A 130,246-nucleotide genomic window follows, 5' to 3' on the forward strand; every position below is an offset into this window, starting at 1 on the left:
GTTTAATTTTGGTAAATTTTCCATCTTTAAAAAGTGGTTTAACCACTAGGAACTTTCATGAAAACTATCTGAGATTTATCGCAATAATTATCAATATTAACGGACTCATTTTGTGCCAAAGTCAAATTTAAACATCGCACCTTCAATAAAACACACAAACCGTCTTCTTCCTTTCTTTTTTTTTTAATGAAGGCATTATTATATTTCATATTTCATATTTTGGTGGTACAGAATTCAAGTTTTTCGTATAGATTTGGTTCACAGAAGAATCATAAACACACACACACACACACACACGCACACACTAACGACAGAACAAACTTCCCTAGAATACAAAAGAAAAGCATCTTTTAAAAAGTGGCTTAAATAAAAAAGGTACAGTACAAAAATAAGTGGGTTTATCAACAAAAACACGTCGGTTTTTTTGACGTTTCATATGAGGGAAAAAAGTACAGTGGCACAGCAATATTCTGATTGTAGAAAAAAAACCACGTTACATTCACTGGCGTTGTTCATCCCACTGTAGAAGGCACTAAAGAGCAGACTTGGATCAACTAGTACTTGCACTTATGGCTTTTTTATACATATATATATATAAATTCTTTTTATTTTCTATTGAAAAAGACAGTGTTTGCCACACAGGACGATACATCACAAAAGAAAAACAGGAGATTTGTGTAAAAAGTCCTGCTGTAGTTTTTAGACAAACGCTAACTGATCCAATGTTTGCAGAAGTTCAGGCTCGATTTCAGAATTTAAAAAACCCAGCAGCAAGTGCTCGAGGGGAAACGCAGCGGCTGCGAGCGAGACGTGAACTCTTCGGTCGCAAGCGTTTTGCCGCGTCTGGAAGTTAAAAGCGTCTGGTCCCTTCAACCCTGCTTCGTAACATTGGGACGAAGTAGTAATAAAAAAAATGGCTTCTACTGAGCCAGACCTGCGTCTTTAGCCATGTTGTAGAAGATTCCTCTCTGCGACAGGAGGTTTGTGGGCGTGTCGAACTCCGCCACCTGTCCTTTGTCCAACACCAGGACTCTGGATTGAGAGGACACAAGGAGCAGATCTGTTAAAGGACACCTACAGGACACCTACAGGAAACTCAAGTTTCGGCAAAAGCGCTCGCTCTCCCACACACAGAAAATCAGCGATTTTAACATCACAGCACACAGGAGCCGTTCACCCACTGCTGCCGCCGCAGTAATTTAATTTAAGTGTATTATTTTGTATTATTCGGCATTTAAAAGCCTCTGTTCTGACTGACCTCAGTGACACAAAGTGACCACACGAGGCAGCAGAGGACCAGCAGCTCCTGTGTCCCCTGTGGTGCGGGGAGATCGAGGGGGTTTACGAACGTGATGCTTAAACTGAGAAAGAGCTGAACGTATTCCTAAATGAATCAATCGATATTTCTTTATAAAGATCTTTACAACACCCACAAGGAACCCATAAATAGTACATCTTATTTTCTTTCATTTAGTTCAGTAATTCCTACAAAATAAATACATGTCTTTATGTCGAATTTAGTTTTAGTAGCTACTCTTCAAAAATATAATACCTTTTTTTACGTTATCCATTATAGTGGTAATTACTACAAAATAAAATACACATTTTCATGATTTTTTAAAAATTTTTTTTCATTTTAGTAGTAAATTCTAGAAATCATATCTTTTAAATGTCATCCTTCGCTTTAGAAGTAATTCTTACAAAATAGACGTTTTCATGTTTAATTAGCTACTCTATGAACATAAAAGACACATTTATTATGTTATCTTTCATTTTGGTAGAAATTCTTCCAAAAAAAACCTGTTCATGTGTTTAATATAATTTCATTTATCAGTCTTACACGAACAAAACGTGTTTTAAGTTATACTTTGTTTTATTAGCTACTCTTAGACAATAAATGACATGGTGTTTTTATGTTATTCTTCATTTTAGTGGAGATTCTTACAAAATAAAATACTATATTTTTTATTTTAGTAGCTATTCTTCTGTGCAGATCAGGTAGAGACGCTGTGAAAAACTGTTGTTGTGTTTCCGTGTGTCTGACCTTGTGTAGTCCATGATTGTGTTGAGTCTGTGTGCGATCGTGAACACGGTGCAGTCCTCAAACTGAGTCCTGATGGTGGACTGGATGAGGTCGTCCGTCTCCAGGTCGATGGCGGCCGTGGCTTCATCCAGCACGAGGATCCTGGTCTTTCTGAGCAGAGCTCGAGCCAAACACACCAGCTGCCTCTGGCCCACACTGAACACACACACACACGACATCACACTCGTGACACAATCACAACACACACAACGTCACAGAGTGTGTTTGTCCTCTACCTGAGATTCTCTCCGCCCTCCGCACACTCCATCTCCAGCTTCGACGGCTGATTGCTGACAAACTTGTGGAGGTGAGAATGTTCCACAGCTTGCCAAACCTCCTCGTCACTGCACTGGTCAAAGGGATCCAGGTTCATCCTCAGCGTCCCGGAGAAGAGAACCGGCTCCTGTCAGACACACGGAGAAGCTCCGAGGTTAGAGAAACAACACAAACACGTCCCTGACCTTCAGGTGAGCTGTGTTTGTTAAGGTTTGTGGGAAAAGAAGAGCAGGAGGATCCAGAGGTTTTCAACTTTTCAATAAATAGAAGAGTTCCGTGCTTCGTAATCAATAAATCTGTGGATTATCTGTTCATTTTGAATCCATAAAAAACTTAGAAGATACTGTCTACACTCAGTTTTCCAGGTTTTGTGGTTTGGGTTTTGAAATTTTGCACACAAAGATGAAGAAGATGAAGAAGCAGATGGAGATGTGTGTGCGTGCGTGTGCGTACCTGTGGAATGATGGTGAGCTTGGACCTCAGGTCGTGCAGACCGATCTCAGAGATCTTCACCTCGTCTATGGTGATCTCTCCTGCAGCAGCTTCCAGCAGCCTGAACAGACACAGAGTCATGGAGGACTTCCCGGCTCCGGTCCGACCCACGATGCCGACCTGCACGTAAAAAACCCACAGAACCTCGATTAGCAAGTGACGCCATTTGGTTTTTGGCCGTGCTCCTTCGCTGGTCCACGTTACCTTCTCTCCTCCTTTGACGCTCAGCGACAGGTTCTTCAGAACCAGGTCCAGACCCTCGCGGTAGCGGACGCTGTAGCTCTGGAACTGCACGTTCCCGTTCATGGGCCACTCAGGAGGAGGCTTCTTGTCCTCAATCTCCCAGGGAGCCTGAGGACAAAGACATGGTTCATTCACAGCCACTTTATTAGGTACACCTGTTCAACCTATTTTAATGACTTTTGCAAAACACACGTGCGGCTACTTCCTGTCGAAAACCCTCCATAACAAGAAGTGGAGAACAACAAACTGGGTTTCCAGTACTGATCAGGCAGACACACACACACCTGTTACAGATGCATTCAAAGAATCTTCTGCAGTCCACTAACGTTTGCAGCTGCTGCCACCTTGTGGTGAACTACTTAGTTCGTCAGTAGGTCACTGAAGAAGTATGAAAATTCACTTGATTTATTTTTATCAACGCTATAATTTATAAAACTTCTTCTTCTGTGGGGGTTTAATGGTAGTTTGCGTTTATTGCTGCCACCTTCTGGACTTAGAAAACACCTACACGACCCATTCTATCATCAAGTTTCTTTCTCCTCATCTCCTGTCCTTTGTCTTCACCCTCTCTCGTCCTCCTCTCCTCCCGCCAACACTGAACTCTCCACACGATGAATTTTGACACAGACCGACAGCAGCAGTCCACACCTGGTGCCACTTTATTAGGTACACACACACACAGGTTGCCTAATAAAGAGTTAATCTGCTCCGGTGATTTGTTTAATCCTCCTCATAACTCCTCATAACTGCAGCAGCTACACAAAAGTACACCGTGTACAGTGTGATTATGTAACAGAGGCTCATGTTGGCAACAGAAAATCTCACATTTCTGGATCACGTTAGCGTTTATAGGTCTGCTGTTGTTGACTTGGCAGCGCCACAGTTTTTTTGGAGTAAAATTCCGACGTTTTAAGAGCACAGTGAAGCCAACGCAAGTAAACACACGCAGGGTGTTTAACTTAAGCTGCAGCGAAACACTCCCACACACACACATACACACACACAGAGATAATCTGCGTTGCATACCTCCGTCTTTGTCTCCGAGTACTCCTTCACTCTCTCCACTGCCACGATGTTTGTCTCCAGATCTGATGTCATTCGCACCATCCAGTTCAGAGACATGGTCACCTAGAAAAAACAGAAAACACGTTTAAAATCATTATTTAACGCAAGATTTTAATAACAGTCACAAAGCTCAGTTTCACCAAAGGATTAATAAAATCTTGACTTTTTAAAACGTTAAAACAATGATTCTCTACGGCGTAACCCCCAAGATCATCGCGTTCCAGTTGATTGACATCAATATTTGTATAAATGAGGCTACGTGCTAACGTTTGTGCGACATCAATATTTGTGTAAATGACGCTACGTGCTAACGCTTGTGCGACATCAGAGCAGTTACCTGCAGAGCGTAGGACACCGACAGACCCACAAGGCCGGGGTTCAGATTCTCTTTTCCCGTCACCGCAAACAGAGCTGAAAACAGCACGATGCAGTTCCCGATGAACTCGATCCGCACGCCGAGCCACCTGCAGGACATCACAGAGCGTTGCAGGAGGAGAGTGAGGACACGTTTCACCTAAACTCAGGGGCCGTCCCTACACAAACAGGTCTAGGTGACACGTTCAGTGTTTTATCCACACGGAAAACAGCACTTTCGGAGGCCAGAAACCCTTGTTTTCGCAACATGAGGAAAACGATGATGTCATAATCGCTTATCTTTGTTGTTGTCTTCTTTTTGTTTGCTTCAATTTAAGTTGTATTACCTTTCCTTAGTCAAAAGAAATCTCTGTTTATTTACTTACTTACGCTACAGCGCCACGTACAGGTCAAGTGTTTAGAGTCATTTTGGGGAATTTCCTGTGGTGAAATGCTAAAGAAAAAGATTGCTTCTGTTTCCGTGTGGATAGAGCCTCGGCCTCAGTATTTTAGCGTTAGCATATTAGCATCGGGTCACATTTACTTCATTCATTTCTGAGGAAAAAAAAAAACACCTGACGACTCATTTATGCCATTAATGATAAACATAAATGTAGATGTCTGTGTTTTCTTAATTCTATCACATTCTTTACACCACACACATGTCGCCTACTGCAGCTTTAACTGCAGCCAAACACAACAGCGCTCGTGTTCTGTTCGTCGTGAGACACGTCACGTACCTGTTGGACACGAGACCAGGATAGTGACTCTTTTGGTTCTCGTCCACTTTCATGTCGCTCATGTGGACAAAGGCAGAGTGTCTGCCGTAGGCTCGGATCACACTGGAGCCCGTGATGGTCTCAGAGAAATGAGAGTATATGGGCGAGCGGCTGACCGACTCCAGGCGCTTTAGCTGCCGCGACGTGGCCACGTAAAACCTCTACAGGTCGTCGAGGGAGGACGGGAAGAGACAGACACACAGTGTTACGGCAGGACAAGACATCGCACATGTGCAGAGAATATTCAAATAAAAAAAACAATTATGATGCACACAGACGATCCCACACACACACACACACACACACACACATGCAGGCATTCAGAGGGAATTAAGGAGGCGTGTGTGAACAAAACACCTGCGGTTTTCATGTTTCAGATTGTTGATCGGATGCCAGCGGAGGTTACACGAGTTAACCGAGAGCTGGAAGAGTCTCGGCTCACCTGCGTTTACCTCAGGAATGTCTCACACGCCATCACTGGAGAGGATCGATGATGCGCCAATTGTGGAATTACAGGCCGATATTCATGTTTAGGGCTACAACGAATAATTATTTTAATAACCGGTTCATCTATTGGTCAGTTTCTCAAATGTTTTCTTATATAGAGCAGAGAAAACTGAAAAAATGCACGTTTAAGAAGGTGAAAAGGAAAATCTTATTTGCTGGAAGCAGGGCCGGCTCAAGCCTTTATGGGGCCCCTATGCTGAATTAGATTTTTGGGGGGCCCCCTCGCTATGTTTGATTTTCAACTGCAGGTGTTTTGTTTTGTTTTTAATTACGTTTATCCTCACACATCAAAAATCAAGTGTACTCTGGTAAATTTGGCCTTTTTGAAGGTTGTTAAAGAAGCAGTTTTCCAGCAGCTTGGTTTTCATTTGCAGTTTCATTCAGAGACAAACATGACGCAGCAAAGACACAGGAACATGATGACTACATATGTCGTATGTGTGTTAGTATGAAATAGAAACATAAACAAAGACCCTGAACGCCCCGTGAATCTGTGACATCAGTGACGTACAAAGTCAGAGATTTTCTGCCTTGGTTGGACGATTGAATCTGTTCTACAAAATGTAAAAGACAGATTAACTCTGTCCAGGTTTTGTGCTGATGCATTAACATTCTGCTCTTCACAAAAAGAAAGAAACAGTCTGCTCTTACCAAAGCATTTCTGCAAAACTTTCTTTTCCCAATATCCAATTCTGACCAATATTAGAACCCTGTAGGCTAAATTCAAGGGTAGAGGGATTGCCAGTGGGCATTTTTGATCTGTCAGAGCCCTGATATTCAAAATCAGTGTCACGATCACAAATTTCATCTCAAATGTTTCAATGACCACCACTTTAAGTTACTTGAGTTACACAGTAAAGATAAAAGGAAAGGAACAGAGCAAGAGAGGAAGCTCTAGAAGCTTTTAAATCCCACTCTGGTTTCAAATAAAGATCTTTTCAACAAAAAAGTGGAAAAAGGTGTAAAAAAAAACAGAAGTTTTATGGATGAAAGTGGTGAACAAAAAGCAGAACTAGGCCAAAAATATCGATAACAAAATCTGAACTAGCACCAGATTATGAACCTAAAACCATTCAAACACAGAGAAAAAAGAAGTCCTTAATCTCACAGAATATAACACTTCACACCATTAGCTACTATTATTTGCAAACAAATCACCATGAACCAGATCTACCAGAGTTCACACTGCACAGACACGGGAATAGACACGGGAATAGAACCTACACCAGATTAAATGCTTGAAACGTAAAAGAACAACCGTCCTAAGAGTTCCCGTCACCAGAGGGCAGCATTCACACCTCAGAGAGCACAGATCTCCACTAAGGCTTGAACACCGTGTCACTGGAAATGTTTACATTTGGTTTTACATTTGCATCCAATAGAACTGTCTGGATCTCCATTGCACTTCACCCGATTATAGTCGTTACCGTCTTACATAAACACGACAAAATAGACCCTGTGCGGTTAATATGTGGCCAAAGTTCACATGCGAGGTCAGGTGTCTTATTGGCTGGTCAGCGCGACCAGTTCATTCACGTTCCCACGTCATTCCCTCAAGTTAAAAAATGTCATTTTCCACGAGTCAAAAAGTTATTTAAAGAAGTAAAAGCTTGTACAAAAAGTCAGCGAGGAAGTCGGTCTGCCTCGTAGACAAAAATGATGGTAGAGGGTCTGATCCTGCGTAAATGTGTTTAATCTGACAAGTTTCAAGAGCCATTTGTGGAAAATCTGTGACGTCATCAGTGGGTAGATTCTCACCCAAAATGTAATAGGAACATACTTGGGGGGACAGGAAGTCACAAACAGAAGGACAAATTTACAGATTTAAACCCACAACTATGTCAATCCGGGTTACTTCCGATTGGATACGATTAGTAAGATTGAGTGAGTTGATTTCTGCCTCAATAACGTGTCAATAATAACATGTTGTTATGTTTTATAGGGAAGTATCAGTAAAACCAGCGAAGCTGCGTGTAAATTACAGACTAGCAAACTACGAACCACGCTACAGCTACACAACAGCTACACACACACACTACAGTCTCACTCACACACACACACACACACACGTTAGCAGACTTTGTTTCCGATTTACCTGAACCCACCAATAGAACAGCATTAACGGGGCTACGACTACGAGGAACATGGGGGTGAGGGCAGAGCATATGAGCAGCACATTCAGCGTGTACCAGAAGGTGCGCATCCATATGTCAATATTCTCTGGAATGGCGGAGTCTATAGTGTCCACGTCTTTGCTGAAGCGGTTGAGGAGCCGCCCAGTGGGCGTGCCCTCGAAGAAGGCCTGCGGCGCTCGCAGCACCCCCTGCAGCAAGTCACGGTGCGAGAGCTCGGCCGCCTTCAGCATGCTGTGGGCCCGGCACAGCAGGCAGTTAACCAACAACAGCAAACCTGTGAGGAGGGGGGGGGGGAGAGAGGGGCAGCGCGGTCAAGGGCCAACACGCTAACACCGGGCTTTTTTTTTAAATCAACAGGTTACGCCCCCTTCCTGCTGTGTGAGGGAACAACAGTGTCTGCTCAGGTTTCACCAGGTCACAGCTGCTACTGGAAACAAAAAAAGGTGTGTGTTTTTGTTTCGTCTGCTCGGGTTCACCAACAGATACGTGCTCCGAACAAACTGGGGGAAAAAAAAAAGGTGCATAATACTGCCACAGGTGTGTGTGTGCGATGCTCTCTGAGCACGTGTTCTCATCTGTGGGGAATAATGACGTCAATAGACGTCGTTTGCCTTTAACATTATTACATTTACGCTGTTGGAGCTTCCTCCTGTTGTCAGTGATTTATTCTGTCCTACTCTACTCAGTGCTGTATGTTCTAAATACTTAACAGCATTACATTTTTAACAAAATAATAATATAATAAACTGTAAAGTGTGTTCACATTCTACTTAAGATAGTCTCTCTAAAATAAAACACTGTACACTACAATGACACGTGTCTTTGCTCGCTGGCAGAAAAGTTCTTATGCGACGCCCCTTCAATCACCGTTGTGACAACATATTGTGTTGCCTCTGTACTGCCCCCTACTATCCAGGTGAGTGCTGCATCTCTCGTACAGAGACAGGATACACGGGTAACCATGAGTGTGCGTGTAATTAACAGCAAACACATCCGCTGCCTAAAAGCAGAGGGACGAGTCAGTCGAGCTGATCTCAAGACTCTGTAAATGTGTCTGCTTCACCCAATATACGCGCGTCCTGATCCATGGATGCACCACTCATGCTCTTTTTCTCCCGATGCTGATGCCATTATCTCAGCTTAATAGACAGAACCACAGAGATTCATGCCACTGAAGCCTGAAATGTTCTTTTTTCCAATAGCTGGGATTGAATCAAAATCAAAGAAATTGACCAGAAAACAAAAACTTCAACCTCTTCCTTCAAGACCCTTCACATCTGTTCCACCTTTCTCTCAAAGATGAGCATCAGCTGCTCAACAAAACCAGCTCCATAGACGTTCCTACGCAGGTTGTAATAACACTGCTCTGCCACTAGAGGGAGGTTGTGCATTTCCAGTCAGGGCTGTGTTGACTAACATGTGTTTGTGTGAGTGTGTGTTTCTGTATTTTAGGACCTTTTCAGGAACAGTCGTCCTCATGAGGAGGAACTGAAAGTTTAAAGTTTAGAGATTTGAATTGTGTGTTAGGTTAAAGTTAAGCTTAGACATTAACCAGGTTAATCAAGGTTAACTCTCTTATGGCTGTAGAGTGCTCCTCTTTTCCCCGAGATAACCTTCACTTTATATCTGGCAGGTATTATTCAACCGTTTAGGAATTACGGGGCTGAGAAGCTGACGCCACAAACGTGTGACGCACCGGTGAACTTCTGAAGTTCTACTGTAATGACAAGTATATGAGCGCAAGCTCCGTTTCTCTGCTTTCTCTGCTTTCTCTGGTCTTGCACCCATTTACCCTCCACATTAAGAGATCACCCGGGGGGAGCTGACATAGAGCGCGAGGCGGGGTCACACCCTGGACAGACCCACGGTCCACGGTCATGAGAAGTATGCATGCCAAAAAGGACGGTAACAGAAGGGTTAAGGTGACATATAACGCTTTGTTCAGGCTTTAAGGAGAAAATAAGAAAAGCTGTGTGAACGTGTGTGTGTATGTGTGTGTGTATGTGTGTGGGGAAACAGGCTGCAGGCAGGACAGGAAGTGTGTCATCTGCGGGGAGAGACCAAGTGATTTCATGACTGACGATCACAGCAGAACATCGTGGGCTACGGGGAGACAAAAAGACCCAATAAAGAAACACACAAAGCTGCGGCGTCAGCATGCAGGGTCACATGCCGTTCCAGGAACAGGAAGAAGCCACACATTCACAGAGACGACGGCGAAAGGAGGAAGGAGGAAGAAGACAACACAGAGGAGGAGGACGGATCGTCTGGCACAACATCATTCCCGAGTACCTGGACAAAGACGTATACGAAAGTCAAAGGCGCTATGACAACAGCAAAGATGGGAGTGCTGGAGATGATGACTATCATCGTGGAGAGGGAGATGAAGAAGGTGCCGAGGAACATGAGCACGGTGGACGGCAGCGCCTCGTCGATCACGTAGATGTCCTTGGAGAAGCGGTTGATGATGCGCCCGATGGGCGTGGTGTCAAAGAACGACTGCGGCGTGTGCAGCTTGTTGTCGAGCAGGTTATAGTGCAGCTTTCGCGCCGCGCCGATGTTCCCCATGGCTAGAGTGAAGGAAGAGAACATGACGAGGACACCTGGAGGGAGGAGGAGGAGGAGGAGGAGGAGGAAGAAGAGGAGGAAGGTTGAGTGTGGGATGAGAGCGCAGTGGAATTATCCACAGACGTCTGGTTCATGTTTCACTAAAAAAAACAAGGAAACCGTCAGACACTGAATGATGACCTGAGTGAATTAAGATGAAAATAAAGTTAAAAGTTTAAAATACTTTTGGCAACAGGATGTGTAAAAAGGCAGCGTCAGCAAAACTGTTCACATACACAACAACAGGTGATTTAAAACTGAGCTCACTCATTTCTTTCTTAAATATCTTCAGGTTCAAAGGTTAGAAAAATTCCCAAAACTTTTCATGAACTGTAAATTTTGGATAATTCAAATCAGATACAGATGAGACGGATGACGCATAATAGGATACGTGTCTATATCTAGCTAAATATCTATATAAATCTAGATATTTAGCTTTATTTTACAACATAAAAGCAGCCAGCAGGGGGCAGAAGAGGCGTGGCCTCAATAGCCCCTGCAGTAAGCTGTGTGCTGTGTGCCTGTGATTGAGGAATAGTGTCGTTACTCAACTGTATTTGTATCAAATCTGTGGTAAACAAATATCATGCTGCAGTTTATTATTTACCAACTCTATTTTTAGCTCCCATCATCAATTTGGAAAATTTGGGTGGAGCTTTGACGAGAGGGGGAGGGGGGTGAGACGTACATGTCGCCTGCTGTTGCTCGCTCATTCAAACTTACTGACCACGAGCTTTAAGTCAGACGTCATTAGCTTTACTTGCTCCTTACCTTGTGCGAGGCCCAGCGCCGCGTACACGCCCACCCTCAGGTTGACATTGTCGCCGGTCTGATTTCTCGAGGCGTCGTTGGTCCACTCGCTGAGCCAGACGTTGGCGCCGATGGAGGCGGCGCTCTGGCAGCCGTACAGGAAGCAGATGAGCACCGACAGGAGCGGCCCCACGGCCTTCGCGTACTCCATGTACACTTTGAGTTTCACCTGGTGAACACAGAGGCGCGCGTGTTACTAACTAATGATGTCATATGTTTGACTTCAGGCGCTGTTCCTGCTCCTGTAGTGCAGATTTAGTGAGTTTTAATTTAGATCCTGTAGATATAACGTTGTCTTGTTTATGCTAGAGAGGAACTGCCTGTTTTGTTTTTATCTGTTTAAACAGAAGTTCGACGATGCCACGGTTTGACGTTGATATTTGATTATTATCGTCACAGAATCTTACGCTTTAAAAGTCTTAAAAACACTGCGCTGCAAACCGACCTTGCCCGTCTCTGCCGTCTCGGCCTGGATGAGTTGCTCCATCTTCTCTGGTTTCTTCTTGTCCGACGGATCCGAGTGTTTCCTCTGGCTGCTGCCATGTTTCCTCATCGAGCGACACCGCGGGTTTTCTCCGTCTGACGAAATGATGCTGATCTGCCTGGAAGAGCCAGAGCAGCAGAGACAAAATAGTGATATTTATTGATATCGTGGACCGCGTATCATATCGTGAGGTTCCCTGTGATTCCCAAGTGGAGGGCGTGAAAGTCGATTGAACGTCTTTTTTTTACCTCATGAATTGTCTCTTGGCTTCGTTGACGACCGGCTCACTGTCCACCATGTCTATGTGGTTGCTGAGCGCGTCCTCTGGAAACAACTCCTCGTCTTCAATCAGCTCCTCTGTGAAAGAGTGTTTAAAATAGAGCTGATATAGACCTTACTATACATACATGAGGAGGAAGAGGTGACGCTGCTTTACCGAGGGCCTCCTCCTCCTCCACGATGTCCTCCACAGCGTAGTTCCTGAGGAACTCGGCGAAGTCACCGTTCTGCTTGAGCAGCTGCTGGTAGGAGCCCATCTCTGACACGTAGCCGTCCACCATCACCATGATGTTGTCCACCTGAGGCAGGAAGCTGATGCCGTGTGTCACCAGGATACGTGTCTGCAGGGCAGGGGCGAGACGACAACACAGAGAACACGTGAATATCAGTCCCAACAGTCTCTCACGTGGGTTTCACTGTGACATCTGTTCGAGCAGCTGAAGAGACGGGTCGATGTGAGACGAAGCGAGACACCAGGGCCAGATTTGATTCATTCCAATTCGAAAAGTCCCTCAGACATGGAAAAACAAATTCAAAGAACTAAGGCTGCACATTTTCATAATTATATTCCAAAACATTCAGCCGACAAGTTGTCCAGCAGAGGGTGCTGTGAGCACAGCTTGGCTTTCTGAATCACCACATACTTCATCGAGGCAAAGTCATGGACAAATCTGCTGACTCGGGTGTTAGCTTAGCTGTTAGCGCCACAGACGATTTGTAATAATAATTAATAATTAATAATCAATTAATCGAGTAATCGTTTCAGCTCTATGTCGAGAATACCGCGGTCAATGTCTCATATGACACGGGGAGATTAAGAGATCGATCTAAGGACTCTATCGAGAATCATACTTTTTTAACCCAGCTCTATTATACACTTACACAAACATACTCATACTAACGTTTAAAGACTTTTAAAACAACAGTGAATGTAAACTGATGTCAAATACAACAGCCATTTCCTCTTAACTAAAGGTCAAGCCTTTAACGTTATCTCTCAAACTCCAGGCAGAGACAGTAGCTGTCATGAGGTTTTCTTTAGACCACAGGTTATCAGTTCTCTGTTGGTGCAGGTTAAGTCTGAAAGTTTAATGACTTCCCTTGATAACAAAACACAGTCACACTCTCTCTTCATAGATATGAAAAACAAAGTGCTAAAAACGCACGACTTCCTCCCTCATAAAAAAGTGAAATATCAACCTCTTCACAGTGGCTCACACACACACACACACACACAACAGACTGCTCTCACCTTGCCCTTCAGCGCCCCCTCAGGGCCGATGAGGTTGTCGAAGATGTGCTTGGCCACGTGGGCGTCCACGGCGGACAGCGGGTCGTCCAGCAGGTAGACGTCGGTGTCGCTGTACAGAGCTCGGGCCAAACTCACCCTCTGCCTCTGACCGCCCGAGAGGTTGATGCCCTGCAGGAGACACAGCGAAATCAACTTTAAAACTTGAAACACAACACTGGATTATTTGTCAGAATATCTGCAGATTCCAACGTCTTCTATCTCCAGTTGACACAGTGAGCAACTTCCAAACTACACAGACCTTTGTCTTTATTTCTCTCTCGTCTTTATTCTAGGTTCATCTCAAGGTTTGTCCTTCTTTGAGCAACTTCCTGTCTCCAGTTCAATCTGAATTTTCTTGTGATGGATAGGTGATCGCCCAAGTACGTTCCCATGAATGTTTGGTAAGAATCAACTGGTGATGTCACAAACATGATCACATGAATGTAATTGTAAAAAAATATACATCTTTGTAAGATCTTCAGATGTTTTGGATTTTCTTCCTTGGTATAATTGGTGTAAACGGTGTTGTCCCTGAAAACTCCGGCCAAAAATGGAGATTTTTAAAACTCGGGTTGATTAAGTCACGTGTGTGCGACACACATTTATACCACAAACAACCAACTGCCGCCAAAGTTCATAAACACACACACACACACACACACACAGACAGTTTACCTGCTTTACAACTCTTAATTTAAAATCTAATCAAGTTTAAATTGAGCTACAACACAATCGCGCTTTTATTTTAGTAAAGTGTGGGCTTATGTTCGGATCGGATTACGGATTTGGCCGCATTTAAAATGTAACACGGTTCAGATGTGTGCATCTCAGCGACATCGTAACAGCTCAGGGTGAATTCTGTCATGTTCATGAACGACGGTAAACACTATAAGCAGGTAAAGTTCTATACTGATCCAGAAAGTTCTTCTGGATCCAGTGGATCTGGTTTGTAAAACCCAGGTGACAAAGTTGTTGAATGTAGAAATTTTCCATACGCTCTTGACTCAAATAAAGAATTCCAACAATCAGAACCAAAGCAGATACCTTCTCTCCTATCTCCGTCATGTCTCCTCCCGGCAGCACTTCCAGGTCAGGGGTCAGAGCGCAGGCTTCCAGAACGCAGCGGTACTTCTGCTCATTGTAGGGTTTCCCAAACAGGATGTTGTCACGCAGCGTGGCGTTCTGTATCCAGGCCTGCTGAGGTACGTACGCCACCGAACCCTGAGGACACGGACGACACAGAGGACGTTGTTTTCCCCTCACATGATGAAAGAAGGACAACGAAGGTTAAAAGCGGTGCTGCCACTTTCTTCTGTGTGGTGAGTGTTTTACCCGGATAGAAACGTCTCCCTCCACTTTCTCCATCTCGCCGAGCAGAGCTGAGATCAGCGAGGACTTCCCGCAGCCGACCTGTCCGACCACGGCCAGCAGAGATCCCTGAGGCACCATCAGGTTAATACTGCAAACACACAATAAACACCATTATTCTTAAAGCTTTTGCCTGAATGCACCTTTATTGAAAAGATTTGTTGCAGATTATGTCATTTTATGCTGGATTTTGTGTACTTTATAATTATTTTTTGTAGTTTGCTTTAAGCTCGGAAGAGTTGTATCTGTGACTTAACCTGGACGTGTGGCTGCTTGTCTCGTCTTATTGCTTAATTTACACAATTAAGCCTGAGAACACAGAGCATTTTGGCTGCTTTTGTTTCTATTACTATGTTTAAACGTAGAGTTTATACAAAGGATATAAGAATGTGTGTCTGAGACGACGTTAACCAACTATATAAACACAGCTGAGCAAAGACTACTCAAAATGCTTCAAATCGGATTGAATTGGTGACATTTGTGAAATATGTCGAGGTTCAAAGTTCACTCGGCTCATTTTTATGAACAAAAAGAAAAGAAAAACGTTCATTTTGTGACTTCTGCACAATTATTGTGACTAAAAACGTGATCTAAAATGAATCATAACTTTGACTCAACAACACTTAAGAAGATGGAAAAAAACACCCCATCTTTTATATGTGAATATGTGACCTGTAAACACACACACTCACAGGATGTCCATATAAGAGCTGTGTATTATTCCCATGGCAATTTGCCATAATCGGCATCTGGCTGAATTACAAGGATCAGATTAGGGTTGCAGCAATTATGCAATTCATCGATTACGAAATTAATCATCTAATATTTAGAGAATCAATTATTCGGTTCTAGTTTTTCTGATTTTTCATCTCCTTAAAATGTGAATATTTTCTAGGTTTTTTGCTCCATATCAATCATTTTTGGTTTGTGGACAAAACAAAACAAGTTTGGGAAACACTGATTAACATTTTTCAAAATTTGATGACATTTTCTGGACTCTTAGACCAGTGCTCAGCAACTCGCCCGCTACATCAATTCAAAAACTGTTTTGAAATTTGAAAACTGTCAAATTTGATTTGATTTGAACATTTTTTTTCAGGAATTTCAGGAAGGCAGTGGTTCTCTATTATTTTCTGTCATGCCCCTAGAGGACAGAAATGTTTTCAGAATTGAAATACTATTGAGAACCTGATCATTTTATTTATTTATCTGTATAACCCACTGTATGAGTTGTCCGCCCTGCCTCTCGCCCCCCCTCCCTTGGGGAAACCCTTGTGTATTCTGCCTTCATTCAATAAACATAATCATTTATAATAATTCTAAAACATGGGAGAAAACAAACATCTAACTGAGACGTACTTGTGCAGAACGGGAGAATCATCTTTAGCCCAGGTGAACTTCCCGTTGACGACCGTCACAGAAAAATCTGACGGGAACAAAAAAAACAAAACAAAGAGTTACCTTGTGAAGTGTAAAAATCTCTGCGGACAGAGAATCTGTTCAAGTGATGAGTCACGCAAACACGCTGTAGGCTCTGAGTCACTGGGTGAAAGGTTTGAAGAGGAAGGAAGCTGTCATTCAAGAGTTTACACAAGAGCGCAGAGTGACACTGCAGATTCTGTCGTCGTGATGTTGTAATTATGAGAGTCTGCTTAGAGGTTGTGCGACTCTGTGTTTGCGTTACCTGCGGCGGTGTTCTTCCTGTCCACCGAGTCCGGGTCCAGCTCGTCGTGATTCAGGAAGTTTTGGATTCGCTTCAGCGAGACGCTGGTCTGAGGAGCACACGACATGACGAGCACTTTAGTGAAAACTGTCCCCCAACAAACATGAGAGAGAAAAAGAAGACGAGCACAAACCTGCACCAGGCTGCTGATGACCTGTGGCAGCATGTTGAGCGGAAACCTGAGGATGTTGAAGAGCGACAGCGACACAAAGGCCTTCTCCGCGTCCAGGATGTTATTCTCGTCCACGTACACGTACACGGCAAATGTCGTCAAGGCAACCTGGAGACCAACCGGCAAAAAACAACACCTTTCCGGTTACTGTTACACACTGGCTGCATTAATCTGACGGATCGACGGATCAGCATTTAATCACTGAGGTGAAATCCTTTATCCCACTACACCAACGCACACTGAAAAAAACAACGATTTTACATCACGCCACCGCAGAGTTGTCGATGCACTGCTGTCGATGTTTATGACTTCAGAGTTTGAAATCCTTCATTCAGATTTACTCCAGTGGCCCAAACTCACCACACGAGGCAGCAGTGTGCCAGCAGTTCCTGTTCACTGATTTCCTGAATACATATATATATATGTATATATATATATATATACATATGTGTGTATATGAAGTTGTGTTTGGATTAACTCCGCGTCATCTACATGTGCAGTCTGGTCGTACCAGGAAGGGGGCGCTGGTCCAGGCCATGGTGGACACCGCTCCCAGGTAGGCCGTCTTGCGCAGCACGTTGAGCTCCTTCTGCCGGATGGCCAGGACTTTGTCTCTGAAGGAGTTCTCCCAGGCGTACAGCTTCAGGACTTTGATGCCGTTCAGGATCTCGTTCATCAGCTTGATCCGCGCGTCCTTGTACTGCATCTGCTCCACCTGGGAGACGACACGGAGGAAGAGGACAGACACAGCTCAGGACAAGAGGACAGACTGCTCTTTAATCAGAAAAACAGTTCAATGAAAAAATGTGCAATGCATCTTGAAGCTGCTCCTCTAAGCTCAACACACTATAGGTTTTGCAGAAGACACAAATTTAAATGAACCTCGCAGCATTTTTAAAATACATGTAAGTCATTGATAGATATGAAAAATCCATAAATATATAAATGGTTCAAACAAGCAAAGATTATGTAAAGATTATATAAATCACATTTTCAAACGTAAAAAAAAATACAGACATTAGCACCCAAAGAGTTAAAATTCTCAAAAAAGTAGCGGCACATTTTGTAAAATGGTGAAACCATGTGTTGATATTATGAAAATAAACAGTAAACTGGCGCCCGAGTCCCAGTTTGCCTGTCGTTCATACCTGGTAAGCTCGAGTCTTCATGGCGATGACGGCGTTCAGAGGGATCAACATGATCATGACGGCCACGCCTGCGAGCACGGAGGGGCCGAGGGTCTGTCAATCAAAGAACAGACCAAAACATTTAAGGACAAATTAATTGATGACATTAGGTGGGTTTCCATCAAACTGTTACTCTCTTTGGTGCATTTTCAAAGATGGAAACCCATCGTTGCACCGCAGCCTCCTCCCTGTGTTGAACTCATAGTTCTTTGTAAAAATATATAAATAAATAAATAAAGACATCCTCTGATATCCGAAATGAGGCCTCAAACACATACGACAATATCTGAATCCATACTGAATCACATTTGTGCCACATGGGAGGGAAAAAAAAACTAAAACGTGTAAATGCAGCATAATATTTGCTTCATAGCAGACGATGTGCATGCATTTTCTTTCAGTTTTTTTTAACCATGTAATACGCTTGAATAAAAACCTAGTTATTGTTATATATTGTTATTGGATTCAGGTTGTGTGTCATTTTATTTCATTCACACAGGTTATCCCATTGAGACACAAGCTCTCATTTTCACCACAGAGTTACAGACAGACAACACAACAATAAAGGAAATGTGTAAAAACGTCAAGTGAATAAATGGATTAAAATACTAGCAGGTTCCACATGGACTCTAAAGGAATTAAAAAATGTCTGCGCACTGACCTGCCACAGGAAATAAAGAGCCAACATGATCTGCATCGGAGCCGACCACAGCATGTTGAGGAACGTGGTGAGGTCCATGAACCTCTGAGCGTCCACCGACATCAGGTTGACCACCTCGCCCACTGTGCTGGAGCGCTTGGCCGAGTTTGTGATCACCAGCGCCTGCAGGAGAAAACCACAACAACCGGACTCAACACTGGAGGTTTTAATTCTGTCGTACACACACACACACACACACACCGGGCGGTGAGGGATTCCGCGCGTACCTTCCTGTAGATGGCGCCGATGATGGCGGTGCGTACGTTCATGCCGGTGACGAAGCAGTACTGGAAGTGGTGGTGGAGGATGAGCGTCTGCAGGAACGCCGTGAAGAACATGAGGAAGGCCAGAGAGTATCCCCACCAGTCAGGGACGCCTTTCTGTTTGGTGAAGGCGATCAGCATCCTGGAAGAAATCACACAAAAAACCACATCCATCAGACACGTGTAGAATAGAGCTGCATTTGTAATCTGTCGATGATTTTCACGGTTCATCGTTTGGTCCATAAAATGTGGAAAAATGTTGAACATGATGTCAAATGTCTTGCTTTTTTAGTTTTTAATGATTTCTTTGTTTTATGGAGCAAAGAAACTAGAAATTGTTCACATTTCAGAAATCTTGTTTTAATTATGAAAAAGGCTTCAGACCAATTCATCGATTATCAAAATAGTTGACGATTAATTTGGTAATCCATTAATAATCGATTCATCGAGTAATTGTTTCAGCTCTAGTGTAGAATAATATCATCTGTTGTCCCTGAGCAGGTCAACAATGAAAAACTAAATTAATTCACACAGGAAAAAAGTTAATAAATTAGCACAATTTTCATAAAAAAAATAAACAAACATTTTTAAAAGTAAACTTTCAAACTTTCTTTTAAACTTAGCCAATTTTTTAACAATATTTTAATCAACTTGTGTTTATTTTCATTTTATTGTTCTTTTTTTTTCTTTTGCATTTTATTGTACGACTCCTTTTTATATGAAGATACTATTATTATTATAATATTCATTAATATACAGAAATTCTAACTCTGTATGTTCTTTAGAAAGCAAATATCTATTCAACCACACGGAATGATGTGATTATTCTCCTTCATATTCTTGTATTATACTATTATTTGAAACACAGTCATGTACTTTACAAGACAATAAATAAATACACTAAATACATTAAAAGTCAAAAAGTTACAGATGAGAAAATGAGAGGAAAAAATATCAAATATGGTCAAATTCAAATGCATTAATTTGAATTAATCAAATGCAAAGACAGGGTGCGCTACACGGTTGTTTTTTTAGTCTGGATTCATTAGGAGAATTAAAGGGAAAAATATTTACATCATATGTTTGCATTCTGAAGAAAGCCGGCAGACATTTTGCATAAAACACAGCTAACCAAAGCAGCATGCAAAACATAAACAAACCAAAAAATGCAAAATAACACAGGATCTGAGAAGAACTCTTGTTTTTTTCTTACCTGAGCAGCTGAGGGTTGACAAAGGTGATGCAGTCCTGCAGGAGCTTGAAGCCGGAGCCGATCAGGAAGTAAGGGCCAAAGGTTTTGATGAGTGCGCGCAGGAAAGACGGCTGGCGGGGAGCAGCTTTCTGACTGGACAGCAGCACCTCCGTTTCCACCGGCCTCACGCAGCCGTCTACTGCGATGCGGTTGGGGGTGATGGAGGAGGACGGCGGGGGCTTGTAGTACAGTGCCTGGCTCGGCGGACTCGCTTCGCTGTGGACGGAGGAGATTTTTTATTTTGAGATGTTTATAAAGTGTCATATGGCGCTTAAGTTGATTCATTTATCAAAATGACATGTACAGCTCTAGGAGTGAGCTCCCAAACAAAAGAAAGTCGAGGGCATCACTGACCAAGAGAACAAAAAGAACTTCACACATAATTCACCTCGTCATGAATAAGAGCAGCAGCAGCAGATTACATCAGCGTCCATCAGTGAAAGGCCTTCACGGAGGCCCTTGTGTGTGTATTTTACCGGCAGCTGGTGAAGTAAACTGGGGAGAGGCTGGGATTTATGTCTGCACTTTTTACGGCCGTACGAGCTGTAAATCCTCATGATTTACATGAATGAGTTGCAGAAGTGATGTGGGACGAGGAGAGAGAGTGGACTGTAGATCAGAGTTCCAGAGAGACCCGAACATCTCATATCTCGACTTCAAAGAAAACCACGGCCCTCTGAGGTCTTAGAGAAGCATTTCTTTGATTCAGGGTCATTGACAGAGGCTATATCATCATAATCCTAATGTTTAGACATCTATATTTTAATGCTACTCACTCAACTCCATTTCAGTTTAAGACAAAAATTCGACATAAATTCTTTAAAACATCCCGTGGCTGTCACCGGAAACTGCAAAACTAGCTTATGCATTGTAGATTTTGTATCGCTGGACATGAAACTTAGCCAAACACAGATAAAACGTAGATAAAATATGGACTGCCCTCTAGTGGCTGGCTTTCATACACATTAGCAAACTAAAAAGGTTCAAGTTTATTAACCTAAAGCCCCGTGGTATACTTCCGTACACATGCCGCGTATGCTGCAGGCAGTGCGCCCAGCATATCCCGGACCCTGGTATACTCGCACGTCAGGTAGTACCTGTAGTATCCCACTTTACCATCAGGTAAAGTACAAGTACAAGTCTGGATGCAGGGAATAGGACCCATTCCTACCAAAGAAGAAGAAGAAGAGAGCGATGCTACAGCTCCTTTGGGCACGTATGTTTCGAGCAGCTCACAGCTCGGTGAGTGGGGCTTAATACTCAGTTTAGTTCAAGCATGCGTCCCCTAAAGTGCTTGGCTACACACATATGACAGAATCAGTGTCATATGCACGCTGCGCGTTGGTCCGTACACTGTGTGTGGAAGTATACCAGGGCCTTCAGTAGTTGGCAAAGAACAACTAGCAAACGAATGACAATGTCGCTGTGCAGCAGTTGGATATTTAGTTAGCTTGTTCAAAGAAAACAGAGAGCTAATCTTAATAATTACTGCTGTTAGCATGTTGTTAGCTCATGATTGCATATGCTAAATGTGTCCATTTGCTTAGAGGTATGTGTGGAAGTGGCTCAGGTTGTGAGATAATGTGCGAGAAATTCTCTTGAAAATCTTTCATGAGACGAGTGAAACCACACACAAGAGTCAGATTCCAGCAGTCAGTGAGCTAACTGGTGGCTGCAGGAAAAGTGCGGTGGTATTCGGCTTTAAAAAAAACAAACCAAAACAGGTTCTTTTCAGGAACTAATTCTGCTTCGTCATATCATTTTACAGACTGTTCTCACCGTAAGAAGCTCAATGAATCTCTGGCAGAAACACTGAGTCCCAGAGGGAGGAAGCGGCCTGACGAAGGGCAGAGGTCAGCGCATTTGACATGAGTGTGTGTATGTGTGTGTTAGTGGGTTTGAAAGTTACCGTCCAAAAAATTGTCCAAATTTGAACCTTTTTTCCCCTGACTTTTAACTTCTGTTTCACGTGTAAAAAACATCCTTTTTTTTGCATTTGCTACATTTGATTTGAGCATGAAATTAAAATTCAGTATGAAAAACAACCATTTTGTGTGTTTTTGAATAAGACTATAAAACAAATAATGAAATAACAACAACCCTTTTTTTAAAAATTCGATTTTAGATGTTTCGCTTTGGTGATTTTATAGCAGAAAAAGTGGTTTATTCCTAGTTTCGGGGGCGATATACTGGTGAACACCACACACTGGTAGTTTTTCATACCACTCAAGACTGATATATATAAAACAGAACAAAAAACTCACAGAAGGACAATTTTCACTGCAGCACCGCCAAAAAATATGCTAAGGTCTTAGTTGAAGAAGTAACTGTGCACGTTTTTCTATATTTGTAAGAACCAAAAAACTATATAAAATCTATGAAGTGACGACATTTTGGCTGGTTTTCACCTTAAAATGAGGACTTTTTGAGGATTAAGACTTGGTTTTAAGGTTAAAAATTTGGTTTAATTTAAGGATTAGGGTAAGAGGCTCAGGAATGCATTATATCTGAGTGTCCTCACAAAGATATCTGTACAAACGTGTGTGTGTGTGTGTGTGTGTGTGTGTTCCCTCAGTTCCCTTCAGTTATCGGAGCTTCCAGAAAAACATCATAGTCATCGTTGAAAAAACAACAAAACCACACACACGTGCAGAGAGAAGCCCTGCCCACTAAGACAACATCCTCTCCACTCTGTTCTGACAAGGAAGTGAAAGACACGGACATTTGACAAAGACAGGATTTAAACTTGGACTCATAGAAACTAAAGAGGGAGGAAAATGTTGTTTTACTTGTTTCGGAATTCTCGTTCCGTGAGGTTTATATGCAAAACTAGAGGCTTGGATTCTGTCGAACAAACTTAAGTTTTCTTCTTCTACATTCTGTCCACCGGCTCAAATATGAATAATAACTGTCGTAATATTCCACGTGTACAGGCTGAGTGAGAGTTCAGAGTTCGTACGAATCGTGCAAACATGATTCACACATAAAACAAATATTGATGCAGCAGCACAAGATTTAGAAGCAAAGTGGAATAGAAGACAAGTAAGAATGGAGATTTAAAGAATATAGAATAAAAATAAAGAGTGAAAAGCATGAAATCGGCATTCATTTTGCGACTTTGATATTTGATGTGAATTGTTCTGGGTCACAGTGAATGTGGACAACGGTAAACCAATAATCAGGCAATTATTTAAAGGGGACATATTATACCCTATTTCCCCCATTAAAATAGTTCCCTGGTGTCCTAATGAACATGTCAGTGACATGCTTTGGTCAAAATACCATAAGGATGAAGCATCATAGCAGTTCAATAACCCTGCTAAACCCGCCCCTTTCAGAACGCTCGGCTTTCATGCATGGTCCCTTTATATGCAAATGAGACACAGGCAAACACACACCCACTTCTTCCAGGGGGTTTCTGATTTGTCCTCTTTACAGCGCTTTACAGCTCTATTCGTCTCCTCCTCCCTCCACTAGTTCTCTGACAATATCAACATGGCAGCGTGCGCAGAAAACAGCGAGAGTGCCGTCACAGGAAGAGACGTCCTACATAAGGATGGAGCCGAACACTGTCCAACTGTAAATCAGTTAAAAACACTTAGGGACAGCACCACTGATCCACCGCTGATCGCTGCATAAACAGCTGCTGTATGTGACTGTATCAGACTGAGTCTGTGCTCCGGTCATGGAGGACGTACTGAACAAATATTTTTAATTAGGATGTGTCAGAATGGTCAGTTATGACCTCTATGTGACCTTTTCTTAACAATGTGTGTGTTTGTACGTCGCTGACTAAATACTGATGTGAAGTGGTGCGAACACACGAACACGCGTTTGCTGACTTTATCCGGCACATTAGCTTCATATATAAAATCCTCTGTAAAACACTGTGCTCCACTGTGCAGCCACCAACAGCACACTTGTCCCTCCGTGTTGACATAATACCGCTCTTCCTCCCTCGCCTGCACTCTCGCAGGGACAAGGTGGAGCTAAGGTGGAGCTCTCCAAGTAAACCTTTCGTGGTGAAATGCACATGCTGCCGTCATAAGCGCAGGAAATTCAACATGGAGTGTTTTATCGCCTATACTTACACAAAGGGGGACCATGAAAACATGACTGAGTATTCTTTTTCCACACTTTGGCGACTGGTAGGGCCTCCAGAGTCCCAAATATAAGTATTAAAATGGTTAAAAAGTTGATTTTGCATAATATGTCCCCTTGAAAATATTTAGCAAAAATTTGACTATTTTTATTTAAAAATGTGAATATATTATTTTTTAAATGTGATATCTTTATGTGAAATGTTTTTATTTAAAAATGTGAATATTATTTTTTTTTTATTGAAAATGTGAATATTTTTTGGTTTAAGGATGAAAAAGCACTTTTGAGTGACGTTGTTTGAAATTTGGGGGAAAAAGTCGCCCAACTCTTCTCTCGAACTCTTGTGCTGCTGTATCAATGTGAATTTCAATAAAAAAGGTGCACCTTATTTCATCTTATCTTATTGATAAATATTGGCAGACAGTCAAAAGAAAGTAAAAAGAAGTAAAAGTGTATCAATAACCAGCTCTCTGTTCTTATTCCACTCTTACTGTGACAGAAAAAGAGGCTTTTATTCTGAAACAGTTTTTTGTTTTCTTACCACTTGGCCTTGGCCTGTTCCTTCTCCCACTCCCGCAGCAGTTTGGGGACCATCACTTTGGAGCTGTCGCGCTTGTTCAGAGACCACAGGTCTTTGGCTTCCAGAGGCATCCTGTAGCCTTTGATGGCCATTCTGAGAAAAAGAGAGACTTTAAACCAATCTGCTACAGGAAGCGTGCAGTTACAGCAAACAAAAATCCTCTATCTGCCTCCCTCTTAAATCTGTTTATGTTTTCATTTTCATTCACTGGATGAAATTTGATTTTTTAAACTCAATAAGAATTGCTTTCCACAGAGAGAGACTCCGCCGAGCTTCCTGGGTTTCCCCTCATCATCATCGTTGTGTTCTCGTCGGATCGGATTCCACCGGATATTAGCGTGATCTATTTTACAGTGTGTGTGTGTGAGTGTGTGTGTGGGAGGAGATATCGGCTTACGGTGCAAAGACTGAAAGAAGAAGAAGATGCTATGGACGAAAAATACCAGAATACGGTTGCTCCGAGGCATGAGCTGTCAATCATGTCGAACGTGTTCACACGAGTTTTCTGTCATTAAAGAACCTGAAAATCCTCCTGATTTAAGGGCATCACATTGCCAAGTTTAGATCATGATTTAAGTGATTAATCGTCAAATATAAATGCATAATACAGGTTTTTTTCAATAATTAAATCATGTTTTTTTTCAATCAATTTCTTAGCTTCTTAAATGTGCATATTCTCTGGTGTCTTTGCTCCATTTAAACAAAGAAATCATTTAAACTGAATCAAACAACAAATCCATTATTAATGGAGAAAATGATCAGCAGATCATTTCATAATTTCAGCTCTACAAAAAGTGATTGTTTTTGGTTCATGTGTTCATTTATGAAAAAAATGAACACGTGTTCATTTACGAAAAAAACACCTTCATTTTGTTTTGTTTTTTTGTTTGTTATTTTAACACCGAGTGCACATTTGAATTTTGGGTTTTGAATCATGTCTTGATCAGTTGTTTGCACACTTAATTTCAATTGTATCTACAATATTGTACATAGATTTAAATTTTTTTTGGAGTATAAATTCACTTAAAGACACTTTTTATTTTATTTTATTATTATTTCTTAACAGAGAAACGCTTTTACGTCAACCTCGTTTTGAGATATGGAGTATTAGGGGCCACATGTCAACAAATAAATAAACAAACAACATAAATAAATCTGAATTTTTCAGATTACAGCGAGAATTCTGCCTTTTTTGGGATTCATCTCAATATTATATATATATCCTCTTCCATTCTTATTTACTTGTATTTATTCATTAATTTTATGTCAAAAACAAACTATACTTTAAGATAAGATAAGCCTTTATGTTATCATATTAACTTGTAATATGTAATAAAAGGCTTATTCTAACATCACAAAAAACAACAAATTCTAATTTAGAGCAATTATACGCCTTCACAGACATACTTAGGAGTGGTATATATATATAAAAAATTTACATATTGAACATTTAAACCACAGCAGAAGAAGCAAAGTCATTTATCATATATAAGAAAAGCCCAAATATGACATTTCTTCTTCTTCTCCTAATTGTCTATAAATGACATATCCTCATTTGACAATGACGACGTGTGAATTTACCTTGTGAACCACCAAAATGTGAGGGTGGAGAGAAAACCCGCTGTGGACTCAGGACAGGGATTCTGAGCAGGGGGGGGAAGTAGGACAGAGAGGTTAAACGAGGATAAGAGAGGGTCATACGGTTGACTGTTCTCTGTGCATGAATGAATGAATGAGTGAGTGAGTGTTTTAACGAACACGGAGAAGAAGCCGGAGCACAATCTCTCAGACACACTTCCACACTCACGGGGTCTGTGACGACACTGGAGAAGAGAGGAGGCTTCTCGTTGAAGCAGCAGAGGATCAGCTCGCACACCGTCAGCGCAAAGTAGACGTAGAACGTGGTGAAGCGCAGCTTGTCGGTCACTTCGCTCTGAAACGGCACAACACAAATAAATACTGTATTAGGATCACGACACTTCAGCCTAATCATTTGTGTTACAGCAGAATTTGACCATATTTATAGCCTTCATTTAACATTAAAAAAGCCAAAGAAATTACTCTCACTCTCACTTCTTTTAGAAGCACAAACATCTCAAAAGAAATCTTTTCATGAGTCCAGAGAAATAGCTTTATGTGCAGCTTTATATCCACATCATCGCCTATATATAGACTAAGAATAACTATTCTGTCTAAGCCATATCTCCCAGCTTTACAGAAATAGCACCATTCCTCTTCTCTGCAGTGCAGATGTCCACCTCCACCTCTCCAGGTTGTCTTCCACCTGTCCCCTACTCTCACTACAGATCTGCAAACAACATAATCTACAGAGACCCCTGTCTGACCACATCTGTCAGCCTGTCCATCACTCAATGCAAACAAGAAGGGGATCTCAACTGCACACCTCACTACTGTCTCCCACACCTTGGTCGACATCAAATTCAAGGACTTTTCAATGAATCTCCAGGACCAATTCCCTCAAATTCAAGGACTGAATGTGCCGACACAGTTTGAGATGTGTAGGACAACTTGTAAGAGCTTGTCTTCATCCATGATGGCGTCCACTTTTATTGATTCGCAGCACGCTCTGCATCTGTACAAGGGAACGTCCTTGGGATCTTGGTCAAGGTCAGACTTTTGTCATTCATCTTTGGTGAGACAGAGATCTGGGAATTTTCATTTCCCAGGCATCACATCGTCATTTGCTAAACTTGACTTGCTCATTGTTCTGCACGGAATCTCACGTCAACGGCAGAGAGACAGTGGACAGTGTCCACAACACCACTAGTAATTAGTACTTTTAGTCAGTAGGTGGCGTCGTGACAAACGACAGAGACATTTACCTAAACATCAACAAGAAAAATCAAGCACCTTCTATGACCCTGTCTATTTAGGGCGATTTCCAAAAACTTTCAAGGGCCTCGAACTGTTTCAGGGATTTCAAGGACCCTGCATGCATGTCCCACACCACCCTCACATATACAAATCAATATTGTTAAAGCCAGCCTCGACTACAACGAAATGAAACCCCATCCGTATTCACGTAGCACCCGACTGAATTAATCCCTCCCATTTATTAAGAGTTCTAATCAGATTCCTCATAAAAAGATTTAAGCAGTAGAAATGTTTAATAGGTCACTAATCTCTTAAGAAATGGGGGATTTATTTGGGAGTCGAGTAATTCCAGTGGATTTCAGTAATCAGCTGTGTTGTTTATCACTACACATGTGACTGTGTTTCCTCTGCTCGTCCGGCAGAAGAAAACCCCGACGGTGTTATCGCTGTTATCTCGCTGCAACACAGGCTCAGATGAGTGACTGCAGGGATAAAGGTGACATGACTGTGTTTTAAACAAGTCCATTCATGCAACACTGGGAACACCCCCCCCCCCACTAGGGCTGTCACTATTTTCCAAGAATCAAGTTCAAACTCATCTATAATGGTCATTACGAATGAATTATGAGCTATGATTACGACCTTATTGCAGGTCAAATTTATATACCCGGCGGATTGATGTCATGCCACTGGATACCAAAACAGTCAAGGGGACAAGCAATGTTTTCCACCGACATTTCCAGGGACTTTTATGACTGGGAACTTATTTACCTGTGGAAAAGAATTCCCGGTAATCTGTGTGGTTAGCGTTTCCACCGCACTTCAAAGTTCTAGAAAACGACACTTGGTCCTCCTCAGCAAATACGATCGAAAGAGCCTAGACCGTTTGAGCAGGAGCTAATTATGGCTCCCATACGTCATGAAAACATATTTTTAGACCCGACTAAAAAAGATCCTGAAACCATTTTCAGTCTTTACTCCACAGCTGGAATGTTTCTAACGTATATATAATGTATGAAGAAGGAGAATCTCTGTATTTACCTGACAAGGTCTATGTTTGTGTGTGTGTGTGTGTGTGTGTGTGTGTGTGTGTACATGCACTCACCTGGCTGGACGCCTGCAGGATCTTGGAGCGGAAAGGCACGATGGCACACAGCACAGACAGGAACCAGAAGATGAAGAGGATCCCTGAGGACTGAACCCCGCGTAACCTCTCGTACTGGATCAGAAACGTGGCCAGCAGCTGAGAGAGAGGGAGGGAGAGGGAGGGAGGGAGATATCAGGGGAGATTCTGAGTTAGATTAGCCGAGACAGACTCACTGAGGGCATGCGAGGTAAACCGTGGTCTGACTGGGTCAGTCTTTCATTCTCAATGTTCCTCCTTCAAACACTGCTGGCTGCCGCTCAGCTTTTATGGCTTTTCCGTGTCCTGACACAACCTCCAGCTCTCGCTTATTAAAGCACTCTGCTCTAAAAAGGAGCGTTTCTGCCTCGTTATTGCCCCGTTAAAGCTGCTGCAACAACAACTAATCGATTCAGTGAGGAAAATCATCAACGGATTCATCAAACTGCCGGGACATAATGACACTGAGCTCTTGTCATTTGAAGGATTTGGTTTAATTTATCCCGATAAATAATCTGCACTGTAACGCAAAAAAAACAGTGTTTTCATGAAACGGGTCATAAAAAGGCAAAAATGCATCATTTGTAATATATAAAACTGACAAAATACAGACAGTAAGAGTTAGTAGATACTATTTTTCCCACAATGCACTCCAAAAAAAGAACTATAGATGAAGATGTCAGTGAAACAGCCTCCCAACAATCCAAAACCTAGTTTTAAATCCAAGAAGACGTGGTGTTTCATTTTCCTCTTCTTTGTGAAGTTTGACCGATATCTGAAACCAAACGTGTTCGTCTGGAATTGATTTCTCACACACACACACGCTACTACTCAGCTGATGTAAAGGAGCTGTGCAATAAAAAACGACTGCACTCATCATTTTTTTTCAGGAACACTGTAGTTGTAACACAAGTACTTGTGAAAGTGTGTGTGTGTGTGTGTGTGTGTGTGTGTGAGAGACTGGGTCATGTGATCATGTGATGCACTCATCGGTGCAAAGGAACGTCTGACTGAGCTCAAAGTGAGCGAAACCACTTCCTCACAAAAACATACTTATCGTTGCGTCTCTGGCGATTCCCACGCCTACCGTATAGTATTTATTCATTTATTTATTTGAATTAGGACAATGCATATTCATCAACATGTCAGCATAGAGCAATGACGTAAATATGCCGGAGTTAGCACAATAGCTAATTTTCATCCGTTGTCCTAAGGCAGGTTAGTACAGTAGACATTCAACAGGACATGATACAAAAGAATAGAAGTAAACCATGGACACAGACCATAGACAAGTTACATGTAAATTAAGATTAAGACTTTGGGGCCCAAGAGAAAGAAAAAAAAAGTGAATCATCTAACTGTGAGTGCATGTCCGGTTAGTTTTCAACCATTGTTTCAGTGCAATTTTAAACGTTGAATAGGTGTCACAGTTTCTGATATGGGCTGGTAGCCTGTTCCATGACTGTGTGCCTCTGATAGAACCCACCGTTTGGCCAAATTTAGTCCTGTGCCTTTGTACGTTGCAGTCCCCTCTGGTCATAGTGCTGTACAGTATCTGTCCGATATTGGTTCTCAGTATCGGTATTGGTCAAATTCACTGGATCGTAAATATCGGACGGATAAAAATGTAAAATCTGATACAATGCAAAACAGATGTAAATAAGCAACAGCATTTTAGCTGAGTCATTGAACAGATATCGGGAGATACTCATTATATAACATTAAGAAGACCCTTAGTTTTGAAGTGTGTTGGTTTGTAAATGTGTGAGTGTGAATCACTCCTTCCTGAAAAAGGAAGTGTTGCTCTCCGACAACTTTTCCCAATCTAAACAAAGGCTCTTATCTCCACTTCACGTCTGTTGGTCATTGAGGGGAAGCGTGAATGTGGGACAGTCAGTCAGACGCTCGCAGGGCTATTCTCACACGTCGCCTGCTGACGTTTCAGGTGGTTTTGGCTCTGGAAACTTGAATAAAACCTACTTAACTCTACAGTAGAAGCACAAATGTGTGGCTGTGGTCTACATGGACACATGAAAACCTTCTTCTCGGGAGGTGAAGTGTTTATGGACGGACGTTCTTACTCACTCACCATAGTCATGCCGAGAACCAGCGGGGTGATAAAGTAGATGGGCGGCTGGCTGTTCCCCTGCCGCAGTTCGTGGAACGTGTAGAAGAGATCTGCCCAACACACGATCCATAACAACAGGCCGAACACCTGAGAGCAGAAAAGAACACACACACACACACAAGACATATTAGAAGAGTATATGGTGAATTAGCCATAAATCATTATCAAACCTGAGTGACTCATATCAGACGTGGAGGTGACATTTACAGCTCATGTCAATCTACGCTTGTATAGTTTAGGAGAAGTTAGAAATTACCTAGTAGATTGCATGGTTGCATGCATTTGTATTTAAGTTACATCAAATTGTGATATTTTGCTTTTTTTTTTCATCACCGGCATTGAGTTTATAACAAATTACGGAATTTTGCACTTGATTCATGTGGCAAAGTCACTAAATTGACCTTTTTCATCGATTTGATGTTTAGTTTGAACATTATTTTATTGGAAAGTTCAATATAGAAAATACTGTGTCTAATTGCACTTCAGTGCAGACGTAGCATGTAGATCAGTGGTTACAAGCACTGGCTTTTGTATTATTTGTTATAACTAAACAGTTATACTTTACAAGATGGAGGAAAAAAATTAAATTGGCCAAAAAAAAAAATCAGCATCAACTGTCCTGATTTCTACAAATTGACATCAACCATCAAAAAACCCATATCAGTCGACCGTGGTGTAACACAAAGCTCAATGCTGGGCCCACTTTTTTTATTATTTTAAGTAACAACACCGTCAAAATATAATGTTATGACTTTTTCTAGCATTTAACGCAGGACCATGGAGACCAAAACCTGGTCCTGATGAGGCAGAACCTAATTTCTGGGGAACTGGTGAAGTTTAGGACTAAGATCTGAATTGTGGTCAGGTTAGGGTTAAGGTTAGAGTAAGTGTAGTCATGGAAACCAGACTCTGTGTGTGTGTGTGTAGTCTACTTCTCACCGTTTTGAACCTGTTCAAAATGGACATCATGATGTATCCTTTGTTGTTCCTCTTGAGATAGAAGAGGTAGATGGGGGTCACGACCCACAGGAAGATGCAGGGCAGCCATGCCAGGACGGACAGCTGGAAACACTGGGGCAGGTCAGGCCGGTCTGTGTGGAGCGTCTCATTTGCTACCTGCACACACACGGCAACAGGACTTCAGTGTGCACACCAAAAACTTCATATCAGACGAGTGCAAACTCTGTAATCTCAACCCCTCCCACAAAGTAAATCAAGACTGTCTCACACACACACACACTACCTGAACAGCGCAGGCACGTGTCAGCCAACACCACTCGCACAAACACACACATTACAAATTCATTACACCAGATGTTTCCCTTTACCTGCAATCTGTAAACACTCAAAAACACTGAGTGTAAATGTCTCTTTACACCCCAGAGGAGTGGGGTGTAAAACCCAGTTCTACACATTGTTAGAAGCTCGGCCGACAACATTATCTGTACAAACATACTGTAACTTAAAACTCTACGTTCACTGGGTCAGGTCCTTAGAACACAGATCATTTAAGATGCTTTTATCCATTGCTATGTTTAAACATGTATACAGAGGCTATAAGACTATATGTGCAAAATATGAGTGTCTTCTCCCATTGGTATTTTCCATTATAAAACAATGTGAAAACTAATAACAACTGAGTTTTAGTCTTATCCACGCGGAAACAGAACTTGCGATCTTTTTCTTTGTCATTTTTCCAAGAATTGTTTCAAGAAATGTCGCGTTATAAGTACCTTTAACTGATTTAAACTACAGTTAAGACATTGTTTGCTTTGTGTCAGACGTCGCACAGTCAGTGGCCGGCGGTCTGTCGACATCGCAACGCCAGGTACAAAAGCTAATTGTGAAGCAAAGAAAATGTGCATCGACTGCCCTGATTTGTAAAAATCGGCATCAGTCATAGAAAAACCCATATCGGTTGACCGTGGCGTACCACAAAGCTCAATACTCAATACCACTTTTTCAAAAAAAATTAAGAAATAACACCAACAAAATATAACGTTACGACTTTTTCTGGTATAAACGCTGACCTTGTCAGGACCGTGGAGACCCAAACCTGGTCTACACGACTTGCTTGGAACGGGTACTAAAAAGTACCAGGTACAATAGCTAATTGTAAAGGAAAGAAAAACAAGTAGGGTCGAGCCGTGCTGAGTTATGCTGGAACTGTGTAGTGGAAAAGTGCCAAGAGTATGAAACTGTTGGGGCTGGTTATTTTGGTACTATTCCTAAAGTAAACGCAAAAAAATACGTACTGTACTGTAACAAACCGAACCGTTCCACTGGGTGGAAACACGGCTGTAGCCCCACTTACACGTCTCATTTTCTAGAGTCACGACCCAGGGTTTGGGAATGACCGCTTTAGCATGATGAAAACAGTCGGATTCATTTATTTTCCCTTCTGGGGGAACAATAACTGACCACTGGCAGGGTTATCAGCAGGAGCAAGATAAAGACGATTGGCAGCACTGAGGTGCGGCCCCTGACTCTGTGGTTATTGTGCTCCGCTGGACAAACACGTTTGAAGGCCCACCCACTGATAGAATCAAGATAAACACAGCTGCCAGTCTCCAGCCGCTCTCCACACATCACCACTCCCATCTGCCCGAGCACGTGTACGGCTCAGCATGTGTGTGAGAGTGGACTGGGATTAAGAGGGTGAGGGAGTAAGTGCTCACGCTGCTGTGTGTGAAGTTGAGATGTTCTTTGTCAAACGGGTGTTTTCATTACTCATCTCGACAGCACGTTTTATTCTACAGCAACTTGAGCAAACACCCGACATGTGTTTTCAGTCTGCTATCACAGAAAAAAAACTACACAAGCTCTTAACAATGACTCAGCAGGAAAGTGAATAAACACTTGAGATGTAAACACATGCATTTGCGAGGCTCTCTGCGACCGGTATAACAGTTTTCAGGACATAAATTGAGTCTGGATGATTTTTTTTTTTCGCAGCAGCTGGAAGTTGTCAGCTTCAGACGCATGTGTTACAACAGCGGCGGGAGAATGTCTCTGAAACACTCGGTCTGAGTTTGGACTACAGGAACCGACACACTTTCTCACTGTGAAACATCCTGAGCTCTTCCTGCTTTATTCTCACCACGGAGTGCATGTGAGACTTTGGACGAAGCCTCCATTGTTTGAAAAGTGACGCCAAAAGGAGTGGGACGGAAGCAGATGTAGTAGAACTCCGTTTTAATCAAAGTCTACAGGAAAAATGAGCTTCTACTTCTCACTCCAACATTTGTAAAGCAGGTGAAGTCTATAAATACCAAAATGCCGGCCAAATCCAAGATTTTGTTTTGCAACTGGAAGACACTGTCTATTTTTATAGATGGTCTACTCACCCTATTCCTATGATTCGTAAATTATGGGTTTGACACACGTTTTCCATGGTAACTGGATGCTAATCGCCAAGCATGACTGTGAAATTTAACTCGTGGGAACATTAACCTGTTACACCTCAAGAGAGATGATGTCACCATTCACTGCCACCTTCTACACAGTTAATGTTTTACTGTGAAATCAACTATGATCAGGGCAAGAGTACAATAATTTAAGTTTTGGAGTCATTGAGATGGTAAAAAGTCTAGTTGCGGGGAGAGTGGGGGGCTGTCTCCACTGCCCCCTACTGTCTGTTATTGGAAAACCAGCGTTGGAAGATCAGGGCCACTGACCCGGAGTCCTCAGAATCAGGAGGAACCACAAATTGCCCCGTTATAAACCGGCAATAAGACCAAGCGACGTTGTTGGGGGAAGCAAAGAAGAGGAAACGACTTTTCTGACCAAGCGAGGGGGCCACACACGAGTAGGGTGAGTAGTGGCCAAACTGAAAAATACAGAAGGGTGTAGAACGGCATGGACATAAACATGAGTTTTTACAAAAAGAGTGATAGAAGAAGATAAAGAATAAAGATAAAGAAGAGATAAGAGATAATGAAGAGATAAAGCGTTGGAAAAATGGGTACTCCTAAACTGTAGGGGGAGCTCTGTAGGGGGAAAAAAGGACTCACTGTTATTTTAACAATGCTAGACAGCTTTACGGTGTACAATTATCACATTAGAACACGGCAATGCAATGTTGTCTATCTTTATAGGATCGCCTGCTTTTTCAGTGATCCGCAAACAATATCTTTTAGTAGAGTACAAACTGTTGCAGCCACCACTGTTTTTTTAACAACAAAGAACTGATGCCCCCTGCTTCTGCTCTGGAAGTTCCATGAGTGAGAGATAAGGTGACTCTAAATTATTATTATTTGTTTAATTTCTACAAATATATATATACACATATACTGTATACATACAGTATTTCTGGCTTTCCACCAAGTACCACCAGAGGAAGCTTGCGTACCGCTGGTGGTACATGTACCACAGTCTGAGAACCGTGGTCTCGTCGGACAGGCGAGAGCACCTCCTGCAAACATTTGGATTCGAACATACGGAACATACAGGAGAGTATTTGTCTTGGCTATTTCCATTCAATGTTTCCGCATGTGTGTGTATGTTTACATCAAGATCTGTGCTGGGAAGAGTTTGCATTGCAAATGTGTGCACAACTAACACACCCTTCATTGTAAAATTGATCCTGCCACAGGTCAGTGTGAGCAGCAGGTTACACACACACATGTCCCCTTTGAGTCCATTTACTCAAGACCATTTGTACGCAAGGCATTTTCTTTCTTGTGCTCACATTCTTCACATTCACTCTTATCTTGGTTGAAAGAGGCAGTGGATTTGATAAAGGCTCCGCTGCCGCTTTCACATTCACACAAGACTAAAGGCAGAGATTATAGTAAATATTTACTATGAATGGAGTAAAAGGGTTGTAATTATCACCATTGTGATGGATGACTGACGGAAATGACAACCCTGTTGTGTGTGTGTGTGTGTGTTTGTGCGCTCTTGGGGTGAAGTGCAACTAATGATTGGTTTCATAACTATGTATTATCTTTCTGGGTAAAATCAATGAGTTGTTTTGTGAGAAAATGTTGAAATATTATCGATCAGTGTTTTCAAATGTCAAGTTTTGTCCCAAAAAAACAAACAAATGTATTCAGTTTTAATGAGTTCTTTGTTACGTGGAGCAAAGAAAACCAGGAAATATTCATATTTAAGAAGCTGAAACATGGGAGAGCTTGTTTTAATTGTTGTTTAAAATGTTCCACCATTTTATCTCGTTGACTCAACTTTCACTTTAATACAGGTCCGGGTACTTAATATCAAGTTATCATGAGCTATTTCTGTCTGAATTCATTTATAGATTCATTATGTTTTTTTCATTGTGAAATGTAAAGGGATCCATATAAAGTACTCACAGGAAAAGTAAATAAGTTCTCTGCTGTCGTAATGTGGACGCCTGGCGTCGCAAAGAGCCATCCGTTTCCATCAGGAGGTGGTGGAGACCAAAAACGGAATTAAAACAGTCAAAAGATTGACAGTTTTTATAGGAAATTAAACATGATTCATATTTAGAGTCTATTACATAAAAGATAGGGAATTGTAAGATTTTTACTGCTGTAGATAAATAGACAACTTACTATTGTACAAAGACAAAGAATAATGTTGTTTTAAAGAAGGTTAAATGTATACATTTCTCATGAAAACTGCTTGTATCCCTGTAGTGTTTGGATATTAAATTACTCGAACAGACACTTCCTGACCGGACTAGACACTCACTGGCCCTCCAGGATAATTTGAGTTTGAGGCCCCCTAAGTTAAAACAACACAATTACAAAAATGCACAAGGCTGCACTATCGCATGTACATGTTATACAACGCTTTTGACCTGGTATTTACAGTATACATAACCCCACAAGCTGACTTTAGAGAGAACTAAATTGCAGAAATTCGTCTTGTACAATAGCTCATCGGATACAGAAGATGTTTTTTTTTTTTTTAACTGTACACAGGTCAGAACCAGAGGCGTGAAAGGCTCTCATCACACACAGGAATTCTTTCTACCATTTCACAGACTTTCAGAGCACTACATCACACTTTACTTGAAACCCGAAACCTGAAACTGGAACAAAAGGTGAGATGAAAAGGGTTTGAGATGCTTTGTGATAACAACCTGGCGGCGGCAGAGACGCAGGGATTACTTCACTTCACAGGGAGCGTGACACAGAAATATTATACATTTTCAATATATAAAGTAATCAGAGTTCTAAATAAAATCCAACATTAACAGGGTGAACATTTATATTCCGTTGTGGGACAAGCAGCATTACAGGCCGGGCAAGAGTCACACAATGTTATTTTTACTAAAATTAAAATTATATATACGTTAAATTTAAGCTAACCAACAATGTCACAGCTTCGATGCCTTGAAAAATGTTGGATTCTGTGGATCTACAAGCGACAATTCACAAAATACACTCTCAAAAGTCAGTGAATCCACACTCCTGACCAATCAGTGGTTGGCAGTCGATTGATTCCACATTTTAGAGTAGAGTGAGATGTTTTCAAACGTCAACTTTTGTCCAAAAAACAACAAATGTATTCAGTTTTAATGATGAGCAAAGAATCCAGGAACTATTCACATTTAAGCAGCTGAAACATCAGAGAGCTTGTTTCAATTGTTCAAAAGGGTTAAAATAACTGTTTATCTTATGAAAATGTTTCCCGTTTTATCTCGTTGACTCAATTTTCACTTCCCAAACTTATGGGTCGTGGTCCCGGCAAGTTATTATGAGCTACTTCTGTCTGTATTTGTAATTTATAGATTAATTTGACATCATATATATGTTTTATTATTGTGAACTGTATAGGCGTCCATAGAAAGTACTCAAAGCAAACGAAAATAAATTCTATACCGTCGTGATGTGAACATATAGTATCACAAAGAGCCACCCGTTTCCATCAGGAGGTGGTGGAGACCAAAAACCATCAAAAGGAGACTTGAACCAACTTACACTCCTGGTGGTTTTTAAAATGTGATTTTTGTGTCGGACGTCACACTCAGAACTCTTTCCAGTGACGATGTCACATTTTAGAGTAGATTTGAGTCGTTGTGCTAGAATGTGCTAGAAAAGAACCATTAATTTTTCAGGAAACCACTGAAAACACTACAACAACAAAAACATAATGATGTACTCTATGCTGCGCGTGTTTGCCGTCACTCAACAAGCTCAGAAACGTCGAGCAGGTGCTGCGTTGCGAGGGCGACAGTCCACACAGACGTTTTTTTTTTAGAGGCTTTAGAGAAGGACTTGCAGGAGAGTGACCATCTGTTCTCTGTTAGACCAGCGTACAAACGAAGGGTCGACAACAATTTAGACTGCAGAAGGACAGGAATCGCTGCTGGCCATGTTTGCTTTAACTCCAACATGGAAAACATTAGCCACGTTATTGATGAATCTGCGTTCTTTTAATAGATTCCAAGGAATGGCCAAATTCTAACATGAAGATTATCGTTGATCGTTATCGGAGGAATGACCTTTTTTTTTTTTAAACGTTACAGGAGAACAAGCAGGAAGTGGCGGAGACAACACAAACACTGAAAAATAAATCACGGACCTGCCATGAAGGAATTATACACAAGTGTGAGACGTTTACAGGAATTCAGCTCGTTCTGTTAATCTTTTATGGAGAGCGAGTTGGTTTCCAGAGTCTGCAGTTCAACAACACAACTCCAGACAATCTAAATGAAAATGAAACTTTTACCACAATTATTTTTGTGTTAGCAGTTTTTGTTCAGTTTAGGAAGTTGAAATTGCAGTTGGGGGATTTTCTTGACTAGAAGGACTGAGTTACCATCCAAGTAAGACCAGAACTGTACACACAACCATATATTACATAATTAATAACTACTAAATGAATGAACATCTTATTGAATAACATCTTATATGAATATCTTATTTCACCTGAAATGTTCTTCTGTGGCAGTGAACAGAATTTCTTTGGTTATTTACATTTTTTGGAACATTATTAAGTAGTTGTAGTAGTTTCACTTTCATGTGCTAAACTTAGTTGCCTCGACTCGCCTTTGGCGTAGACTGAGGCGATGTTTATCGGTGGCGCAACGTAAAGCAGAAGCCACACTGTGAGACTTACACAACATTTAAGTACAAAGAAATGACTTGTGCCTCGGATTTGTTATTTATGGCAGGAAAAGGTACGGTATAACTGTACATGTATCTCAGTCAAAGAGAACACACCCTAGCAAACAAACACTGAACTGAACTTTCCCACTAGAAACAATTAATCATCACGAGACTGACAACTTCATCTTTTTCAGTTTCTGTTCGGCTCCAAGTGAAGAAGACAAACGATTCCCGACTTATACAACATGACATTAGTCTGTCAGACTCTGTTTGTGTCTCTCACCACAGCTGTAATCCAGGCTAAATCCCCCAGACTAAATTACTGCGATACATATATATACACACACATATACATATATATATATATATACATATATATATATATATATATAGATAGATATAGATATATACATATACATATACATATACACAGTATATACATATAAACATATATATGTATAATGCTGATAATAACCAGGCTTAACATCAGCCTGTTAATGTGTGTGGTTTTACTGAAGGCAGCAGAGTCTGTCTGCTTTGTTGGCGGACCTTAGGAAGCTGTCTGCTGATTGACTACTGAGTTCTGGAGTGACAGCTCAATGGACCAGAAGTCGTCACAGGCTTGGAGTCGCTGTCCGCCTGGAACTCGTTCCCCGTCGACATCTGACAAAATAATTGTAAGTATCCAACGTTTGTAATCTGACAAACCTTAGATAACCACAATTAGTTTGTCGGATGTCGACGGGAAAAACTTGGGGAACAAGTTCCAGGCAGACAGCAACGCCCGTGCTATATTGTAATGGAAAACCATACCAAACTGTGTACAGTCGAGCTAAAGAGCAGCTGAAACCTCCAGGGAATTTACAAAAATGTATCATAACTGAGTCACAAACAAGATGAGACAACACATAATAGACAGAGAGATAAATTTACTGAACATAAAGAGGCCAAAATAGAAAAAAAGAGCCTGGACAACATGGCCGTGTTGAGGTCTGGAGGCAGTAAACTCACAGATGTCTCCTCTTTAACACCTTGTTCAACGCGGGCTGTGAAATCTCATCATACAGATCTATCAAACAACAACAACAACAACAAAATGGTTGCCCAATCCAAAATCTGTGGATTATTTCCAAACAACCCAAAGATAATCAAATTTACCATCATAGAGACATTTTCTGCAGAAAAATGTCAGTTTTTGTTTCCTAAACCACAAATTGTCCTTAAATGTCATGTCCTCTCATTAAGGAGTGAGAAACCAGAAATCTTATTAATACTCCTAAAAATACTTCATCTATTAACAATTAATTAATTATTACAAATTATTATTACCACTCCACCCCATTAGTGGCCCAGTGGTTAAGGCCGGTACTCTGTGTGCGAAAGACATCATGGTTGCAAGTTCGACTCCACCCCTGGCTGATTGTACTCAGTTGCTTTGGATAAAAGCGTCTGCTAAATGACATGTAATGACATGTAATAAAATAAATAACAAATCTCTAAATCCAAGTGATTAACCAACATAGTCAATTAATTTGGTCTTTGAGAACGGATTAATTACTTGTTGCAGCCCTGAAAATATGACATGTTGTACAACATATTAAATACTACAGTCCACATTTCTTTAATAATAAAAAGGAACTTTTCTTTGCTCGAAATAAGTAAATGAATGTGCTGTTCAAAGGGAGGAGATGAAACGAATCACATCGGTAAATAAACAGAGGAAGTAAAGGTTCACATCTTACAATAAAAAACATTCCACACAATCACAGCAAAGGCCGTCACGACGGAGGCGTTTCCTGGTCGGTGCAGCGGGAGGAGGGAAAGAGTGGAGGATGACTCGGCTGGTTTATTTCACAACTTTCACAACAAAAGACCAAAGTCATGCTCAGAGGAAGATCATGTAATACGATGAAAAGGTTTGTGGCCTTTTTGATGAATGAAGCTGGGCACAAATACATTTTTATACTGAGAAACAGTTGTGGTCACATGATTGTTGGGGCCATCAAAACTGAATATGAATGAATGAATGGACTTTATTCTACCAAATTCTTCATCTTCCTCACACTTAAAAGGACATACGTTAAATTTGTATTCGACACGATATCGGTATTGGCAGATATTGGCTTTAACCCTTTAACGCCTATGTTCTTTTACATAAAAAGCACCTGAGATTCTCAGGCTTCCCAAAACAGTTTGAAACGTGAAATTACCGCAATAACGTTGGTGTTTGACGTGCAACTTCTCAGCTTTCAGAAACCAATAGCACAAACTTTCATCACTTTTGATTTCCTTTGTTATATGGAGCAAAAGAAACCAGGAAATATTTACATTTAAGAGGCTGAAAAAAATCACAGGAACTGGTTTTAATTATTAAAGAAAACACTGATTAATTAAGCAATTTGTGAACCGTTGCAATGATTCCCAAAGTCCGGTTCAGGACCCACAGATGGGTCGTAGAAATAAAAGTGTCTCATTTTGTCCACAAACACAAAATTGTTTACAGTTTTAATGATTTATTTGTTATAAGGCACCATTTAAGAAGCTGAAAAATCAGAGAAACTTGTTTTAATGATTGAAAAAACAGTCAAATGGTTGAGGATTTGTTTAGTAATGGATCTAGATAATGGATCTAGATCAGAGTATGTGATGTCTTTTTGCGAAATCGTATTATCAAACACAGTGGCACGGGTTCTTGCCGTGTCTTGTTTGGGCAGAAGTATGACCACCAACCAACCATCGTTCACGACACTGCGCAAGTTCACAGGTTATCTGGGAGGCGGGGCAAGAAGTTGTCAATAGATGTGTTTCCACCAAGTGGAACGGTACACATTTTGGTACACTGCGGTACATCATTTTTTTCGTTTCCATTAGAAATAGTACTAAAATAACCAGCCCCAATTGTCCACCCTTCTCTTTGCGTACAGTACGGTGCAGTTAGACCAGCTCCATTGCGCAACAGAAAAATGTCCCTCCCTTTTTGACCAGCATTTCTTCAACGCTCACAGTCTAATTCTCAGACACTTGACATTCAGCTGAATATAAAGTCCACGGCCAAGCCTGAGTATTAGTATTTACCCAGCAGTGGGAGATTACAACTGCCTGCACGCTGTTTGAAGTCGTCATATAAAGCAGCCAAAGTGAGGGTCACCTCAGACGGCCCTGGAAAAGCAGCGAGCTGATATCTGGCCCCGAGAAGAATCAGGCACATGGTCTCATTAACCCTTTTTTTTTTTGGAAACAACAGATTGACTCAATGATTTTGAGTTGGGTGCATTAGAGGATGTTTCTTCACTCTTCCCAATCACCCCCAATGCCACAAAGTACAAGTCTTGTATAAAGTACCTTTAAAAGTTATTTTACTTGAGTAAAAAAAGTGTGTTACTAGAAAATTACTTTGGTAGAAGTTGAAGTCACTTTTTTTTATAATATTACTTAAGTTAAAAAGTAATATTCTTAAAATATATGACATTTTTTTATTAAAAGTAATTTTCTGATATAAAATGTACTTTTGTAGTTTTGGAAGTAAAAATACATATTTTCTTACAGTAGTAAAAACAGCGCTCGGACACGTTCTGCTTGCATTTCTTGTGGTAATACATATACAGATGAAAAGAAGGCGACGGGTCCAAGTTTAGCAATATTTCTGTCGCATTTCTACCGATAACGCTCGCATTTCTTGCCTGAATGCTATCAAAATTGGTACTGCACACACCAGTGTCCTTAGTAAGACACCTGCCAAACACTGGACAGTTATGCAATTAAAATTTGGACAGACAGACAGACCTTCCTTGGCAGGTGATTCTTGGCACGAATTACCTGCGACATACAAGTTTATATTATCCTTGTATCACTGAATTATTCACCACACATCATTATTATTATTATTATTTCAAAAGGCAGAAAAAATAATCTACATTTGAGTATACTTAAACATTCCTACACTGCAAAAACAGACAAATATTCTTAAATTGAAACAGATCCACCAACCAGGTAATAATAATCCAAACTAACTTGTAAATCCAACCATTTTTAGACTAGAACATTCCTTAAAATGAGGGAAAATTCCAAAAATCTCAAGAAATGTATCATGTATTTCATGCCTTGACTTCATAAACTTTACACATATTTAAAAACCACACCAGTAGTGAACACACACACAAATCAAGAGCAGTTGGGATTTCATGCATTTCATCGCTTTATCTTGTTTATCTGGTAATTAAGATAACATAATCCTTTATTGTTCCCACGATGGGGAACTTTACAGCTTAGAGTAAGCTGTGATGTCTCATTCAAATAAATTTAGATGTTTTTTTCTTAAAATTAGATTACTTTTCTAGTGCAAAAGTTGCTTGCTAAAACGTTTTACTTTCTGGAAAATCAATTTTTATCAAAAAAAGATTTCTGTACTTCATAGAATTAAATACAATAAAAAGGTAATGCAGTACTTTTTTATTGTATTTAATTCTATGAAGTACAGAAAAACTATGAAGATGAAGAACTATTGCAAACCAATTAATTATATATAACGCATACATGATTGTGTAGTTTTACCTTTACTACTACTTTTTTTCTTTTGTGTTTCTATTGTGACTGAAACCAAACAGCAATTTCTGAGACTTATTTGTTATAACTTCATTTTTTACAGGTTTTAATTAATGAATTAATAAAAAAAATGTCCACAGTGACCCACCTGTTACTGTTTTTGCAGTGATTCTATACTGAATGGCTAAACCGGCCATTTCCAAGACAAACGTGTGCGTAAAATTTACTTTAAACATGTTTTAATTCATTAATAAATAATAAAATGTGTACAAGTTGGGGCAAGAATTATTGCAAATATATACTCAGTGACTGACCTGTTAGTCTTAGGTTCATACAAACAAACTTGTGGAAAACCTGATTTAATTATTAAAATAATCAAAATATTTACAGAAATAGCCGTTTAAAAAAATTTAAAATACAAAAATTTGGCACAAATTTGCTGTGTCATGGTTTACACTGCAAAACACTCGTGGAAACTACTCGTGTTTCACCTTCTATAACTCTTTCCTAATTTTACTTCTATTAAATCATTCTATAATGTGACTTTCTTATACGTGTAATCCGCTCATAAGTGTTCCCACTGGAAGTCTACGGTGGCTAATTATTAGCTACTTCCTCATGTAAAGTGGTGATATTATCGCTGCTTCATGATTCCTGCCGGGACCTAGCTACTGTAACTGAGATAACTTCACGGACCTTCGCCGCAGTCGTAAACACAACAAAACGCTCACATTTACCTCGAAAGCGACCGTTTTCGAACAGAACACGCCATTATTTACACAGTGGTGATTTTAAAAAGCCATCGGCGCAAACCGAAATGACATTATATGGAAGCTTGTTGACACCGAAAACGCAATTAAGCAGCGGCTAACAGTAAGTAAGCCGCTGCTTTTGAATGGCTTCCACCCCCAGGAGGGAGAGGGAAAAGTCAGATTACATTCGAAGTGAACACACGGCGGTGGTGCTGCTGCTAGTGGAGTTGACGGGATCTTGTGACACATTTAGCGGGCGCCGGTGTCCCAAGAGCAGCGCCACGGCAGCAGCGGTACTCACCCAGAAAGGCAGCTCAGGTCCGCAGAGTGTCTCCATCTCTGCCACGGAGGGGGGAACCGGCAACGACCGGAGAGGGATCCTTATCCCAGCGTGGACCGACGTGAGTCAGGAAACGATCGGCTCTTTCCGCCGCAGCGAAAGAAGAACAGGAGGAGTTACCCGGAGCCTGGCAGGAATTACTCGTGACGTCACGAGAGGGCGCGGCCTCCGCTTACTACAGTTCTGAAAGTGATAGGAGCAGAAGGAGAGGGTTAAAATAAAAGACATGAAAAGGAAGGAGTTTCCTAACACCAGGTGGCAGTAATGCGACATAAAGCTACCGTTAAACCCCATAGAAGAAGAATAAAAGCCTAACGTGTAGTAAAGTGCTATTAACTCAGGTTTTTTCTGACACCAGAAGTTGGCAGTAATGCAAAATCATGGACTTCCATAGAAGAAGACGAAAAACAAAGTGGTTTGTACATATTTAAGTTTTTTGTTAAGTAAAAACTTGAACTTGTATAACCTTTAATAATGGCACTACGTCGTGTGTTTTCTAACACAAGAAGGTGGCAGTAATGCAACATAATGCTGCATTGAATCCCATAGAAGAAGAAATGTGAGATTATATATGAGATTTTGTGGCATTATGAAAGTGTATTAATGTGTATTACATCTTGGATTATTGTATAGAATACAATGATATCATGTTATGCAACCCTGATTAGTGTATATTAAAAGAAAAACATGCTATAAGAACATTTAAAAAACACATTTTAGTTCCAACTAACAAAAAATGCTAATAAAAAGAAAAAAGAAAATAGTTAAATTGAGAGTCTGACATAAAGGATAAAGTATGCCTTAAGATGCAGGGAGTAAAAACCATATGCTTGGCGAAACATGACTGTTGTTACCTTTTTGTTACCATAGTTTCATTGGAGCATATTATAACACTTATAATAGGTAACAGTGTAGGCAGTGAGGTGGCAGACTCATCACATTCACTCCACAGCACAAGTTAAACATACCTCTAACGTTACATCACTTACATGTAAAGGTGTCACTGATTGTTACCAATGACAGTGTAAACAATCTATACCAACATATAATGTACACTCCAGCAACGTAGTGACGGTATCCTGAGACATGCCGCCACGCCATGACAACCACCAGAGGATCCACTTACCAAGTGAGGGGAGCTCCTCTGAGACTTAGCTGTTGATACACAAGCAGCAAAGCACCATGGGACTGTAAGACATGTGTGTTTGGCCTGTTTATACAAGAGGCAGCAATGGCAATATGGTTGTAAACCACATAAACAAGCTTGTTTCACTTTGGTTCAGGTTTGTAGGGCTCCTGGGTTTTCTGTGGACCCAGATTGAGGTCTCTTCAAATTCCCCTGACAGAGTTTGTTGCACAGTGTTCATACATTCATTAAGGGAAAAATGTGCATTTCTGAGTGTTTTCACAGACTGCTGGAATATCTGGAGCTAGTTCACCAAGATAAACACCCCACCAGCATGTCAATGTGGGCCCCATAAGGGTTATATTGGGGCTAACAATATGGGTCCCCAGCAGGTTGGTCTGTGGTTTCCACTCCCCCCGTGATTGCCCACATGGGCTTCCCATCTGGGGCCCATGTTACTGAAACCATGGTGGACCAGCATAATTTGTCCACTTGAAGCTCGAGCTCACAGTTTTATCACTCATAGGCGCTGATCCTGTGGGTGCTCCGGTGCTTGAGCACCCACAGAAAAAGTTGAGCACCCACTGGGGGATAGCCATCAAAAAATTAAAAAAAATAAAAAACTGCATCTTTAAAATGAACTGCACCTATCTGAATTAATAAGTGTGTATGGTGAATAAAAACATGTAAGTCCCATCGTTGTGTGGGCAAAAATATATATAAAGCACTACTCCACGGTGAACCACATACTGAACAACAGACATACAGTCAACAGACTGTCGGCCACTGATTGGTCAGAGAGTGTTGGCACTGGAAGAGTCATGACACCAAAAACGTTACAGCAAAAATACACCGTGGTCTGTCGACGAGGTGCAGGCGTTCCCGTGTCTGGTGGCTGCTGAGAGGATCCAGTGTTTGTGTTGTGTATAGAACAATGTCATGGCAGTTTCTCGTGCTAAGCCGTGCTAAGATGATCTCGTGGACAAATCTAGCTGATATTCTTGCAATGTATTGATTGTCACAGCATTGTTGTATCGTGATATTATTGGTATTGTGGACCATGTATCACGTATCGCATTGCATCGTATTGTACCCTTTGATTCCCACCCCAAGGCTTGACCATTCCAAACTACACTGTACAGTACTGTACCAAACCGAACCATACCATGATGGAAACACAGCACTGGATGACTGAGAATCTCCACAGTCATCTGTAAATCCAACGAATGTCCGTCTGTGTTTTAATCTCATAACTTTCCAATGGTTTGCTTGACAGGCTTTAAACTTGGCGGGTGACTTCTGACTACTGACCACCAACTTTATCGTACGATTTGGAAGTTGACTTACTAGGGGCACCAGTGTGTAGATAGAAGGGATGTCTGTCTGTCAGCGACCACTCAATCAAACACAAAATACACAAAAGAACGGGGCACATAGTAGAACTGCACTAGTACTACGTACACATCCAAAACAGGAACCGGCACTCTGACTTAGACTGGTATTCCTCTTGTAAAGGCTGTTTAGGCTATCGGCAGTGAAGCATTGTTAAGTGACCATGCAGGTCTACCTCTTGCAGAGGATCTGATTACCACCCGTTAAGCCCTGCGTTCTCCACCTGTGGCTCTGACCTTGGCCCACAGGCAGCAGCCTCCATGTCCACGGTTAGAGGCACAGCCTTTCTTTACTGATGCTGAGCAGAGTGTGAACTCACCGTGAAAGAGGACCTGTGTTGTGACCACACTACAGGAGCTGTCACCAGCATCGATGGCGTCACATTGTCTGAGTGGAGTAGGCCTATACAGAGAGGCTCCACCCATCAAAAACCTGTAATCCCATTTATCTGTTCATGTTAGTCCAAGAGGGATTTCCCTTAGGGCTTATTGCAAGTTTAATTGACACGAGTTACAAAGTCATGTTGCAAGAATTACCTTTTTGAATATGTGTGTGTAACTTTAAGAGAAAACACTTCAATTGTACTCAAGACACAATGTTTGTTTTATTTTCACATGTACTTACATCTGTTGAACCAGGTCACACCTGGTTCAGGAATGTTCATGGCAAAGTGCACCCTCTAGTGGTCAAACGGAGACATGTGTCAGCATCAAGGTCATAGGTTAAAAAAGGGACAAAAGGACAATAGCAATTTTTTTAATTAGATGTATAAAAATGTAATCTCTTCTTTTTCTCAGAATTCTGACTTTAATCTTAGAATTCTCACCCCAATCTCAGATTTTTGACTTTTCTTCTTGGAATTCTAACTTTTATCTCAAAATTCTAACTTTAATCTAGAATTCTAACTTTAATCTCGGAATTCTCACTCTAATCTCAGAGTTCTGACTTTTTACTCAGAAATTCTGACTCTAATCTCAGAAATTCTGAGTTTAATCTCAGATTTCTGATTTAAATCTCAGAATTTAAATAGTTTTAAATGAAACTGGATTTTAAACTATTGTGTTACCTTGTTACTGATATTTAAAGATTAATGAAAAATGTATTCTCCTATTAAGACAAAGTGACTTTTTTCTTTTAAAGTGAGATGTATGTATTTAGTGTAGCTCAGAAAAACAAGGAGAGCAACCAACAGTTAAATCAAACCCATATCACCAGTCATTAGAAAAAAGAAGACGCTTTCTGGGATTTACAGCATCTGTGATCATTTAATCCCATCATATGTGATTCATTACGAGTCTTTCTGGTGTAAATTAACGCGTTACTGTATGTCGTGTGCACATTCTGCCAGCAGATGGAGACGTTGAGGCATCAGAACTTTTGCTGCTGCTCCGGTTCACTCAGTTCGTCGAGCTCACAAGAACCGCTCGTGTGTCGCGATGGGCGGATTCACTGTGGAGTCCAGTGCGTCATTAAATGATTGAATAATAGCAGTGAGAGGGTGAACACTCCTCCTCCTCCTTCTCAGTGAGGGTTTTATTTTGAAGGTTCAGATGTGGGTGGGCGGCGTGTGTGTGTGTGTGTGTGTGTGTTGGCATCTCCACGCAGCTGCGCTCTTTTCGCACATCTGGTGCGCGCGGCGGGCTGGTGACAAATTTGAAACACTTTTTTTTTTTACTCCCGCGGATGTTCCCGACACTTAGACCTTAATCTGATTATACTTTCTCTTCACTCTGGTGATCGGTCTACATTCATCCGCGCTGTAAGCAGAAGCTCCAGGGGCTGGATGAGTGGATGGATGAATGGATGAGAGGTGGAAACATCTGCAGCAGCAGCAGCTGAGGGACTCTGAGCTGCAGGATGAAACATCTCAGGAGTGAAATGACAGCGAGCAGATGAGAGCACAGCTCTGTGTTCACTTTAACACGAGTCACTGTGGAGTTCAGACGTGAGCAGAAACATCTGAGTGGATCATTAAAAGGCATGAATCAGATGATACTTTCCACCGAGGAGTGGACTTCTTCTCTTCCACCCAGACCTGCAGCTGCTCCAGCTGCTGCTGCTGCTTCCAAGAGACGCTTTGTGAAGCTGGGCAGGAAAACAAGTGATGGCTCTGTGCAGTGAGTATCATGACAGGAAATGTTTTTACTATTTGTTGATTCCATTTCTCCTCTAATGCTGTCAACGATTCGTTTATGTGGACCAGTGAGTCCACTTCTACTGAGTCTTTACATGTAAAACACTTGAAAACAACCACAACGGACTACACAATACATCTGAAAAAACAAAAACTCTGACAAATATAAATTAAGAAATAAGATTAAATAAAACAGAGCAGCTGAAAAAATATGGGAAAACGGTTTTATTTATTACGTTTTTGTTATATATATACAAAGGTAGATTCAAGGGACATTAAAGACAGAAATAAAATAAACAAATTAACAAAGTGATACGATTCCTGACTATTTCCTGGCTTTTCATCATCATCATCATCACACTGAAATGTAATATGTGATCATACATATGGTACAATAATATTAAATATAAATATATGCCTAAATATACCAAATATAATATCATACTATATGAAATATAATGACACTTACATATTTGTCCCTTATATGGTGACTTAAATAAATATCATAATTAAATATTACCACATGTATGAAGAAGCCATTACAAACATTTGTACATGAAAAATATACATTCATTTGTTATATTTGAATATTTGTCCTCACGTGTACATTTATATGTCATCTGCATACACAGACATCGTCACAGTAAAGGCAGAATCGTTTCTCTTGCACTTTTAAATCAGGAGGTTTTTTTGTGTGATAAGTAGCTTATGAGCCTTAGTACTCCCAGAGAACAACACTTCATTATTTCACACATTGAGAAGAAGCTGGTGGAGGCAGCAAGACTCTGAGACTTTGAGACTGGACACACACACGTATGTAGCATGTAGCATGTAGCATCTTGCCTCTTTTTTTTCTCCTTCTAACTCTCTTAACTCCATGTAATCAATACATAGCACACATAAACATGTGTGTATATACTGTATACATTACTTTTGGCACTATGTTTAATTTTAGCATGGATGTGTAGAAAGTCAGACTTTTATTTTGAAATCTGCCAACTTTTTTTGTGTTTTGGCATAGATGAACTGAAATGCCTTTTTTTGAAAAGTGCTGGGTTAAATTTTAGCATGGTTGAATAGTTATGCAGACTTTTATTTTGAAAACTGCAGGGTATAATTTTACCATGGATGAATAGTTACACAGACTTTTATTTTGAAAACTGCAGGGTATAATTTTAGCATGGATGAATAGTTACACAGACTTTTATTTTGAAAACCACAGGGTATAATTTTAGTTGTTGAAAATTCTGCCAATTTGTTTGGGGACCTCAAAAAATATCCCGCGACCCATCTCTGGCTCCCGAACCAGTGTTTGAGAACCCCTGCTTTCTGTCATTGTCAATTTCACAGTCTGTTCTTTTCTTTGATTTTATCAGCATCTCACAAACAACAAATATTTTTGTAAACGTCTTTATTTTATATTCATTTTGAAAACATTGTCCTCCAGTTTTCTCTTAAAGGGATAGTCCAGGTTGTTGCTTCATTTAACTTTTGTTGTTTTACAGATCGGCTTCATCCACCGGCAGTTCAGCCGAGGGCACGCCCGTCAGACAGCCCAGCAAGAGTCGCATCCGTCGCCATACCAACCGCCTCTCGGGTGTCTTCCTCCGTGGCCCCGCCTCAAGCTCAGGCGCCATGGCGCTGACATCCGGTCTCAGGACATCGCTGTCCATACAAACCAGGAAGAGCAGCGGTACGTCACAAACTTTACTTACCGTCACTGAAACAGCGATTCTACAACCGTAGTTGTGTTACATTTAAATCTCTCTATTAGACGGACCTGAATTTTGTGACACGTCGTGAAAACACGTTACTCCCCCCACACCAAAGTCCATAGAGAAAATTAGCGATTTTACGTCACAGCTGCCTGCTGCCTCCAACCTCAGTGACACAAACGTACCACACGGGGCAGTAGTAGACCAGCAGCTCCTGTGTCCAGGTTTGCTAAAAATGCAGATTTTCTCTATGGACTTTGGAGTGGGAGAGTGAGCACTTTCAAAACTTCACTTCATGTGTCTTGTTTCAGCCTGAATTGACCCTTTTAAAACTCTCTGTTTGCGGCAGTGATCTGCGCCGACGTGTTAGTTGCGGACGACCCGTCTGAGCTGTCCAATCAGATCACTGCTCCGGGAATCCTGAAGATCTTTGGGAATGAAATCTGTGAAGGAGCTCACTACAAGAGCGTGCTGGCCACCACGCACTCCAGCGCAAAAGAACTTGTCAAAGAGGCTCTGGAGCGGTAAGAGCATGTGCACTGCGTCTGCCGACCATATGTGTCTCCTCTGTATGTGTGAGTGAGTTATGTGTTCATCCAGATGCTTCCTCCGCCTGCCGCACTGCACCTTTGTGCTGCATCATTTGTATATGAAAGCGAGCGAGAGCAGCGTTTGATGCGGGCCACAGTTGAAAGGTCAGCGGCGTCACGTTGTTGTAATTATATCTCAGCTGAAGTGGGTCGACCCCCATCCCGTAATTCTTTTTGTTGTAACTGTAGCACCGTGCTCTCTCTGTGCCAAATGGTGCATTTGGTCGTTTTTTTTTTTTGGGAAAAAATAACGGCTCTGGAGCAAAACCAGAGGTTTGTGTGAAAGACAGGCAGGCGGCCTCGCTTTCATTTCAGCCAGAAACATAACAAAGTGATTAATACAAGTGCTATTCGGCTTGTGGAGGAAAGAGTAAATCTTTTTTTAACCCCCCATCCTCTTCCCCCTCTGTGAAAATGTACAATGTAGCTGTGATATTGATCTACATCAGTATTAGATCGCACACAAGTCGGCAAACACGTTAAGCACATGGCAACATTACGACTCTCGTAACACCACTCGAGGCCTATGCGCCGGGTGGTTGATTTCAGAGGCTGTTATTGTCAGTAGTACGTTGAATGCATTTTGTATTTTGACCACATTTGACCCACGTCGTGCAGGTATGGCCTGAGCAAGGAGGAGGCGGAGTCGTACGTTCTCTGCGACACCATCGGCTCCATCGACCAGCGCCACTGGAGGACCGAGGGGTTCCGAGTCGTCGGCGACAACGAGAAGCCCCTCCTCCTGCAGTCGCTGTGGAAGCCGAGGGAGGGCCTGGCGAGGCGGTTCGAGATCCAGAGGAGGAGCTCGGTAGAGGAGAAGACATCGAAGGACAAAGACACCGTCACTGCGGGTACAGTGTCTGTTCATTAACTTACTCATTGGGGCCTGTCCATCCTAGGACAATATAGAGACACACTATTCACTCTCACATTCACTGCGGTCAAGTGAGAGTGTCCAGTTAGCCTCTGAATGTTTTTCTGACTCTGGGAGGAAACCGGACAACTCAGACACATTGGGTAGGACATGCAAATGCCACACAGAAAGGTCATGGGATTCAAACTGGTGACCTTTTCGCTCCAGTGCTAGCCATTACTCCGCCATGTAGCCTTGCCCATAAAGGTTGCATGGCGACGCTGCTGGTTGCAGAAATAAGTTTAATGGAAATTTATGAGAAAGTGAGCTTCTACTTCTCCATCCATCCATCTTCAAAGGCAAGATCATCCAAGATCAGGTTTTAGCAGGGGGTATCCTCAGGTTCTCCCAGGCCAATGAGGAGGTATAATCCTTCCATCTAGTCCTTGGTCTGCCCCTAGGTCTCCTCCCAGTAGGACGTGCCCAAAACACCTCCCTAGGGAGGCGCCCTGGTAGCATCCTTACCAGGTGCTCGAACCACCTCAACCGGCTCCTTTCCACGCAGAGGAGCGCTGGCTCTACCCCGAGTCCCCCCGAGGCTTCTACTTCTCAGTTGATTTGTTATGTCAGTAAACACTTCCTTCGCCGTCTCAATCACTAGTTTCAGATCTTCTTCTTCAGAAGGACATGATGTCAGTTTTGTAAATTAGAGCCTAAAGAGAGTTGATATTGGATTGTCCTTTGTCGAGTGGCAAGAAATGCAGGAACAAAGTATTTTTAATCATCTCCACCAAGCAGGTTATGTGTTTCCTCTGGTGTCTGTCAGTCTGAAATGACTAAACAATTGTTTTGAAACATGTTGGGAGATTGTAGGATATTTTGGACTATAGGAGAACCTCAATAAGTTTTGGAGAAGATCCAATCAAGGGTTTTCCAATCAAATTCCGATTAGTCCTTCATTGTCTACCACTTCATCGTCTACACGAGGATCACAGGGGCCGCTGGAACCAATCCCAGATGACGTAGGGCTAAAAGATGGGGTCACAGCCTAAGTTTTCCATACAGAGACGAGCAACCATTCAAGGTTCACAGTGACCAATTAACCTCTGTATGTTTTTGGGCTGTGGGAGGAAACCGGAGAACCTGGAGAGAACCCACACAAGCAAGGGGAGAATATACAAACTTGGCACCAAAAGGCCCTCAGTCAGACCGGGTCATGAACCCATTGTGTCAGTTCCAAAACGGGAGTTTGTTTTGCAACTGGAGGCCTGCGTCCATGTCTTTATATATGGCGCGTGAGTCCAACTGCAGGGACTGATGTTTTGACAGCACGCCACATACTGATTCACAGTGTCTGCATGTTCTGCAAAATGACTTTCTTTAACCATTAAGTGAAGCATTGTCAGTGGTGAATCCAGTTTAGGAGTTCTCACAGCGAAACTGTGGTTTATTGGCACGCTCATTTTCCAGCTGAATCCGGCCAAGCCACACAGACCAAACTGTACTTTAATAGGTCTACAGTTTCCTTTTATTCGCTCCTTTCAATTTCTCTTACAAATTTCAGGGGCTTCCATTTTATGCTCGGTCTGAGGAGCCTGAAGTTCACTGAACGTTGCAGATGTCCTGGGGTTCAGTTCACACACACTTTACACGGGAGTATATCCTGATCCACGGTGATATTTACCCAGCCCGACGCTGCAGAAAAAGTACTTTTTCCAAACTTTGACACACACGTGACACGCCGGGGTGGAGCGTCGTCTGTCATTACAGCTATCATCGCTGCTCGAGGTCCTGGCCGCGGTTGACACAGCTGTGGTCGCGGTGCGAGTGTGTGTCCTGTTTTGTGCTCTGCTGGTATGAATGACGCAGCTTGTGATAGAGCTGTGTGTCGGTGCCAGCTGAATTCCTGCTGTGTGGGTGAAGGCTTTTTTCTTCTTTTTTTGTTTCCACTCGCTCCGTCTTTCTGTCTTTCCACTGAGGTCTGTTTCCTGTGTGGGGCTTCTCTGTGTTGACTCTGGCGTAAACACATGATGGACAAAATGACACACACACACCTCACCTTACATCAGGAAGAACACGGGTGTTGCCTTATCACTGTATTCCATTACACGTTTTACTCAGAAGCTCCATTAGTACACTGTTTTTGTTGTTTTTAGCTCTGTGAGACCATAACATAACAACTGAACAAACAAATCCACCAATTAAAACAATGTCAGCTTAAGTCTACATGTTCCTGCATGTTTTATCTCACGTTACACATCATTTTCCTATAGGAAACTATAGTTTGAACAGCTCACTCACCAAAGTCCATAGAGAAAATCAGTGTTTTAAGCTCAAGTGGACTCAGGAGCTGCTGGTCTACAGCTGCCTCATTTGTTAGGTTTGTGTCACCGAGGTTAATGTGAACAAAGGATTTAAAGCACAGGAGTCACAAAATGAGCAATTTAAGTTTAAATATGGAGGCGGCAGTAGATTAAAGACTCCTGTGTGCTAAAAAAAAAGTGAGAAAATATAATATTACAGTTTTGTTGACTTAAGCAGATGTTGATTTTATTAGGTTAACCTTTTATTAAATGATTAAAATCTGTTTTATTGTGATGTGCTTATTCACAGCCATGTTTTCACTAAGCTTGTACAGGGAGCCGGAGCCGGTCAGTCAGTAAACTATCCCCTTAATATAATTTCTATTTGTTTATTGATCTGTCTTTTAGGACTCAATGCCCAGGCACGGAAGCTGCAGAAGAGCCGCTCCAGAGTGGCGTCCACCCTCATCGACAGGACCGTGGGTCAAAGTCACAAACTGTGGAGAAGCAAGAGTGAGATGGATCTCTTAGATTCCGACGCAGACACAAGGCGGGACACGGACCGTGACCACTGTGTCAAGGATCGAAGCGGGAGTCTAAATCAAACTTCGCTGCAATGCAAAACAAGCCCAGAACAGAACCACATTCACAGGCCCGCCGTTCCCTCGGATGCGGCAACAGAGACCCTCTGTCCAGCGAGGCCAAGAGGCGAACGGGAGGCAGAGGAGTCGGAGAGGGAGGAGACAGAGAGCAGCGACGATAACACCACACAGTACTCCATTCACCCTCCTTATGACTGTCCGTACCTGCTGCTGCTGCAGGGCTGCAGCCCTGCACAGGTATCTCATTCAGCCGCACACACACACACACACACACACACACACTCCCAACCCCCAAAAACCCAGACTGTCATAGCTTAGCAAACATAACACACAGGTCTGTCAGACGTGCCCGTGCACAGAGTAAGAGAGATCATTTTGAAGGAGGGGTTTTACAACAACAACAAAATCACAGCAGCTACAGAGCCACAAACGGATAGTTCAGGTTTTTGTGATGTGTGGTTGTCGCTTTAAGTACTGACACACAGTCTCTGAAAGTCTTGGTCTTTTGTACACACTAGTCTTTGTCATGCACTTGATTTGGAATCAGTCCCCGAAAGTCATGGTCTTGGATACTCTGTTCTTGGTCACGATCTTGACTTGGAATCAATCCTTGAAAGTCAAGGTCTTACACACACTCTGGTTGTGGTATTCACCTGCAATCAGTCCCTGAATGTCTTGATCTTGGACCCTCTGATCTTGGTCTTGGTCTTAACTTGGAATTAGTCCCTGAAAGTCTTGCTCCTGGAACCCTCTACTACTTGGAATCAGTCCCTGAGAGTCTTGATCGTGGGTACAGTCTGGTCTTGGTCATGGTCTCGACTTGGAGTCAGAGATAAAGTGATGAACATATTTTGAAGAAATTGTAGATTTAAGCTGTTGTAGATTTAATCAGGTGGTCCCCGCTGGTCACAACTATCCCTTTAAATGTTAGCTGAGTTATTTCTTTACTCCCTAATCCACTGCAGGTCTAACCACCTCTGTTTCCAGTCTTTTCAGGAGGGAATAATTATTCACAAACTATACGCAGAAAAAAGTGGTAAAAACACATGGACACAAGCGCAGCAGAGAAGCTCCGTCTCTCACTTGATCCTCACCAGCCACAAGAAATCCTATTACAACACCAGAGCTTATTTGTGAATGAGTTCAGCTGGTTAAATCTGTCCTGCTGGAAAAAAGACGGCCAGAAACGCAATAATCCCTGCACATTGTTCTTTCCACTCGTTTCACTCAGCCTTGAAAAACACTGATTGTCTGATTGGGGCTTGGGAGAAGATTGTAATCCTAATACCTCCACATGACCAAGAGTGTTGAGCTTTCACTGAGAGCTGCTGTTGGTGGACGTAACATATGTTCGTTCCTGGTGTATTTAAACATAATTACCAGGTTCCTATTTTTTATGTTTTAATGGACCTGAATAACACACAAAACACTGCAAAAAAATACTATTTATACTCAACAGACACTTACTTATAGTCTACTTGCAGTTGGTTGTTCATTGTGTCACTTAATTATCCGTCGACATGCAACTGAATACTTGTGGATTACGACCAGAGAGTCAACGATGGGCTTTGAAAACAAAGCGTTATGCTAACCTCTTCTTTCCTCTCAGGACTACGTCATCTACCTCCTCGCGGGGACAAAAACTGCAATCGGACGCCAGAGCGATCAGGACAACGGGTCAAAGCTCGACATCCTGCTCTTTGCCACTGACATCCTGAGTCCGAGTCACTGCTACTTCCACCGGCCTGGAGTTGGCGCTGCCACCGCGCTCTGCCCGTGTCAGGATGCTGTCGTCACCAGGAACGGTGAAGTGCTGAAGGAAGAAGTGCTGCTTAGTCCTGGTGATGTCGTCGGACTGGGGCAGTTCTACTTGTTTCTTTTCAAAGATCCCTTAAACTTGATGCACAAGGTCAGACACCAGTCGACCCCACCATGTACCAAATATCCAACAGATTTTGAATGTGAGGTTGTATATTCTTTGTGTTTTATGTTTTTTTTGTCTTGGAAATGAAGGAGGTGAACACTTCTGCTCCTGAGTCTGGCTTGTTGGCCGTTCCCTGGATGCTGGGACACAACACTTCAACAGACCACGCTACAGAAATGAACCTCGGCAATTCCCGCACCTCAACCTGCTCTGAGAGTGTGAGCAGCAAACAGGTCCTTAGCATGTGTCCCCCGTGTATAAAATCCTCTGAGGGCCACAGCCTGACTCTGAACTATGAGGCAGAGGACGAGGACCACATTGTGAAGGAGATAGTGGACATGGGAAGTACCAGACTCGAAGACAGACCCCCGCTGACTGCTGCATTTTTGCTGTGCATGTGTGTTCAACACTCTTCCACCTGTCTTCATAAATCAGACCTGCGCAGGCTCCTGCTGCTGATTGCCAGTAGAGTTCAGAGTGCCATGTGGGTAAGTTGGAGTTAAAGAGATGTTGGGATTGTTCTGTGTTGTAGTTGTTCCTCAGGAAATAGTGTTGTAGTCAAGATCAGACTTGTACAGTGAAACAAGTCCAGCCATCTCTTGCCAAGGTCTCAGTCTTCTCCTTAGGTCGGTCTAAGTCCCCGAAGGTCTCAGGTACACTCCAATCTTAGTTGTTGGGGTCTTCACTCGACCCTCAAAATGCTCTAGATAGAAAGAGATGGACTCATTTTGACGCTAACCTTGCTCAGTGTTTGCTGGATGAGTAAATGTGAAGTGGTCACTCTGTGACTGTGAAGTCACCCATTTGTTGTGAACTCTCGGTTTGGGTAACTTTAGCATTTAGCTGCTACGAAGAAGTAGGTCCTTCAGGAAATAATGGTCTATTCAGGACCATAACAACCAAGACCAAAAGAAGGGCAAGACCAAATCAGTAGTCAGAGTCTATTATGTTCCGCCATGGACTTAGTCTTGACTCTGTTATTCTCTTAAAATCTGGAACTTGGTTACATTCTGGACGTGGTTTTGGTCTTGATTCTGTCTCAGTCCCAAGCTGTGGACTTGGATACAATGTGATTGGTCAGTCCCTGAATGTCTTTGTCTTGAGTAGAGTCTGGTCTTGGTCTCAGCTAAATGTTGGACTTTCATTGATGAATGGGCTAATTTTAATGATGCTAATAATGCTAACATTGCTCAAAATTTGTTTGACGCGTGATTATCCACCGTGATGTCAACCGCTTGTTTGTGAAGGTTTGTTTTGAAGGTAATGCTTCTTTAATGCATTAATGCTTAATGTAGTGAAATAAAAAATTGAACGGCCGGGTTTTCAGTCAAAGCTTTGTACTCCACATACGCATGAGCGCAGCAGTACAGAGCTTTGATGTTGTTGTTCTCTTGCAGGAACACACTAAAGATCTCGCTGCAATCCAGCCTGAAATGTAAGTTCTCTTTACAACTTTTCTTCAACATTCACTTTGCGGCAAATCACTGCTCACTACTTTTATCTCGTCTTGCAGTCTCAACGGTGAAGGCCCAAACTCAGGCAACCTCCAAACCCTCAGTCTGCAGGAAGTCATCTCAGGACTGCGCCCCCTGGTGGTGTGGATGTCCAACAGTCTGGAGCTGCTGCAGTTCATCCAGTGCCAGCTGCCTCTTATCCTTGAGTGGAGGACCAGGAATGAGCAGGGATTGGAGGAGGAGGAGGAGGAGGATGAAGAGAGGAGTGATGGTGAGAGCAAGGAGGCGGAGACCTTTGGTTGGCCACACAATAGTCATGTGAACATATTAGTCCAATTAAGCTGCACTGTCCACGTTGATGACAGCCTTGAATCCATCCTATTCTTAAGAACATGATATCTCCATGAGGTAATCCTTTCAAATTTGGCACAAACCTTCACCTGGACTCATGGACAAATGGGTTAGAATTTGGTGGTCAGGAGTCAAAGTTCAAGGTCACTAGGTCACTGTGACCTCAAAGATCACCCTTTTTTTGCCTTGTGAATATGATATCTCAGGAACACCATGAACCATGAACAAATCCTTTCAAATTTGGTAGAAATGTTCCCTTGGAAGAAATTGGTAGAAATTTAGTTGGTCAAATGTTGAAACTGAAACTGTTTTATGATACACATTCAAACACTAGGTGGAAACTCTAGTTCTGATAAATTTGTGTGTGTGTTTCAGCCTTGTTGGAGCTTCATCTGTCCTGTGTCCGTTCAGCCAGCGAGGAAACTATGGCCGTCCTGGAGGAGGTCATCATGTTAGCCTTCCAGCAGTGTGTTTACTACATCACCAAGGTGAGCAGACAATGGAACACACATGTGGAACTTGTTTAATTAGATCGCTTTGTTTAAGTAGACTTGTTTAATTAGACCGCTTTGTAGGAAAGCTCTGCAGGGTTTACTTTGTACTTGTATTTCCTTCAAACGGGACGGTAAAAAACTCTACCTGAGCCAACACTGGAGCATTTAAGCAGCTCCATACTGATTATGATGTGTAGGTTAGGAAAGGAAAACAATTAGAGACAGGCTGAGAATAAAGAGCCCACTTTGCTGCTGCTCTGGCAGCTTTTTTAACAGAATGAGCAGCCGCACTGCCAGACCACACTGGGGGCATTATGACATCGCAGAGACAGGACACTAAGGGCCTTTGTGTGTGTGTGTGAGAGAGAGTGTATGTGTGTGTTTTGGGGGAGGATGAAGAAATTGATTGCTGCCAAGGAAGCCTTGCACTGTGACCTCGACTATTTCGGTGGATGACACCAAAACAAAGTGGCAGGAGTGGCATCCATTGTGTTTTTCTGGTGCTGTAGCTCATCGTCTTCAAGGTTTGACATGTTGGGCCTTCACAGATGATCTTCTCCATACTTTGGATGGAAGTGATTATGTTTGAGTTACTGTTGCCACCTGCCACTCACTGGAGATTTTCTCAGAACAAAGTCCCAGTAGGTCAGCAGTTTCTGAAAATCTCAAGAGCAGCTTGTCACGTGTACCTAATAAAGTGGGGATTAGTGCATATGATGTTCATAATGGAATTACAAAACAGGATTTTTTTTCGTATGGAACTTCTACAAAAAGAAATGTGCTGCCAGACGAAGATAGAGACAGATGTGGTTATTGAGAACAGATGGTTCCCAACCACTAATGGCTGCACAAGACTAGATTTAGAGCTGCCCTAATCAATAATTTTAATCGAATGATGAAAGCACTTGCTTTGGTAACTTTATAATCTGGAAAACTGTTATCTTTGCACATGTGTTGCTGATGAACGTACAGAAAATGATGGCTTGACTCTCATAGCCTTCAAATTAAGAGATGCAGCAGGATTAGTGGGATTTTTCATTTGAATTAATTTAACTTTAATTGGTTAGAATGTTATGTAGAGTAATTTTCTTTCATCATCCCCAATAAATCTGGGGAGGATTACTGATGCCACAGGAAATGTAAATGTTCCTTATGTTGCCAGTGAGGAAGGCGCCTTTTAAATGCTGGATTTGAATTTATTCTCACTGCCCATTACTTGGAAAAACAGAAAAACAGTATTTCATTGTGTAACCACAGATTTCCACACCACACCCATCACATGGAATTGTGCAAGGAAAGTTTTCATCCGATTTTCCAGTGGAGTTTTGTGTCCGTGTGACCAAAAAAATAAAATAAAATCCTCATATCAATGTGTGACTGAGCTATTTCAAGTCATGTGATGGCATTTTCAGATCGTCGGCGCAGTCCTTCCTAATGACCACGATGCTCCGAAACAGCAGGGGCTGAATAATGAGCACAGGGAAGTCATGTCAAGCATTGGGCCACATCGTAGAAACCATTAACGCAGCAGCAGCCAAGCTGAGGTCTCACGTGTTCTGCCAACTAGAATTCACATGGAGTTTGTGCCTTTTAAGGACAGAAATCAGTGATATGACATTTTATCTCTGAAGACGAAACTATAGGAATTCCTGAATGCAGTTCTTTTTTGTTTGGTTCAGCGCTGGAGGATGTGGTTCATCTAACTACCTGCTCTCTTACTGCATACATTTCTCTCAACATATCCCAAGTCTGCCGCTTTAGCCGAATGACTTCCAGATGTGGTTTGTCAGTAAATCCATAAATAATGACAGAAAAAATAATACACGTACGGCCATGAGGTTCTAACATGCACGGCCTCATTTAAATTTTATGTCCAATTTGACATGTTGCATTAAAGTGCGGGTTCTCCCGTAGGTCTGGCAACTTCACAGAGCCAGAACAAATGAAACGTAAAAATGTGAAATCCGTGGATTTAAAAAAATGGTAGAAGATGGGATGAATAACAAAGATGATGGAAGAGGCTGAGTCAAACGTTTCTGTGAAGACTCCTGCTCAGCCTCTGGACGATAATTATTAACTCCACACTTCAAATTACATTTGCCGAAGATGTATTTTTAGACCAAAATGAATGAGTTTCTTGAATATATATGAAACGTATGGCTGTGAATCAAATGTTACATCTTATTTCTCTTGGAGGGAAAGAAGGGAAGTTGCATATTTCTGTCTCTGTCTGTGAGGATTGGAAGATTCAAACGTTTAAGAGGAAAGTACAGACTGAGCTTGTTTGTAATTTAACATTAAAAAAAGTAGCTTTCCATGAAGTGAAATTCCCTGTTAACTTTGACATGAACCTGATTTATCCAGAAGTACATGTTTTCACAGTAGATATGAAAAGGTAATGGACATTTTGACCTGATAAATGTCAATTTAAATGCACATTAAAAAACTCAAGAGGGTCACAAAATATGAAATTGAGACTGCTAAACAGAGAGAGGTACTGGACATATTGGCAGCTTGATCTTTTAAGCCCTTTTAGCCAAAGTGTGTAACAACAATTATTGTAAATCAATAATTTTATCCATGTTTGACTTTTGGCATTTTCAGATATGACATAAAAAACTAGACTTACACAAATAACTTAATGCCAGTATGTTCTGTACATTCATGGACACAAGAAAGAAAAAGCAGCTCTTGACAAGACATCTGTTAATATTTATGTAATATAACTGTTACATTATTTAAATAAAACAAACTCAGATGTTTTACGTTGCTTAATTAGCTTTAGTTTGAACTATCTATTAAGTACTGTTGCTACGAATGATTTGTTGAAAAAAAAGCACTCACGCAGTAAGTAAGTGTCTTAAAACATCACAAACATACAGTCTTTGTGATTTATATGACATTTAAAACCTTAACTACATAAATAAGGAAATGGTACAATCTGTAATTTATGGTTGGACACAAGAATCTCAGTGGCTAAGCTAGCTAGCTAGAATCTCAGCTAGCTTGTAATCCAGATAAATATTTGATATATTGAATCTTATTTTTAAATATCCAATTTGCAAAGCAAAAAAAAAACATTTATTTCTTACCAGAATGCAAGGTTAAGTGATTTCAGTGGGATTTAGACACATTTTAAGAGTTTAAATCGTGAATGTTTGTAAAATCACCAAATTCTTTTGGTCAGGGAACTTTTTGAGGATGTATATTATTATTTGTTCTCGTTCCTCTTGGTTAATCCAGGCGTGACGCGTCATCCATCATCCCTGTCATTTCATAGCGAGCTCCCTGTTGCACTGACAGAACAGAATTTGTGAGGAATGTCAAGTCACCAGTGTCAAGCTCGGGGGTAAACGTGGCCAAGGCTCGATTCACTCCACCATTTTTTCAATCTTAATCTCCACTGCAGCAAAGAGATGATTAATGAACCACGATGCTGTTTGTTCAGCGGGTATTTTATATGTAAACGGGACAGACAGGAAAATTAAAGGATCGAGCAAATGTTTACGGACCCAAATTAAGGCAGAAGTGGTGACATTGTCTTCAATATCTGTTTATTTGGGGGGTTTTTCATGTGTGTCCGTCCGACGTGAGTGTAATTGCTGTGGGGCGGAAAACAAAAGGCGCCACTGGTGAGCAGCTATTCCCTCTGAAGACATGTCGTGATGAATTCAGACGCACTTAAACACACTTGTGGTCGGCCCTGTGTTTACTTGTCCGTCGCAACGAATGCACAAATAAGCAGACAAAGCAGAAAGTGCGCTGGTGCCGCACATGGTCCTGTATGTGGTGATCCCAGAATCTGATGCACTGAATGAACGGATCCTTCCTGGCTTGGCTCCGCTGAGTGACATTTTCCAGCCAGAGAAACTGGAAGATTATTTAGTTTGATATTCACCCATTTCCATTGTCTCATGTTCGATGGGGGAGCCGTGGCTGTTCATGTTCAGCCTGGCCGTCTGCGGGGCCTTTACAGTAACTGTAAGCTGATCTGCTCAGGGTGGATTCCTTCAGAACTCTTCACTCAGCAGTCCTGTCCCAGAGCCATGCCAAGCCCACATGAGCCATATTCAGCTTCTGAGGAATGTGGATCTATGGCTGGCGCTGGCCTCGGAAGCTCGGTGGGTGTAAGAGGGAGAATCGGAGGGGAGAGGGGATGTCTGCGTACAATTAAACCGAACAAAGCCATCGTTGTATGGGCTGGCGCTGAAGAGCGGAGAGGACCTCTGCCTGAACGCGAGGAAATGTTAAAAAACTATCCTCCCTTTATCCGTACTAGGGCCGGTCATGTCAGAGCTATCGAATGCAGACATGTTGAGGCTTCATGGGTGGTCTGAAATCTGGGTTTAGGAGGTTACATGTTTGAGTTCATCCCAGTAATTAGAACATCCACCACACCATGGTGACGTTTCCAACCTCAAATTGACCCACAGGAATTGTCAACAATCTCCAGTCCTACATGGACAAAAAGACCACATTCAGATTATCAGACCAGGCCAATATTCCTTGATTGGTGTGACTCAGATCTGACAGAAATCCAATTAATAGTTCCAATACTCAAACCGATCGTGTGCCATTTCAGTACTAGTCCTAGGACAGACATATAACTGAAATGTGGTCAGTTATTCACGTCTACAACCAAAACAATGGTGTAGAGAGTCGTCCTCTATCTCAGTCATTCTGGTTTGAGATCTACTTTATCAAATTTACACAGTATTTCTTGGAAATAAATAATCTAAATGCTAGGTTTGCCAAAACTGGGACCCAAGCCCAGAGTCTTTAATAAAACAAATAGGCAAAAACTTTGTAAAGCAGGTGGTTATGGCAATGAAATTGCCATAAAACACAAACAGAGAAATACCTTTAAACGCGAGGATCTGAAACACGGGGAACAGGAACCAGAACGCACGGAACAAACATCAGGAACTAACACGGTGAACTACACATCAATCACACACAGGTGAAACTAATGAGACACAGGTGGGAAGACAGAACAGGAAGTGAAACTTTACAAAGGTGCACACCCACGAGGAAGAAGTACAAAATAAAACAGGAAATGAGGAAAACCAGAAAACAACTCAAAAAGCCAAATTTAAAGAAAACAAAAAGTCCAACAGAAAGCACCTGGAGAAACCCATGACTTATCACAATAAAGTGTCACAAAAATACAATAAAAATAAAAATGTTTTATTATGCACAATCTAGATTTTTTTTGTGTGAGTTGGGTAACGATGGACTGTCATCAAAAAAAAAATTGGGTGCCCCCATTAAAAGTTCAGGAAACCCTGCTCTGTCTTATCTTCTCACATATATGACATTTTGTTTTTGTTGAAGATGCATGTGAGCTATTGGAGAGGATTGTCTCACTCAGATGCAACAAACATCTCAACATAGCCTGAGTCTCTCAGTCTGAGCTGCATGTACGGTATGATCCTAAATGACACCACTTCTGTCTTATCAGATCCTGTACCCGATCCTGCCCGGACTTCTGGACTGCAACCCGTTCAGAAAGATCCCAGACCGGCTGGTGACTGCTTCTGCTGCCGAGTGTGCTCGGGTCCTGGGTATGAGTGGCCTGCAGGTCCCTGGCGAGGTCCAGCAGGTTGTGGAAGTTCTGAACGAGGCCTGGATCCTTCTCTCAGACTGTCAGCTCCATCCGGAGATTTCCTCTCAGCTCATTGGCTACCTCTTCTACTTCATCAACGCGTCACTCGTCAACTTGCTCATGGAGAGAGGTACGCCAGCAGTAGTCGCTAGAGATGTCATGTGACTCATGTGCGGTTTGTTTACTCTGCCATGTTGGCAACAAAAGCTTAGGCCGGTTTTCAAGCCATAAGAGTTCACTGTGTACTTTAAATTGGACTGTGGAGCCAAAACAAATCACATCACAGGAGGACCAGTCATCATTGATCGAGGACCCTAGCGTATCGCAGATGACACGATAGCACAGTTTGTGCTATCAAAGAAATTCCAACGTTTATGAAAGCTGAGAAGTTGCACGTCAAAGCTAATGTGTGGTTATTATGGTAATTTCACTGGGGATGTTACGGGAAGCCGGCGAATCAGCATCTTTGTCTTTGTCACCAGAGAGGACAGAGTTGGAAAAACACAAAAATTCAAACAAATGTTATTTTAAGTGTTTTATACTGGTTAAATTTAACATGCAAAATCTGGTGTTTATGTACAACTATGGCGTTTTTGTTTTCTTTTAAATAAAACTTATAAAACTTATAAACTTTATAAATTCCTGACATTTGACATTTCTTATTAGACACGTTTCTCTCCATATGATGTCATTAAGTCATCAGTGATTTCAAATGAAAAGGCAGCAGTTTGCAGGAAGAGCCCTGATCCACCACTTTGGTCTTTTCCAGTTGTAACCATTCTGCTCCCTAGTGGCCACCATGAGGCATTACCATGACTGCATGAACGACCTTCTCCTTTTTCCCCTTCTTTCTTCTTCTTCTTTCCGTCTGTCCTCCTTCCCTTTCCATCCTTTTCAAAACGGAGCAGGATTCGAGCCGTTAAGCTGAAATCCACATGGTTTTCACCACAACATAAATCAGCACGGAAGGTCAGGGTCACGCTTCATTCACACCTCAGCTGTGGGTGGTCGTGCCACTTAGGTTTCTCTACACACTCTAGCATATACAACACTCTGCTCTTCTTTGTGAAACACTTGTACGAGTGAAATCTGACACTAAAATAGCACAAATCAACCCCAAGAAATGGGAAACTTTAGCACAAATAAACAGTTTCTCTGCAGTTTAGCCACAGTGCTGATAATGGAGGACGACTGTGTTGTGATGTGTTCACAGGCTCAGAGCCAGGTTTTTACCAGTGGTCCCGGGGCGTGCGGATGCGGGCCAGTCTGGACCTGCTCCTGGACTGGGCCCACACTGCGGGACAGGGAGAAACAGCCTTGGGGCAAACGCACACACTGGCATCAGCGATTAATCTACTGGCCACACCCCGAAAGAATCTACTGCAGGTAAACACACATTCTTGTACAGCTTTTGTAGTCAGGACACCTAAACTTAACTTAACTTAACTTAACTTAACACGAACATACTGTAAACCCATTTCTAACCATAACCTTTAAACCACACATGGGCAACATAAGGCCCTGGGGCCAAATCTGGCCCACAAAACCAATTTTATTCGGCCCTCACAGGTCACCTCAGGTTGACTCTTGTTCCGCTCAAGTGTCAGATTAATGTCGTGATATCAGCAGCTGTGATGACAGAAGAGATGAAATGATAAAGAGTGGACGTGTAAATATTTTGTCACAAAAGACTGAGACACATTTAACTAGTTATTAGTGGGTTTTAATAGCCTTTTTTCATTTTGTTGCATATGAATATGTGTTTCATGATTGTTATTGCTTTAGAACTTTTCATTTGTGGCTTTAAAATGCCAATTTTCAGACAAAATGTCCTGAAAAAGAGACTCAATTTGTATCCAAATTTGTCCACAACTATTCAAATCCTAGTCAGTTCCTCAGAAATTAGGTTCTGCCTCATTTGAACCAGGTTTTGGTCTCCATTCGGACGAGGTGAGGTAATCTTTGTGAGGCTTGTTTCCGTAGTGATCCAGATGTTCAGAGAGCCAAATTGTCAGATAATCCCCTGAGATAATCCCAGTTTCACTGTTTGTGTGTGTGTAGACATCTTGGAAGTCGTTGCGGTGTCACTTCGCTGCCCTGAGTCCAGCTCAGCTGAACCACCTGCTGAGTCTGTACAGTCCAGGTTCTCCCTGCAGACACACGTGGACTCCAGCAGCACAGGACCAGGCAGCCATACTTAGAACTGGTAAGACTACATTATTAATATCAACATTAACATTAATAACTTTTAATGACTTTTAATAACTCCAATATCCAATATTCATTAGGCTCTTGCCAGTGACTAGTGACTAGTCACCATAAACGTTATAAATCAAGTAAGAATTAGAAGCTCATTGTCCAATGGAGTCGCACCCTGTTGGCGAATTGCTACCACCATCATTCTGCCTGGGCTTTTCTTTAAAAAAAAACAGAAGTTTGCATCCATTTTTAGCAAGAGAACAACGTGCATGAGTTGTGAGCTTCAAAAATCCCTGTCTTTCCTCAGCTGAAATCCTGGAGAGCTTCGACACCCAGCATCCTCTGGTGCTGCCGGGCGGCGGTCACCAGTTCCAGCTGAAGAGGTCGGTGGCAGACTTGGCTCTGACGGACGAGCTGGACAAACTCGGAGAGTTTATTTCCTCGCTCCATAAACAGCAGTCGCCGGAAGATCGCCAGGTACAAACACTTTTGTGGGCCCATATGTTGGGCCATGAATCTTCCTAGTTTTCGTTTTTAGCAGTTTTCCCTGTAACGCATTTGCACACGTTGAGTTTTCCTCTGTTTGTCTACGATTTGCAGTCTTAAATGTTACTAATTCTTACATACTGGAGCTTTAATTGTTAGACTGCAGACACAACAAGAGTGTTCTTATTTAAATCTCAGCAGGAGCTAAACAGTGTAACGTGGTGGCAGCAGTTGTGTAACCTAACCCAGATGTGGACACAGACAAGGCGACGACGGGTTAGAGTCAAAGTTAAGTTGGTTTATTTTCCAAGAAGAGTGCAGATGAAGGTTTAATCTGGAGGTGAGATCCAAGGGCAGGAAGTCAGGATCCCAGAGAACAGCACAGGCAGGAACGACAGCTATGGTGTTGCAGAGTGGACACGGCAGGGCTGAGCTTAAGAAGCCAGGCAGGTGATTGTAGGATTGGATGCAGCTGGTGGAGTTTGTCTCCGTCACACCTGGAACAATCAGGACACAGAGGGGAGAGGGAGAGAGAGACATACTGGGGAAAAGGCAACAGTTAATCACTAGAGGGAGCCGATGTACCAAGAAGCACATTTCCCAAGAATGTCCCATTTCTTGAAAACGGGCCCATTTTCAAACTCCATAATCTGTTGTTTCCGTTGTTATTAAATCATCCAGGATAGAAGCTGCCGTCAGACGCCTGTCCAGAACCACTCACTCACCTCGGTTGCCTTGCCTCCATCGCCCCCATCGCCGCCCTCCCCTCCGTCCACCCACAACCAGGACGAGTTCACTTCCTGTGGCGCTTTCCTCCTGTCCCAGAAGCTGAGACATCTGGAGCTGCAAATCACCGGCCCGAAGAGCAGTGAGACGAGGAGGTCGGCGCTGGACCCATCGTGTCTGCTCACGCCACCCAACACCCCGCACCACATGGACCCTGATGAGGTGGCAAAGCCCAGTCAGGATAAACGGATGAAGCCTGACATTGAGATGCTTCCCTGGACCTCAGATGTAGACGATGAAGGTACAGAAAACCACGTGTGGTTGTTTGAACAAGTAAACGTACGTCTGCTTATGTCTACAGTAGTTCAAGAAGATGTTTGCTGCTTTATCTTAGTCTTTTCTTTTACTAGCCCGCATACAAACGCCACTTATAGAAAAGTGGCGTTTGTAGCTTGTGACACTGAGGTTAAGCCAGAACACAGGATTTCAAACATAGAACTCACAAAATAACACATTTAAACTTGGTGCAAGTTTACGAAGTGACACAAACTTCAGTTTCCAGGCATACGTGGCTGCACAAAAAGTGCGGAAGAAGAAAGTGTGGCCACTAGCTGATGTGTATTGTATTGTATGTATAACAAGTATTTACCCAGTGGCTAAAATGTGCTTTTCCTTCCGTCAGCAAGTGTCTGACTCCCTTTCAGGTTTCTCCTGGTCAAAAATGAACTGATCACTTTAAAAAAGAGTAATAATAATAATCTCTCTCTCTCTCTCTCTCTCTCTCAGGTGGATTAGTGTTTGAATGTCTGGCTGCATTGAAGGTAGACCGTTTGAAACCAGACTGCCCCAGTATGAAAAGAATCCTGGAAATTAAAGAGGAGGAGGAGGAGGAGGAGGAAGAGCAGGACAACCATTATGATGACGCCAATGACGAGGTGTTCAGTTTGGAACTGGAGCGAGGTGAAAGGGGACTTGGCCTCTCTTTGGTTGACACAAGGGTGAGTGAAAGTTGGCAATTGGCATGGAGGATTTTTACCCAACTTTAACAGCCTAGGAGTCATTGTGATGGTTAAATGTCTTGTTGGGGAGAGATTTGAGGCTGTCTCCACTGCCCTCTACTGTCTGTTAGCGGAAAACCAGCCTTGCAAGATCAATTTGGATTCCTCACAATCAGGAGGTCTCGCAATGTCATAAAAATATGTTCTCCATAACTGTATGGGGAGCTCCGTAGCAGAGAATCCACACTGGCTAAGTTCCGCTATAAAGGTTGAAGAGTCTTGATTTTGGTGACCTCCAGGGATTTAACCTTCGGTTTATACCTGTTGTTTGCTTTATATGCTTTCAATGCGTCCCTGTGTTGCCTATTATGCCATGAGCATGTCATTGTGATGTTAGCATTTAGCTTAAAAGGTGATGCAGGCTGCTGTGAGTCTTGCTCCTTCACTGACATCTTGACCTTGGCCTTCCAGGAAACATCGTTCAGGGTGAAAGGCATCTTCATCCAGTCGGTTGTTCCGGGCTCTCCTGCAGCTCGGTGTGAAAAGCTGGTACCAGGAGACCAGATCCTGGCGGTCAATGGAGTTAGCCTGCTCGGCTTGGACTACAAGAGGTAACGCTTGAATCCATCCATGTGTTCTAGTCTAAAATCTAATTCTAAATCTAATTGAATTGGCAAAGACTTCATTTCATTTTGTCCACTTCTTTTGTGTCCGTCTGTTTTGTCCCTGGCAGCGGAAAAGAGCTGATCCAGTCATCAGGGAACCGGCTGAGATTACTGGTGACCCGTTGTGACTGGATGGCTAAAGCTATGGAGACAGGATGCTGAGTTTTATTCAACCAAGAGACTGTTGAAGCACCACACACACAGACTATGACTGTGAAGGCTTGTCTATGACTCAAGCTCAGATTTGATTTTTGGATGTGGATGTCGTTCGAAGGAAACAAATGCACTAATGAATGAATCATCCTTGAAGTGATTAGCAGGTGTTTAGCTGTTCAATGGAGGGGGGAGTAGCAGTTACGCACAAGTGGGTCACAAATCTTTTTCTCTCGGGAGCTCCCCTTACAGTACATATGTCGTACATTAAGGTTTGGTCCACGGAAGTTACAAAATATAGTTCTTTGCCCGGTAAAGGGTCAGTCCCAGACAAACATTTGGCCCAGATCCGGCCCACTTTCTTCACTTTCATCTGGCCCGCATACTGCACGGAATGATGACTCTTGGGCACTCTGCTCTTGTTTGCTAGATCTGGGCCAAAAACAAAACGGCCACTGCATCACCACGTGTCAGCAACGTTTACCAAAGGTGGCTCACATATGTCTCAAGATGTTTGGGCCATATTTATGATTGATGACATGGCCCACTTTAGGGTGACATCCAGAATACACAAGGCCACAAGCACCGCATATTTGCCAAAGTGGCTTTACATCCACTTTGACTGTACCCGACGTAGCCCACATTCAGATGCTATCTGGGATTAGGTAGTCCCTCCCTGGAGCTTGAGTTGTGACTTTTCTTGAAGACGTTTCACCTTCTCATCCCAAGTTAGCATAAGAACAAATCAGCTATGAGGCATTGTTGACTGTTGCAGGTAGCCCTTCTTTCATTTGAGGAACGTGCTTTAATCGCCAATTCTACAACAAAATCATCAAACTTTATAGAAATCCTTTTTTTTCCAAATGCATTGAAAACACTTGGGAATAGAGGACATGAAACAAAACTATGTGGAAATGAGACCCAGACATCTGTGCTTAAGTTTGATTTCGGGACACCACTGTTTAATAATATATTTAGTATCTATTTCTCATTTGTCTCTTGAAAAAGTAAGAAGCATGAAGACATACTGTCACTGCCATTCTTGAACCTTTTTTGTTATTGATAATTTTGATAAAAATCTGGCTTAATGCGTTCAAATATGGCGAAATGACTGACAACCTGACACAGTTGTTGTGTATCTGCTCCTGGTCTCTCTCTCTCTCTCTTCTGTCTCTAACTCATCTCCCTCTTGTCCTTTCCCCTGTCCCCCACCTCTCCACTGTCCCCCATTTTTCCTTTCACCCAACCGGTCGAGGCAGATGACCGCACATCTCTGAGCCTGGTTCTGTCAGAGATTTCTTCTTCTGTTAAGAGGGAGTTTTTTCTCTCCACTGATGCCTAGTGTTTGCTCATTGTGTGAGCTGTTGGGGTTCTCTGCTCTCCTTGATGTTGTCTGTGTACAGTGCCTTGAGATAATGTATGTTATGATTTGGCGCTATACAAATAAAATTGAATTGAATTGAAGCAATGACGCTTGCGTGGCTCACCACACTTGGTTGCCCGTGTCAACCCTACAGGTACTTTATGATGTCGCAATTCAGAAATAATGCATCCACATGTTTACTGCCACTTTGTTCTCCACATTGAAGAGGGTTGCAGGGTGAGCTGGAGCCAATGCCAACCGACACGGTCGCGACAGGCAAGTCGTCAGTCCATTGCAGGGCCAGCATACATAGACCAACAACCGTTTTACTCTCATATTCACACCCACAGTTAATCCAAATAATAACCAATCTGCAAGTCTTTGGTAGCCAACCCATGTGCACATGGGGAGAACCTGAAAACAGAAAGGCCTTGGGTCAAACCAGGACCCAAACTGGTGACCTTTTTGCTGTGAGGCAGTAATGCAAATTGACTACAATTGTAGTTGTTGTAAGTTGGTGTACCATCCTACATTGTGTCACCTTAAAACCAGGTCTTTTAAATATGTGACATGAACATGAGGAACCACGAACCTGTCCCGACTCAATGAGTGATTTACAGCACTCACCAGACTTTGGATAAGTTGCAATGATGACGTCGTCTTTGCGGAAAGTAAACTCCTCAAAGTACTTCAGGCTCTGAGGATTGTGCACATGTGCCGACAGGTAGACCCCTTTGTGCAGCATGTACAACGCAGCCTCAGCCATCGTCGACAGAATCCCAGGGGAGCAGAAACACGATCAGCAGGAGGAAGGAGGACAGCAGCTGGTCAATGAACTCGCCTGCCTCTCTCGTCATCAGGGAAAATGTCATGAGAACCAGATCAACAATCAGGAACACACAAACTCTGCAGTAAAGCCAGCCCCCTTACTGTAATGTGGTATGTGTTAGCATGTTGCTGCAACGGTCTCATTGAAGTTTTAGCAGGCTAGCTTAAGCTCTGGCGTTGTTTTCTGGGCATACGCGATTATTGAGCGAAGAGGGGTTCGCGCACAGGGTTTGATTGACGCATCATGATCTGATACTGATACCGGTTTTTACTGTCCGTCCACAGGTGACTGACATTTTTCATTTTTTGTGACAATGCATTAATTCATGGGTTACAATCGAGGTGTGAAGAGGATTTTTTTTCCCCAAAATATTTGTATTTATTTATTTTTGAAAACATGACATACATAACAACCATAAAAAAAACAAAACACAGTGCCCATTTTAATAAAAAGCAAAGCAACCACCCGTATAATTTCTCACAACTCATAATCCTTGAAATATGACATAAATGGCCCCCATACGCGCTCAAAGAAATTGTGCCTGCCCTTCAACAAATAGGTGATCCTTTCCAGTGGGAGGGCAAACAACATCTGTTGTTTGCAACTCTTATTCCTTCCCAGAACAATATCATTTTCCTACAGTACCACATGCAATGAACCAGTGTCCCTCTATATTCAATACGTTTTGGGCACACGTCAAGAATATTACCACTATATTGAGATCTACTGGTGTCGCATTAACCATTTGGACTGGATCAATCTGAGGCGTATGTTAATAGATGTGGTCTGTGCCAAGTTGGTGCAGCTCTCCTTGTGTTATGTTGAAGGAGGTGGAGCTCAATTACAACAAAACCTGCCGAGAGGAATGCTGACGGCGAGTTATTCACGCTCTATAAAGGAATGTATCTGCCAACACTGCTGAATTCACCACAGAGCCTCACATACTTCGGGGGATTCACTTTCCGCCCAGATCATGTTATTGTGACATATCCGAAGTCGGGTGAGTGTATGCGGGTTTTCCATAGATCTTTACTGAACAGCGAGTGTCCACAAGATTTAATCAGGTATGGAATGCCGTATATGCTCATGCCCACACTCTTCTGCAAGCCATGGCTGCAGGTGCCACAGATGTGGAGAGTCGAGACCCAGAGCTCTCCGGAGTCAAACCCACTCCTTCTCCTATAGGCCTATTTAGAGTGCTGAGATGTTACGATGAAGAGAGGACTTATTTTATTTCTTTGCTCCAACCTCCCAGTGGCCTATGTAAATGTATAAATGACTCATTCTTGACAAATGGGCAAAAGAGCTGTGTGTGTGCGCACATTTGAATAATGGGCTGTAAGTGGGTTTCGGGGTTTTAAAAAGCTGTCAATCAAAATGTACTTGTCGGACAAGGACTGAATTCTGTCGGGCCAGGATGTTTTTGAGGGCCTGAGCATGCCCCAAAAGTTTGGGGTAACACCAGGTTTATTGTACATACTTGAAAATTGAATTATTATAACTCATGGTTCGATGACTGTACATCTCCTATGAAGAGATGAAAATGGTAAAAAATTAACAAGAAAATTCTCATAACAATAGAAACAAAACAATAAGAGATGACAGACTTCACCCCAGTCATGCCTCTGGCACCCTCTGTTGGTCATAGTGGCAAGTGCGGAAGCACACACACACACACACACACACAGAGCCACCAAAAATTAAACTGGAAAACTACGCCCAGAGTTGTGTTTTTCTTTGGTGCAGGACCTGAAGGACTCTGTGACCAGAATCGCTCAGTTCTTGGAGAAACATCTGGATCGTGAGGTGATCGAGAAGATAGCAGAGCGCTGTTTGTTCCAGAACATGAAACTCAACAAAATGTCAAACTACTCGGACGTTCCTCAGGAGTTTATGGACCAGACAAAGTCGGAATTCCTGAGAAAAGGTGCCAACACAGTGATTCCACACAGCAAAAAAGAAAAACCTGTAATGTTACTTTAAATCAATATTTATCTTTTCTTCTGCTTGTGTTTCAGGAATCGCTGGAGACTGGAAAAACCAGCTGACAGCGGCAGAGGCAGAATACTTTGACACAGTTTACAAAGACAAAATGAAAGATGTCAAATATACATTTGTATGGGACTAAAATAGAACTTGATATTTCCATTTTCACAGACATAAAATCTGTCTTTTGTTTTATGTACTGTCATCTCTTCTCATTTTGTCCAGTTATACAAAATAAAGCTTTCTGAAATAAAGATTTTTGATCGCAAAGGGTTTGATTGATGTGTCACGATCTGATACTCGGGACATTCGGGACATTCAATATGATTGGATGGTGTATTTACTTACAGGCCTGTCCGTTCCATTGGTTACGACGGTAAAAAAAATGATCTCCTACGCAACCCTACTTTAACCAGACACACATACACTGGTTTACTCCATGGTTTAAGGGTTCATTATTGGAGCAGCTCTCCTTGTGTGATCATGTTGAAGGAGGTGGAGCTCTGTTACAGCAATATCACTGCCCTGCACCAGCTAGAGAGGAATGCAGATTGAGTCACGGCTGCAGTCTCCTCTGATCGACAACATGACTGAAGCCGAGTTGTACACGCTCTACAAAGGAATGTATTTGCCTTCACATCTGCATTCACCTCAGAGTCTCGCGTACTTCGAGGGATTCACTTTCCGACCAGACGATGTTGTTATTGCAACATATCCCAAGTCGGGTGAGTGCACGGTACGCAGGTCTTCAATAGATCATTGCTGAACAGCGAGAGTCGAGAGTCCACGTTTGTTTTGCACACAGGGCTGTAGAAGGGCACGGTTGGAGGAGAAAGTCCAGTCAAGTTCAGGCACCATTATCACAGTTATCATGAGGGAATGCATGATTTGGTTTGTGAACAAAACAAGACATTCAAGGGCATTGCCATTTCCAGGATTGAACAGTGCTCAACATTTTATGAACAATGAAGAAGACAATCAACAGATTAAGGGCAGTTAAAACACACTGGAAAAAGAGTCATAGAAGTGTCCTTTTTTTCAATTTTAGGTACAACTTGGATGCAGGAGATCGTCCCTCTGATCATGAGTGGAGGTGACCCAGCCGCCGTGGAGTCTCTTCATAATTGGGACCGTGCTCCCTGGTTGGAGGAGCAACGAGCCTCCCAACTGAATCTAGAGGAGAGGCCGTCTCCACGCGTATTAACGACTCACTTCAAATACAACCTAATGCCTCCAAGCTTCTTTGAAATAAAGCCAAAGGTACATGTGAAGGCCTACTGCAACTCTTCTACTTTAGAGATGATATTTTTGTCTTTCACGATGGTCACTGTGTCAGATTATCAATCCCTGTGATACGAGTTCTTGCCGTGTCTTGTTTGGGGCACTGACGACACTACAGGTATGAACCCAACCGATCATCATTCACACGACATTGTGCAAAGTCATAGGTCATCGGGGAGTCGGGGGCAAGGTGTTGTCGATCATTACTCCCGAGTTGCTAAAGTGCCTCAGGTTATTTTCTTACCAACATTTTTGTTTTTTAAATTTTGTCATGGTAGTCCCTTGAGGATGAACTGTCCAGGGTGTACCCCGCCTATCGCCCTATGTCAGCTGAGATTGGCACAGCACCCCCCTGTAGAGGATACAGCAGTCGAAAATGAATGGATGAATTGATTGTCCCCTGAGAAGACATCAAAGAGGCAGAGGTACTGTTGCCAAAGCTCAATGAAATGTTGATGAACAGATGCCATGTCGTTCATTGCAGGTCATCTATGTCATGAGAAACCCCAAAGATGTGTTTACATCCGCCTTTCATTATTATGGGACCACCTCCTACATGGTAAAACCAGGGTCACAGAGTGAGTTCCTGCACAAGTTCCTGGATGGAATAGGTAAAGTACCCAACTGTAACTGAAGGACATTTTGAGGGCCTGAGCAAGCCCCAAAACTTTGGCACAAAATTTGGCCCATTTTAAATTTTTTACATGAAAATGGTTTGGTGAATGGGAGTGGCTAATGTTTGGGTGGGTGGGGACCAACCAGAACAATTGGAATCATGTACATAAAGGAAAATTGGCACACGTCAGACCAAATTAAAAAAAAGCCTCCTCAGCCCAGATCCAAACCCAACAGGAATATTGCCATTTTGGACTTAATGAACATTTTGGCTACGTGATCATCTTCAAATTCGGTCACAAATCAAATTTTTCAGGGCCTCGCAGACTCCTCGCAAAATGTTGCAAATGCAAAAGTCGTGGTGAAATTTTACGCGTCAAAGTGGTTTGGTGAATTATCGTGGTCAATGGGAGGGGCAAATAATTGTGCCTGAATTGTAACAGGTGTAGTACTGACCCAAATGCAGCACAATACTGCACAGGACAGTTGGTAACAGTCTTTATTAGACCACAGCAGAGGAAATGGCAAACAGCAGGCAAGTTGGTCGATAGATGCGGAGAGTTGAACCAAACGGGAAGCTCACCAGACAGTCCAAGGAACAGGTGGACAGAAACCAGAGACGCTGAGGCAGAAACATGGTCAGGGACAGAAGGCTGAGGTAAGATCCAGGTTTAGGCAGGTAGGCAGGTCAAGGATAGGCAGGGTCGGCAATGGAAAGTCAGAGAAATAAACGCTGGAGTCTTGCATGAGGGCGAAGAACAATCTGGCAAAGGAGTGAGCGAGGAGCTGGAGTATATAGGGAGGGCTGACTGCATGAGATGAGTAGCAGCTGTGATCACAGGTGAGTAGTGTTGGCTTGATGAGGAGTTGTGTCTTGGCAGGTGGAGTCAGGTGACTGTGACTTGAGGTTTATCGTACACCCTAGAAAATCGTGTACCACGTGTATCAGGTCAGGTTGAACAAAAAATTCCTCTGGACCCATGATCAGGAAGGTGGCCATTTTGGATTAAATGCTAGTTTTGGCTGATTTTTGCAATTTTGCCCAAACTTCTAGAGTTTTGCTGCAAACAACTTTAAACTGAATGTGGTTTTCTTTTCCTTTCCAGTTCCTTTTAACTCATGGTTCAATCATGTGAAGGACTGGCTAAATGCTGAAGATAAAGGCCACATAATGTACATCTCCTATGAAGAGATGAAAATGGTACAATTAAAAAAAAAAAAGAAATCTCATAACAATAGAAAAATGTAAACTTGAAAACTTGAATACTTTTCTTTGGTGCAGGACCTGAAGGACTCAGTGGCCAGAATCGCTCAGTTCTTGGAGAAACATCTGGATCGTGAGGTGATCGAGAAGATAGCAGAGCGCTGTTTGTTCCAGAACATGAAACTCAACAAAATGTCAAACTACTCGGACGTTCCTCAGGAGTTTATGGACCAGACAAAGTCGGAATTCCTGAGAAAAGGTGCCAACACAGTGATTCCACACAGCAAAAAAGAAAAACCTGTAATGTTAATTTAAATCAATATTTTTTCTTCTGCTTGTGTTTCAGGAATCGCTGGAGACTGGAAAAACCAGCTGACAGCGGCAGAGGCAGAATACTTTGACACAGTTTACAAAGACAAAATGAAAGATGTCAAATATACATTTGTATGGGACTAAAATAGAACTTGATATTTCCATTTTCACAGACATAAAATCTGTCTTTTGTTTTATGTACTGTCATCTCTTCTCATTGTGCCCAGTTATACAAAATAAACCTTTCTGAAATTAAGAGACTTGTATTTGTTTGTAATTAAGCTACAACGTCTTTAACAACTTGTGTTATTGGTTTGTCTGATGCACCAAATTTTATGAAATTTTTACTTAACATAACCATGAAATAACATGTGACATGCTTTTCTAACATTTCTACACTATATATACTGTATATAAAAAAATATACATGATTTAATATAATAAGAAATATGAAATCTATTTTTTTGTAACATAAACATTTTGTAAAAAAAATGGAACAAAAGTATTTTTTGTATTTAAAAAGGTGTCAGAAAAAGTATTTTCATAAACACAACATTTTGTAACATTAAAACATTTTGTAAAATTTGACAAACCAATTTTTTATTTGTTGGAGGAAAAAAAGTCTGGATATAATTCCTTTTTAGTGATAGTTGTCTCACTACTCGTGACAAAAATTAGAAAAATGAGCCGGCAGTTATGATAATATTTGTGTTTACATCGAGTTTTTTCGTCACTTTTATAAATAAAGACTTTTTAAAGACCTGCATAACTAATAATTATGCTGTTGTATGTTCCACATTGTTTGTGCAATATAGATAGATAGAAGTAAACATGAACCCACCTTTGCTTCTTAGTTTCCATAGCAACAGATCTGTTTTCGCTTGTTATTGACACATTGTTATTATCACGTCTCATGGTCTCCAATCTTCACACAGCAGCTGACTTGAGAGAGCAGAGGTGGAGAAGGAATGTGAAACTTAAGCCAGTCCAGCTGAATCAGCCTCATGATTAGTTTTGTTTTCCTTTCTGCTTCATCACTGACCTCATGTGGTGACAATATCATTGTTATCTCTGTGTATTTTTTGTTTTTCTAACATCCAAAAAAAATGGAAATGTAATTTTTTTTTAAATCTTATTTTCTAACATTGCATGGTCATTTAAATTTTTTAAAACATTGTAACTTTTTGGAAACATTTTTTTGTCAAGTTAGTAATATTTTTAACATTCTAACATTTTGTAAAATATAAATGTGTCTGTCTAAGAAAACATTTTGTAACTTTTCTGTAGCGATAGTAACACATTTTGTAACATTACAGCATTTTGTAAAAAGAGTGGAAACATAATTCTTTGTTTTTTGTAATCATTAAAAACATTAAAGCATTTTGTAACATCACATAATTTTATGAAAAGAAAAAATTCTAAGATTGCATGGTAATGTAAGCTTTTTGTCGTAACCTTTGGCATTGTAACTTTTGTGATAATCTAAAAATGTTGTTTTAAGCACATGATGACATTAACATTGTGAATGAGTTACTTTGGACAGTATCATTGTACATTTCCTTGTTTTCTGGTGTCGAGTTCTTTGCTCTCTCAGTGGTGAAAGACATGGAAAGGCTGCTGCAACACAGCTGCTTTTGTAATGCTATAATTTCCTGTTTTTGTGGCTCGCCTTGTGTGGTGTGGTGTGGTGTGGTGTGGTGTGTGGCAGAAGGAACAATTTCCAGGAATCCAAGAGTTCTGTTTCACTTATATCACTGGCAGACAGACATTAGACAGACAGAGGCAGGAGCTCTCTGGTTAGTTTCACTTTCATTTCTCTGAGGTTTGGTTTTGCATGAAACAGGGGGAGGAGGAGGAGGAGGAGGTGGGTGTGTGTGTGTGTGTTTATAAGCTGATTCACGTGGAAGTTGAACCTCAGAGATCGACCAACAACAGAACTTCCTATTTGAAAGAAGAGGTAAGATAATCTGCTTTGTTCCTCATACAGTTGTGTGGCATTGGCTGTGGTTTAGTTTGGGAATATTCTACGCAGACAAACAAACAAAGAAAGAGCAGCTATTTAATGAAGTGACTGAAAATACTCGATGTTATGATGTTATGCTCCATTTTTTCCTGGATTATAGTATGAACAAAGAGACTGTTTGTCTTTGTGACAAACAAACAGTAATTGACTGCTGAATATTTTCTAATGTCCACACTCACTGTGATGAGCGATTCTCAATGTGGGGGGTGTCGCCCCCTCGGTGGTACGTGGAGGTCCTCCGGGTGGACCTTTAAAAATTAAACAACTTTTGTTTGGTTCATTTATTTAGCTTTATGTTAAAGTGTTATTTTAGTCATGGATAATTATGGTCTGGCGTGTGAAATAGATGCTTCTTACACAATCAATGTCCTCGCTGTTGTGTCACTGATGACTCAGTCATGCTGTTTCCACGTGACTATGGTCTGTGAACTGAATTTCAAACCCTCTGGGACAGGTTTTTTTTTGGTGCTTGTTGTAAACAACAAACTCAAAAATCTGTCCTGTTTTTGTCACTTACAGTAGTGTATTTGTATCCCTTTAATTCTTTCACACCACCAACATTAAGTGTATTTTTATTGAATATATATATCTGTGTATTTATTTTAAACCAAGAACATTTCATCAAATATATCAAAAAAGTATTTATTATTATTATTATTATCATTATTTTTAATAATCAAATGAATGTGTGTCTGAACGTGTCTGAATTCAATGACTTTTTCAGCATGTTATGATTATATTTCCAGAAAGAATATGGTTATTTTTTGTGAAGCTGAGCTGGATTTTCCTGGATGTCCTTAAACGCATCACAGCTCTAGTCGTATTGCTGGACTTCCCTATTTGTTTATAACTTTGACTGACGTGTGTCGTCAGCCAATCAAAATGTGATATCATAGTGACAGACCGCCCCAGTGATGTCATCAACGACGTTTGAACCTTTGGCGGGTTTTGAAGTAAACTGTGATCACTGCATTACCACCACTGATCCACCATGTCTCTCATCTCCTTCGTGTGCACTTTTCACGGCGATCGTTTGGAGAAAAGAAGGAAATGATTCATCATTTACGGTAGTTTGAGTGTTAATGATACATTTATAACATGTTTTACAAGTGGTGAGGACAAAAGTGTTGATCATAAATAGTGACGTAGCCTATAGATGCGCAGTGGTGTGTGTGTGTGCGCGCGTGTGCGCTATGGTTGTTGCAGATCAACTGTCTCGTGAATATAGTCGGTGTTTGTGCGTGTTTTTTTTACTGAAGGCCCTGAATGAAACCCCACGGTGCTACTGGATTTCATGTTTAATGAGGTTACACATGTGCAGGAAACTATGGAAGCCCATTTACGCATACGTCTCATAATTATGAGATACTACGTCATCATTTTGAGAAATTGTCTCCAAAATTGTAGGATGCCTTAGCATCTGACTTAGTATCTTCTTATTATGACTTAATATCTCTCTATGATTAAGTATCTCTATATTAAGACTTAGTATATACCTATTATGACTTAGTATCTCTATAACAATACTTAGTATCTCCATATTCTGACTTAGTATCTCTATATTTAGACTTAGTATCTCCATATTATGACTTAGTATCTCTATATTTAGACTTAGTATCTCCATATTATGACTTAATATCTCTATCTCAATACTTAGTATCTCCCTATTATGACTTAGTATCTCTATATTTAGACTTAGTATCTCCATATTATGACTTAGTATCTCTATATTTAGACTTAGTATCTCCATATTATGACTTAATATCTCTCTATGATTAAGTATCTCTATATTAAGACTTGGTATATACCTATTATGACTTAATATCTCTCTATGATTAAATATCTCTATATTAAGACTTAGTATATACCTATTATGACTTAGTATCTCTATATCAATACTTAGTTTCTCCATATTATGACTTAGTATCTCTATATTTAGACTTAGTATCTCCATATTATGACTTAATATCTCTCTATGATTAAGTATCTCTATATTAAGACTTCGTATATACCTATTATGACAGTATCTCTATATCAATACTTAGTTTCTCCATATTATGACTTAGTATCTCTATATTTAGACTTAGTATCTCCATATTATGACTTAGTATCTCTATATTTAGACTTAGTATCTCAATATTATGACTTAGTATCTCTATATTTAGACTTAGTATCTCCATATTATGACTTAATATCTCTCTATGATTAAGTATCTCTATATTAAGACTTAGTATATACCTATTATGACTTAATATCTGTCTATGATTAAGTATCTCTATATTAAGACTTAGTATGACCTAGAGTTTCATAATTATGACTTCAAATCTCCATATGACGACTTAGTGTCTTATAATTATGAGTTAGAATTTCATAATTATCACTTTGTATGACAGGAATATGACTTAGTGAGTCATAATAATAAGACTGTATCTCATTATTGCATTAGTATGTCAAAATTATGACTTAACATTTTGTAATTCTAATTATATAACGTGATGCTGTCTCATAATTAAGATTTAGTAGCTCATGTTTATGACTTGCTCTCTCATACTTTTGATTTAAACATTTTGACGTAGGTATGGATGTTTTTTTTTGGCGTGGCGGAACTGGGCTCCCATAGAAAACAAAGAGCCCACAAGTTAAGTATCAGTCAGAGAACAAAGATGAGACGGAGAGTATTTATACCGGTGAAGTACATTTAGTTAGGACAGTAAAGCAGAAACATGAAGCAAGACGAGAGGTAAAAATCAAGAAGCAAGAGGTGAGTATCGAAACAAAACAGGAAGTGTCAAAATAAGACATGGAAGTCACCAAATCTACATGGAGAAAAGCAAAGACCAAAGAGATTAATTATATTTTTATTACATCTCTTTACTTACTCACTTTTATTACTTTATATATACTTTATATGTATTTATATATGTAGCTTTATTTATTGTCCTTGGCTTGCTTCTGTGCTGCTAAGAATCATCCACACCAAACATAATTTGATGTAAAATGGAAATAAAATGTCTTCATCACCACTTTTGTTGGTATTTTCCTTCCAGAACAGCCCTATCCAAGATGGAGAAGGAGCTGAAAAACGTAGTGGCCTTAGTGAAGGAGCACCCAGGTGGGATTCCACTTAGCAAGTTGGCCGTTTTCTACAACCAGACATACCATCAGAATCTGACTTTATCTGATCTGGGTTTCACCTCTATGGCTGAACTCGTAGCTTCTCTGAAAAGGGATCTGATTGTGGAAAAGAAAGTGGTGTTTCACAAATCCCACTTTCACAAACTGAAGAGGGCTGAGTTTAAATGTGTGGAGAACAAGAAACCTGAGGATGCCCTGGCAAATGTAGTGTCGATGGTGAAGCAGCATCCAGCTGGTATCCCCATTAAAAGACTAACGACTTCTTACAGTCAGACTTACCACAACAACCTGACCCTGTCTTTGCTGGGCTTTGACTCCATCACTAGCCTGGTTGCCTCTCTGGATAGCGATCTGGTTGTGAGAGAAGAAGTGGTTTTCCACAGGAGTCACCAGCCTCAGAATCCACCTGGAGGTCTGAAGACAGCCACATCGAAAGACGGCAGCAGGTCGTCCACTCCAGACAGAAATCAATCACGTGTGGCTGAGTTGACCTTTACGTCTACTGTTAAAATGCCAAGGGTCAGCCTCCCTCCCCTCAATCAGGCAGGAAGCAAACATCTGGGTGCACCAGGCGCTAGACCTGAGCCAGCTGACCAACTGCAGCTTCACCAGAGGATTTCAGAGGTTGGTAGGAAGAAAAAATAAAAGCACCACAATTCACTTAGTCATCAAGTGCAGCCTAACACTTCCTGTCACGCCAGATTCACGTCAGACACAGCTATACTGAGAAACGCAGAGTAAGCACAGTTATTACGCTGTAACTACTCACAATCTTTGACAATTAAAATACACCAAACTCTTCTGTTTGGTGGAAACAAGGCTATTGTTGAAATGTCCAAACAAGGTAAGATAATGGAGGTTTTTTTGTTTGGGAGTTAGCTTAGCTTAGTTTAGCTGCACTTCTTCGAGGTTGTACACTGAAAGGTGTAACGTTGCCCTCCACAATTCAAGTTTCCAATCGCAGTCCAAAGTTGTTCTTCTTGTGTTTTCTAATCATTTCCCAGTGTGAAGTTCTTAGTTCAAAGCTCTCAAAGCAAGTTGAGAGTTTTCCTTCATTCTCATTCTCTTTCTTTTATCCTCTTCCTTGTTCCCTTTCCTCTAATCTAATCATGTAGTTAGACCTCAATATTAATCTGTGGTTCTTTAACACTTGCCTATAAAAGGCAAGAGTCCTTTGGTGACTTTGAACAAAGAACATTTAGTGGAACTAACTCCCACTGCAGTGAGACAACATCGTCCACATTCTACCACTTTATCCTTCACAAGAGAGTCGTTTATTCTGTTTATTCAAGGAGCCTGGCCGTCCTTTTAATCAAAGTATTGTTTCTGAAAGTTTCTCTGATGTAAACAAAGACTTTTGATGAAAATTTGACAGATGATGAAAGGAGCATAATTTCACCCATCGATTAATTCAAGGAACGTTTGTCTGTTAATCGCATAAAGCCTGTCACACACTAGAGGATTATTACAGACGCCATTTGAATGTAAGTATTAAACATGTTGAACAGCGATCTGTCTGTGTGTGTGAGGGAGAGAGGGTGAGAGGAAGGGATGGGGGGATGTTCATGTGTGCCCGTGAGTATGATGTGGCTCTTTGCAGTAACACTGTAAAAAATGTGGCTCTTCAGCTCTGAGTGGTTGGCCACCCCTGATCTAGTCTGGGCTTTCTTGTGATTAAAACATTGAAAATCACTGTGTCCAGACACCCACATTTTGAGATGCGGGTGCTGCTCTAGTTGAAGCAGAACCAAAGTTCCACTGCCCAGTGTCATCAATGGAGGGCATTACTCAGTGCACAACAAGAGCTGAAGTAAACACTTGTCACAGATTGCAATGAGCTTCTGCGAGCTGTAATTTGGGAGAATGCCCAAATCTCCAAAGATTGTGTTTTTCTTCACCCACTGATTAGGTCACAGTTTGTAAGGAATAACCAAATGATCAGTTTGGAACTGGAACCATGCTGTCATGAAAGGGTTGCAAGAGAAACTTTTCCACTATCTCAGAAAACTTTACCCAATCAGGAGCCAGAACTCCACAGAGGGGCATTCTTCTCTGCTTGGGAATTTAGGGACACACATACTGTACATGAGGCAAAGGGAGGTGAGAGGGCTATGCTAAAGTTAGCCCAAAGTTCACATTGATAGATTTACCAAATGCCACTTTGAGGTCAGTCAGTACTTTCCAAAATCCCCAGCTAACTGCATATACGATATTTAGCCGTGACCTTATTTATTATTAAATGTAAAAACAAGTATAAGCATAAATAAGCATTAAGCTAATGAGGAGCAAAATACAGCTGTTTGAATTTTGGATGCTAAATCATGCTGTAGACCAATATTAACCTTAACATGTACCTTTGTCCTTTACAGACCACAAAGTAATAACCAGTGTTAATGTTTCAACTGTATGTTAAAAAGTTCCTTGATGTGTTCCAGGTGAAGGAGAGGTACCATCTGAATAATCCATCTCTGGAGCAGCTACAGTTGTTTTACTTCCGACATTTTGGCGAGGCAATTTCTCTTGCTGAGTGCAAGTCTTTGCAGGACAGCGTGGAAGCATGTGGTCCGAAGAATGTGTCCGCTCAAGCTAAACCAAGAGCAGCTAACGGTACCGATATGTCGCTAACACCTGCAGGTAGCCAAACATAGGCGCAGTACATTTCTGGTATCAGAGACAAAGTCAGTTCCATGTTCTTAAACCTGTGCCCTTCCACAGCAGCACATTATCTCACAAGAGAGCCGCAACCAGCTTTGACACCCGACATGCTCTCTGAGTCAGAGTTTCCCGAGCTGGGGACAAGTAAAAACGTAACCAGAAAGCAGAAGAAAGACGAGAAAGACACAACGCAGAGAGGAGACACAGTCCCCGTCTACAGAGATGCTTATCACGCCCAGCTGAGAAGAGTCCATGGAGATAATATGCGGGCAGTTGAAGCCACGGAGAGACTTCCCCGGAGGGGGAGGAACGGTGTCATGGATGCACGTGCCGTCAACAGTCTCATGGAGGACGTGAGACGACAAATCGCTGCAGAGGGAGAATTGGTTACTGAGGAGCAGGTGAGGTTCATTGCAAGTCTGGTTGCATTTTTCTCTCCGGAGCTCCCCCTACAGGAGTACATAGACACGTACATATATTTTAAGATACCACCACCAGACCCCGCTAAATTTTGAGGACTCCGGGTCGGCGGCCCTGATCTTGCACGGCTGGTTTTTCGCCAACAGACAGTAGGAGGCAGTGGAGACAGCCCTCCAATCTCCATCTAGACATTTAACCATCACAAAGACTCTGAACCTGATAAATTAGGGTTCTGCTTTAAGCCAGAAAAATCACAATGGAATATTTTACCCCAATCCTTCACCTCTAATAAACATCATTGAATTGTTACATCATTAAAGGTTTCTTCACTAAATCTCATTGTAGCCCGTGTATGTGCTGTGGATGTGTATCACATTGACCTCTGTTGTAATGTGCTTGTTGGTCTGTACCACTGTCAGTGTATTTATTTACTCTGTGTTATTTCCTCGTCGTCTCCCTGAAGATGATATACAGGACGTGTAAGCTGATGCAGGTTTCCTCTTTGGAAGCTCTAGGGCTCGATCGAAAGGACATTCCAGCTGTGAAAGACCTGAAGTACATCAGGAAAGAGATCACCATGTTCATCAAGGTTTGCTAACATGTACATTTGAGTTATGACCTGCGTTTATACTCACGTTTTCTGGATGCCACTGATGTTTCTTCTTCTTCTTTTTTTAAAATTCTCTCAGTCCACTAAAGCCGTGACATGCATGTGTACTCTGTATGAGCTCAGCCAATCGCTGGCCGGCTTGAAGGACAAGAGGAGCTTTGAAGAGCTGAACCTGGGGCCGCTCTGCAAAATCCCCGATATCTACCACATGTTCCGGATTGACAGTACAACTAAGGATGATGATCTACACCAGATCGAAACTGTCGACATTTTAAAGGTGTGTACTGTTGTCTGTTGAATGACGTCATGTCTGAGGTGGTTTTATTTGGTGAAATTGAAAGAACTAGCCCAAAATTTGTACTGTATTATTGCCTCAATGCCACGATCAAGCGTTTTGGTCGTGACCGACACAACTCCAGTGTCGGACCTGATTATGAACGTCAGAAACGATGAACGTACGCGTGATACAATAAAACCGAAGAACAGAGTCTCCAACGACAGGTCGAGCATGTTTTCCTGCCCGGTCTAATGTCTCACTACATGTCATTTGGCAGATACTTTTATCCAAAGAGACTTACAATATTGTCTCCTACAACAATGCTCCTGGACGTTGACCAGTAGGATAACGGAGTGCTCTGATGTGGCGTAACATACATACATAAACATGGCAAAGAGGAAGAAGGATGCTGCTTCTCTCTCCGAAGGACAGACTGTCCATATTGTCCTCTTCAATCTTTTTTTGTCTGAACACAAGACTGCGACCATCACCCAAAAACCTTCGTGAGCGACTCTCTGCCCCTCCTCCCCGATGACCTATGAACTCGCACAGTGTTAATTGTTTGGGGTCATATTTCTAGTTTTGCAGGTCAAGACACGGCAAGAATGGTGGCAAAAAATCCCATGTTGTCTGACCGTGTCATGAAACAAGTCTGTTGGTTTTGTAGCACTGATATAAACCTCAGCTATGTACTTCAGGCAGACCTGTAGTTTTTTTAGTTTTGTCCTGTTCTGAAACTCTGACTGACTCTCGCCCTCTGTCTGTCATTGGTTTAGCATCTCCGTATGTTTAAGAGGAAAGAGAAGAAGGAGAAAGTGGACCTGGTTGAGTTTTTGCAGCATTTGACTGATCATTACAACTGTGAATATCCGTATGAGCTGGGCATCTGGATGAGTGGCATTGGGCTTCCCTTAGCGGTAAGCTTTAAAACCAATATTAAAAGTTATTCATATACATTTCACTGCATTTGTCTTGACCACCCTCTTCCTGACGCTGTCTGTCCACTTTAGACCTTGAGGAAGGTGCACTTTCGTGAGCAAGATTTAATGGCACAAGCTCAGGATATCATCCTGAGAGAACTGGAGGAGGAGACACAAGATCAGCTGAGAAAAGTCAAGAGGAAAGTGTTGGAGTCGCTTCAAGGACCTGGTTCCTTCTCCTCACAGGGAAATTGTGACCTCAGGAAACAGTATTTGCAGATGACCGCAGCCGAGGTCGTGCTGCAAGTGTTCACGAATGCAGAAGGATTGTTCACACTCAGAATGAAAAAGGTGGGTCTGGGACATTTGTTGACACTCACATGTCTGCACATGTTTGCTAAATCGCTATTTTAAACCGCTCACTCTCCTGCACCAAACTCCATAGAGAAAATCATCAATTTTAGTGTGTATTTTACAAAGTGACACAAACTAAGCTATTGCAAGAAACACAAAGATGTTCTTAACATACTGAAGACTTAGGCAGGCTGATATTTTATTCACTGAACCCTTTTGTTAGGTTTTATTCTGGCTAATGTTAGGACAGCGCTGCTGTTAGATGTTTGTGTGTCCAATAGCTTTTATGTGTTGCTTCAAAGTGAGCACCATTATCTGTTGTAGAGTAATTACAATGTGAACCTAGCTTAAAGCTAACATTAATACTGGCTAAAACCTTTAGCTTGTTAACATTAGCTAATGTTAGCAAAGTATATCATGATCTGTTGTCCAGTAATTATAATGTAAGCCTAGCTTAAAGCTAACGTATAAAAAACTTTAGCCAATTTTTAGCAATTTGCAAATATTCACTCATGTTACCTGGTTCATGGTTAGCCAGCATTTAGCCGCTAACTGTCTTAAGTAAATTTAAATGACCCAAGTCAGCAAAAATTAATTTTTCTCTTTTTTTTTTTAAATCCAGCAAGTCCAGCAATTTCTGATGTGTGTGTCAAGCGATCGGCTAGCACGGGTTCTCTTCCAGCTCGCCATCTGTGGTGGCTCCCTGGCTGTCCCACACGACCTGGTGCCCAAAGACAAGTCACACAGAACCAACGAACAAGCGAAGACAGAGGACAAAGTGTCCACATCCCTCCCGAGTGCAGGTATCAGCGTTTTAGCCTCTTGCATTTCTTATCTAAACAAGTCGACACTGCAAACACTGGTGCCGTCAGTAAATCCCCTGCCAGGTTTGGACATTCATGTGATTTAAACAGACACTTGCATTTATGTTGTCCACTGTTATTGAGAGACATCTCTTGTTCTGTGTCTCACAGCCACCGTGAAGGAGTTCCTTAAAAGCAGCCTGTTGTCTTATAACTCAGCCGTCACTCTGGGCCACATTTCCGCCCTGGAGAAGAAGCTGAGCAGACACTTCCGAGTCAAAGATTTCCCGTGTTTACAGCAAGGCAGTTTCTTGGAGTTTCTGATTCAACATATTCAGGTACAGTATGGTTCGCACTACTCTTTTCCTTGAAATCATTTTCCAGAACAGGACAGTGAGATGATTGAGTCTCTGAATTTGGCCCATTATAAGAGATAGAAATTTCTTGAAAATGTGTTAATTTTATGTGATGTTATCAGTGGGTAGATTCTTACCAAAGTTTAATGGGAATTTACTTGGGTGATCACCTACCCATGACGATAAATTCAGATTGATCCGTCAAAAATTGTAGACAGGAAGTTGCATAGAGAGTTCCAAAAGCACAGAATTAGGGTTAGTTATGGAGATGTTATTGTCATATGTTATATGTCATGTTATTTTCACTATTACTCAGTTGTTTGGTCCAAAAATGTTCTTGAACGTCTTATTTTGTCCACAAAGCAAAAATGATTCAGTTTTAATGATTTCTTTGTTATATGGAGCAAAGAAACTGGAGAATTTGTACATTTAAGAAGGGAAAGTTGGAAAGTTAGAGAAATTGTATTTATTCAAAAAGACTCAAAGTGCAAATATATCAAATATAGTTCTTGTTGCAGCCGTACATGTCTGTTTTCTTCACAAATGTGTTTTATGACAGTTGGACTGTTTTTGTTCACTCACAGCACTAATTTTCCAGGACATTTGACATTTTCTCTCATTTTCCAAGTTTTCCACGCCACACGGGAACCCTGTGCGAGTTCGTTTCTATCCCATCTTATTTGTGAATTATAGATCTGAGGGTCTGAGGACAGTGATGAGAGACGTTCACTTGTTCATCCTGACTTTGCCTGTGTCTGTGTGCAGCTGCTTCAGGACACACTGGGCTCCACGTTGTTTGTGGGCAGCGGCGGCATGGATCCCACGGGCAGTGGTTTCCGTCCCACCAAACAAGATGTGTTTGAGTTCATCAAGCAGTGCGGCAACATCACCTCTACTGACCCCAATGAAGTTAGTCATTTCACACTCATCTGCTGCTCACACATCCAGTTTTAATACTCTAAAAGTGTCTATGCTCTTTTATTTTTAAACTGAGCGAAACCAAACTGTGAGTGTGTAGATTAAACAGAAAAGTGTGAATGCACCATTACACGTTCTCATATCCATGTCTTTTCTCCCCAGATTTACCACATTGAGTCAGCACTGAGGTCCCACTACAGAGTACCCGACTGTCGCGACCTGGGCTTTGGCTCACTGCAAACCCTGGTCGGCCTGGTCCAGCGCCAGAGCCGGCTGATTGGAGGAGGCCAGAGCCAGGTCTTCTACGAGTCTGCCCTTTTCGCCAAACACGGCAAATTGAGGTTAGCAAGTTCGTTGAAGCGTTGAGGTTGCCATATTTCAGTGAATTAATAATAATCAAGGAAGTACATGAAGTACATGAAGAAGTACACATTTGGTGTCCGGTCCATTTTTAGATCCACGTACTTATACCAGCCAGGTTTTCTCAGGCATAAATACTGCAGTCATTTTCTTCAACAGTTTTCTTTTTGTAGTTCTGACAATTGTAAAACTTAATATATGGTATTATCTTCATTTTAAGGGTCAAATTGGGTTAATTTTATTTGGGTGGAGAAGGGACGGAAATGGCTGTTTTCATTCTAAAAGGTTTTTGTAATTAAATTGAGGTTAACTGACATCCAATGTTTGATTTTGTTCACTAGCTGAATATGTGATGTCATTTTTCTCTACTTTTTGAAAAGAGAGGACATTTTTCTTGGGGAAAGTAAGAAGCCCAGATTGAGAATAAGAAATTAACTCTTTATCCGTGTCCCTCCTTCCTGCCATTAACAGTGCTGAAGGTGGGTCTGAGGCAGTGGGGCTTCTGGGCGAGATGACCACAGCCCAAGCCCTGAACAGCTTGCTTTCCTGCCCCCTGCTGGAGGATTTAAGCGAGTGGAGCCAATGGGAGCTGATCTTTAAACCACTGCATGGCTCGCTCAAAGATTTCATTGAAAGAAATGCAGGTAAGAATCAGGAAACGGACACTTGCTCTCATTGATCACATGGCTGCCGTCCAGGACATAATATCTACCCGTACTTCAGTTTATAATATCTTGGGAACAGGATTTCAGCTTATTCTCCCTGTTAGACAACTTTTTTCCCCTCATAAAACAACCTTTCTAAACCCGTCTAAACCACACCAAAGCCCATTGAGAAAATCACTGATTTAAAAATGCAGCCCACAGGAAGTTGTGGATCCACCATCAGTAACTTCAAAGGTGCAATTTTGTGAAGTCAGTGTTTGAAATGATTTCTTTGGATTCAAGATAGTGGCACAAACTAGCTCAGCGAGGCAGCAGTAGACCGACAGCTCTCGCGTCACGTGAGCTAAAATCACAAGTTTCTGTATGGGATTTGGTGTGGGAGAATGAGCGGTTTATAAACTTCTGTCCTTACAGCGAGAAAAGGTGGCAAACACTACAGAGGTAGATTTCATTAGAGGAGCCTTTTTTTTGGTAGCTAAAATTTTTCTTTTTCTGTCCATTTTGTGAGTGAAAGCTCAGAAAATTCAGTGTTATTAAATTGCTAGCACTTCATACAACCACTCTTTAAAATGGGGACTTACTATCATTTTGGGTAAATGTTGTTGTTTTAGCAACCGCTTTGTGCTTAATTTGTTTGTTTTTTTTAAGCTAAAACTGAAGCTAATGCGTCAGTTTCCTGTGTCTTGCCACGCAGCTAACACAGGTCTGGCAGCGCTGGAGGTTAAACCAGGTTCCCTGCTCAGAATCACCACACACACAGGAGACAAGCTGTTCTCTAGCGCCACCATCAACCTGGACCCCGTCGGCACAGCTGGACATCTGGTGTCCATGGCGGTAGCTGACGGCATCGACAGTGTGCCCGCAGCCCTCCTGGCCAACTACATGCAGAGCTCACTTGAATTAGCCGTGGCTAAAGAAGGTAGCTGTAAATGCCTTTGCCTTCCATTCAGCCAGAAATAATGTGTTGTGTTTTAGATGTGGCTCCAAATGTGTCATCAGAACCACAACAGCTAAAGTGTTTTGTCGTCTGTTAGAATTTCCTCAGGCTGAAGACGAGACGTCGTGTTACAGCCGAGTGGCCAACTTTGTCTTGGCGTGTTTGACGCGAATCCCCATCAGAATCTGCCAGACTTTCCTGCAGCAGGTCAGTTATTTTGAAGCTTTATGTAGATTTAATTAGATTAATTAGATTTTCGCCGCACGGCATATAGAGATTGAGTGTACGTTCTCAGATTAAATCCTACACAAACTAATGGAATATTTTACTACAAGGAAGCAATACTAGACTATAAAATCAATGCTTTGTATCTAATTATGTGTTGTTGTCCTCCAGTCAGGTGGTCAGTGATACAGACCCCATTTTTCCTTCCTTCTTCTTTACTGGATCAGAATGCAGTTGACCATTGAAATCTGTTTTTATTCTAAAAAATAAATTATGTGCTTTAAGTCTAAAAAATATACCTTCAAAGAAAACCTTTCTTTCAGATTTTGTAAGTAGCATTCAGTGCTTTCAAACTTATTCTGGTACAGGTGAGTTTGTAAGAGGACTGTTCAGGCACCCACCCCCTGTTTGCGATGTTTCCCAAGAAATGACCTCCTTACGCGATGTAAAGATGTCATCACACAGATTTTTATCAGTCTGGTTAACAGAATTCATACTCTGCTCCATATTACGCATTTAATGCGTTTAACAGTTTGAATTCCACGATTCCTGTCCATGTTTTCAACATCCAAAAAAATCATAGCATGCCTTGTCCTGCGTAGACAATCAATATAATGAATTATGTCGACTAATCATCCCAGCCCCGTGTGAACCAACTGTCACGACCGAAACAGCTTCAGAATAATCTGTTTGAAGTCTGTTGCACGTCTGACATGTAGTGTTTTTTTGCATTAATGTGACTTCCAGGTCTTCTTGGTGCCTTTCGCACGCGCCTTGGGCCAGACCAAGTCTAAACAGGTCCTAGTCACGGTGGCCCAGTCTGACGTAAGCCACATGAACTGCCTGCATCGCCTCGGCATCGTCGTAGGCATCACAGAGTGGGAGAAAGACTTCCGGGAAAAACTGAACCCACCACCGGCAGCACCTGTGGAACAGATCAAGGTCAGGAAAAAAAAACGCATTGGATCAAAATACAAACATTTAATTTGCTGGTTTGTAAAACACAGGTGATGATCTCGTTCTTTTTCTTGACTTCAGTTCAACTTGAACAATTCTGCGAGCAGCAGTGTCTCGGCTCTGAATAGCAGCGAGGATGAGAATCTTGAGGAAAACATCATGGACAGCAGCTTTGCTTCCTCCGTGTTCAACGAGACTCAACACCAAGGTGATTGAAACTCAACCTCGAGTTCAAGTCAAATCAAATTTTTATGTGTATAGCACCAAATGTCAACATACACTATCTCAAGGCACTTTACAGAGTAAGGCAGAAACTTGAAACTCTAACAGGGAAAAAAATACAATGCCAGGAACAGAATCAAGGGTGTGCAACATCTGCCAAGGCCGGTTGCGGTGAAAGGAAAAAATGGGCGACAGAGGTTCATTCTGGAGAGTTTAAATCAAGCAGTAGAATGAGCAAAAAACCCCATTGGCAGATTCTTTTTCTTAAAAAAATAGCCTCACAACTGGATCTGTATCCTGCAGTCTAGGAGTCAAAGGGAGGTTATTTTTTATTTTATCAATATACTGTAGTTTTCAGATTTTAAATGCAGACTGTTTCACAGTTAATGGCAACGAAGATGTGGAGGTTGAGGAGGAAGAGGATGAGGAGGAGCAGCTGTTTGAGTTCGCTCCACTTCCTAACGGGGATTCATCGCACATCACCTCTGAGGCAGAAGAAGGAGAAGAGGAGGAGGAGCTGTCAGAAATGTCTGATTCTGACGATGTTACCAGCTGCCAGTCAGAGACCACGTCCACTCCCCAAAGAGCCATCATCGAGGACATCAGGTTTGATCTTATTCACCTCCTTAAAACACATTATTACCAAAGTATCACAGTGCGTTTTACCATCTGTATATTTTTCTTTCTCTGTGTCTTCTCGTCTCGCCTGACAGGAAAAGTGAGTTTGGTATTGGTGAAAAAATGACCGCGAAAAGCCACATGCTCATGCAGAAGAATCAGGAGCGACTGGGCCGCAGCTTGGAACGCCTCTCCACCGAACTGTACAGCAAAGACACACACTTTGTCCTGGAGCTCATTCAGGTGCCTTTTTACTACATTTACAGCGGGTAATTAGACCCGCATAAAGAGAATGATATGAATAAAGAAGTAAAGATTTAGAGCTTTGACATATTAGTGGTACAGAAGCTTTTCTTTAACCAGATTTTCAAAAATTCAACAAAAGAAACTGGGGGTTAAATAAGGGTCTCATGATCCATGTGTCTTGATTTCCTGTCTTCGTGTTTGACGTCCTTGTCCGCCGTCGTTCAGAATGCGGATGACAACAGTTACCCATTGGACGCTGGCGTCGGTCCATCGCTGGCCTTCATTGTGGAGAAAGACTGCATCACTGTCCTCAACAATGAGATCGGCTTCCAGGAGAATCACATCAGAGCCATCTGTGACGTGGGTCGCAGCACGAAGGGCAAACACAAATACGGATACATCGGTAAGTCCAGTGGATAGTGACAGTGTTGTTTTTAGTCAGGCTTCCTTCTTCTTATGAACAATAGGTGATGAGTTGATGGTGTAGAAAGAAACCCCTCTGACACAGGACTCGTACCGAAACAAAGGGATTTTATTTGGTTACAAGTCAGGCATCAGACCGAGTTCTGCAGCGGCTCGGGAGAATGTGCTCCTGACGAATCTACGAAAAATTCCTCCCCAGAAGAGCAAAACTAACCTTATATAGATTATCTAGCATTATCATTATAGGCATCACATGCTCCGACACCCGCCTTTCTCCTGTTTCCATGGGGCAACATGTACTTGAAAAACAAGTTGGGTGCGGATATACCATACTGTCTTATGAGCTATAAATTGGATGTATTTGACGTATACCTGGGTATCAGTTAGTCTACACCACTGGGTAAGTCACAGTGTATTGAAGAGTGACTGAGTGTGTTTGATGCTATTGTTGCTTTGGGATAAACCTGATTGACTTCACAGGACAAAAGGGAATCGGCTTCAAGTCGGTGTTTAAGGTCACCGACTGCCCCGAGATTCACTCCAACGGCTTCCACTTGCGCTTCGACAGGATGCGCGACCACGCACTGGGATACATCCTCCCCCACTGGACTGAAGATGAAAGGCCTTTGGACGCACAGATGGAGAACATCAGTCAGAACAGGTTTTTAAACTACCCTCTTCCTTCTTCAGGCTGTTTGTACAGCTGGTAGAAAAGGTGCATGGTGTAATGCCAAAACTGCCCCAATGGCAAGGCAATGACTCAACTTAACTCAAAAACAAACCCCCAAGTAAAACCATGAAATCCTCAACTTCCCCAACACAGCTCAAAGTTCTTCCAATGTGGCTCAATGTTCCCTCAATACAATCCAAAGTTTCCCAAAGCAATTCAAAGCTAATGTCATGTCTTTTCTCATCAGCTGGACAACTAAGATCTGCCTTCCACTGCGCACTGAGAGCCATCAGACCAAGAACCTGTTTCATGATGTGCACCCCTCCCTGCTGCTCTTTCTCCACCGCCTGCGCTCCATCACCATCTGCAATCAGGTAGCTTCTAACATTCCAGAATATCGTGAAAGAACCAAACAACCACACAGCAGATTGTCTTGTTCCAAACCTGCTTCTGTCCGTCAGCAGAGCGAGAAACGTCTTGTGACCATGACACGAAAAGATCTGAGTCATGACGTGGTTGAGGTGGAGCACACGGAGGGCGTGGAGCAGTGGCTGGTGGTCAAGACTACACTGCAGCCCAAACATGTAATGAACACGATATACAAACTCTCGCTGCAACAGTTTTCTCTGCTTCTTTTTCTCTCTGCCGTGATGAACATCTAAAATTGTTTTTGTTTGAATCTCGGTTGATGCCGACATGTACGTCTACTTCAGCTCAAAGAGGACGTCCTGTCGACCGAGCTCGCTCTGGCTTTCCAACTCTGCAGCGACGACACAGAGACAAACATGGTAGCTCAGCCACAGAAGCAGCCCGTGTACGCCTACCTGCCCCTCCGCAGCTTCGGCTTCCGTTTCATCATCCAAGGTGAGTGCGGATTTTTGAAATTTCAGAGCAGGTCAGTCGTGGAGGAAGCAAATCGGACTCTTTACTCAACACTGTTCTTTCCAGGTGACTTTGACATCCCGTCGTCGCGTGAAGACGTGGACAGAGACAGCTCCTGGAACCAGTGGCTTCGTACCGAGATCCCTCAACTTTTCCTTCAGGCCATGGACGTCTTCACTGTGAGACACTATATTGTCTTGTATTGTGAGAGAAATGTCAATAAAAGATGATGAGAAAGATGAACTTTTGACGATACAGGACCAGAGGGATCATGTTCTTTGACACACATTTATAGTCTTTTAAGACTTGTGTCCTGTTTGTTCCAGACTCATCCGAAGTTCAGCGGCCTGAAGGGTCTCTGCTACTTCCTGCAGTTCGTGCCGCTGCCTGACGAGGTGCTGGACTTCTTCAATTCTGTGGCTGGTCAAATAATCAAACTGCTCAAGGGCAAGGCCTTCCTGCCCACACTCGGCCCAGGTATTCATTACAAATACTTTGTGACATAACAAGCCCTCAAAAACCCTCAGGTCTTCTGGTCGTCGCTCCTTAAATTTAAATCCTTACCAAGGTTATAAATGGCTGCAGAATTCAGAAAAGGATCGCCTACAGAAATAAATATCAGAAATGAAACTGTGGCTGTCCTGGTTTTCTCTCTCAGACAATGACATCGTGTACAAGCTGCCGTCTCAAATCGCTGTCTGTCAGGACCCCGTGATCCGCGACGTGATCGGCCGAGACGAGCTGGAAAGACACCTGTCCCTGTCCTACCTGCACCCAGCCCTGAGCCCCGCACCTCCCGCCTCCCTGCTCTCTCACCTGGGCGTCCGATACCTGCGGGGATCGGACGTCACCACGGTGACCACGGCTATGGCCAAGGAGCTGGTGAAGGTGGAGGGCATCCATTCAGGTGTGTGTAGAGACTCATGACTATTGTTACCACTGTTTGCGATCTATACTACTTTTATTATTACATAAATATGGTAAACATGTACATGCATTGTGCTGAGTCATGCTTAAGATGGTAAAATATCATTGCCGCTTTTCATTTACTGTTTTAAAGTCCTTCTTCTAATAATTCCTGGCAGGCTGAGGTTTGTGCCTAGTAAAGAATGTAGATAATAGTTTATAATCGCTTTGACCAGTTCTGCGCCGAAGCCGGAATTAAGTGGTGTCTTGAGACTTTTGCACAGTGATGACCTTTGACCCTTTTTCCCCAGACGACGGCCTACGACAGCTCGCCAGGCTGCTGGTGTGCAACTTCCGAGCTTTGGAGTATGGTTACGAAGAGGCGGACGCCATCCTGCAGCGCCTCAAGGATCTACCCATAATCCCCCTGGCTGATGGACGCGTGGTGGCACTGAGCACCGAGGAAGCGTTCTTTCCTATGGAAGAAACCACGAACAAGAAGAAGAAATCAGCTCAGACAGGTAGTTTTATTTGAGCCACAGTCATAGTACAACTTTCTGGATTCTACAGAACTTTACCTGCTTATAGCTTTTTCCATCTTACATAAACATGACAAAAATTCATCCTGATCTTTTGCTGAGATACACATCTGAACTGGTTCAATGGGTCTGGACCATGTTACATTTAAAATGCCGCCAAATCCGGAATCTGGATTATATCTGGATGAAACCTTGTCTGACCCTGCATAAACATAGCAGATCGTAACCCAAAAAATTAGTTTACCTCTAATCGTCTCTCTAAACTCGCATTTAGAGGATTTATTGGTTCCCTGTTGAAAACGTGACTAGATGTTCCGGTTTAACAGAGTTCTGTCCACCAATCATGTCTTCGTAGGACCTCTGGCTGCTCTGTACAAGGACGTGAGCTTTGTCCATCCTTCTCTGCTGAGCTGTGTCGAGCCTCTGGAGAGTCAGCAGGTTCGAGAGCTGCTCAGACGACTCGGCGTTCACGAGCTGGAGCCGCAGGAGCTGCTGGAGCAGCACATCTACCCCTCGATCAGGACCAGCAAGTGGAAGGTAGTGATTCTGAGTTTACACAGTGTATAAACTATATGGACAAAAGTATTGGGACGCCTGGCCATTACACCAACAGCGACTGTAATGATGATATTCAAGCATTCAGCAGACGCTTTTATCCAAAGCGACTTACAAAAGAAGGATTAGCTACATAGAAGTAGTCTTGGAAAGAGCTCCCTAGATAGGAACAGTGGACTGATAGAGGGTGAGAGTGCCAAGTGCCAAGTGGATCCAAGTGCAGAAGGAAGGGATAGAAGGTAAGTGACGGGACAGAAGATGCTCTTGGAAGAGCTGGGTTTTCAAGAGCTTCTTGAAGACAGACAGAGACGCCCTTGTTCTGGTAGCACTCAGTAGGTCATTTCACCAGTGTGGAACGACACATGAAAAGAGTCTGGATTATGTTGTGCGGGGTGTTGTCACCGCCAGACAACAGTCCTTTGATGAACGGAGTAGTTGAGGGGTAATTTAAGCCTTTAAGAGAGCATTTAAAAAGGTGGAAGCAGACCCATGAAGGGTCCCAAAGTTGCTCAGTGGGGTTAAGGTTCTCAAGTTCTGCCACACGCCAAACCATGTCTTTATAGTTCTTTGCTTTGTGCACTGGAACACAGTCATGTTGGAATAGAAAAGGACCTTCCTCAAACTGTTGCAAAGCAAAATTGGAAGCATAGCATTGTCCAAAGTGTCTTGGTATGTTGAAGCGTCAAGATTGTCCTTCATTGGAGATACGGCGCCTCCAGACCAAAGCCTGATTGAAACGCCTGATTTCATAACTTTTGCCCAAGTATATTTATGGGCTTTATGTTTGTTTTAACCACCAAGTTCTACACGTAAACACATTTGGCTTGAACGTCTCCCTTCGTCTTCATTGTCATCGTCAGTCCAAGTCTGAGGCAGTGGTGGTGAGCTACTTGGTTTTCATCAAGCAGCATTCCTCCTCCAGCCAGGAGTTCGCAGACATCGCAGTGCCTGTCCTCACCAACAGGGGGCTACAGTGCCCGGGAGTGGACAGGGTGCACTTCTCCGAGGAGTACGGCAACATCAACCTGCCCGACAAACTGCCAGGTACTGCTGGGTTTAATCAAAGCCGACCACAGTCTCGTCATTAGCTCTCTTATTTTACACCCTTGACTTTTAAAAAGGACCAGTAAATGGGTTTTTCTCTGGCCAATGCTGATTTTTTGGTCCATATAATTTAGCCAATTTTCTTCTTTCTTTTCTCCCATCGGACAAAAGATCACGGCTTAATGAAAACCAATAATACAAAACATTAGTCTGTGGCTGACCTGGTGCCTAATATAAATATAACTATAAAAGGCTCATTCTGGAGTAATAAAAACAACAATCAGCATATTGTATAATTTCATTTCATTAAAATCTTTAGTTTTAGTTTCCGGGAACAGAGGTTTGTTCTGTGTTTCATTGGTTATAATTGGCCAGTTAATAAATAACCAATTATGTGCCAATTATTTAAAAAAATGGCAAATTATCAACACTATTTCTTTGACCTCTTAATCAGTCTGCCACTATTTTGTGACTTATTTACAACCAAATGTTCAACATTTTACTATATTTTGAATGCGTAAACAAAATAAACAAAGTCTGATCATTTCCCATTTGTGGGTCCCCGACCCAGTCCTTGGGAACCACTGGAAAGTAGATTTTTTTTCCCGTCCTCTAAATGTTTCCCCCACACCAGGCTACGACTGGACCTTGCTGAGTCCCAGTTATGTGCAGACAGACTGGGATGTCGCAGGATGGAGGGGGCTGTTCACTCAGCTGGGCGTAAGGGACGGCTTCATCATACGCAAAGAGAGACAAACCCTCACCGCTGGAGAACTGGTGAGGACAACGTCAGAAATCGCTCTTAGACAACAATCACTCAGACCCGTAACCAAACTCCATAGAGAAAATCAGCGATTTTACGGGAGTTGTTGCTCCACTGCTGCTCCATCAGTAAGTTTAAATGTGTTATTTAGTGACTTCAGCATTTTAAATCCATTGTTCAGATTCACCTCAGTGACACAAACCTACCACACGAGGCAGTAGTAGACCAGCACGTCCCGTTTTGCCAGGAGCTAAAAGCGTTGATTTTCTCAATGGACTTTGGCGCAGGAAAACATAAAAGCGAAATAAACTTCTTTTTCCTGTGAATTCACTCTTCACCTTGGTAACTGTGGTTACTTTTGGTCTTATCACGTGATCTTCTTGATCATGAATCATGTTGGTTCTGATGAAGACTGCAGCTTCAGCAGAGTCTTGTCCTGTTACAGTTTTAATTCTGTCTTTTTGTCCCTCCGGCAGATGTCCAGCCCCTGGTCAGCTGAAAGCGGAATGTGGAACTTGAAGCCCAGTGAAGGCTGCATGCTCGACGACTACCCCTGCGAGGAGTTCCGTGCCCTGGCTACCGCTGAGTTGAACCCCACCCTCCTCCTGCAGCAGAGAACGGAGCTGCTGAGGCTGCTGGCCACCAACTGGAACTCTGGGTAACACGCACACACATTCATTTTTGTTTTTTGAAAAAATCTCCCCACGTAAGTCAGGGAGTGCAGCAGATCCATGACCTCACTTTTGAATCCACAAAACTTTTTGGAGATTTTTTCCCCTTTGATGTGTCTAGTTCAAATTGGCGTGTATTTTATGTCGGTGCGTAGTGTGCAATTCGCCAAAATGGACACCAAATTTCAAAGTGGCCGACTTCCTGTTGAGTTGAGGCCATGGTTACGGTCGACTTTGTTGTTCGTCTTGGTCTATAACATCTTCCCACCAAGTTTAGGGAAATTCGGTGGAACTTAATTTATTAATTAATTATTAATGTCTCGTTTTATTATTTTACCAAAAATTGTTTTGAATAATTGAAAAAAGGGTCTATGTTACCAAAAACATGTGGAACTTTGAAGAGAGGGCTAACAGGCCATCAAGTGGATTGTCCCCATTCACGTTCATCATTCACAAAACAAAAATCACACAGTCATCACACAGTCACACAGTCATCACACAGTCATCACACCCTCCTCCTCTCCTTTCAGACACCACTACTCGCAGTACCTCACCGCCCAGGTGATTGACAGCGATGGACGTCCAATCAAAAGCACCAACTCCTCCTTCTTCCACTTCCTGTGTCGTCTCGCGTGGGTGCCGGCCCATCGTCAGCTGGAGGGAGATCAGTGTGAGAGGAAGTTCCTCAGTCCCAACTCGGTTTTCTTGACCTCACCCGAGGTCAACGGGCTGCTCGGGAGTCACGTCCATTACGTGGACATAGACGCCAGCGAGTTCACCAGACATCTGGGTAAACAAGTATATGGTTATGTTGAGCTGCTTTCAGGGACACGGTGTGGTCTTCAGGGGTGTCACGATTCTCCAGATCAAGGTCACCAATGATTAGACTTGTCTAGTTTTTGCAAGAGTTGAATTTTGAGGCAGACAAGGTGAGGACAGTTTTTCCAAATGTGAACGTCCACACCCAATTGTTGTAGACATTTTTGTCTGAAAACACCTTCATAGACGTCAGCGATATTTGTTCTTTAAAGACACAGGACGCCGCCTTGTCATCTTTCTCCCTTCCTCTTGTAGGAATGAGACACTGTGTCTCGGTGGACTCTCTGATTGACTACCTGAAGCAGTGGTGTGTCAAAGCAGAGGCTGGAGACCAGGAGCAGAGACAGCCCGAGGACGAGTCAGCCGGCGCCAGTTTCACCACCACGGTCCAACACATCCACAACGTGTACACGTATCTGAGTACGAACTGTCCCCCGAGCAGACTCAAGGAGCTGTTCCAGCTCATCCCGGCTGTCTTCATCGAGTACAACAGGTACATTGTCAGCATGGCCTCAAATGGTGATTAAACTCCGATGAGAAAAAATCAGGACAACTTGTTTTCTCAGGCGAGCTGAAGGCTGGTGTTCCGGTTGCTTCTACCACCTGAAGGAGGTTTGCTGGAGCGACACGACGTCGATGTTCCACCGCTACAAACAGCTGACCCGTGAGCCCGGCAGCCCCGTTCAAGAGCCCAAACTCCTGGCTCCTTTCTACAGGCAGCTGGACGGCATGAGCGACTTCTTTAAAGTATGCTGCTCTTTTTTTTTTTTTTTGCTCAAAAAAAAAATGTACTTATATATATATAAAAAAAAATCTTTTTTTTACGCACAGCTGCTGAAAGTGGATCGCAACCCCAACATGAATCAGTACGTGGGTCTGTTGGAGCTGATCTGTTCCTCGTCTCCCATACCAACCTCTGAAACACTGCAGGACGTGTCCGTGCTCTATGCAACACTTGGTAAGAACTTGGCTGCTCTTTTGAAATTCACTCTTAAGCCGTGTTTCCACCGAGCGGAGCGGTTCAGTTTGGTACAGCACGGTACATATTTGTTTACGTTTTAAGTTAGGAATTGTACCTAAATAACCGGCACCAACTGTTCCGTTCTTTAACACCCAGAGTACAATGGTACGGTACGGCCAGGCTGGAGCTAGACCAAAACGCAAGCCAGACCCGGGACTTTACCATTCCTAACAGTACAGTACTGTACCAAAATGAACCGAGTGTTAGGGTCATACTGAAGAAAAACAAATATCGGAGATTTCGTGAATAAAGTCTCACTGTGAGAAAAGAGCAGGAGTTCTGGAGTTCCTGATACTGATGCTACCATGGTGCTGATGTGATAAAAAATGAAGTAATACCTTATTTAGAACGTTCCATGTTCCTCATCATGTCGCAGGTTACAACTGATCATTGGAGATTTAGCTTAAAAATAATATTCCCATTATATTCTTGTCACATTAAGACCAAAACCCATGAGTTCATATCAGAGTAGATGTGTTTGGAGTTTTCAGATTCTTAAATGTGAATATTTTCATTAAAACTGCATCATGTTGGTTTGGGGACAAAACAATTGGCTTTACGACAATAAAGCTTTCTGTAATACAATATAAAAAAGTGACATATCTTTTTATTTTCAACAGCTTACAAGTGTAAAGTTGTGGTGTCTGCAGAGCAGGACAGCTCCTCTAACTACAGCCTCAACACTGGTTACTGCTCCACTTTGAAAGGTGAGTCAAGTTACCAGTAATTCACTCTTTTTCAATGCACACTGTATGTAACTTGGGTTTTAATAGGGAGAGACGATGATGAAAAGGATGAGCTGGATCACACCAGGCTACAGAAAACACACATACACTGAGGTCTAGATATTCTCCAGAGACGGGCTGTACGTGTGAACGCAAATGTCAGCAGAAATGACTTCAGAGATTCTCTGGAGAGTCACTCACCAGCTCTCTGGACAAATCTCTGCATAATCAACTGTGTAAAAAAAAAGAAAAACAGCAGGAGAAACTCTCAGTTGGTACATCCGTCTCAAGCGACGCCCCCTCACCTTTTAAATGTTTACACCATGTTTTTAATGAAGACTTTAAGAAATGCACCATTTGAATTCACCGTACTGTTTCCACGGGGTGGTTTGGTACAGAGGGTCACACAGTTGGTGTAGTGGTTAGCACTCCTGCCGTTTAAGCCCCGGTTGGAACAAGGGCCTTTCTGCATGAAGTTTGCATGTTCTAACCACATATGCGCGGGTTTTCTCCGGCTTCCTCCCACAGTCCAAAAACATGCAATATGGGGATTAGGTAAATTGGTCACTCTAAATTGACCGTAGGTGTGAGAGTGAATGGTTGTTTGTCTCTATATGCGGTCCTGCGATGGACTGGTGAACTGTCCGGGGTGTACCCCCCGCCTATGTCAGCCGAGATTGGCACAGCACCCCCCGCGACCATCCTGTGGAGGATAAAGCGGTAGAAAATGGATGGTTTGGTACGGAATGGTACAGTTCCATTCTTGGGCACCCTTCCCTTGGGTCACCAGAGTAAAAAGGGTTTGGTACTGTCAGCTCCACCCAATGTCACTTCCTTGCGACCGGTGTTCCTTCAACGCCCACAGTCTATTCTCATACAAAGCTTGGCATCTTGTTGAGACGGCCACAAATCAAGCAGGAAAAAAGAGCTACTGGATGTCCTCCTTTGTTGTCTGTGTTGGTGTCATCATCACACCTCACCTACCAATAAAGGTACTGTCCTCAGTCAAAACGCAAACCTGACCCAAGACCTCACCCTTCCAAACCGTACCGTACCATGATCACTAAAACACCTTGAAATTACCATGCCAACTGACGTAACCAAATCCAACCTGAGCCTGACAATCATTTCTGGATTTTCGGGCTCGGGTTGGGTATCCATGCGCTCACTGACTTTGGATTTCCCCTCGTGTTCAGGTATGGTGTCTGATAAGAGGGTCTTCCCGACCAAAGACAACTGCTGGGTGAGCCTGGCACATAAACCCATGATCGCTGACAGCAAAGAGCTGGAGAAGGTCTTTAAACCTTACAAGCAGGTCTGTCTGTTGAACTTGCCGCCAGCAGAGAAGAAGGCTGCTCTCGGGAGCAACTCCGGTAGGCTGCTTTAAATATTGTCTGTGATTGTAATCTGTGAATTATCGCTAACTGTGGTCAAATTCCTGCCAGGTCATCCGGTCCCAGCAGAGCGAGCTAATGTCCCTAACTTCAGTGAGACGGACCGATCTCTCTTCATGGAGATCTGCGGTATCCATTCGCTGTCGCAGTGTGTCAAGACTGAACCCCAGACTGAGAACTGGAGACCCTGTCCACCCATGCAGACCCTGGTGCGCTCCATCATCCCTTACATCCAGCAGTTCCTCTACCACCATGATGATCTGGCTGACATCTACTCAGACCTGGTTGCCAACAACATAGGAGAGAAAATCAAGTGTCTTCAATTTGGACAGGTCAGAAAACGACATTATAGATTATCATAGATTATCTGCTGTCCCACTTTGCAAGGCTCCCAAACATTATCTCCATCTTTTTTGTTGTTATTGGCGTTCATTTACACAATACTTCCCCTAGAGGGCAGTGCTAAGCACCAAGTTGCAGGCATCCACAAACATGGCATTCATTGAGGAGGTTATTTTGTTGTGCTTGACCCGAAATAGACTGAAACACAAGGGTATTTTATGATATGCAAGACTGCTGAATGTAAGTGGTCACATTAGTGGGTAATATTACTTATTGACAACAAGCAGCATTTTCAGTATTTCATAAATCCGCCACAACTTTTGACAACTTGCTTTAATGGGTTCCTCCTTGAATCAAACATGCCGCATCCCACAGCGCGTCAGAAATGGGCGTATATATAGTCTAGATGGGCCTATAGACCCAAGCCTCTGTAGTCTAGTAGTCTAGACCTGTCCTCTCTAAAGGGGTCCGTCTCTGGATTGGGACATGGCTAAAGTCACCTGGAACCTCGAGTCAGTATAGTTGGATGTCGTAAGCTAAGCCACTTGCCCGTTTGTTTACAGGTGGGTAAGTTGTACATGCGCTACGAGCTGGACGTGGCTGACAGTGACATGGCCATTGTGGAGATGCAGGACGTCATCTGTGTGCTGAAAGACGAGAAGGAGCTCTACATCCAGAAGGATCATCTGGATGCCAGGCTGGAAATCTGCAGGTAATAAGGAACGATAACGTCACCTATAGAGCATGGCTACAAAACAAGAATGAGAATGATTCCATTTTAAGTTGGAACTTCTGAAGAACATTGATTTTCAACCCAGAAACATCTCAACACCCATGAGCTAGCACTCCAAACTTTAGTTTTATAGTAAATGAGTCGTACACATATTAATGTTGTTATTGTCTCACAGAGGAAGTGTGGTGTGTGTGTGTGTGTGTGTGTGTGTGTGTCTCAGGGAGCTGGTGAAACTCTTCTGCACAGAGAGATGCCACAGGAAAGAGCTGATGCATTTCCTCGGCGACCTGATAACTTCACTCAATGTAAGTGATATACGAGCCCCCTTCCAGCATCGATCACTAATCCATATCAAGGGTAAAGGGTCATTGTCCTGTCATCACACACACACACACACACAGAGCTGAGCGCAGCTAATCCATCAGCTGTTTCCCCCTGATGGAGTCACGTTTACATGACACGGCAACTCGCTCTCATCTCTGCTGCTGCTGTGAAGGCAGAGGTTAAAGGGATGATTCTGATGTTTGAAGTGTGGTTAACTGAGGTCGAGAGTCATCAAGGACAGATTAACAGGTGCATGTGGCTGCTTGTGTGTTTAAGTAAAACTCAATGGACGTAATTAGAAATAAATAAAAACAAACAATACATTTGTTTTCCCTAAAATGGAGGATGTAGGAGCGTTTACAGTCGACAGTTGATCCACTGCTGTCTCCATGCAGTACGTTCAGATGTCTTATTTTAGGACCTCAGTGTTCAATTTCCATCCTTCAGTTTAACCTCCATTGACACAAATTTACCAAACAAAGCAGCAGTAGACCAGCAGCTCCTCCAAACGTCGGTGACATCGTCGGCGACACATCGTAGACTCGAGAGATTTACAAGAAACCTCATTCACTGCACTCCAAAAGACCCCAAAGGGTCTCTTTTATTAAAGCTTAGTTCATGTTAGGCCTTTGATTTCTCTTGTTTTTTTAAAATCACGTACAGTAGAATGTCAGTATAACATTTTAAACTCTCCGTCTCCGTCTGCCTCGCGCCGAACTCGATGAAATGGAAACGGTGCTCGTCTGATGAAGTGTTTCAATGATGTGATTCTGCAGCAAAGAAACAGCCACTTAATACACTGGAGTGAGACACAGAGACAGATGTGAGAGGATCAGCGGCGTCTGCCTCTCCACTTATTACTTCCAGCTTTTATATTGTATTATGCCTGGGAATTGATCCGTCACTGGCGGCGCATGTTAATTAGGTCATTAAAACGTCTTAACAAGAACGTCTGCCGCTGCTAATGTGGGCAGAAAGAGTCAGATACACAATATCTACTCAGCTTTTTTACTTTTTAAATAAACCATTTTGAAACCTCTGAGGGTAAATGTGGGGAAAACAGATTTAACACTGAAATAATCTTAGTTGTCGTTATTTTTATTTTGGCGTTTGAGCGTTTAAAAGGTCCAGTGGGTAATATTTGGGACGGTTTATTGGACGGTTTGTATACGTGTATAATCGCTGGAAAATAAAAAGCCTTTAAGTACTTTAGACAGGGGTCTTTGCTTTAAGGAGGCCGCCATCTTAGAAGAAGATTACTGGAGAATGGCTCCGCCCACATTAACATAATTCATGAACGAAGGAAGGAAACGTTTTGTCGATGATGAACGTCGTTGCCTTGATCTGGGATAAGCAATCGATGTTTCACGGCCCCCAATTCTGAGGACTCGTGGTCAGCTGCCCTGATCTTGTGACCCTGTGGAGGAGACAGCCCCACAACCAGACATCTAACCATCGCAATGACTACAAAGCTGTTAAATTAGGCCAAAAAATCCCACATTGTTCTGCTTTGAGAGCGAGTTTCTCCAAAACTCTGTGCTAGTGTGGACGGCAAGTGTAAAACACAGCACAGACGTGTTGACTTTTCTAAACTTAGCCTTGGTCTCACTGCTGCTGGATGTTGCTGTGATGTTGTTTGTTCCTCCAGGACGCTAAAGCTCTGAAGAGACTGCTGCAAAAGGAGGACATCGGAGATCTGCCCAGTGACGAGGAGCAGTGGGAGGTGCCAGAGCCACTCACACCTGAGGTTCCCCTGGACAGAGGTGGGTGCAATTACGCAGGAAACTCCACCCACCAACGCCTATTCTTCTGCTTTAATTTAATTTTAGTGAAATATTTGTCGTCGTGTCATTGAGACAGTGCTGTATTAGCACAATGATAGACAACACAAGGAAAAACAGCCCTTTAAACCAGAGTTAAACACACTTTTCTCAGCCAAATCTTTATTTTGTGAATGTACCGTTCAGTGAAGTCAGTGTTTCCATTGAAAACGTTTCCTCGATCTCTGATGACACATCGTCTTTCATCTATCACTGTAAATGTAGCCTTAACTCTCTTGGAAATGTTTCACTTCAGTGCCATCGTGGAGCCTCCCCTCCGTCAGCTCCCCAGAGGAGCCAGTTGACCCGGCCCATCAGGACGGGGATGCGCTGGTTTGCTGGCCACCTCGGTCGTCCACGCCCAACCCTGGAGGCTTTCGTGCAGGTGCGGCTGTTTCGATATAAAGTATTTAGCCTGTGTATTGTCTCGTGCAGACTCAATGATGTGACTCCAGAATCAGGATCTGATTCTGGAGTCACAGGCAATGGTCAAAACACGGAACAAGGAGGAGACAGAGGGAGCAGGGTAGACAACGAGATGCAGGTGGAAACACTTTAGAGAGGGTGGAGTCAATCACAGAGGCGGGGAAACTTGACAGGACGTGAAAAGAAACAACACAAGGGTTACCAAAATAAAGCAGGAAAAACAATAATTCTGGGAGATTGACGGCTCATGACGTTCTCAGTGCCAACAGGTAAGGCAGAAGGAGGTGCAGTGGACGCCGTCTTGAAGATGTGGCCGCCTCCCCCTGGGCCTAAAGATAAAGAGGCGGCGCCCAGAGAAGGCAGCCATGTTGTCCCACAGAGTCCCAGCAGCTGCGAGGGCAAGCAGCTGCTCAGGAGCATCAGCAGCAGCAGCATGAGCAGCAGCAGACCCCCAGACCAGCCCAACCTTCAGAGAAGCCCCAGCCAACCGGGGCAGCCTCACCCTGCTGCGTCCAGCACCAACACCACACCACAACCAGGTTTTAAAACCTAAATCCTTCCCATTTTCAGACTGTGTTAACAACTGTATTCATGAAAGTCTCAGCAGAAAGTGTAAAAGAAATACATTCACTGCTTCATCTCACTGTTAGACAGACTTTTGTAAAACGCTCACTCTCCCACACCAAAGTCCATAGAGAAAATATGTGGTTTTAGCTCACAGGGACGCAGGTGCATGCTGGTCTGCTGCTGCCCCGTGTGGTCAGTTGGTGTCACTGAGGTAAATGTGAACAAAGGGATTTCAAACACTGACGTCACAAAATAAGACATTTGAAGTGAATAATGGACGCAGCAGTGGATCGACAACTCCTGTGTGCTGTGATGTAAAATCACTGCTTTTCTGGAGAGATTGGTTTAAGTGGAAAAACATATTGTTAAGATATCGTAGACTTCAGCTGATGTAGATTTGTTTGTCTCTCTCTCTCAGGCTGCGTCACGACCAGTTATTTTTAAAAAGCCTGACCTGTCCCTTTAATTGTTTTTATTTGGCTCTGTGTCGCAGTGACAGAGCACAGTCAGCAGACCAAGACCAGCGAGTCTGTCACAGCTGAGAAGACGGAGGGAAACCTCGCAGCTCCAGAACCAGAACAGAGTCCTCCATCTGCACCACCTGCTGAGACGAACAACAACCATGCTGCTCCACACAGCCTGTACGCGTCGTCTCTCTGTCTCACACCATCTTAATGTGTAATAATCTAACGTGGTGATGTTTTCTGTAATCCCTGTTCCCTCATCTGTTTGGTCCGTCAGCTCCGCCCCTGAGGCCGTGTTGCGTCACGGTGCTTTCCAGGGAACTGCCGACAGTCACCGTCCTCCCCTGAACCTGGACGTCCCGCTCTGGATCAGAGACCAGCCTCAACAGGCCAAGCTGGAGGACATGACGCTCACCTGCCAGAGACCCAGCACCGTCAGTACACTCACATGTCACAGTCTTTTCCCCAGTGGTCGAATGTGTTAGCTTCACCAAGGACCAAAATGACGCCATTTTGGCAGGAAGAGGCGCCGTTTACACCCAAAAAACAAAAACCATGGAAACCGACAGCATATATATGTCAGAGAGCGCACTGCTGACTCACAGCAAGAGCGTTTCCTCTCGCAGTCAGGCAGAGGTTCATTGCATTGATTGTAGGTCAACGGTTGGCTCCGTTTGACCCTCGTGTGTAGGATAAAGCGGTAGAAGATGAGCGAGAATATGCCACACAACTCGTCTCCTCATGGTGGACAAGATGCCAAAAACTGTCAGGGACATGCTAGCCGGAGAGAATGTCACCAGACCTCCAAAGATCCCAAGTGCACTCAAAGCCAGTGTAGAAGATGGATTGATAGTGATTCTGCTTGTAGATCAGCAGCTTCCCCACTCGGGAGTGAAGGGGAAACCTACAGGAAACACATCGTAGGACAATTGTTGACAACTCTTACTGATGTGTGAAACCTTGGTCTAATACAGTGGCATGATAAACCAATCAGCGTTGAGTTGACGCGAATGGTCTTGGGACTGAAAAAACCTTTATTAGACAAAGTTAGGGGCCTGATCATTGTAAGTTCAGTTTCCCTTGTGTTTCCCCTCAACTGCTGACCTGGATGCCAACTTTAGCCTCGTTACAAACTCCAATGCCGGCAAATCTTGAGCTGTCTGGTCTATCTCTCGTAGTAAGCTTCCGCTTCAAAGCATTAAATCCACTCTTCGCTACGCTCTTCTTTTACAGGTGGTGATGTCGGAGGAGCAGCTGGACATGGTGGCGATCGGTGAGTGGGGCGAGCAGCTGGTCAACTCCTTCCTGTGCCACTGGAGGGACGGCGGCGAGGCGGGACGCCCCACCCATGTGATGTGGTGCAACCGGGCGGGCGAGAGCGGCCTGCCCTACGACTTCAAGCTCACGTTCGGCGGCTCGGTGGAGGTGTTTGTGGAGGTGAAGTCGACCGTGAAGACGGAGAGGGCGTTCATCCACCTCTCCGCCAACGAGCTGGACTTTGCGCTGAGGGAGAAGGAGCGCTATCATGTGTACAGAGTGTACAACGCGGGAGACGCCGCAAACGTGCGCCTGTGTCGCATTAAGAACCTGGCGCAACATCTGTACACCAAAGAACTCACACTTTACCTGTTTGTCTGAGATATTTGCACTGAAGCTCGTGTTCTTGCAGCTACTTTTATAAGTTAAGTTCTTTACTGGATTGAGTCTCAAGCCGTGTCTCCACGGAGTGGTACGGTTCAGTTTGGTACAGTATGTAGTTTTTGACATTTCCATTAGGAAGAGCACCAAAATAACTATCCCCAACCGTTCTGTTATTTAGCACTATTCCATTGGGGTACCAGAGCACAACAATGCCCTCCATCGCTATGTGGCCATCGGTCACCGCCTACCGAGCAAAGTTACTATTCAGTTAGCCTCATCCAGGGCTTTACCATTCCAAACAGAACCGTACCACGATGGAAACACAGCTTACATTCCTTTTCTTGTGCTTGTGATGCTACTGTACTGTCCTGTGAGACAAAGGCAACAAAACCACTCACAGATGTGTGTTTTCTAGTTGTGGTAGATGCAGTATTTTGACGTTTTCATTAGATAAAAGTGTTTAATCTTTTTATTGCCCCTACCTCACGATTACTCTCAGCATTCCTTTCAAAATAAAATATATTGTTGTTGACTGATGGTGATTGACTCGATTCATACAACACTTACTTATTTCTCATCAAGACGAGGCTTTTGATGAATGTCCACGTTTGTCATAAATGGCTGTTTAACTGTTCAGTGAACAACCTACCAAGGGTCACATGGTGGTGCAGTGGTGAGCAGGTACTCTGTTTCCCTCCTGCAGTCCAAAGACCTTTCCAAGGTGTGACCACCACCCCTCACCACGTCAGCTGGGATTGCCCCAGCCTCTGGTGACACTCAAGTGGAGGATAACGGGGTAGAAAATGAACGTATGAATGAAACAAACTGAGCGTTTTTTCATTCCTTCATGACTCTTATACGACCCATGCATATGCGACTGAGACTAAATGATATAACAGGTCGACAGAGGGGACGGTAATCCTCACAAACCAGGCCACATTACACCCATGTGATGGTGCTAGTGCAGATATTAGAAAAACAGCCTCCCTCGTTCTCACTGTGTGATGCAACACTTTTGTGACCCAGAGGGCAGTTTTCTAAAAGAAAAGGTTCAAAACACAAGATGTGAAAAATGTGCCTATATGTGGAAATAAGTTGAGAGTTGAGTTTCCAGACTTCATTGAACTACACTGAAGTCTCGGAGAAGCATCGTGTTTGTTCTTGGGCTTGTTACAGATGCACACACTGAGCAAAGATTTAGACCAGGTAATGTTTGTTTTCCTGTTTTTACATGGAGGCGGGACCAACTCCTGCACCACATGCACACTCCCTCTGTTTCATTCATGATGCGTTCAGGCCTGCCTCGTAAATCTTAGCTTTAAGTCACAGAGTTTTGCAGCTACTTGGCTTCGATTCCCCTTGAGGTCATTTCCCCACTGTCCCACACACACGTCGTTACTCTGTCCTGTCTAATAAATAAAAGGGAAGTATACCAGAAAAGGTCCCATATGAAAGAATTAGTGCCAGCTAATGGTGGGATTGCAGATTGCAACAGGGAACTATGATGGTGTTTCGTATGAGATTAACAAGTTCTTTCTCGTAGCTACAGATGTTATTGACCAGGTTAATGTCGGAGGAGATCTTGTTCATTTGTGTAATAATAAGCTTTATGTAGCTTGCGCTGGCTAGTTTGTACATTTGAGCTTCTGTAGAAACACGGCAGTGCAAAATGGCGGCCTCTGTAAAGCAAGACCCTTGACCAGAGTACATACAAAACACTTATTGTAAGAAAAAAGTTTTTACACTCATTTGAACATATTTAGGGGAAATATGTTCAGTAAACTTTAGCTCAGCGACCAGGGTTTTAGTGCTTTTAGTGACTATTGTTCTTTCTTTTTCCTAAGAAACAAACTCTGAAGGTCAATGGTGGTTATGGTGGCAGTGTTTCTGATAAACGACAAACTAAGAACTGGACCCAAACCAAAAATAAAGCAGGACCCAGTTAAACAAGAAGAAACACACATTCAAAATAAGATTTCAACACAAAAAAACAGAAAACTGAGAGAGAGGCGACTGAAGGTGTCGACTCTCTGGAGACCCAAAACCATGTGAGCAGAGGAACTTCCACCTGCATTTATAGCCTCAGCTGAGCTGATTGTCCTCAGCTGTGACAGAACAACACAGGTGCAGCCAGTAAACTCTGATTAAAAAGAGCCAGATTCTGGATCTGTGTCTCTGACAAACACAGTTCATTAACGTTCTTGAGCAAACAAAAGATGTTCAGCTCACATTTATACAAGAGTGAAGAAAAATATTCACATTCATGAAGCTTAAATGTTTTAATTTTACATTAAAAAAAATAACACTCAAATGAATGTATCAATAATCAAAGGTAGGGATGGGGAGAAAAGTGAAACGTCATAATATTCTGCTGCTAAGTATCAATATTTTTTAGCATATCATTTTTTAACTGATTTTAAAAAACTGTTAAACTGTTAAAAAAAACATGTGCAAGTATATCACAGTATATGATTTAGCAAATACTACTACAAAATAGTATTTTGCAATATCATGATAATATCATACCCTAACTGAAATATTGTGATAACATCGTATCATGGAGTCTCTGGAGATTCCCACCCTGAAGCAAAGTAGTTTTTTACTTTTACCTTTTTCTTTATTGTTTTAATGGGTTTTTATTTCCATCAAATGTTCCATACATTGTAATATTGTTTTAATTTAGCAGGACAAATGCTACATGTATACGTACATTTTAAGCATCATTACCATCATTGTCATTCTTACTACTACTACTACTATTGTTGTTGGGAAAAATATATTTGAAAATCGTATGCGAGCTAGCTAGCTAGACAGATAGTTGGCAAACTAGAAAGATAGTTAGCTTGAAAGATATAGCTAACCAGAAAGATAGTTAACTAGCTATAAAGATAGAGCTAACTAAAAATATAGCTAGCTAGAGTGATAGGGCTAACTAAAAATTAGCTAGCAAGAAAGGTAATTCTTGCTAGCTAATCTTTAATCTAGTAAATTAGCTAGATAAACCAGTCTATATAATCTGGAATAAATGTTTTTGCTCTGTCCCACAGAAAAGAGATCATTTATTTCAGGCTTCTTTCATACATTTTAACTCTTGAAATCACTGAAGTGTCAGTGTTTTTGAGAATCTACACACACACGCACACATTTTATCTGGTTTGTCTCAACAACAACAACAATAAAAACACATAAAACAAAAAATGTACAGTCAGCGAATTCTGAGATGTTTCCGACAGCACATGAACGCAGCATAGTCTGTACGGAGACAGCGGGCAGCGACAGCGCTCGGAGGAGCAGCGCTCTCATTGGTGGAGCTGAGAGGATGGGGCGGGCCTGTGTCCTCCTCCTCCCCCTCCTCCTCCTCTCCTCCCTCTCCTCCTCCTCTCCTCTCCTCCTCTCCTCTGCTCTCATCCTAGAGGACATAGCGATGCGGAGACAATAGGACGCAGAGCCCACAGAGGCAGCGCGATGCCCGGCGTCACATCCGCAGACGCACCGCTGCTCGGAGGCTTCTCCCCGGACTGTACCCGGCTTTTCCCCGCGGCTCACCCGGCCTTAGTATGCGCTGTTTACCAGCAGCCTACGGTGACAGGGCGGCATCCACTCACACACACACTGAGTGAAGGGTGAGTACCAGAATGAAAGCCGGGTTGACGGTGTATCCTCACCTGCACCCAGAGTCAGTGATGCAGCAGTTACGGACTGCCTGGTCCTTCAACGCATCATCGATCAGGCCACATTCTGTGCAGCAGCAGCAGCAGCAGCAGCAGCGAAGTGACAACAACACTACTGCTGCTGCTGCTGCTGCTGCTGCAGGGAAATGTGCTTGAGTGATGCAACGATTTTATCGTGAATCGCCAGAGAAATCACTCTCATTAAGTCAATGTGTTGAAATAGATAATCGTCAATGTGATCTCGAGTTGACTGGTGAATTCCCAACATCGGGATACTATTGTGCATCACAACGATAACCGCTAACAATAAATTGATTGTTGTGAATTTCCATTATCGATACAGTCATGAATAGGAGAATTATATGTCAAAATATACAATATTATCGTGCATCACAATAATAATCGCTAACAATAATTGTCTTGATTGTTGATTGTGGTGAATTTCCATTACCGGGATGATATTTGGTGAAGCTAATGTTTCACCTGACAATACTCAGTGTTATCATTCATGGTGATAGAAAACACTCTATAAGTAAGTTTTATATGTCAAAATATATGATATTATTGTGCATTGCAATAAAGAAATGCTAACAATAAGTTGGTAATTGTGAATTTCCATTATTGCTACAATTGTGAATCTGGAACATCGCTAATGTTTCATTTGGCAATATGCAATATTATTGTACATTGCCTCAAAAAAATAAAATAAAAAAATAAATATGTTTTAAGCAAATAGGGCTGAACGATGTGGCGAAAATATGTAATTGCGAGTTTTCTGACCGTCTTTGCAATTATGATTTTTTTTTTTGCGATAACTGTCACACGCCAACTATTGACAATCTTTTAATACAGCAGTATAATTATGACGATACGATCTTATTTTTAACCATTTTTTCCACCGATATTGTAAACAACATAAACAATAAATACAGTAGGTTTTTGTCATTCACAAAATTATTGCGATTAACTGTAAAAATAGACTAAATTACTGTCCAGTCTGTGCTTCCTTACAAAATAATATAATCGCCTGGAACTGGTATTCTTATGAATGGCCATCAGGGGGCGACTCCAGTGATACATGCAGGTTTGTAGGTGTTCACATGGAATGCGACATGAATTTTTAGCACACAATAACATTAACGTACAAAGTCAGTGAAAATTCAGTTACAAATTGTGCGAATTCTACGAAATTTTGCAGTAAACTCGTTATGCTAGTTAGCTAGCTAGACAGATAGTTAGCTAACTAGGAAGATAGAGCCAAATAAAAAGATAGTCAGCTCGCTAAAAAGCTATAGCTAACTAGAAAGATAGTTAGCAGTTAGTTTAAAATATTTCAATTCAAAACTTTGTCGCACATTGAATCTGAGGAAAGGTTTGTCCGATTTTTTGTTGCTCAGGAATGGAAGGGCACATTTGAGAGGCAATTAGCCTTCAATGTGTCCTATGAAGGGGCGGAGCCTGAATTAAAACAGCCAATAAGGGCTGCTTTCAAAAAAAGAGAAACCCCCACCAGATGGCACTAATAAAAAACTCAAGCCTTCAAAATAAGAGCTCGCACACCAGTGGGTTACGAGATGGCAGCAGGTATTTCTTTTTTTAGCATCTGCTTTTTTTAAGCTGAATCTTCGGCTGCTGCGTGTTTTCTGAAGCACAGTGGGAGGTTTGTGAGTTGAGATTGAGACACAGCTGATCTAAGTGGGTTCAGAAGCTCCTGGATTAAAACACACACACACACACACACACACACACACACATAGAGATCCAGCATGAGTCACAGATCACAATGTAGGTCACATCCACTGTCCCGTCTCGCTGGCTGCGGGCGCTGCTCACGTCACGTCACCGCACAGCTGCGAAAATGCTGTTTTCTATTATTCACCATTTCACCTGCATATTTTATTTTGGCCTCAAAAACACAGTTTTCAGCCTGTTTTCTCCGCCTTTACACGACAGTTAAAGTGCAGTCGTATGAGGCACAGACACAAATCAGTGCTCACACAAGGAAAGACTTGATTTTACGCAATAAAACCTCATGTTTGCGTCTTTATCTCGCTGCTGGACAGCTTTTTCTGACAGGAAACTGAAACTACTCACTCTCCTGCCCCTTGAAAATATCAGCGATTTGACATCCTGGTGCAGTGAAGAGCCTGAGACACTTCTGCCTCCATCAGTGAGGTCAAATGTGTTCTTTTGTGGCTTGTGTGTTTGAAATCCTTCATTCGCCTTCACCCAGACGTCTCGTAACAGAAAGGTCAGAGGTGAAGACGAAGGCTTGAATAATGACACGTCTGAGCTGTAAACGTGGCCTAAATCTGCATCACTGGGGTTTTCACTCACCGACATGTGTTAGTGATGTTGGTGCAGAGATGCTGGCCTCTGCTCACACACACACACACACACACACACACACACTCCTGAGTCTTTGATTGTGTGTGTGCAGCAGCAGCAGCAGCAGCAGCAGCAGTCGGTCACTTTTGATCATAAAAGTCTTGTGTTTCTCTGGTAACTCTCACTCTGAGAAACTGGATTGTTTGTGTTTGTGTGAGTCGTGCGTCACAAAGACAGAGCGGTCACAGAGAACTGGATAAAAGGACTAATATGGTGTCTCTTTAATTGGATGAGGGCAGCATGGCTGCATCGGGGGCTGGGGGGTGGACGTGGCTGTGATCACGGTGTTTGGTCTGCACACTGGTTACATAAGCAGCCTAGGATTTAGCCTGGTGAGGCTCCTGGTCTCTGCTGTGTTTCCACAGTGTTAACCCTGGCGACAGTGTAGACCGGGGGGGGATTTGTCCTCGCTTTGAAAGGAACGTGGTGTATTTTGTGTCTGTGATCTGTGACACAACTATTCCGGGGTCGTGGTGGAGTCTCTGGTGTCTCACAGTGAGAAGGTTCTCGCTGTTTCTCTCGGGAACTTTAAGCTTACTCACGCAATCCAAAGACATGCAGTCCAATTGGTGCAGCTCTGCGATGGTGGCTAGTGTGGTAGAACCAGTTAGAACCCTGAAATACTGCTCAGCTATTGTTCAGATATGATAAGCAGGTGGTTGGATGTGGAGGAGGGGCTACAGCCTCAGGGTTGTCATCCACATTCCTGAGTAAGGAGCGGAGAGAACCGGGAGGAAAAGGTCAGAAAAACGTCAGAGGACATAGGCTATCATCCAAGTGGTCCAGGTCTGTGAGGCTTATTCTTCCCCTGCTCCAGAGTTCAGTTGTGAGCGGTCCAAGACCACCTCTTTCAAGCGAACCAGAGTTTGGTTCAGAGTCTTGGACCGCGTTCACGAATGCTCAGGTTCGCAAAGAACGCGTGGGTCGAAAACGTAAGAAGTAGTCGCCAAGGATAGTCATCCGAGCCGAGACCCTTGCGACCCTTGAGCCTCAATGGGAGCTGTAGCATCGTTCTCTTCTTCTTTGGTAGGAATGTGTCCAGACTTGTTTACTACAGGACCCTGGCGCACAAGTATACGATATGATATGCGACATGCAATGAAGTACACCACGGGCTTCAGTGAGCCCCTTACCTTAACCATCACAACTAAGGGGCGCTGTCACACCAGAGCAGTTTGGTCCACTTTAAACGGAGCAGTCCACTTCATTTGGACAGGTGTGAAAGCTGATCTCTGTTGAGTATGAAAACCTTGGTGGGTCTCGGCTCGCTTGCCAAGAGCTCATAACGGGCAGCTTCTTGTGAAAACCCAATGATGTTTGAACACCAAAGTAAAAACAGAAACCTCAAGTCTGCATACATGGTGTTGCTCCATTGCTTGTTTTGGTGGTGAACAAACCGGCTGAAGGGGACGGATTTCTGTTTTCGGTCTTGGACAATCCATGAGCCGCGTTTCTCTCTTCCTCGTAGCCCCAAACGAGCAGCTGTTTGAACTGTTGTCCAGGTGGTTTGGTCCGCTTCCAAAAGTGCAGTGTGAAAGTGAACCAAACCAAATGACATTATTTGGCATTCACCGCCCAATCTAATCCGGACTATCCTGGTGTGAATAAGCCCCGAGTGTCTAACCTTTAACCTAAAACCAGGTCTTAACCCTGCAAAGGCCCTTTTAAGTTGTGGGGCCGCGGCAAAATGTCCCCACAAAGATAGTTTTGTACGTTTTTTGGACCTCATAAAGATAATAATGCGAGCCCACACACACACTCACACTGTGTTAGCAGACTTCCTCTCCACATGCAGAGCCTGACCTGATGACTCATCCAGCTCTGAGTCTGATGCTGCTTCTGTACAAATAGAGACGCAGTAAACACAAACACACAAAGGTGAAGACAGGGGGCGCCGTGTGACGCCAGTTTCCAAAATAAATAAGATGAGTGATGCTCAAAATGTCATTTTTCTCTCAGAGATGACGCTCACTGGATATTTTACATACTTTACTTTTGGATAATTTTCTGTAAAAACACTAGAGATGTTTGTGACCAACAACCAAGTCATTTAAATCACAGTTTTCCTCAGTGTGAACTCAGGTTTGAACTCAAGCTTTAATGTCTGATTCGATATTTATAGTAAACAAAGCAGGTGTACCTAATAATGTGGACAGGGGGCGGACCTCACCTGGGGGCTGGACGATCTGGTGAGAGTCAGGTGTGGAGTCTTGATGAGGGAACGAGCTGCAGGTGAGATGTTCAGGATGGACTCGCTGTGGCCACTTTATTAGGTACACCTGTTCAACACTGTAATATAATAACTATAACGGTTATTGTCATAATTATTCTTGTCTGGGTAGAAAATGTTGATAAATGTCAATCTTGTCTTGTTTGGTCCATAAACCTCTTTGTGACATGGAGCAAAGAAACCAGATAATATTTACATTTAATAATCAAATCCATTATTAAAATAGTTGACAATTCATTTAGTAATTGATTAATAATTAATTCATTAAATTTTTTGACACATGGACTTCTTTACTGTCATAAAAACATGACCTTGTCAGGACCAGTAGTCCTCATGGAAACCAAAACCTGGTCCTAATGAGGTAGAACCTCAATATTTCTGAGGAACTGGTTTATTTAAGGCGTCTCGTCCGTCCTCACCTGCTCTTCCTGTCCACTCGGCACAAACAAAGAAAAGATGACACACCCACAGAGGAACACCTGTGGATGTGATGACAGAGAACTTAAGTCAGCACGCTGCTCTCACTGTGTGTGTGTGTGTGTGTGTGTGTGTGTGACTCAGGTTATGACGAGCTGCAGCTGCTCAGTCTGTGTCACTGTTATTTTCTGCATCACAAACTCCACCAGAGATTAAACCAGCGCTCAGTGGAAAGTCAGGCTGGAACTAAACCGAGAAAAACAGGATTATTTTATTAGTTATTGACGAATCTGTCACTTGTTTTCTTTATTTGTTTGGTCCATAAACTGTTGAACAACTGCCCGTAAACCAAAGATAATCAGATCGTAAACTCTATTTGGACAGGATTAGTTTTACATGATTTACTTCCCGTCCATTATTACCGGACGATATCAGTAAAGTTTAAGGGCGACTTTTGCCTTGGGTAAAAAGTATTGCTGACCACTAGGGGGCGCCTATTTTACAAACAACATCGGGTCATTTGAGTTGGAGGTCAGGCTCCCTTTGTTGTGTGCGGTTCCAAAAACTGGAAGCTTGGGTGCTCGTGGACAGCGCATGTGCAAACTCAATTTCTACCCCACCAGTAGGGGGAGTATTAAGCCCCGCTCACCACGCAGAAAAACCATTTCGACAGCAGAAGAAGTAGTCGCCAAAGATCGTTGTCCGAGCCTGGACCGGGCGACCCTCGACGATCCTTTCAGCTGTGAACTGCTCGAACCAGACATGTCAAGGGAGCTGTAGCATCTGTCTCTTCTTCTCCTTTGGTAGGAATGCGTCCAGACTTGTACCGCCACCCGATGGTGAAGTGAGATACTACAGGACCCTGAAGCGTGGGTATACCAGGGCCTTCAGAGGTCAATCAATTCTCACACACCGAACCTTTGGGACTGTCCAGGGTCAGCTGAGGTTGGCACAGCACGCCCCGCGACCCTCCTGTGGACGATAAAGTGGTAGAAATTGCTAAATTGCTGCAGGCGTAGTGTATGAGTGTGGTTTCACTGTGAGCAACGACAAGAAGCTTTAGGGAAGGAGAGAAGTAGCTCTCCAACACTTCGGGTTATGTAATGACTGTGTGTGTGTGTGTGTGCTACATTTCCTCTTCAGGATGTATAGAGTGAGGGTCAGGATTTGGCAGGAGGGAAAAAAGAAAGCAGTCACCAAGAATAATCACACTGCAGCATTGTGTGTGTGTGACTCAGCTCTGACTCCCCGGCAAACAGCATCTCAAATGACTTCAGCCTTCACTGCAGATAATTAGCATTTTCAGTGGCGATCACGCTGCAGATCAACACTTCTAATCAACGGAATTATCACAAAGCTACGGTGGCCCAGAGGGTCAAAAGATAAATGTTTAAATAGCAGCTGATAGCTGCCACTGCCGACACAAGGAGAAAAAATAATTGAATTTAGCCACTTAATAAAATGCTCACCTAATAAAATGAAAGCCAGATTAAGTCTGCACCAAAGTTTTTAGCTGGTGGTCTACTGCCGCCTCGTTTGTTGTTTGTGTGACTTCCGTGAACCGGATTCAAGGATTTCCAACACCAATGTCACTAAATAAAACATTGGAATTTACTGAACTGTTCTAAAACTGTCTCTCCTCTTGTTTCTTCAGTGACACCAGCTGTTAGCCTCTGCGGCTCTTGTTTCTTCTGAGTGTCCGTACCCGAGTTATTTCGCCCACTGGTCCGTCACTTAAAACTGTCCCCAGCATGAGCTCCTCTCCGCTTGTATCCCGAGCCAACATGGACATCCTGGATGAGCTGCAGTTGATCGCGGCCCAGAACCTGGAGCAGCTGGAGGTCAACAAGTACTACGAGGTCATCAGAGAGTTGGGCAAAGGGACCTACGGCAAGGTGGACCTGGTGATCCACAAGATCAGAGGTGAGGGCTAAATGCTGCCAGCACTTCTTCTTCTTTCGACTATCGGCCTCCATCTTGTCCATTCCCTTGTGTCCTCTTCTGTTACCCAAACTGTCCTCATGTCCACCTTCACAACATCCATGAATCCTCTCTGTGGTCTTTCCTCCAGCTCCATCTCCAAATCCTTTGTCCTTTGTCCCATATAATCACTATCCCTCCTCTGCACGTGACCAAACCACCTCAACCTTGGCTCTCTTACTTTATCTCCAAAACCGTTCAACCTAAGCCTAAATCTCTTTCTAATCCTGTCCATCCTGGTCACTCCCAACGGAAATCTCAGCATCTTCAGCTCTGCCCCTTGCCAAACGCTGCCAGAACATGTGGAGCAAATAAAGCAACAAATCCTGAATCTGAAAAACATCATCTGTTATTGTCTTTTCCCTCCAAAAAGGCACAAAAATGGCTCTGAAGTTCCTGAAGAAGAAGACGACCAAGCTGAAGTCATTCCTGCGCGAGTACAGCATCTCCCTCTACCTGTCGCCCTGCCCCTTCATCATCAACATGTTCGGCATCGCATTTGAGACCGACGAGTACTACGTGTTCGCACAGGAGTACGCCCTGGCTGGAGACCTCTTTGATATCATTCCTCCGCAGGTTTGGTCCATTCTTCTTGTCATCGCTGTGCGTTTTGTTGTTGCTGAGAAGTGAATCCAAGGCAGTAGGATGTGTGGTTGACAGCTAGTGCACTTTCTTTAAAAAGGGGGTTATTTTTCACCCAGAAGACTATGTTCATTTCTTATAGTCTATTGACTCAAAGAAATGAACTGTCCTGACAAAGTTTCAGTTAAAATCAAGTATAAATCAGATCCTCAAATGCAGGAGGGAGTACATTAATTACTCAGACATTATCCAGGGATTTGTCGAGGGAGTTGGCAGGAAAACTGAAAATGTCCTCACAGACTGCCCGTCTGGACAATATCAGGACCTTCAATGCAAGACTGAAAGCAGCCACAGTAATGTAGCCAAGATGGAGGAGATGATATGATATGATGTTGCAAATAAGAAGGAAAACTGCCTGGTAGTGAGTGTGCAGTTCTCCTCAGCAGCAATCGTCAACACCCTGCGTATGTGTGACTGTAAGAAAGGTCCTGATAATGTGCTTCTAACTTCTTTGTCTCGTGAACCAACAGGAAATTTGGGCGTCTGCTTCTCTCAGTCTTTATTTACTGACGACATTCCCGTTCCACTTTGACCTTCTTCTGCCCATTGTCTCTCAGGTTGGTCTTCCTGAGTCGGTGGCGAAGCGCTGTGTGCACCAGGTCGCCATTGCTCTGGACTACCTGCACTGTAAGAAGCTGGTCCACAGGGACATCAAACCCGAAAACATCCTCATTTTTGACAGAGAATGCCGAAAGGTCAAGCTGTCCGACTTTGGTATGACCCGCCGGGCTGGCTCACCTGTGAAAAGAGTGAGTAGTCAAACTAGTTTGCGACCTTTAATGATTAAGATTAGCCTTGTCGCTAACCTTTTTAACTTTCCCCGTCTAGGTGAGTGGTACCATCCCCTACACGGCCCCGGAACTCTGCGACGTGTCCCGCCATGAGGGCTTCTGCGTGGACTACAGCACCGACGTCTGGGCCTTTGGCGTGCTGCTCTTCTGCATGCTGACGGGTAACTTCCCCTGGGAGAAGGCGCTACCTTCTGACTCCTTCTACCAGGAGTTCATCCGCTGGCAGAGGAGGAGGACCAACACGGTGCCGTCGCAGTGGAGGCGCTTCACCGAGCAGGCGCTGCGCATGTTCCGCCGGCTGCTCTCTGTGGAGCAGGACCGCCGCTGTTCCGTCAAAGAGGTGTTTGGATACTTCAGCCACTCCTGGATGCTGGACGCAGAGAACAACAACAACAACGGCAACAGCAACACGGGAAACGGAGGTGGTGGCGAGAGGGTTGGCGGTGGTGGAGGAGGTGGCGGTGACGTGAACGGCACCATCTCATCCTCCTCATCCGGCGAGGAGGATGAGGAGCTGCTGGTGGAGCGGATGAAGCAGCAGACGTTATCGCCTCTCTCGCCACTGTCTCCCATGTCTCCAGTGGCGGTGGAGAGGGGCAGCGGTGGCACAGCCAAGGGTGGGATGATGGATCCGGGTGGTGGCCACCATTTCGTGCCCGTTTCCACCAACAGCTCCGTGTCGTCCACCAACAGTTATGATCGGATGCCTCGAGAAAACAGTTCCCCGGGCGGCCGCATGCTGGTGGCCACGCCCATAGAGATCTGTGTGTGAGTCGGTGTGAGCGCTACAGACTCACCGCACTGCACTCTTTTATTGCTAACCCCACCACTCTGATGTGCATGCCAGGAAACAAACAATCCGACGACGAGCACCAACACGTTCAAAGTGGAGATGAAGCTCTGAACAATTTGACTGTTTTATTTTTTTATCTTCTGCAAAATTTAGCTCAACAATCGACTTAAAATTCCTCCAGATTTGCTACAAAAAAGTCGTCTTTTTTTTCCACCACTGGGGGGCATCACAAGAACTCTGATTATTTGTTTGTTTACCAGTAGAATTTGGCGAAGTAAGCTTGATGAATTAAAAAGGAAAGGAGACCGTTTAAGTCTCATTTTCTTTTGGCGCCGCACGTTGCAATGACTTCTATGGCACTAAAGAGGGAGCCAAACTCACTCAAATTGGTGGCGGCTGGAATGTTTGCTTACCTCACGTTTTGATTTGATTACGATTCAGAGGACAACGATTTTAATTATGGAAACAATTGTAAAAAGAAAATTTTAAGATAAATACGATTTTTCTTTTTTACAAATGGTGCAATGAATTGTAGCCAGACGCTGTAGCATCAGAGATTGGAGCTAGCAGCTGCCGTAGCCAGATGCTATCACTCTGGCATTTGATGTTAGCAGCTACTGTGACCTGACGCTGTAGCCTTAGCATTTGAGTTTGGCAACTACTGTATGTAGACACTAATGTTCAACACTGAAGCCAAGGCGTATAGTGACAGTAGCCAGACATCATAGCCAGATGCTGTAACATCAGTAGCCAGACTTTGGCTTCCGACGTTAGCAGTCAATGTGGCCAGATGCTGAAGCATTAGCATTTGAACTTAGCAGCTATCTACAGCCAAGGCATCTAGCTACAGTAGCTAGACATTAGCAGCTGCTTTAGCCAGATGCCCGTAGCATTGGCTGGTGATGTTAGCAGCTTTAGCAGATACTGAAGCATTAGCTAACTATAGCAAGGTCTTCTTCACAGAAACAACATGAAAATGAGTGAGTTTAGCGTCTTCATCAGTTTGATACAAGTGATTCTTTGATATTCTGCCGTGTCTTTTTCCCATTAATGCTAATTCGGCAACTAACAGACGTCACCAGTCAAAGATGGCTGCCTCCTAGTGGTGAAAAAGTGAAACAAGAACTTTTTTTCGAGCAGAATAACAAGTTAGATTGTTGTGCTAACTCCTGCGCTAGATAAAAATCCAATTGTAGGATGTTTACATTCCTCGTGAGACAAAATCAAAGACGCTTTGAATCCACCAAACAAGTACAAATAGGTTTTTTTTGGTGAAAACAAAGGAAAAATTGCTTCCATTAGAGATTCTGTTGCTGAAACCATGTGAAGAGACGACCAAATTTTTTTTCTTAAAGCAATACTTCCAGCAAAAAAAACAAAAACAAAAAAGAGACAGGAAGAGGCGCAGAACGTTGAGATTCTGATGAAGCAATGAAGGATTTGTAATTTTGAAGACTGAAGTAATTCAAGGTCAATCCTAAAAAAACAAAACAAAAGGAGCGGCGGTTTTAATGTTTCCCGTGTAACAAAAAAAATGTGAACGTGTGAGTGTATCACTGTGTATGTATGAATCCAAACGACTTATTTTCCTTTAAGGATTTTATTATTTATTCAAATCTTCAAAAAAAAAACAAAAAAAAGACTCAACTTTCTATTTTTTTCTATTTTTTGTAAAGTAGATTTATTTTGTTTTTCTGTTTATCTTTGTTGTTCCGCTACAACATGAGTTACGGAGTGGTTTTCAGATATAAAATACGCCCTCTACTGGCCGTAAAAACCTAAAGCAGAGAACCTAAAGAGTTACGACGCCTCTGTTCTTCATCTACGTCACCGTCAAAAGAAAAAAAGAATCTTTTCTACGCACTTTTATTTCTCGCTTTCTTTTTATGTTACTTTTATTTTCATCTGAAAAGAAAATGGATAAATACTTAGCATTTTCAATCTCAAACAAAAAACAAAAGACAGTTTTTTGTAATTGCATGACATGTAGCTAAAAGTTAGATTTACACAAAAAAAAAGAATGAATTTGAACTGGCAAACAAAAAAAACAACAAAAAAATTGTAATGTGATGTGGAACTTTTGCTGTAGCACAATTTCTTGCATCATCACGATCTTAGGGCTAAAAAATCGGAAACAATAATTAGTTTTTATTGTGTGTGTGTCGTATTTGTATCGGTGTTAATGTCGTGCTCTCATCAGCGCCACCTTCAGGAACAGAAAAAAATGAAAACGCAAAGCATGAGGACGACGAGCGATGAAAAAAAAATTCTAGGAATTTCTGCAAATTTACAGTGAAATTGTGGAATTTTTTCAATTTTAAGTTTATTTCGTTTTTTGAGAGAATTTTGACTCATTATAAAAAACCTGAAGAAAAAAAAAACATGTGCTCATGTATATGAATGGATGTTTTGTGTTGCATGACTCTTTGTGCTCCGTGTTGCTCCAGTCACAAGCCGTAGGACTGTAGATGTCGTAAAAAAAGCTGCAAAAACAAAACAACGCGTTTCTTTATCTCGTGGGAGTCGCTGACCTCAGCTGGGAACCCTCGAAGCTCCTCCCTCCCCGTATGTAAATGACTCCATCTTGTGACAATCTCTGACCTCACCGTTGACCCCTCTGACTCTGAACAATGGTCAGTCCTGATAGAGACGGACGCTGGTGTTTTAACCGTGTGAGGTTCAGCTGCACATGAGATGACGACACCTCCTCCTCCTCCTCCTCCTTCTCATCATCATCATCATCATCACGTGGATCTACTGTGTTGTGTCATCGTCACGCGGTCTCATTTTATGTCAAGTGGAGATTTGTTAGAGTGAGGTTTGGCCGACATAAGATCTAATTTGTGATTTTATTCCAAATAAAAGCTGCTGTCTGTGAATTGGTACCGAAATGCAGAAGGAAATGTGGACCGATGTTTGGCTCCTCCTCCTCCACTGATTCTCAGATATTTAACTAACACTTGGGTTTTTTTGGTCAAACCTGACGGAGCGTTCAAGAATTTGGACCAAACCCGATATGGATTTTGTATTATTATTGTCGCCAGATGCTGTAGCGTCAGCGCTAGCGGCTGCCATAGCCAGATGCCATGACTTTGACTTTTGGTGTAAGCAGCACATTAGCAGCTGCTATAGCCAGATGTAGTACCATCACCATTTGAGCTTAGCAACTACTATAGCTAGACACTAATGTCCAACACTGTAGCCAAGGCATCTAGCTACAGTAGCTAGACATTAGCAGCTGCTTTTGTCAAATGCTATAGCTTATTTGTCAGGGGATGTTAACTTTACCAGCTGCTGAAGTATGGCTCCATTAGCTAGGTTTTATTTACATAAAGAACATGAAAATGAGTGAGTTTAGCATCTTCATCAGTTTGGTAAAAGTCATCCAAGTATCCAGTACTTTTTTTTAGCAGAGCCAGACTCAGTCTAGAGTTAAGGTCTTTGCACATCGGGCGGATTTGAGAAAAACCAGGACGGAAATGCGGCCTTCTGGATTTATTGTGATTTTATGGCTGTAGAATTGTCCAAAAGGACGATGATTGGTTAGCTGTGAATTTGTCAGAAAATCCCTCAGGAAAAATTGATTGTGATCTGTAAAAAATAACACTTGCAATTTGGTGAAATCTGTCAACGTGAATGCTGCAAACGGGCTTTTAGCTGAAGCTACTCTGGTTGTTAGCATTTATTTATAGCTACCGCATATGACAAAAATCACCGTTACAACCACAAATACACAAAAGTCACACACCAGCACTTCTATAACAACACAATTACAACAACCTTGGATTCAACCCTGGTCGAAATGAAACCACTCATAAATGTTGACATAATCTAACTATTTTCGGTTTATTTGGAATTGTTTTATGGAAGTAAATGGCTGCTACACAGAAACACAAATATTATTTCTTATTCTTATTCCTATTATTAACAATAATAATAATAATAAAGTAAAGTAAATAATAATTTACTTAAAAAACTTAAATTTACTTATTTTAACACGTCATTCATCCATTTATTGAACCTTTATACTGTATTTTCAGTAAAGTAACTGAAAGAACAGACATTTAAATTCATCTTATTACTATTGTGACTTTCATAGTTGGTCATATAAACAGATTAGGTCAGAAAACACTGGCTCAGCAAGCTTATGTTAGCCGCAGTGGTGGCTCAAACTCAGAACTACAAACAGTTTAGTTGGTCAGAACCTACAGTTATTAGCATTAGCTCTCAGTATGTTTGTTACATACACCTTAATCTACACTATTTTAATCCACTTTATACTATTTGTTGTAGAAATGCCGGTGCTTTAGCTACTTTCAAGCTACTGAGGCTAACTGCTAGCACTTACCTGGTTAATAGTAAAGAGGCCACGTTCCTCCACGTCCTTCCTCTTCATCCTCATCTTCTCCTTCAGTTAAAACAAAACCACAACTTCACTCTGGTTTTTAGAGACACTTTTGTCCACTTGGTGTTTAGCCTCACTTAGCTAGCATTTCTTAGGTTGTGGCTCCTGGTTTTGACCTGATTGTACCGCCCCCCTTAGCTTTTATTGGCTAAAAGAAATGAACACTTTGGCTGACCAATGCTGTCCAGAACAAGTAAAGACCAGCAGAGGGCAGTGTCTCCACCACACACGTGTTTGGATTAATCTGTGTTTCACATGAGTTTCTGTCACAAAAATAGACAGGAAGTTAGCCAAAAGCAACACATAATTGTCATTTCTTGGAATGTAATGGAATTAACGTTCTTCACTCTTTGTTTTGGAAGTTAGCAACGGTGTCTAACTTTGTAGCAAGAGATGCTAATGTTGCTAAAGTGAGACTGAGGCTAACAGTTCCTATTTGCAGCAGTAATGCTAACATAGACAGTTATGACTGCTGCCACCTTTTGGCTAACTTCCCATCCGTTGTATTGTTGGTATATTGCCTTCGCTTTAGCTCGGAGACACTAATTTACGCAGCTTTCAGATAAAGTTTTGCACCGACAGCAGCTTTTTATTTGTCCACTGTTTCTGTAAAAGCTTCACGTGACATCCTATGATTTCATGGTGGAGTAGAAGTTGTCGATTAATGGATTATTTTGACCATTTTCAAATAATAACTGAAAACATTTGCACAAATTTTCCTGCCAGTAGTTTCTTTTCTTTACGTTAAAGTTGACCCAGTGAAGTTTTCGTTATCTTTAGCGTGTCCTTGGTGTCGATTGTCAGCGGTTTTTAGCATCGAACCAGTGGCGGCACTTTCACGCTGGCGTCGTCACAAGTAACTTTTAAGTGGAGAAACAAGATATTTTGCACGTACACTGTATCAGCATGGTGTATTTTAGTGTGTTCTGAAGTTCCCACTTACTTTTATAATTAAAGTACTTGACTCGTTTCTTTCAAACGGGACAGTTTTGTCGTTATTTCAGCCTGTGACAGGATTTTCAGCTCATTCTAAATAATAATAATAAAAGAAAAATGCTAACAAAATCCTTAAACGTCCAGAACAACACGTTAAATATTCCTACGCTAAGAGCTGAACATTTTTGACTCACAGCAAGAGGGCGAAATGTTGCCTGAGCTGTGAGCGCCCCCTGTGCCTGGAAGCACCAAACGACAGGCTCTATGTGTCTCTCTGTCCAGTGACGTACTTAAACGCATCATCATTTTTGTTTGCCGTGAATTAACCACAGCGCCGGTTCTTCTGTCTTTGCAATACAACTGTCTTCCCGTAGATTTAGTCAATAAAATGAGAATTCTTGTTTGGTTTTGTGACTTTTTCTGTTTGTTTTTTTGACAGAAAATCTGGTATAAACTACAATCGCCACCCAGTGGTTGTTTGCCGCTATTGATCCAACGACTTTAAATCAATTGACCTTTAAATGTTAGATGGTGGCTCAAACTCAGTTTCATTAATAACTTACAGTTCTTAGCATTAGCTCTTAATAGTACACACTTTCATCAACATTTCAATTCACTTTATACTATTTGTTGTAGAAATACTGGTGCCTTTAGCTACTGAGGCTAACTGCTCGCACTTACCTGGCTAAC

General features: G+C 42.5%; 6 protein-coding genes and 1 long non-coding RNA gene across 13 annotated transcripts; 6 read left to right on the forward strand and 1 right to left on the reverse strand.

Moving 5' to 3' along the window:
- Window positions 1-217: 217 nt before the first annotated feature.
- Window positions 218-44,629, reverse strand: abcc3 (ATP-binding cassette, sub-family C (CFTR/MRP), member 3). Of its 4 annotated transcripts, none has more exons than XM_044013528.1 (31): window positions 44,475-44,621; window positions 31,777-31,953; window positions 30,799-30,924; window positions 28,692-28,829; window positions 26,559-26,684; window positions 26,333-26,394; window positions 24,713-24,844; window positions 20,032-20,286; window positions 18,783-18,960; window positions 18,517-18,678; window positions 17,817-17,909; window positions 17,180-17,383; window positions 16,630-16,776; window positions 16,458-16,545; window positions 16,133-16,199; window positions 14,738-14,864; window positions 14,450-14,626; window positions 13,367-13,534; window positions 12,272-12,455; window positions 12,084-12,192; window positions 11,797-11,953; window positions 11,313-11,520; window positions 7,895-8,208; window positions 5,254-5,453; window positions 4,497-4,623; window positions 4,121-4,222; window positions 3,056-3,202; window positions 2,813-2,971; window positions 2,320-2,486; window positions 2,045-2,239; window positions 218-1,032 (listed from the first exon to the last, which is right to left on the reverse strand). In XM_044013528.1, the coding sequence occupies exons 1-31, from the start codon at window positions 44,508-44,510 to the stop codon at window positions 921-923; spliced, it is 4,644 nt and encodes a 1,547-aa protein (XP_043869463.1). In that variant the 5' UTR covers window positions 44,511-44,621; the 3' UTR covers window positions 218-920. The 4 variants fall into 4 exon arrangements, with proteins under 4 accessions (XP_043869463.1, XP_043869464.1, XP_043869466.1 ...); XM_044013529.1 differs by lacking the exon at window positions 7,895-8,208 and adding an exon at window positions 10,227-10,537; XM_044013530.1 differs by lacking the exons at window positions 218-1,032; window positions 2,045-2,239; window positions 2,320-2,486; ... (2 more) ...; window positions 4,121-4,222; window positions 4,497-4,623 and having other exon boundaries at window positions 5,394-5,453; window positions 7,989-8,208; window positions 44,475-44,629.
- LOC122759051 lies at window positions 33,558-38,848 on the forward strand. The gene is made up of 3 exons (XR_006358226.1): window positions 33,558-34,650; window positions 36,747-36,868; window positions 38,297-38,848. It is a non-coding gene; the product is annotated as an uncharacterized LOC122759051 (long non-coding RNA).
- A 4,097-nt stretch (window positions 44,630-48,726) lies between the features above and the next one.
- On the forward strand, window positions 48,727-71,441 carry si:ch211-176g6.2 (ras-associating and dilute domain-containing protein). The gene is made up of 18 exons (XM_044013241.1): window positions 48,727-49,148; window positions 50,671-50,858; window positions 51,230-51,404; window positions 52,089-52,321; window positions 55,035-55,465; window positions 56,838-57,137; window positions 57,242-57,640; window positions 58,550-58,587; window positions 58,666-58,877; window positions 59,333-59,445; window positions 64,913-65,186; window positions 66,270-66,442; window positions 67,118-67,262; window positions 67,563-67,732; window positions 68,423-68,768; window positions 69,254-69,465; window positions 69,937-70,076; window positions 70,199-71,441. Exons 1-18 carry the CDS (start codon window positions 49,012-49,014, stop codon window positions 70,290-70,292), a joined length of 3,780 nt encoding a protein of 1,259 aa, XP_043869176.1. The 5' UTR covers window positions 48,727-49,011; the 3' UTR covers window positions 70,293-71,441.
- Window positions 71,442-73,990: 2,549 nt separating this feature from the next.
- On the forward strand, window positions 73,991-74,731 carry LOC122758786 (sulfotransferase family cytosolic 1B member 1-like). The gene is made up of 3 exons (XM_044013093.1): window positions 73,991-74,021; window positions 74,222-74,402; window positions 74,494-74,731. Exons 1-3 carry the CDS (start codon window positions 74,013-74,015, stop codon window positions 74,601-74,603), a joined length of 300 nt encoding a protein of 99 aa, XP_043869028.1. The 5' UTR covers window positions 73,991-74,012; the 3' UTR covers window positions 74,604-74,731.
- Window positions 74,732-74,940: 209 nt separating this feature from the next.
- Window positions 74,941-78,129, forward strand: LOC122758785 (sulfotransferase 2B1-like). Its single transcript, XM_044013092.1, has 6 exons — window positions 74,941-75,186; window positions 75,510-75,721; window positions 76,227-76,353; window positions 77,464-77,558; window positions 77,640-77,820; window positions 77,908-78,129. Exons 1-6 carry the CDS (start codon window positions 75,006-75,008, stop codon window positions 78,015-78,017), a joined length of 906 nt encoding a protein of 301 aa, XP_043869027.1. The 5' UTR covers window positions 74,941-75,005; the 3' UTR covers window positions 78,018-78,129.
- A 1,632-nt stretch (window positions 78,130-79,761) lies between these two features.
- On the forward strand, window positions 79,762-111,835 carry wu:fj29h11 (protein NO VEIN). Of its 4 annotated transcripts, none has more exons than XM_044013922.1 (47): window positions 79,762-79,830; window positions 82,944-83,655; window positions 85,467-85,665; window positions 85,747-86,087; window positions 86,570-86,695; window positions 86,796-86,993; window positions 87,770-87,910; window positions 88,004-88,264; window positions 88,890-89,070; window positions 89,242-89,408; window positions 90,192-90,335; window positions 90,507-90,685; window positions 91,176-91,348; window positions 92,064-92,288; window positions 92,404-92,513; window positions 93,279-93,473; window positions 93,570-93,696; window positions 94,094-94,316; window positions 94,424-94,571; window positions 94,800-94,977; window positions 95,478-95,658; window positions 95,915-96,041; window positions 96,129-96,251; window positions 96,381-96,531; window positions 96,616-96,728; window positions 96,876-97,026; window positions 97,208-97,456; window positions 97,767-97,976; window positions 98,350-98,531; window positions 99,410-99,593; window positions 100,228-100,370; window positions 100,833-101,014; window positions 101,558-101,817; window positions 102,102-102,339; window positions 102,413-102,593; window positions 102,678-102,804; window positions 103,488-103,574; window positions 104,789-104,965; window positions 105,038-105,318; window positions 105,892-106,040; window positions 106,282-106,366; window positions 108,034-108,148; window positions 108,462-108,590; window positions 108,892-109,170; window positions 109,692-109,839; window positions 109,940-110,096; window positions 110,896-111,835. In XM_044013922.1, the coding sequence occupies exons 2-47, from the start codon at window positions 82,960-82,962 to the stop codon at window positions 111,298-111,300; spliced, it is 8,826 nt and encodes a 2,941-aa protein (XP_043869857.1). In that variant the 5' UTR covers window positions 79,762-79,830; window positions 82,944-82,959; the 3' UTR covers window positions 111,301-111,835. The 4 variants fall into 4 exon arrangements, with proteins under 4 accessions (XP_043869857.1, XP_043869854.1, XP_043869855.1 ...); XM_044013919.1 differs by lacking the exon at window positions 79,762-79,830 and adding an exon at window positions 80,940-80,963; XM_044013920.1 differs by lacking the exon at window positions 79,762-79,830 and adding an exon at window positions 80,940-80,963 and having other exon boundaries at window positions 96,132-96,251.
- A 2,860-nt stretch (window positions 111,836-114,695) lies between these two features.
- bsk146 (brain specific kinase 146) lies at window positions 114,696-127,110 on the forward strand. The gene is made up of 5 exons (XM_044014451.1): window positions 114,696-114,926; window positions 121,664-121,932; window positions 122,363-122,565; window positions 123,189-123,380; window positions 123,460-127,110. The coding sequence occupies exons 2-5, from the start codon at window positions 121,761-121,763 to the stop codon at window positions 124,192-124,194; spliced, it is 1,302 nt and encodes a 433-aa protein (XP_043870386.1). The 5' UTR covers window positions 114,696-114,926; window positions 121,664-121,760; the 3' UTR covers window positions 124,195-127,110.
- Window positions 127,111-130,246: the final 3,136 nt, after the last annotated feature.

Source organism: Solea senegalensis, linkage group LG18, assembly GCF_019176455.1.
Source record: "Solea senegalensis isolate Sse05_10M linkage group LG18, IFAPA_SoseM_1, whole genome shotgun sequence".
Classification (NCBI taxonomy): domain Eukaryota; kingdom Metazoa; phylum Chordata; class Actinopteri; order Pleuronectiformes; family Soleidae; genus Solea; species Solea senegalensis.

Excerpts from the sequence above, each read along its gene's own strand:
- abcc3 (XM_044013528.1), bottom strand. The coding sequence starts at position 44,510 with ATGGAGACACTCTGCGGACCTGAGCTGCCTTTCTGG. Across the intron at positions 31,954-44,474 it reads GACCTGAGCTGCCTTTCTGG|GTAGCAAATGAGACGCTCCA; the intron begins GTGAGTACCGCT and ends GTGTGTGTGCAG. Across the intron at positions 12,193-12,271 it reads GGAGGAGGAGGAGGCCCTCG|AGGAGCTGATTGAAGACGAG; the intron begins GTAAAGCAGCGT and ends ACTCTTTCACAG.
- si:ch211-176g6.2 (XM_044013241.1), top strand. The coding sequence starts at position 49,012 with ATGAATCAGATGATACTTTCCACCGAGGAGTGGACTTCTTCTCTTCCA. Across the intron at positions 52,322-55,034 it reads CAAAGACACCGTCACTGCGG|GACTCAATGCCCAGGCACGG; the intron begins GTACAGTGTCTG and ends TCTGTCTTTTAG. Across the intron at positions 70,077-70,198 it reads CTCGGCTTGGACTACAAGAG|CGGAAAAGAGCTGATCCAGT; the intron begins GTAACGCTTGAA and ends TGTCCCTGGCAG.
- LOC122758786 (XM_044013093.1), top strand. Across the intron at positions 74,403-74,493 it reads GTCGGAATTCCTGAGAAAAG|GAATCGCTGGAGACTGGAAA; the intron begins GTGCCAACACAG and ends CTTGTGTTTCAG.
- LOC122758785 (XM_044013092.1), top strand. The coding sequence starts at position 75,006 with ATGCAGATTGAGTCACGGCTGCAGTCTCCTCTGATCGACAACATGACT. Across the intron at positions 75,187-75,509 it reads TGCAACATATCCCAAGTCGG|GTACAACTTGGATGCAGGAG; the intron begins GTGAGTGCACGG and ends TTTCAATTTTAG. Across the intron at positions 75,722-76,226 it reads TCTTTGAAATAAAGCCAAAG|GTCATCTATGTCATGAGAAA; the intron begins GTACATGTGAAG and ends CGTTCATTGCAG.
- wu:fj29h11 (XM_044013919.1), top strand. Across the intron at positions 106,041-106,281 it reads GCCAGGCTGGAAATCTGCAG|GGAGCTGGTGAAACTCTTCT; the intron begins GTAATAAGGAAC and ends TGTGTGTCTCAG. Across the intron at positions 109,171-109,691 it reads CAACACCACACCACAACCAG|TGACAGAGCACAGTCAGCAG; the intron begins GTTTTAAAACCT and ends TCTGTGTCGCAG.
- bsk146 (XM_044014451.1), top strand. The coding sequence starts at position 121,761 with ATGAGCTCCTCTCCGCTTGTATCCCGAGCCAACATGGACATCCTGGAT. Across the intron at positions 121,933-122,362 it reads GGTGATCCACAAGATCAGAG|GCACAAAAATGGCTCTGAAG; the intron begins GTGAGGGCTAAA and ends CCCTCCAAAAAG. Across the intron at positions 122,566-123,188 it reads TTGATATCATTCCTCCGCAG|GTTGGTCTTCCTGAGTCGGT; the intron begins GTTTGGTCCATT and ends ATTGTCTCTCAG.